Consider the following 144,179-nt stretch of genomic DNA (forward strand, 5'->3'; position numbering starts at 1 on the left):
AAGATGATTACTTCAGACTGGATTTGCCTGCTGTCTATTTCTGGTTCCTCGGGGATCCTGTGAAAAATCCAAGGAAACTTCTTGCTGATTAGACTGCAACATATGGCCCACACATGTGATTAGTATTCCTCCAAGGAAAAATGCAAAGGATTATATTTAGAATATGGGGTATGTGTTTGGTGGTTCTGGGTGACCCAGGGGATTATTAGATTCTTCATGTGGAATTTTCTGTAGTTAAAAGATGAGTCCAGAGTTCTGCCTGGTGTGGACATTGGAGCTCATCTGAGTTTTCTCAGGTGTGAGACCTGCTGTATTTTCACTATTGTGTAGTTTCTTGGAAGCTTTTTCTATGGCTCTTCAGAGATTTTCTGAGTTTCAGGGTCTCTACCACATATTTTAGAGGAGTCTTTTGACACAGATACTCTCTGAAGTAAAAATCAATAATTTGTGAACAATGTTATTGGCCCCCCCAATAAAATGCACTAAGACTATAATAGCATTGCCAGTTTTGCACCTACCTTAAATGAAATCATTCTAAATTTCATTTTACCTTTTTGTTCTGAGGTTTCACCACAACTGTGTTTTACCATGTATTTGTGGGACTAGAGAATGGGGCATGCTTTCTGATGAAATTCTGATGCTCGTGTTGTGGTCCTGGGAGGCCACACACTGATAAGTCAGGACTACTTGCTGCCCTGGTCCAAGGCCTTGGCTCAAGGGACTGTCTGAGATGCTCCACAGTCCCTTCTCCATCTTTTGGGAGGATGTCATGTACTGCAATCTGCACTCCTTGTTTTGTATGTACCCAACCTAAGCCACTAAAGTCCTGAAGAATATACATGCTTCCAGCTGCCTGTACTTGGCTTTTCCACCTGAATATCCTGCTCTCAACTCAGCATCAAAACCCCTGCCCAAAATACCCCTCAGGACTGGAATGTTCCCCTTCCCAACTACCCCACTGCTGTCACTGTAGTGACGCCTATTTCTCTCCACTTCCCCTCAGTCAGAAGGGAACTCTCGGGAAGTACAATTTACTTCATGGCCTTACACTAATGTCTGAGTCCCTTTCTTCATTTTTCTCTTCAAGTGTTTGGATTCACTTACCATATTCTTCTCCTTTGACATCACATGGGAAACTTTGATTACAGCTATTTTCCATGAGGCCTGTGTCCTTCCCTTAAGGGAAGTTTAGCCTTAATCCTGCCACCTGTGATTCTTCATGAACCATCTCCCTTTCTCTCTCAATCGTGCTGCTGCCTTGGGCTCTAGGCAAACGACAGAAAGCTTAGCTATTTTACCGTGCTCTCAAGGGCTGCCTCTAATAAGAATGTCCTTAACTCATCTGGCCTGATTTTCCATTACTGCCAAAAACCCTTTCACTTCAGTCAGGTTAATTTCCTCCTGTCTTTTGTGCATATTAAGCTCTTGCTTGCTTCTGTTGTTTTTCAGGCATTTTTTTCCTTCCTGAAATACTCTTTTTCCTATCTTCAGTTCTCCATATTCAGACCTCTGAGAACCCTACCTCACAGTAGCTTCATCTTTTCCTGCTCTTAAAATTAACAAAACAGATCAAAACCATAAAAGTGTGTTCATACTCTTTGATCCAGTAATACCATTTCTAGAACTACAGCCCAAGAAATTAACAATTAACAAATGAGAAAAAGCTCTGGTACACAAAGTTTCCTCTCCTATACAACATTATTGATGATAATATTGAAGAATTGAAACAAACTATATATCCAATAACAGAACAAAGTAATTATTAGACATTACTCTATAGGAATTTTGCATGCACAAAATGAATATTATAAAGACTGTAAATATATGAAAAAATTAAAATATAAAGCTAACTAAACATTAGAAATAGATTGTAATATTGTATGTATATAAACATTTTAAAATTGGTCTTTAATATGTAAATTTTAAACAAGCTTGGTTATTCTCCTTTTTTGAAAAGGGGAAAAGAGATAATTTAACACTAAAGACATTACTGACAAAAGAAAAACACATCCATTTACAAGTTTCTATGTAAATAAATTTGAATTTTTGTTAAAAAGAATCTAACATCTCTTATGTGCGTATGACATTCTAGTTAATTTAACATCATTTAATCCTTCCTTACAATATACCCAGTGAAGCAGGTATTATTAGCTCCATTTTACAGAAGGAAAAAAACAAGCCAGAAGAGGTTAAATAATTTTCCCAGGACCACACAGCTAGCAAATGGTAAGTTCAGAATTTTCACCTGGTTCTGCTGCATAATAATCTGAAACAAAATGTCCATCATTGAGAACTTGACCATTATAAACCTTAAAAAGTGGGGACAAGAGAAAGAGAGAAAGGGAAAGAAAATTTTGGAATTATCTACATGAACTTCTTCCTAAGGAGTAGTCAGACATCACAGAAGTTAATGAGGAAGGTCGTGTTGGCGGACGGGGTGACTTCTGGGAATTCTGATTGATCATTTGGAGCTTAAGGGTTACGATTTTGGTGACAATGATAAAATTGCTCAAGTACTTGAGTGGCTTGATTAGGATGCAACCCACCCTCAGAATCAGATAGGAGATTGGATGCTACCATCTTTCTATAGACCAGCAATTCAGCTTGGTACTTCATGACACTTTGGCTTCAAGTAATCTTTCAGCTTTCCAAAGGTAGTTGGAGCTTCAGACTCAGACCTGTTTCTGCAGTGACAGAGGATCCTGTAGCTATCTCCCATACATGGATCATAAGAAGCTGTGAGGCTTGGCAACCTTTGGCTGCAAGTGATAGCCTTGATCTGCAGAGAATCTTGCAAAAATAATGTTGGCAAAAAGCTAATTTTACTGAATTCGTGGAACTGGTAGGCACTGGTAGGGAAAGGGTATTTCAGAGATTCATACATTTTCCTCTAGGACTTAAAAGTGTGGATTCCTGATTGAAGATGACAGGTAGATGTTGTCTTTGAGCTTCTTCCATGCTCTTCAAGTTACATTAGGGTGGCCTAGGCACCATGGATGAAGTGCGAGTGAGAATTTATATTTCACAGTGGTTTGGTTATTAGGTCAACCTTTAATGCTACCCAGACTGTACTGTGCTTGCCAGAGCCTTCTGGTAAATAATAACATTAGTCAAAAAGTTGAGGTTGTTCATACCTGAAATAGCTCAATTTTTATTTTACATGGCTGTGGGCAGAAAAATTTCAGTGGTTAGTTTAGTTACAAGCACCAGCAGATAATTTTCAGAACAGTCCGTGGTGGTAGCATGAATTGGGGCAATACTGCTTGGAGGGCCGTTTGTTGCTTGAGTGACCAAGATAGGCAAGGATGGGGTGTATATTTGTTGTGTGGGAGAAGGGTTGAGGTAGGAAGGTTAAAGCTCATGTGCAGCCAAATCTTATTAAGGTAAAAAAGGAATGGAACTGCTTTTATCCCTCCCTCTGCATATAATTCTGGCTTCATGTTACTCATATTGCATTCATCTATATTATTATCCATATTATCCATATATATTTATATTATTCCTTTTGTATTGTTTCAACTTTTTGTTTGCTTTCAAGTCAGTCCATACTGTGTATTTTAGCTTAAAACTCACTGTGCAAAAATTCTAGGGTGGGGAGGTAGTGAGAACATTTTTACTTCCCGAAACCTGGTGCAAGGTTTTGTATCTCCCGTTGGATAGTAACGTTGGTTAAAATTTGCAGTTCTGTGAAATCTTTTCCTTGGTGACGAGTGAGGAGTCCAAGGTTTGGAAATGCCTTGTGTCTACCAGTAGTCTTAGCATTGTTACCAACACATTGTTAAATAACTCAGTTGTATGGTATTTGCTCATATGGGTATTAAAATCTACAATAATTTAAAAAATTGAAGTTCTTAATATGAGCAGCTTCAGGGGACAGGAAATGCTGTAATTAGCTGAGGTGCATGGAATGACCCATCAACCCTTCTGCCTGAAAACCTTAACTCCAGAGTAGAGAAAAGAGGCCCACTGGATCTTTTTGTTTCTTTTTAAAAATGCTTTTAAGCCTATCTAAAGTCTCTTTGTATTATGGGAATTTAAAAACAAATATGGAATCTAAACTTCTCTTGAGGATTCTATTCATTTGGGTGGTTTTCAATCCAGATAACTAATGATGCAACTTGGGTATTTTCTTAGCTTACATTTTCTGCAAAAAAGATTCAATATTTAATTTTTGATGTACATCAGATGAGCAAAGAATAGATTATTATGTCAAAGTATGCTATTTAGAGATTCCATTATGGAGAAATCTTGGAGTTGTCACACTGGTTGTTACATGAATGGTATTATTTTTAATAAAAGCATGACTTTTGGCCATCATTTTATTCCCCCCTCATTGGGATATAAGCAGCATCACATGATTTTCTTAAGCTTGTGAAGGAAAAACCCTATTATTCTATCAGTGACCTTTGGCAGGCAACTGATCTCTTGAACTTCTCATGTCTCTGGAGTGTCTGACTAAGGTTTCTTCCGGTCAAGCCATCGACAATCCAAATGTCAAACAACAATGTGGCCATTTTTCATCTTGAGATAAGTGTTTCTCCAATAAGATGATCAATTAGTCTCATTCACATTTCAACACACCTCCCCGTGTATTTTTATGCCATACAAGGATCTCTGTAGTCCTATTACCTTCTTATTAGAAAACCTCTTCATTTAGATTTCAGGCTATTAGAACACATAATCAATCCAAACACACCTCGTGTATGACCCATGTGTATTGACAATTTCATTATACCCATACATCCTCTAAAGGTGGTATTATGAAAAAAAAATCTCTCTTCTAAAGGATATGAACTAAAGTCTTTCATAGGAAATATCCCACTTTATTTCAAGTTCTGGAAATGATCTTTTTTTCTGAGGTGAAACTTACTTTCAATTAATTATAATTCCTTAGGATTTTTTTCACTTAGAAATGAGGCATTTCATGGAACACGATATAAGAAAAATTAAAAATTTGTTTTTTGCTAGAAAGATATTTAAGATGCCACACTTTCTTCTAAATAAAAGTCTAATGTGGGAAACATTAGGGGTACATTTTGAGAATTCTCAAAGTGTCATTACATATTACTTTTGGAAAATTTTGCCTGCTGTCTGAGATTGTGTAGATATAGCTATAACCACTGCTTCAAATGCAGCCAGATTTTAAGTATGAACTACTGGCTTTTTTTCTTAATTTCTTATTAATGGTAACATCATCCACATCTACCCAAGTTTTTGAAACTATTTTACATTACAGTTGGATGATTTATACATCCTGCCCAAGAGATACCTACATTTTAGAGAGAACTATGAGTGCTCTCATTTTTAGAGATCTTATTTTTAATTAATGAAGTTTAAAAAGGCCCTTTCTGAGAATGTTGCTTGGGAGCTCAGAGTGCTTACATTTCTGAATATAAACTCAAATAATTTTTGGAAGCACAGTAAAAATATAGTACTAAATATGTATGTGTACATATATGTCTGGGTATAGTGAGAGAGAAAAATAGTTCCGTGTCCAAAATCAGTCTTTAATAACACACTTCAGAAATTTGGAATATTGAACATATTCAAAACAGCTGTCTTAACATAATAACAAAACACTTTTCTACATTTGAAAGTGAAACAGTAGTTCCAATGAGCATTATAAATAGAACAATCTTCACTGGTTTATTAATTCATTCTTTCTTTCCTATGACAAGCCAGTGACAAGCACCTAATCTGGGCCAGGTAATGTACAAGGCACTGGAGATACAAAGATAAATGACAATCTGTGCCCTCCTGGAGATTTTTTTCCTCCTGGAGTTTTAATGTTTAATTTCTTTTGTGCTTTTATTAGGAAGGAAAGGCAGAAGAGGAGGAAAATGATTGTCTAAAAAAGGAATGGAAGCTTGAGTCAGAAGCTATTATTCAGGTTTTCTTGGGAGATTCTGAACTCATTCCATTATTAGAATGGTCTCACTTCTCCAACTGAGACGAAACATGCATACTCCTCTTCTGCCTTACAGACAGGATGAACAGAAACAAAACAGCATGTAAACTGAAGTCAGGAAGGTATGGGCTGAAATACTAACCCTGCTGCCAAGTACACTGTACCTTTCTGTAATTTACTTATCTAGCTCCTTTGTGGATTGTTTTCCTCATTGCAGAATAGAATAAAAATATCATTTGGTCCTTGCTAAAGGCTTATTCTTTCCCCTTCTAGTCCTTTCCTTTCCCTTCAAGCATTGAATATCATTGATCTGAAAATGAGGCTCCAGATAAAAAATTTTAAATAATTTGAAATCTGGAAATTGTGACTTTTACATGATGTAGCTTACTTGCTAACCTTGATGTTTTATAAGATGTAAAAATGATGTCAGGACTCCCTAATTTCTTGGTCTGGTTGTGCATATATGGCCCTGGTCCCAGACTAAATATAGCACATCTTGCTCCTTGGGTCAGTTTCTAATCCCTAGTTTGAATGAACAAACCTTTCCAGACAAGGTTTAGTTCACAAATGCATTTAGGTAGGCACTGCATATATCTGCCAATGCGTCACCAAGTGAAAACAGGTCATCAACATTAGCTGGGCTAACAGAAAAGCAACTTGCATTAGGAAGCCAGCAATCTCACCAACAAATCCTGCTGGGGATTGACTAAACATAATTGTTAATTGAAAAAAACTTAAACATAGAGTATTAGGGATATATTCTCCCACTGACAGTTGCACATAATTCCCTGAAGTGTTAATGAAAGCTCAGCAAGTGCATCATCGGAAGAATCTACCTCTTAACAGCCACGTTCATCTGTCAGTCTCCATTCACAGACTCTTGAAGGGAGGGTGAAAAAGGAAAGAAAATCCCATGGAAGTTTCAAATAAGAGGAGTCCATCTATTTACACTTACCAGTTCACCACAACACAGCCTTAGCTTTAAAATGGCTAAACTCTTTGGAAGCATATGTTCTCATCTCTGAGGACGGACTTGCTCTTTACCTTTCTAGAATAGATTAATGGGATTTCATCTTACTTATCCCCATGAAGGACAAGGTTTAAAATGCCAGGGCCCTCTGATTTAGAGGGACATTTAAGGCTTTTTTCTTTTTTTTTTGCCTTGGCCAAAATGTCTCTGAATTCACGGACTTAAAGCTAAGAACAGACTTTATGCTCTCAGGATACCAGTAGAAGTTAAATGTCTTTATTTTTCCATTCATTCCATTGAAATAAACAAGCCTATATTTTCCAATTTCTTCGCTAACTGAAATCAATTTCTGCAGGGGATGAAAGTTACTATCACAACTCAGTGTGAAAAGTCAACGAGAAACTGAAGACTACTGTTTCTGCCACCACTTGAAGTGATTACAGTAGCAGGTGTGGACTGCCTGCACAGTAGTCCTTTAAGCCAGGCCCCAAAGAATCCTTCCTTCTCTGTGCGGTCCTCCCTAGTAAAACAACCGTTCAATCTAAATGAAACTGAAAAAACTATCCTTTAGCCATTTGTTGTTTGGCTTGCAGCTTGTATTCATTTACCATAATTGCCTTAGCAAATTAACACAAACGTAGTGGTTTAAAGCAATCCAAATTTATTATCTGACAGTCCTGGAGGTGGGTCTCACTGGCCTAAAATGAAGGTGTTGGCAGACTATCTTCCTTCCTAGAGGCCTTGGCGGGGACCAGTTTTCTGTCCTGTCCAGCACCAGAGGCTCTGCGTTCCTTGGTTTGGGATCTTTAAAGCCAGCAGTAGCTGCAGTGAGTCGGTCACATCACATCACCCTGACACTGATCCTTCCTCCTCGTCCGGCTTCCACTTTTAAGGACCCTTGTGAATACCGGATAATCTGGGATAATCTCCTTTAAGGCCAGTTGACTAGCAACCTTAACTCCAACTGTAAGCAGAATTCTTCTTTGCTCTGTAAACATAACATATTCACAGTTTCTGGGGATTAGGACGTGGACATCTTTGCCTACAACGGGCTGAATAAAATCCCCTCCCCAAACAAATAAAACAGCAACAAAAAAGGAAACAAATTACCCTTTTTCAGAAGAGTAAGATAAAACCCTTCTCCGATGAAGGTATTTGTCATTTGGTTGGAGGTTTGGGAGCAACTATTTTTGAATCACAAACTCCAAGTGAGACTTGTCAAGCTGGAGGAGTTCCCAGACTAGTGACAGTCATAGCTAAAATAAAATTCTGAGTCCTCTAGGGGTTCATGCTTCAAACAGTAAACAGGAGTAAACAATTCCTTTCTTACAAGTGTCTGTAGGGGACAGTTTAAATATGTATCATCCCAATCTGAACTGCACTGAGAGAGCTGGATAAGTGTCCCCTTTCCTCAAAGCTTACATTGCAAGTTCCTGTTGTAGCTGTGAAGACCCTGACTATGGGACTGGCAATCCAGGGTGGGCAATTTTGCAGAGAGTGGCTTTGATTGGAAGCTGGGGCATAAGATACTTACTGTCATTCTGTAATTGACACATCTTTTTCTGTCTCTTTCTGATAATTTGGGGGATAGGGAGCATCTTTATTTCCTCTTCCCACCCCTCATTTCTGCCTCCTTGTGTCTTTGGCCTGCCAGGGATACCCAGTGTTTCCTAAATGGAAGGGTGCAAGTTACCATTCTGTGAAAGGTATGAAGCTTTTACAGCAGAATCCTATGTAACTGTGACAAACCACTAGATTGGGCTTGGTTTCCTCTATTGCTTCTCATTCTTCCTCTGACCTTTTTAAAAAAACAAAAACAAAAACAAAAAACTGTAACATAAAGGATCTTTCCCAAGTCAAAAGATTCAAAGACAAGTCAGTCAAGGACAAAACATAATGAAATCCTTTAGGATTTGGGGGGAGGGGTGTGGGTGGTAAGGGGAAAAAATCCATCTGTTCTTAGGTACTAGTAGTAGACTATTTCTGTCCCCCTCCACCCCTCAGTCCTCACCCCTGTGCCAGCCCTTTCTGAAACGGCCCCAAGGGCCTCCCTGCATTCCTAGAAGCATAAACTTTTCAATATATGTAGATGCTTCTGATTTGCTCCTGCTGATGCTTGTGCTAAAAGAAGTTGCTGAATTCTATTTCCCCAAGAATTAATGGGTCACAGGCTGATTTTAGACCTGCTGGATGATGAAAAGAAAAGAACTCTTATCTTACAAGTCTTTGATTTTAATGATCACTGATGTAGGCAGTCTTTAAGATGAATGCAATGGTCTTCCATTCCTCGGGTGTGGGCTGAACATAGTACCTACTTCCAACCCACAGAATGTGGCAAAAACGATGAGATTTTGGTTCTAAGATTAGGCTATAAAAAGACTCTGGCTCCCATCATGCTTGCCCTCAACATATGTTTGCTCTGATGAAAATCTGCTGCCATGGTTGAGCTGCCCTATGGATAAGGAACTGAGGTAGGCTTGGGGTGACAGCCAGGAAGTTGGGACCCAGGCCCTCAAAGCAACATCCTCAGAGTAACTGAATCCCATCGACAGTCACCTGAGTGCTCTTGGAAGTGGACCTTTCTGTGGTCAAGCCTTGAGCTGACTGTTGTCCTTGAGGCTGAGGCAGCTGGCAAACCTGGATTCTTTGCCCACAAAAACTGTGGGAAAATAAATGCTTATTGTCTAAACCTCTAAGTATTGGGATATCTTGTTCTATGACAATAGACAACTAATACAATAATGAAATGGCATTACAGAAAGTTTGGAAAATAGAGGGTGAAAAGAATCACCCATAACTCTACCACTCAATCACAACTATGGCTTTAATTTTTCCATGTGTTTTTTTCAGTCTGCATACATATGTACACACATATTTATATTGCTTATAAGCATGATGTGAATAAAATTCTGCATCCTATTTTTCATTTAACATAAAGCCATAAGTATTTCCACATTGCTATAAGAAAAAAAATCTTGGTCCTTACAATTTGTAATGGCTGGTTAATATTCTCTCAAGTGAAAGTACAATAATTTAGCTGATTTCCTCATTCTTTTTGGGTTTGTGGGTTACTTCCTATTTTATTTTATTTATTTTTTGGTGGGGGAGAGCAATTAGGTTTAAATATGTATTTATTTATAGAGGCTGTATTGGGAATTGAACCCAGGACCCTGTGCATGCTAAGCATGTGTTCTACCACTTGAGCTATACCCTCCCCCTCCTTACTTCCTATTTTACTTGCAATTGAAAATAACATAGCAATCATCATCTTGTGTATGTGCTGCTGTCTTCTTTTTTCTCTCACCACTTAAATTTTCCCCCTACCATTGTCTTCCTTGGTACAGTTCTCAATTTGCTGTAATAACTCCTCAGATAATCCTCAGTGGTCGGTGGACGGCAAAATTTCTGAGTCACTTCATATCCAAAGCTATCTTTGTTTTTCTCCTCATTAAATATTAATTTAGATGGCTATTGATTTTTGGTTGAAAATTGCCATGCCCAAATAGATGACAATATCAAACTTAAGAAAAATTCCACCTCCCCAATAAGAAGATAGTTTAAAAATTTTTAGCTAAATAATAGACAATTTTATACAAGGAAACAAAATGGGTAATGGAAATTTATAATATTTAATTTTGTCATTAATTTTGTAGCAAGCATTTAAAGCAACATATTACAAAAATTACTTCTTTTAGTTTGAAATATTGCTTCCTTTTTCTTGTTGAATTCGTAAACTTTTGTTGTTGTTGTTGGAGTAGAATATACATAGCAAAAAATTGATCATTTTAACAATTTTTAAGCATACAGTTATCGGCATTAAGCATACTTACATTGTTGTGCATCTATCACTGTCATCTATTTCCAGATCGGTATTACCTTTCCTCTGGATTAGGAAATTTTTTCATAGGTGTGATTACAGGGCTAGAGCGTTTGCATCATGTGCCCTTTGTGAAATTCAATAGTATTGTAGCGTCTAAGAGTATGGGTTGTGAAGTTAGACAAACCTGTATTTGAGTCCTGAATCTGAGTAATATTTTACAACATTGGGGAAGTTATCTAACTTCACTAAACCTCATGTCCTTCTTCTTCAAAGCGGGTAATAATGGCATCTAATACCTCATAATAATCGGTATAAAATTATATGTATAAAATACTTATTGTAGTGCCTGGCACATATTATTTATCATCATCATCTTTATTATCACCATATTCACAATCCTATAGAATCAGTTGTTCTTTGAATACTATGGCTTTTGACATTTTACAGCTTCTGTCATATATTATACTGTAAGGACATTTTGAACAATTTTTGTGTTTTGAACAAGATGTAATAGTATCAGGATTGTCTAAGGTGCCACTGGGGTGATTCTCTTTAAACTTGAACTAAAAAAAAAATTATTTATTTATTTTTATTTTATTGTGTCATTTAATTATTTTATTTTGGCAGGGGATAGGTAATTAGGTTTATTTATTTTTAGAGGAGGTACTGGGGATTGAATCCAGGACCTTGTGCATACGAAGCATGTACTCTACCACTTGAGCTATACCCTCCCCCTAAACATGAACTTTTTACAGAACATAGAATCAAACCACAACAGTATTCACAGCATACCACAAGGCAGATTTCAGTATTAGAAGAAGTGCAATGGGAAAGAATATAAAACAATGAGAGAGAGAGAGAGAGAGGGAGATTGATTTTGAAAAAATGGGTAGAAAGAGAACCAGGGAAGTTCCTAGTTATTAAGCTATTAAGGAAAGCAATTGTAGAAAAAGAGGCGATCAGCGTTTAATCAAGTCCTGCAAATATCCTCACAATACTCTTGTGAGACAGTGAAGAGTGACTAAGGCGAAATACAGAAAAGCTTACTTTCCCAGTGTCACACAGCCATTTATTGGCAGAAGTGTGATTAGAATTGGGGCTCCCAATCCCATTTGCTTGGAGCTCACTGTATTAGTCTATAAAGGATTAATTTTAGAAGGCGCTCCTTTTTACTTGAAATGAGTGGGTCTTTATGCAAACACAGACTCACAGAGAATGGACAGAGCACAGCTGTGCTGAGAGCTGCCATTTGCCCCCTGAGATCCATGCCTACCCTTCTTCATCTGCATCAGAATTGGCAGGCAGAGGTTGCATTAGAGGGCCCCCTTGCCCTCCGGCTTCCTGGAGATTGGAGGGAGGAGATTATTATCCTTCCGGTTTCCTCCTTAAGGAGTTTCATTAGGCTCCTGTCTGGCAACCCTGTGGGCACAACTTCTCAATCTTCAGATTCCAATAACGTCTCTATACCCTTGTTACTGCAGGGTGAAAACAGCCCCAGGACACTACCGGACCATTCTTTGTTGATTCCCTCTACCCTGATGTGCCTTTGTAAATAGTCCTTTTACCAAAATCCCCTCAAATTATCCCCATAATATCAGTTTTCTGCTGGGACTCCAACTGATACACCAGCTTTATTGCCACTAACCAGAACTTTGTGGGGAGAAAGAGGAGGTGACCTAGCCTATGAGGAATCTGGTTTCTTGCTCCAGACTGGCTATGGCACATGCTGATGGCAAAGGAAGGGGAGTAGAGTTATTCCAATACTGTGAGTCCTCCAGAAAACTAACCCTTCCTCTTCCAGTCAAAGGTGGGATGACATTTCCATCAGTGTGGTCCCACCAGGTCAAGAAGGGAGGCCTGGACTGGGTGATACCCTGTTGCCCTAGGCTGTACTGGAGAGATGGCCATGGGGTCCCTCCTCTGGGTAGAGCCTCTTGTCTAGAGGCCCAAGTGTCTACTGATTCTTAAAAGTCACAGAGCTAAAAGGCAGTCAAATCGTCACATTTCCAACATATCACTGGCACCAAAATTACAGTATTATAATCAATCTTTGTATCTAAGGCTTTGCATTTTGGATACTTTAAGAAACAGTCTAGTGACCAGGGACTGGGTTTTAATGGGCAGCTGTGAATATGATGAATACAATCTCTACTATCCTAGAACTTATGGTCTAGTGGAGGATGCAGTTAGATACATGAAAAGATAATGATGTGTCTGTTCCTTGTTTTGGCAAGGTTATTACAAGCAGAAGGTGGAATTCATATCTACTGTTTTGTATCCATTGAGTACCAAGTACATAGTGACATTCAGTAAGTACTTTATTTTATACATTTCCTACTAATGGTTCAAAGTTTGTTACTCTGTATGCTTTGCTGTCAAAAGCATGAGATGTGGCCTCCAGGCAAAGAAGGAAATCAGTTGGGAAACGTGCTTTTTCAGCTCTCTGTACCTTCTGAGACAGCCAGCAAATCAGACTAGCTTGCCCCGGGTGTCTGCTGGACAGGGCCAGCTCCCCCACCACCCTCAGGCCTTCTTCCTGAGGCACAGGTGCTCCCCTCACTGATGAGCCTCCCCAGCCCGCTGTGAAGAACCATCTTCTAGTAAGGAAAAGAAAAAGAGGAAAGAACAGCAAGTTCTGTAGCCAAACCAGTTTCATCTCTTAGGGACAAGAAGCTGTTCTTCAAATCACTTCACTGTGGAGAACGGGAAAGGAAAGACTATCTGAGGTTCAGTCATTTTTTTCTGTAGTTTTCTTGCTAAATTCTGGATATTTATTGCCACTGCTTAATAGATTTTACTATTGCTCTTTTAGGAACTAAAGCCCAGTTATTCAAACTAATATATTCTAAGATTGTTTGGGAATGATTCATTTCAATACTTAATTTAACTTCCCACATTTTTAGTATTTTTAAACTTTTAATTGCAATGAATTTGTTAAATGAATGAGGGTTTGCATGATAGAAGTGATTCTTTGCAAGGAAACTGAGTGGTTTAAAATGGACAGTAGCCCTTATATCAGTCACTATCATTTGGTATTAATACCACCCCTTCCACCTAGATTAAATTAAAGAGTTAAATTCAAGTTAAAGAGTTAAATCAAGTATAGTTATAATTACATTCACCATAAATTTCTTCAAAATTTTATTTTTATGTAGTTATCTAATTATGTACCTTGTTTTTCATTTATCTTAACCACACTTAAGATTTTAAAGATTGTTACCTTAACCTGCTAGCATGTCCATTTTATATTTGCAGTAATTTACTCATGACCTTAAGCTTTATTATTTATTTATTCATTTATTTATTTATTTCCAGTTTTATTGAGAAATAATTGACATACATCACTGTATAAATTTGTGGCATACAGCACAATGGTTTGATTTACATATATTGTGAAATGATTACCAGTTCAGTTAACATCCATCTTCTCATATAGACACAATAAAAAAAAGAAAGAAGAAAAGAATAAAGGAAAAAAATTTTTCTGCTTGGGATGAGAACGCTTAGGATTTTCTCTCTTAACTTTCCTGTGAATCATGGCAGTGTTTGCTATAGTCATTATGTTGTACATTACATCTTATCTATCTTATAATTGGAAGTTTGTACCTTTTGACCACCTTCCTCCAATTTCCCCTTACAAGTCTGTTCTCTTTTTTATCAGTTTGGGTGTTTGGTTTTTTTTTTTTTCAGATTTCACATATAAGTGAGATCATATGGTATTTGTCTTTCTGACTTATTTCACTTAGCATAATGCTTTCAAGATCCATCTATATTGTTGAAAATGCAAAATTTCATTTTTTATGGCTGAATAATATTCTCTTGCATATGTGTGTGTGTGTGTGTGTGTGTGTGTGTGTATACTACATCTTCTTTATCCACTCATCTGTTGATGGACACTTAAGTTGCTTCCATATTTGGCTATTATAAATAGTGCTGCTATGAACATTGGGGAGCATGTATCTTTTCAAATTAGTGTTTTCATTTTTTTTTGAACATATACTCAGGAATGGAATTGCTGGATTATATGGCCAGTTTTATTTTTAGTTTTTTGAGGAACTCCCATGCTGTTTTCCATAGTGGCAGCACCAATTTACATCCCCACCAACAGTGTAAAAGGGTTTCCTTTTTTCCACATCCTGGCCAATGTTTGTTATTTGTGGTCTTTTTTGGGGAGGGGGGAGGTAATTAGGTTTATTTATTTATTCACATTTTTTTAGAGGAGGTCCTGGGGATTGAACCCAGGACCTCATACATGCTAAGCATGTGCTCTACCACTTGAGCTATACCCTCCCCTCCATTTGTGGTCTTTTTGATGATAGCTATTGTGACAGGTGTGAGGTGCTATCTAGTGGTTTTGATTTGCATTTCTCTGATGAATAGTAATGTTGAGCATCTTTTCATGTGCCTGCTGGCCATCTGTATGTTTTCTTTGGAAGAATATCTATTCAGGTCTTCTGGGTTAGGCTTTATTTTTAATTTTAAGGTCATTGGAACTTCTTCTGTCATTGTGTCTGCAGAGGACTAGGTAAAGGGATCCTCTGCTGTTGATTCTGCTGTTGGACTAAATCCTAAACTGCTCTTCTGGAACAAAATTGGTGCTCTTCCCATCCACTGAGACTTTCTTCACAGTGACTATAACTCATTTACCCATATAGTTCATTTATCCATCTAGTTCTCACTTTGTCCTTCAGATGGGAAGCACTCCAGTTGTCTTCTGGCTTGCAACTTCAGCATCTCCTAACTTCCCCATTCCAGCAACAACTTCAGTGGCTACCACAGGAAATGCTCTCCCAGCATCCGCATAGGGAGGGAAATGATGCTTCTATCAGACTTGTTCCAGGCTTGAGGTGGAATCCAGATCCTTTCTTCCTTCCCGTCTTTTTTCCTTTTTTTCTTTCTCTCTTTCCCTCTTTCTCTCTTTCTCTCTCTCTCTTTCTCTTTTTCTTTCTTTCTTTCTTTCTTTCTTTCTTTCTTTCTTTCTTTCTTTCTTTCTTTCTTTCTTTCTTTCTTTCTTTCTTCTTTCCTTCCTTCCTTCCTTCCTTCCTTCCTTCCTTCCTTCCTTCCTTTCTTTCTTTCTTTCTTTCTTTCTTTCTTTCTTTCTTTCTTTCTTTCTTTCTTTCTCTCTCTCTCTCTCTCTCTCTCTCTCTCTCTCTCTCTCTCTCTCTTTCTGTTTTGCTAATTAAAGCTGGTGGGATGGATAGGATCAGAAACCAACTCAGAGGTGGGCTTATGGCTGAATTCTTTAGATCAAATTAGACTACAGAAAATTTCAGCAGAATTAGAATATGGCAATAAGTCAGTAACTGATATTTACAGCTATTCCTTTAATATTTGCAGCTATTCTGCTGTTTAAATTCTTTTTATGACTAGGATGAATTCATTGGAGCTGTGAAAAGCATAACTTCCTTGAGGAATTTCTAGCAGAAGGAGCAATAATTTTCAATGTAGAGGAAAATAAAGTATAAGTATTAAGAGTGAATTCACCTAAGATGGAATTAGTTAGGATTAGATATTGCAGCAAGTAACAGAAACCCAAAATAATAGTGGCTTTAACAAAATGGAGCTTTATTTCTCCATGTAAAAAATCTAGAAGTAGGCAGTCCTTGGAGTCATCAGGGATTCAGGTTCCCCCTGTCTTTCTTTCTTTCTTTCTTTCTTTCTTTTTTTTTTTTTTTTTTTTTGAAGGGAAGGTAATTAGGTTTAGTTACTTATTTTTTGGAGGAGGTACTGGGAATTGAACCCAGGACTTTGTGCATGCTAAGCATGCACTCTACCACTTGAGCTATACCCTCCCCCCATCCCCCTGTCTTTCTGTTTTATTATCTCTAGTGTTCCATCTCCTGGTCCAAAGTGGTTGCAATAGTTCCAGCTGTCACATTCGCATTCCAGCCAAGAAGAAAGAAGACTATTATATACACATCTCTTATATTGCATTAGATTGAACTTAGTCATATGGCCATACCTAGCTGCTAGGGAAGTTGGGAAATCTCTTTTATTAGGTGGCCACACGCTCAGCTAAAAGTCAGTACTATTGCAAGGAAGAAGGAAAGAATAGATGTTGGGGAATAGATAAATATGATGCAAATGGGTACGGCTGGGGGTAAAAAGATGCATGAGCTTTTTATGAAAACAAATCCCAAAGAATTTCTGCCTTCCAACATTAAACAAGTAGTTTAAAATATGTGTTAAATCATTTTCAGGAACATTTTTATGATAGAAGTACAGCACAAGTCTCAAGAACTTGATATTAAAAGCACATCACAAGTTGTAACTCTTAATGTAGGTGTTGAGAATGAAGAAGAGTGAGGGAATGTTGTGAACAAAGACCTCAGATACTTTTGGTTATAGGGGCCCCAAGAGGTGTAAGAGCAGCCTGTCACGACGTGAGGGATGATTTTGATCATTGTCAGCGGAGTTCCTCTGCATTGCAGATCTGGGACTTGGGAGTTTAATTTTTGTCAGATTCTCCTAGGTAGCATTTCTGTACTTAGATTTTCAAATCAGAGAAACTGAAATCTCAACTCCAAAGGATAACAGTTGTTTGTTCTTTCCCCCAAAGGAGAATTTTTCCTCCCAAATGAGTCAGCTTTGGTTCCTTCTTGCTGTTTCCCAAAGCAATTATCTATTTATACTGTGGTGCTCCAAGATAACTCAGTGTGCTTAACTATTAGGGAATGATTATGTACACCCCAAATAGAGTTCACCAGTTTGTATATGTGTCGGGAGGAAACAAGAGAACTTTCCCTGTGAAGCCCCAGGTCACTCACCACTGCATTTTGGTCTCACTTGTTCCCTCTGGAGGACTTTTAGATCTACATCACTCAGGGTGGGGGGCCCTTTCTGTTTCACTCAGTATCCCAAGTGCCTAGCACAGCAGCTCTCACAAAGCTAGCTCTCCAAAAATTTTTGTTGAAAATTGTCTGAAGATGGTTCATCAGAAACAGTGACAGAAAAGCACCCAATGAAAATCAGCAACACAGCTCTTGGTTAGTCTTGGGTCATTTTTAGTAGTTTTAAGAGAAAAGAAAATTCTCAGCAAGATGGCCTGGGGAAGTCTCAAGCTTTCGTAAAAAAGTGATGAAGGAAAAATATTTCTATGACAACTGCTCTTCAGTGTGAAAAATCCACAGCTGTAGACCACGACAAAGCCAAGAAGACCTAATCTGGAAGAGCTTAAGCATTTTACCATACTAGATTTCAGGACACGTCATTATTCCTTTTGCTACTTCTGTTTGCCAGTTCTGCCCATTTGCCAAAATAAAGTTGTCCTTTTCCAGCCAAACCTCAGCTGTGAGAGTGAACTAATGACTTCAGAATGGAAGACAGATGCTTCCTGCAGGAGGTTTCTCGGGGCAAAGAACAGGCAACCAGGACTGTTTACAGAGTTCGTGAGGCCTGGTGCAAAATGAAAACTTGGGAGGCCACTTGTTCAAAAATTGGGAAAAAGTACCATTAAAGATATAAAATAAAAAAATTTTTCCTTTCTTCCTCCACCTCTCTCTTGACTTATACGGTTTTTTATTTGTTATTTAATTCTGCTCTAAGTAAAGAAAAATTAGACCTTTTAAATTACTGGCATGATTTTTTCCCATTCATCCTTTTATCGTGAAATTCCAGTTTAAAATGTAAATATGAGAACATTTAACTTGCACTTGAGATCACTGAAATTACACAATTTGTACTTTGTTACTAGTACATGCATATGTATTTTATTCTTACTAGAAAGCTGGAAATGCTTTTAAAAAAAGACTCAGTTGCTTTTTATTTCACTTCTCAATCTATGCATGTTCTACAAGCACTCCACGGAAGCCAAAGGCTTCCATAAAATGCTTACCTTGTCCTTGTTTTGAGTCCTGCTGAACTCCCATCCTGGGTGTGCTGAAAATCAGGAATGCTGTATGCAAGTGGTCTGGCAAGGAACACACAAGGACACACAAATATTGTGCATATCTGCTTGTGCATATCTACATTGTGCCTTTGGACTTAACTTACAAAACACGAATTCAAAGATAAAATTATTATGGATTTTAACACAGTGACAGTAGAGAGTTAAACCAAGTGTGGGTCCCTTCTGAATGTGGTGCCTTGTGTGACTGCCCAAGTCACACACCCATGAAGCCAGCCCTGCATGTAACCAAACTACGAGTTATTCTTTCTTTTTCAATAATTTGAGAAATCAGTAATCATAGGAAGAGCACAAACAAAATGAGCACCTGCCAATAGGGGCACTATTAAAAAATCGTATTGCAGTGAGTAGCTCAAGGCTGAGGTAAATTTTGAAATGTTATAAAAGAGTTAATAGGAAAAAAAGAACTTGAAGTCGAAGTTCAACTAAGAGGCATCTGAAGTGCAGTAATTACGTAGTTGTGGGGAAAATTAGTGGATTCAGATTTTTAAAAGAATGAAACATTTTTGTTTATTGTTGCAAACTTTACAACTTTTAATAAAATTTAAAAATTATAGAATGGTAATATTAAAAACTAGTCTCACAATTTTCATATATTTTTATTGCCTATATCTATAACATAACGATTTTTACTACTAATTTAGGCGGATGACTTAAGAATAAACAAAGATATGAATCTTGTTCTTCTCATGCAGTAAAATTTTGTATAATTTTGTTGATGAGAATTGGCACCATAATAGCCCCAAAGGAAAATCCATCGAAACCTTTTCAACTGGAAGGATTTAAAGAAACAATGATAAATAAGCCACTAACTTGTTTTTGTGTTAATGTATCTTCTTTTATATTGGGGTGAAAAATTCAGCTTTATTTTCAAATGATCAATAAAAATATAAATAACTATATTAGAATGATATGGAAAAATCGTATGTGACAAGTAAGCTATGATTAAGTATATGAATATACAGCTTTGTGAGTATTAAAATGTTACTGCAAAATAAAGATGTATTATATACTCACTAATAATTTTTATGATAAAATTAATCAAAAGCCAGATCATTCTTGTGTTTGATCAAATCTTCCTTAAAAATAACTTTTTCAAACACACATATGCACAGGTGCGCACACACACACACTTGATTATGCATTAAATATTCCTGAAAGGACATTCAAGAATGTGTTAATTAGGTGGTTCCACACTTGCGGAGTGAGGTCAGATGTTGAGAGGAAGAACTTTTACTTTTCACCCTTTCCCCATCTTCTGTGCTATTTGGATTTTATGCCATGAGCTTGATTTTATTTTAATAATTTAAAAATTGGCTAATCAACAAAGGTAGTCATTGGGTGAGTATACACGAAAACACACACTGCAGTCTACAGGCACACATGGTACACACGTGTCTCTACCATGCCTTCATTTCTTAAGTTGGTTGCAACCAGTCTTTAGCCCAAGGACATCTTTGCATTAATAATGTCACTGGGGGTCCTCAGAGGAAAAGCATCTGTAAAGGAGAGGGGCTTTTTGCAGTAGAAGGGCTTAATAGTCACTCATGAGGAAGAGTAGTACTCATAAAACTTTTCTGTCATATCTTGTATGTAAATGATATTCTTTTATACTTTTATAACATTCTTTAATCAGGAATTCATTCTTTTTATTACCGAGTAGTACTGTGTTGTAGATTTACCACAATTATTTATTCATCCTACTTTTGGTGGATATTGGGTTATTCCTAGTGCTATGGCTTGAACTGTGTAGAACATTTTTTTGAAACTGAAAAATTCATATCGATACAAAATTAGAGAGAAATGAACCCCCATGTATCTATCACCCAACTTCAGCAATGATCAACTTATGCACAATTTTGTTTTGTTTATACCCTCACCCACCTCCTCATCTCAACTGAATTATTTTGGAGCAAATCTAAATATCCTATCTCTTCATAAATATTTCAGTATGTATTCCTATGAGGACTAAAAAAAAAAGTGACCACAATACAATTATCACATCTTAAAAATTTCTCAGGAATTCCTTATTATTGTTAAATATCCAGTTATTGTCAAAATATCCCTAATTGTCTCGTAAATGGGCCTTTTACAGTTGAGTTGTGTCCTTGTTTTTCTCTTTCCCTTTGTTTGTTGAAGAAACCAGGTATTCTGTCCCATAGCGTTTTCCATAGTCTGGATGTTGCTGATTGCCTCCCCCGGTTATTGTTTACCATGTTTTCTTTCCCCTGTATTTCTTGTAAATTAGGAGTTAGACCTGGATCCTTGACCAGAGCAGTTTCTATTGTTGGGGAAGACTATTTCATAAGTAGTGTTGGGTACTCCTTGCTGGTTCACCTCAGAAAGCACATAATGCCTGATTGCCTCTGTTGTGTGATGTTAGCGTTGATCAGCAGTTCAAGGGCTGTCAGCAGAATGTCCTGCTGTAGCCTCCTCACTGGTCTCCCTACTTTGCCCTTGTTCTCTCCCCATAAGGGATGTTTTCCATGGGGGAGGGATGAGCTGTGTACTGGCTGGGTGATTCTGGTGATCTCGGCTGGGCTTGGCTGGGTGATTTTTCTGGGCTCATCTAGGGCTCACACACTAGTTGGCCAGCTAGCTGTCAGATCTAGGATGGCTCCAGTGGGATGACTCATCTGCTCCTTGTGTCGCAAGGATGAGCCCAGGCATGTTCTCATGGCAATTACAAGGGTCCAAAAGCTTTCCATATTTGATATCATCTGACTCACTACAAAGATCATTCTTTCCTAGTAAAGCAAATTCTTCATTAGGCTTCTGGTTAGTTTTCAATATGAGCATTCAATACAGATCTCCTATATGATAGAGCTGACCTTTCTGAAATTTTGGTAGTTCATTTTCTCTCTTATGTAACAGGATAAGGTTTATTATTAACGTTTTCTAGTTCCTGTACTTACATAGTTTTATAGACTTTCTGATGTGATTAAAGGTCTTTATCATTTTATTTTGAGCTTGTCAGTTCAATCCACATGAGAATTCTTTATTTCCTTTCATTTGTCTCATTGACTCTTTTACTTCCTGCACAATTCTTCTCTTTCTTTTGACAGCCCAAGCAGATTCACAGACAGTCCTGTTTTAGCTGTGCCAGCCTAGCTATTCAGTTTATTCTTGGGAAATTCAGGAAAAACCTGTTGCAGTTAGCATTTATAAACTTTTGTGATATTTACTTAACAAATGTGGCCTTTAGGAGCTCAAGGTAGGCATTGACTGAGTTGACAAATAAAAATAGTGAGATGGCAAACCCAGGCACCAGTAGATGAGTCACTCTGGAATGATGCTTATGTGAGATGAGGAATATTTTCCCCTCAATGTTAGAAGCAGCTCTGCCAATCATTCATTTCTTCGATAATTTACAGCATCTTGGGGCTTTTAAATTATACAAGCTATATCTATAGCTATTTCTCTCCTCTTGACTCGACCAAATTTATCTTATTGGTTGTTTCATACTCTTCAAACTATTTTAAAAGGAAGAACTCACTTAATAGTGACAAAACATTGTGTCATACCTCAGGAAGTGTTAATTTATAGGCAGAAAAAACTAAAGCTCAGGAGGATGGCTTTCCTCTAATTCATGGTAGAGCAGAGGACTAGGTGAGAGCACATAAGCCTAAATCTATGCTGAAAGGCAACCCCGTACTCACCCCACATGCGAAGGCAAGATAACTTACAGCCTGAACTTGGAGGATGTTACATAATTAAGTATTTTGCTGGAAATCAAGAATTGAAAGCCTTGGATGGATTTTGCTAAACAACACTGGGATCTATGAATGCTAAAGAAGTAGAAAAGAAAAAGAAAGCAATTTTTTTTTTTCAGAGCTTAGTCAGCTTTATGTGGGTCTCTAAGGGACCAGCTAAACAATAATTAAAAATGATAGAGGGCTTGAGTGTCTTTCATTATAAACATCCTTAAAATCTGGAAACTACAGAAAACCTTGAACACCATTATCACCAGTTTGAAATAGTATCAGTTTAACACTGATCATCAATAAAACACTATCAGTTTAAAAATATTTCTTGAATGTCTTAACATTATGTTCAGCACTTCCAAGGAGTGAAGATGAAAAGAAATTTGCCCTGGTAACTTTTTAAAGAGACAGTAACCTCTTTTGAGTCACAGACTACTTAAGGGTCATTTGAAAGCTATGAATTTTCTCTTCAGAAAATGCACATCGAAACATACACTCAAAATTTTACAATCAATTTTTGGGGATTTATGGGCTTCCCAGAAGCCCATTCATGGATCTTCTTGGGGTGAGTTATGGATTTCATGCCCCTGTTGTTTTGGGAAGAAACAAATTAGGAGTCACATGTGCCCCTGACTTGCCATCTGATCTTGATGAAGTCACTCAGCATCTTTAAGACTCAGTTTCTCCATCTGTGGAAAAAAGAAACATGGACCTGATAACCTTCCACATATAACTTCCTCTGTCCTTTGGGGACCAATAATCTGTCTGGGAAGATAAAATGAACAATCACAAAAATTTCAAGGCAGTATTTTCCCAACGTTTATTTATTTATTTATTTATTTATTTTTAATTAAAAAAACTTATTTTAATGGAGGTACTGGGGGTTGAACCCAGGACCTCGTGCATGCTAAGAATGCACTCTACCGCTGAGCCATACCCTCCTCTGCAACTTCATGACTTTAAATACCCCCTATAGGCTGCTGAATCTCAAGTTCCTTGAACCTCTCCCCTGAGTCCCGGATCACCTACTTATCATCTCCCATTGGGTGTGCAGTGAGCATTTGAGCATCTCAAACTTAACACACCCAAATATGGCTCCAGATAGTCCCTTCTGCCCCCAAATGCTTTCTCAGTCTTCTCTATTTTAATTAATAGCAAGGCCATCCTTCCAAAACCCTTAAACCTTGGCATCATCATTGGCATTTCTCCTTGCCACACACCCTACATCTAATCCCTCAGCAAGTCTTGTTGGCTATCTCAGTTTACCCAAATGATAGAGAGTTTTTGCATAAAGATTGAAGAGCCATACTTTTAAAAACAGAAATACTAGGAGAATGCCAATATAGCGTCTGTGCCCATTGAATATAGGGGACGGGAAGTGAGCTGCTTCCACTCCAGAGGGCCGCAGAAGGTTGCTGGGGCACAGAAGTTCTCAAATTCTCCCTAGGCAAGAGGTGAGTCAGATTTTGTTAAGAGGCTGAGGATGAGAGGAATTTGCTAACAATGGAATTACTGACCAGAGGGCACAAAGGAAATGACTCTGGAGATAATACCAGGAGATTATGTCATCACCACCACCATCATCATCATCATGTAGTCTAACATCCTATTAGAAGAATAGTAGGCATACATATACATGTATGTACATTGGTTTGGGCCCTAACATCTTAAATGTAATATACACGTGGCAATGTTAACTCAATAGTTTAATGCCAAGACAAGGTAATCAACAATGAAGTCCCAGATTGTAGCTAAATTATAAGAATTGAAGAAAAAGACAAATATTGTATGATTCCACTTATATGAGATACCTAGAGTAGTCAAATTCATAGAGACAGAAAAACTGGTGGTTGCCAGGGAATGAGGGAGGAAGGAGAGGACTTAGAGTTTAGTGAGTAGAGTTTCAGTTTGGGAAGATGAAAAAATTCTGGAGATGGATGGTGGTGGTGGTGTATGCACAACATGGTGAGTGTACTTCAGCCACTGAACAGTACACTTAAAAATGGTTCAAAATGGTAAGTTTTATCTTATTTCTTTTTACCACAATAAAAAAAATTGAAGCAGTGTGCATTTTAACACTTACTAATCCAAGTGGGTTCACAGAATGTCTGCTGCACACCCTACTACAGATCTGATGCTGTGGAAATTGTTTTATCCACTTCCTCTTATTTAGTTCTCACTCAGCCTAATCAGGGAATAACAGCTATCCCCACCAAAGGAAAAGGAAAACTGCGAGCCAGAGAGTGTTCTGATCCAGTCATGCAGCTAGTAAGCAATGGAGCAGGGAATTCTATTCAAGCAAATGTGTCTGCAAAACGTATGCGCTTTCTATGTGCTAATCCCATCACACCACAAGAGGGGAGATGTCAACTCTGTTTTTAAAATGTTCCAAGGTCCACGTTTTAAGCATGTGGTATAGTCGTGGACCATTGGCAAACACTAGCAATTGATGGTTAAGGAAGCTCCTTTTAAACAAAAGCCAGACTGTGCTCAAGTTAAGAAGCCAGTGGTGCAGACCAGAGAAGTGACCGAGGCCTTGAATGAAAGGACAGTGTTGAGGGGGAACACTGGGGAAGGACTCACCGTCACACATCGGATTCATCAGCCGTCTCTGCACACAACAGGTAATAATTGCTATCACGGGGCATCACCCTCTGGATAATGCACAGCCAAGATACAATGTGCTCAGCAGTAAAATTAAAATTTTATATCTGTACTTTAGAAATATAAGTGTTTCATAAATACAAGGCATTAAAATGATTTAGATTCTACAAAGCAGTCTGGGAAAAGGAACAGTTTTTATCAGATGGGGATCACAAAGCTCATGAACTGCCAAAACAATAGTGCCCCAGAGGAATTAGGTACAGACCACTCGTGGAAGCTTTGCATATGCCAACTTGAACTTTTCTTTTTCTTTTTCCCACCAAAGCATGTTTTGGAAAATCTATGTATGTATCCTATTGTATAGAGAACTTCAAAAGCCTGAAGTGGACCACTGCAGAAACCTCAGAATACTGTCTTGAGAATACTTCAAATATTTCCAAAACACATCAGTGTAAAACATCTGCACTGTAAATTGAAGATGCCAACTGGGTTGCTAGTAAAGGCAAAGTTTAATATTCCCAGATGTTATTATACAGTATCTATGATACGTTGGCTGGGTAGGGTATGCACATTTGTACATCATGGTATTTTTTCAAAATGTAAATCTAGTCCCTGGAGATATAACAATAGCAAGGCTGAATAGATGTCTGAAAAGTAAAATTCATGTTTCTCTTTTTTTATTGTTAGTTTAAAAGCTGGGGGAGGGGAAAGAGCAAGAACATTAATTCCTCTATTACATGATACTTGTTTCTTATTGAGGTTATAAGCAAATTCTTAATAAGCATAGATATGAAGTGAACAGGTTTTTATTTTGGCATTGATTATTCCCATTACAGATCTTTGAGAGGAAGCCATGGAAGCTAAATATGCTCATTTACTTAATAAACTCTCTTGCTGAGGTATTGACCGTTATAGTATATTGTTTTTAAAGCTTTCTATATTTTAAGACGATTGATTGAAATGTTTAAAACAAAACAAAGTATGGTGATTTCACAACATCAAAAAGCCATATAAGGAGCTATATTCAAATCTTGTAATAGCCTATAATGAAAAAGAATATACATATGTATAACTGAATCCCTCTACTGTACCCCAGAAACTAACACAACATTGTAAATCAACTGTATTTCAATTAAAAAAACACACAAAAGCCATACCTATATTATAGAAGTATTTTGGAGGATTTAGTGATTCATAGCATCCTTGCCCTTATGGGAGTTGGTAGCAAGGATAGAATAGCAGAAGCAGTTTCATTCTGGAAGCTTTCTCCCACTTTACTCCATTTAGAACTGAGATTCAGTGATAATAACCATAACAGACATTTTTAAGTGCAAAGTTATTTTGGTTAACCCAAAGGACAACTTATATCTAGTCACTATCTCGTTCAATTATTCAATAGATTTTGAACTCAAAATATCATTATAGAAAGCAGAAAGGGAAAGTTGTCAAGGACGTATGTGCTGTACAGAGGTAACATAGCTAAGGTACCAGTCTCCAAATACTTTGGCATTATGCAAAAACCTTCAAGGTTCTAGTTTCTAGCACTAACCAGTCACGTGACCTTGGAAAAATAAGTTCAGTTCTTTGGAACTATGTTTATTTTCAAAATAAGACAGTTGGGTTAGACTAGTTTTTCTGACCTGCTTCACTGCCAAAGTCCCTCATTTCAGCAGTCATCAGGGAAGTCCTAGCCGGGAACCTCCAGTTAGCTTACGTAGTCAATCTGAGGACAAGTGTACAATGTCCGTTAGGTGTTAGGCTGGGATCATGGGGCTTTCAAGGTTTCCTTTCAATTCTAACTGTCTATGATCCTGTGGTTTACTTGGTGGCTGTCCTTCAATCATCATCAACAGCAATGTGTTCAGGGTGCTTATTATCTTACCATATTAGGCTAGGCGAGGGGGATACTAAAAAGTTTAAAAGATTCCTCTCCAGTCTGGTTGGGAAAATAGGTTAGAGAGATGAAATTTAAGGAAATAGAATAATGTGTACTGGGTGGGAATGATAACTTAGGACCCGAGTGTTCAGGAAGGCCTTCACAGATGGGACTTCAGAGAGGTTAACAAGGTGGAAGAGGATGGACCTGTGGAAAGGGGTGAAAGGGTCTTTTTAGGTGGGCTAAATGGAAATTGGAAACATAGGAGCAGGAATATTTAAGGCCTGTCTTGGAATAATGATTAGGCCAGTTTGGCTGGAAAGAATTGTGTTATTATTTAATGAGTCTTTAATCCCAAATTGTGTATGGCAGTTTAGCTGTTATTTTAGCAAATGTGGTAGCTATTATTGCTATATTTAGCCAGCCCGTGGTACATCAGACTATCCAACTGTTTACAATTACTTTTATTAACCCTGGGGAAATTATTGATGTATCTCAGAACCTAACATTGACACAGTGGAGTAATTGACAAATATTTATTGAATCCATATAGCATGTGAGTCTTTATGGGGCATAAAGCTGGATTGGAAAGGTTCTTGCCCAAAGGGAGCAGACTAGTTGCTGTTATAAAATGCCCTCAAGGAAGAAAGCAAAGTAAAATCCAAGACCATACAGACAGTTTGGCACCTCAAGAAATAAACCTTCAAGTCACCTATACTTATAAAGGTGATCTTACTCAGACCAATTGCAGGAATGATTCTCTTGGTATCCTGACGAGTCTAAACCTCTAGCTCTGGTCCAAGTCATTTCTTATCTTCTTAAGCTCTGAAACAGCATTTCCTTTATTTTTCACTCTGCAGATCTCTACCTGGTATCTCATAAGCATGCCAAACTTTAAGTTCCAATAGAATACATAATCTTCTCTCCCCAAGACACCATCTCACTCCCAAACAAAATATAACAAAAGCAGAAACCACTTCCATCTCCACGACTGTCACACACACACACAAAACAACCACCAAAAAACTCCAAACCAAACAAATCCAAGACCATCCTTTCTCTGGTGATTCCTACCCTGGTGAATGGCACTACTTGCAATAACCCAGCCACTAGGTCAGAACTTTTGGACCCTGGAAGAAGTGTACCATGAGATGAGGGAACATTGAATATATGAAGTGGGCAGGGATAAAGAACTTTTATGAGGCCAAGGGATGTGTCTGTCTTGATCACTGTATTTCCACAGTACCTGCCACTTAGTGATTGCCCAATAAATTTGTTAAATTAAGTAAAAGTTTGCCCAAGAGTAGAAATTATTGCTTTATCAAAAGGGAGGAATAAATTAATATTCATTCTTTTGCTTTGTCTGGAAAGCATGAAATTTGACCCACAGATTCTTGACCTGGTGCTAAGTACCAGTTCAGGTTCCTCAAGGGCTGAATAGACCCCTACAAGCTAGCTTCAAAATCCAACCAGCATTTATAATCTGACTTCTGAGGGAGATCATATTCAGCATCTCAAGCAGCCGAGTTACAAAGATACTTTTGGAATACAGCTTGTTTTTAAACTGGGGATTCTCTGTATTCTGTGGAACAAATGCTAAGTGAATATTTCAGATGCTAGACACTAATGGTGCACTCAAGTGGGCAAGATTATTTCCAGCAGGTAGGTGAGAGAAGTTTTCAAGATGAAAGATTTAAACAGAAATGCTAAGAATGGGCAGGGATTTAAAAGCAATAGGGAAGGAAGAAGGGCATTTTAGATGGCAGTAAAATTATGAACAAAAGAAAGAATTAACAAGAAGTACGGGGGGATAGTGAGTAAATGTCTAAGTTGTGTAGGGAAGTATGGGAGAGATGTGGAAAGCGTGTGATTGCAAGAGCAGCATTTTAGGAAGGTAAATCTGGTGGCGTGATTTGGAATTGAGAGACAGTGGAAATGGTAAAATCAGTTAAGAGTCCTATTTCATAAATCCTGGCATGAGATACTGGCCTAAGCCAGAGTGGTAATGGATGTACAAGGAATATGAAAAAAGACAATAGGAAATGAATAATATTTTATTATTTCACAGAGCAGAAATTATATTTTAAGCATTCTGATTTATAACAAATACATAACCTACAGTGAGACATTCTCTGAAATACATCATCGTAAGGTCTTGTATTACTTTCCTTGAAGAATGAATTGAAAGCCTAAATGATGTGGTTGGTGGAAGATGATGTTAGGTGCCCTGGAGAATTCGATGGTCTTGCTAACCTAGAGCCTTGTGTTTATTGTCTCATGCAATAACATGAGAGATCAGGTTAGATGCCCCCATAGTGCTGGAACCCCAGAAAGGTTGAGCCCTCAGAGAAAGGGCAAGCTAGAAAAAGCTGCCACCAACACGTGGAGGCGACCAGGAGCTTGGTGCTTTTCATCTGTGCCCTGGGTGGACCAAAATAGTATCCACTTAAAGTTTCTAACCACAGGCCATCATACAGATTTGTCATTTGAATTTACACCATCTGTAGGGATCTGGGAACTCCTCTTCCACATTGAGAAAAAATGTGGTCTAGGCTGGGCTGGTATTACTTCTGGAGTGCTTGGTAGAAGCAGATGCAAAACCTCTCTAGGGGGTTATATCCTTTACCCTAGTTGGACATAATAGCCACAGAGGAAGCTACACAGATGAAAATTACAAAATACACGAGGAAATAATCTACTGTGAGTGAAGCTTGCAAATACATACATCAAATAGCATGATTGGACCCCAAGAACTTCCATTAATGAATATGTTGGTTAGACATTATAAAATATCTGATTTCTACAACTGTAGACCTCAAAAAAGAAATTAAGAACCTGAGAAAAAAGGTATTGAAGTTTTTATAAAGTATTTTGGAGCCTCATTCTAGGCAGACTGCTTGGGAAAGGGGAGGAATTTGGGCATAAGCAGGGCTAAGACTAATGGTTAGGAGTTATCAGCATCCCAAATCATAATGTCCTTGGGACTGGTGTGAACTGCCATCCTATTTATTTAATGATGGTATTTAAAATGTCAGATATTTTGGGTGAGGACTGATGGCAGGGATCTACAAAAAGTGGTGATAATTTAAGTCAAATGATGAAAGAATAGTGGCTGTGAGATTTCTGTCCAGCTGGAAGCAAGATCCAGCCATGAGGCAGTATATAGGGGTAGTGGTGTTGGTGGTGTTGGTGGTGCTGGTGGTGGTGATTATGGGGTGAGGTGGGACAGTGGAAGATAGATATTGAGGTCAGCACTGTCCCCACCCTAACTGCCTGCCATGTCGCTGCCCTTCTATGGGATCCATCTGGATAAGCCCTGTCAGGAGCTGCTCCCTTCTGGAAACAGCCTGCAGCTTCAAGGGCTCCCAGGGTTGAGGATCTGCTTCTGAAAACCACAGAGTCTTTCTGACAGTGGGAACTGTGCTGCCAGACTGCATGTAAGTTTCCAAATACTCCTGGGCCTTTTGACTCTGGTGGCGCCTTGCTCTCCCTGCCCTCAACTGAGCCCCTCTTCCTCAGTGCACCCTCGGGCGCCTCCAGCTCACAGGTGCCTGCTTCAGGGTAATTTTCAGCATGCTGTTCAGCTGGGGCTGCAGTGTGACAACACTAGAAAGTACTCTGTGACAATCTTTCAGAGCTGGAAATTCCGTTTCCTGGTAAAATAAAAATAAAACTCCTAGATTCAGTGTTTGACTTTGAGGACAGAGAGGAGACTAAGGAAAATTGGTGCTCTAAAATTTTCAAAGTATATTCCAAGTCACATCTTGTCCTGAGAATCCCTTTGGAAAAAAAAAAAGATTGGTTAAGGCATCTTTAGGTTAATTTACTACAAAATATTATGCAAAATAATTTCTTTTTTGCACATAATATGATCTCTATTTGAATAAACGCTACATCTCAATGAACAGATTTATGATAAATTAATCCAAATTTTTGTTATTCCACTGTTACTATAATTTCTTTAACATTTAGTTGGTTAAAAAAAGTGTAGAAATTTGCATGCTATTCTCTCTTATGGAAATTCATAATTTATAGGAGCATGTTAATAGCTCAGAGAAGTCTTGTTTAATTGTGATTAATCCAGTGTTTTTCAAATTTTTTGGTCTCCATAGCATTTTTTGAATGATACGTATTATCATCCTGAAGGAACCAGAATGCTGGGGACTGAGCTTTGGAAAACATTAGACTTACCAGCATCTAATGGCATTTGCTCAGGCCTCATTGACTTTGCAGCTTCTGCCACTGAGGCCCACTTTTACTCTCTGGACCTTCTGGGCCTTTCTTCTTTCTTGGCCTTTGGGTCATCTCTTAGTCTGATGTTCCTCCTACTTCCACTCCATATCCTAAGCCTGGGTGTTCATCAAGGTTCAGCCTCACCTCCCAGTTTTTCTTCTTCTTCTTCTTCTTTTTTTTTTTTTCATATAACTCTCTTCCTGTGGGAGCACATTCCATCTCCTAGTTTCAATCATCATCTACATATGGATTAAAAAAACCAACCCCTAATATTTCTCCTAGCTTGAGTCCTGCATCTCAGAATGCCCCCAGAACATTTTTGCTTGTATATTGTTCTGCCACCTCAAATTCAACATGTCTACATTTCTCTTTCCACAATATGTGCCCCTGTCTGTGTATATACACAAACAACAACCAGTTATAGTCCATAAATTTAGACTCCCATTTTAATGGCAATAAGGAAGACTAAATACTCAGGGATAAACATAATAAGAAATGTGCAGATCCTAGATGTGAAAAATTTTAAACACTCCTGAAAGCCAAAAATGTAGGCTTGAACAAATGGAATGACAGTCTCTCTTCTTGGATAGGATGAGTCAACATTATAAAGATGTCAGTTCTCCTTAAATCAATTTATAGATTTAATGCAGTCCCAATAAAAATACCAACAAGCTTCTTTTTATGGAGCAATATAAGTTGATACTGAAGTTCATGTGGAAAAATAAATATGCAAGGCTATACAGGATAACATTCAAAAATTATGAGAAAAGAAAGACATTGAAGAAGATAAATTACTTCATGTAAAAAGGAAGGAGATTTTAAGAAAATAAACATTTATCTGCTCACTTGTACAAAAGAAATGCAGGAAGGATAAACCAGAAATAATGAGATTGATTACCTACAGGGAAGTGGATGGGAATGGGTAGAAAGAATGTCTAGCAGGAAAGAGGGGGGATTGACATCGTACTGTGGCTGTCTTTTTATATTGCTTTGACTCTTAGAATGGCAGTAATGTTTCACATGCTCCCTGCTCCCCAAAACAAAGAACTGAAATAAGCCAGGACTTGGGGGTAACCTCACATAGAACAAGAATAGTAATAAATGAACCTAAGTGTATTAAATGAATAACATAATCACACTGAAGTGGGTGGGGAATAAAAGAACTAACCTAACTAACCCTGGACAAATAGTTTTTGGCTATAAACTATAAGGCTAAAGCCAAAAATCCTGCACAGAAATATTGTACTCTACTTAGTAAATTTGTTTCCCATGAGGATATGGGTTTACAATCGTGAAACTATTTCATGTGTACACTGTGATTGAACAAGTAAGAAAATATATTGTGGACAATGAGAGCCAGGCTTCTCACTGCCAGAGAAAGAAATTACAAATAAGGAATGGGGAGAAAAGCTAAAATGAGCTTTGCCATATTGAATTAAAATTGGAGATATCAATATGAACTCATGGTTTTCTACATATATAAAATGTATTTTATATAACATATACATATATGTCTTGTGAAAATAAAGGAAACCTCATTTAAATTGGAATGGGGAAGTCCTGAAGGGGGAGCTCCCACACACTACCACTTGCCACTGCTTGCAGACCCCAGCAGGAAGAACCTCACTTTACACACCTCAGCAGAAGGCAGAAAGATTTTTCTCCTTGCCTAGCAACAGCACCGCCAATGAGGAATCACCACACTCAGCCAATGAGAAGCTGCCATCACCCTGAACTCTTGCTCTCTTCCGATAAAATTTCCCGGGAGATAGCCCTCCTGATTTCCTCCTTTTCTCTGTAAAAGAAGACGTCCTCTTTTTTGTTCTCCAGACTTGTCTATGGTTCACCATGATTTGTGTGTCCCAAGTTGCAATTCCTCTGCTCTGCCTGAATAAACTTGATTTTGCTGGCTAAACCATTTACCCTTTTGTTTTAAAGGTTGATGGTATATACACATCTACAAACACAGATCAATAGTTTTAGAAATAAATATAGGTGTGTGTGCGTGCATGGGTTAGTATACACACGTTTATTTCCTACCTTTGTCCACTGAGTGGGTGTAAAAGCAATGACAACCCAGTAGCACTGGGCATACCTAGCAACCAGATTTTAGTTTCTAACCATCACTCCAATAAAAGAAATCAGGATTCCTTAGAAAATGATCGATTCCATGGCTGGAGCAGGAAAAATACAAAGTGAGCCTGAAACATCTTCTAGTGCTAGAAAAAGAGGAAATGCTCACAAAATGATAGAGAAATTTTGAAAAGACACAGGACTCAACTTGAAAGATCTACTATTAGCCAAATCTGGGGAAATTTGAGCAACAAAATAAGTAGTGATAGCTTTGACTTATAACCCATAGAATAAAATAAATATTCATGAATCCATACTGATATAAATTAAAAGTTGAATAAGTAAATAAAAAGGGAGAAGGCATAGCTCTTTCTTGCAATAGGATTCTAGTTATAAATGTAGGAGGAAAGATAAAAGTAGAAAGTCACTATTAGGCAAACATCAAAGTAATAATTGTTGCAGGCAAGAACCATCAATGAATACCAAAATTAGTAGACAAAAGTATGATCAGAGACGGACACATATGTTTTGTATAATCTCAAAATGTCTTCCACAATGTACTTATTAATTACAAGGGAAAAAATGTAACTTTACCGTGGAGTAAACTCACAGACAGTAATTTAACCAAGTGATCAAATTGAACATGACCAGTAGTAAGATATATTGATGTGTACCCTTGATATGGTGTATTGAAAAAGACACACTCTCGCTTCTGTGGGACTCTTGCTAAAAACACATAACCTCAATTTATCATGGAAATATCAGAAAACTCATATTGAGAGACAATCTACAAGATAACTGACCAGTATTTTTCAGAAGTGTCAATGTCATGGAAGGCAAAGAAAAAGAAAAATGGAGAAATTGTCACCTATTGGAGGAGACTAGAGACATGACAACTAAATGAATGTGAGGGCCTGGACCAGAAAAAGGAAGTTAGTACAAAAACTGGAGAAATTAATATAAGGCCTGTAGATTCGTTAATGATATTGTATCACTGTTAATTTCCTGCTTTCAGTAATTTTACTATGTTTTATTTTACATTTATAAATACACATACATTTTACAAATACATTAAACTTGCAAATATAATTTTGTATTTGCATAAAATACAAAATTATATTTCACTATAAGATATAAACATTAGATAGAACTGAGTGAAGGGTAGGTATATGGAAACTCTGTACAATTTTTGTCACTTTTTTATAAGTCTAAAATTATTTAAAACAAAAGATAAAAACAATTAGATAAAAGGATGCAACTTCAGCTACTAGGACATACTTTGGTACTCAATAACGAAATTTTTTAAAATATTGGGAAGACTATGATATTAATTTTAATTTTAGGCATGTTATTGTGCATTTTAATACAATCACACTTTCCTTAATATGCTTTCTTACCACAACATGATCAGGCAGTACTGGTAAGCTTAAAGTTTTTTCCAGTATGCCATTCTTTTCCTAAAAGCCTTATATCTTGCTGTTAACATACACTCCAACATAATGGGCATTAAAGAAAAATTGAAAGATACATTTTTAGTTTATCATAAGAAAGATATATAGGCTGCTTATATGTCCTTTAAGTTGTTAGATACCAAAGTAAATTTATTATTATTAAAACAAAATTCTCTTAGGTATCATCTTGTTCACTCTATCTTCATCTCATTTTAAGATACTGAGATTGTTTTTCATACTTGTGTTTATGTATGTGTGAAACTACACGCATACAGATACGTTATATATGCAGGTTCTCTATTCTCAGGTATGGGGGAGTTTAGCTACAAATCCTCTGGGGGAAAACTGGATGAGGGAGTCCTGTGTGTAGAAACTGAATTCTCTTATCCCTTCTTAAACTAGTGAAAGTCCTTCAAATTCGATACCCAGCCTTAGATTACAGTTTTTATGTGACTAATGAGCTTTGAGTGCTCCTCATACAATATCTTTTTTTGACAGGAGTAGTAGCCTGACATGACACTAGACTAGTGTTATAAATACAGCTTTAAACAAAGTAAAGTTAGATGTTCTTTGTGATCTTTATATTTGGAATTAGGTTCTTTACTGACAGTAAAATACAGACAAAACTAAATAGAAGATCTCAGAAAAGTTCATGTGGGTTCATGTGAATGACTGGGTTCAAAAGGGAGGAATATTCAGTCCCGTATAAAAAACTTTCCAGAGAGAAAATGGTGAGAAGTGCTGCTACCCAATATTAGTTGTTTCTATTCCTTTTGAGTTCCTGGGATATTGTTTAAAAAAAAAAAAAAAAAAGAGAAGCTGGTAAGATACTAAATGTCTCATACTGAAATTTGAACTAACAGCTTAAAATGGTTGCTTTTAATTTTGAGGAGTTATATGGTGAGATGTTTTCATTTTATCTAGAAAGGAAAAAAATGAAGAACTGCCATGAACAGAAGCATGCAGTGCCCTTGACTGTGAGATTCAAATACGTGTCACAGTTAGGTTGTTTGAGATATTTGATGAGCTTTCCGGTTACTGAAGGTGCACTTTACACCAGCCTAAGCAGTTATTTTTCAGACATCTAGTTTCAGGAAAGGCATAGTGTGTCCTGGCAAGGGCATTTCACTTACCCTGAAGAGCTGTGGTAGCTATGGCAACACAGTACCTTAAACCCTTTCTTAGGTAACATTGCCTATGACTTTTGAATGGGTTTGGACACTCAAACGCTTATTACACTGTTGAAATGGCTTGTTTGCTTGCCATTTCCTCAACTGGGTCCATCTTCTCAATTGGATTGTTATTCAGGGCAGACACTGAATTTCGTTCACCATAGTATCTCCATGATCTTGTTGAGGGCCCAGCATTACAAAATGGAGTCCAACAATTACTTGATTAATGAATGAATGAGTGAATACATCTCATGCTCTAATACAGGTTCTAATTTGAAAAAAAGGCAAAAGAAAATAGTGGTGGCCATGTCAACTGACATAATCTTACAGATGCCAACTTTTTATCAGAGGTGACCTATTTTACCATCACAGGACCCTTTTTCTCAAAACGTCTCCAAGTGCTAAGGGGTCCTTGGAAAATTCTGCTGTCTCAGGCCCATCTCTTTACCAGTTGTGGTGACACACGTGTTGTAGACCCTCTTGCTTCAGGCTCCTTAATCACCATCACCAATTCTTCAGCTTTGTTTAAGGGTTATAAGGTTAAATATGATAACTGATTTTCAACTATAAAATCAATGCCAAACTATTATCAAAAGCAAGAGTGTCTGCAATCGATCCACCAAGTTTGCCGGTTTCTCTCTGTTCAACACATCAATCTGTATTAGACAATATGAGTCATATGCTGAGATATGTCTTACCCAGCTGTATAAAGCCTTGAATAAGGACATGTGCTCAAACAATAACGTATTTTGGATGTTGTTGTTTCTGCATGTGTTACCATAGAAGGGAGCCTCTGCTATGGAACATGGAGCTGGTTTAAGACAGGTTCTCAACAGTATAATTAAGACTAATGAGACCTAAATTATGCAAGTCCTGGATGCAGGCAGGTCAGAGTGCTTGCCATATTAGTCACCTTTTAAAAAGTTCTACCTAGGGTGATAAAAAATTCTTTTTTTTCTAAATGGTAAAAGTGACATAAAAATATTACAGAAAGTTTAGAATTCAGCAGAGAGAAAAAAAGAAAATCCCGTCCCCTTGTTACAACAGCTTTATCACATCTAAGAAATCTCACTTAGTTTTTTTCATATACATGTTTTTACATAGCGGTATTCACCATGAAATGCATTTTGCTGTGATTACTTAACATTGCATCATTCATTTTTCCATGTTGTTATATTCACACATATTGTTTATAGCTTCACAAAGTGTATATCCTTATTAGCCAGCTCTAGAAGGGTAATATATACACCAAAGGGTGAGACAGTTGTGTGTGGGTTTCTCGTTTAGTTTTGCAAAACTGTAAGTTTGCTGCTATAGTGATTTAGGACTGAGTTAGCTTATTACATTTATGTGAAAGTAATTAAAATTAATCCTTTACATAAATATAATAATATAATAAATACTAAATATAATTTGTTGAAGGTATTCTCAGCTCTTCCTTTTAGTTAACACAATCATCTGAATTTCTCTCCCTCTCCCTCACCTCACAGGCTGTAATTAAGGCATTACATTTTATTACCTCCTTTATGGAAATGATAAATATCAAAGAGCTTAAATGACTTTTCTAGTTTTAAAGCAAGTGGCAGCCACAGCGTAGCACTCTTGAGTCTGACTGTAGACTGTGGCACTATGGTTTTGGCTCCTAGCATCTTTTCTTTCATTTTCCTTCTTGTAACAGATCCCATTTATTCCTGGCCTGGCCGATCACTGAACCCATTTACTTGGACAAGGTATTTAATCCAGAGGTGAGAACATCCAAGCAATTATAATTCTTCCCTGGGATTTATGTGTGGAAGTTGGGGTTGCCAACTTAGGAAGATGTTAAGTTGGTGCTGCTGGCAGCTACTCTTACTACCTGGGAGAAGGTGTGTCTTCAATTAAAAAGGATAAAGCTGAACAGAGATGAGAGGTGGCAAGACAGAGAGCTGAATCATTAAGGTCCTGGTTTCTAGAGCTTTTCATTTGGTTCTGGGAAAGACCTTGGTGTCTTTTCTGCCACTATCAGGCGGAAAACAAACTATCTTAAGTTAGATGTAATTGTTTTAAAACTTGCAACCAGAAAAGTCCTAACTAATTCAGTTCCTGTAACTGTAGATAAGGCATTTACCAACCACCAATGAAGAGCATTCTCAATAGATATGGTTAAAAGACTCAACTGCCAATAATAACATAAAGCTATGAAAGTGAGGCAACATACATATTCTGCAGAATATTTTGGAAATTAAGAATTTTAATTTCTTTTGGTAACCAGTTAATATTTGAAGAATCTAGGCTCACTAGAATCTAGAATGTAGGTATTTCCCAAGTGTAGTACAATACACTGGTGTTTCACGTGAGGATGCACTAGTCTAAAATACAAGTGGGTGGGATCAGGAAGTGAGGAAGAGGTAAGAACATAACAGTCCTGGATTGATCATGATTTCTTAGGAATTAAACAAAATGTGGGAAAGAGGAGTTGAGAGATACAAGAACTAGTGGCTGGGGAGAGGGTGTAGCTCAGTGGTGGAGTGCCTGCTCAGCAAGTCCAAGGTCCTAGGTTCAATTCCCAGTGCCTCTTTAAAAAAAATAATTAAATAAATAAATTTAATTGCCTCCCCTTCCCTCTCCCACCAGAAACAACTAATGGCTGTCACATTTCTGTACTTTTTAAAAAATATCTTTGTAATATATTAGATTGCTTGTAGTTGTCTACAGTTCCATTGTTTTTAAAGAAGTAAAAAGTGTTAACAGATGAACAGAAAAGCTCTGGGGCATAACATGGTTACCTTAGTGTTTTTAACTGTATTAACATTCTATCTGGATAGATTGAATTAATCACAGTTAATTCTGTTGATGGGAATTGGGAAGTGGGATTAACTTGATTTAAAAAAAGGCCTGAATTTATTATATTATTGTCAAATAAATAGTATAAGTTTGAAGGCATCCCAGCCCCAAATTTCCTCTTGCAGGCATTTTTGAAAAATGGAAATATTTACATTAAAAATATTAACATTCTGTTAGAGAAAAGTGAAATGAAGACAAAATGCCTTAGAACTTTAATCTTAATAAAGCATATATTCATCATGATAGCTGTATATATATATATATTAATATAATAATGTAAAATCTAGATTAGAGATATGAAAATGACATGACAGAACAGTTTTACAAGAAAAGTGATTTTATTAGGGCAAACAATAAGGCTATTAATGTCACACGTTAATATTTTATTTTAAATAATTGTGTGATTATCCTTTTAGTAACATATGAATTCTCTAGCACTTTTGTTTTATAACTTCATTCTTAAGAATTCCAGTCGCTTGTTTTCTTGCATTTCCCTTAATTGTGGTGATCTTAAACAGATCTTTAGTTTTAAATCTGCCAGTTGTTCTAATATAGAAGCATAAATATATTTTCTCCAGTTGGCTGTTTATTACAGAGACAGCTTGTTTGTGGGTACCATCAAGACATCTGCATTTTATTGGATTTAATTTTTAGTAATAAAGACCTCCCACATTACAGATTCTTTCCAACCCAAATTAGCCTGTGTGGGAAGCAAAGAACCGTCAGTCAGGGAGAAAAAGTGAATCCATATGGTGCAGATGATTCTGTTTCCCGGGCTATGATGAAGAAAGGGTTGAGTATAGACGGTTCCCCCAGCAGATCCTTGTTTTTTTCTCCAAAATGTGCTAGAACAGGATTGGTGTCAGTCCTAACCCAGTATCTTTTGGCCAGCCCAGTTCATACAGGTGCCATGCATCAAGTCATAGATGCCTAACTGAAATTTTTAGGGCGAATTCTCCTTTTTCTCTAATCTTGCTGCATTTCTCTTACATATGAGGCCAGTCCCTAGCCCTTGCCATTCTCTTCCATTTTGGGGCTCACCTCTGCCCTTTGGACTTGTTTTGTTTTTGCCAGTCCAGTCCTCAGTACTCTGTAAGGACTTTGGTTTGGGTTCCTACACAAGGTCTATAATCTAGTAACAGAAATTTAAAAAAAACTACTTGTGTCAAAAAGCAGTCAAGATATTCTATCTTCAGCTTTTTAAAGGTGATCAACCAAATTTGGCATAGAACTTGAATAGATGATGGATCTTCTTCACTTTTACAAGTTGTAGATAATTCTCTGCTGTGTAGAGCACAGACAGGAACTTAAAGCTTTTCTTTCAATTGAAACCAAAGTACCCGGAATAGTTCATTTCTTTTGGTCAATGTCATCCATGCGGTGAGGAGGAGGAATAGCATACACTTTACTATCAGTGTTACCTCCTTCAGGACGAGAGAAAAACTATTACCTCTGCTTCTTGGCAACTCTGAATCTCAGTCAGTGAGAAGATGCTGCTTCTTAAACACTGCTATGTTTATGTCCACGTGAGTTTTTGGGTAAACTTAAATTTCATTTAACAAGTTTCCTAGTTGCAGAGAGTGATACAAGTATTGATGACTTATCCTTTAAAAACTTATTATCTAATGTAGTGGGTAGAATTGTGTCCACCACCCCTCCAATAAGATAGGTACAAATTTCTAACTCTTGGTACCTGTGAATGTGACTTTATTTGGAAATAGGGTCTTTGCTGATGAAATTAATTTGAGATGAAGTCATACTGGATTAGGGTAGGCCCTAATCCAATGACTGGTGCCCTTATAAGAAAAGGGAAATATGGACACATAGACACACAGGGAGAGTGTCACATGATGATGGAGGCAGAGATTTGAGTGATGTGTCTGTACACCAAAGAAAGCCAAGGATTGCAGGAAACCCTCCCAAAACAACAAAGAGGCAGGGAAGAATTCTTCCCTGCAGCCTGGAGAGAAAGCATGGCGCTGTTGACACCTTGATTTCATACTTCTAGCCTCCACATTTTTGAGAGAATAAATTTCTATTGTTTTTAGCCACTCAGTTTGTGCTTACCTGGTATGAAAAAAATACACTAGTTAAGGAGGCAGAAATAATATAAACAATAAACTATAATAGAGTTTTAGAGAGCAAAGGAAGCATAGAGAAAGGAGACAGCTTTCTAAATGTTATGGGTAATAATTCTTAGAACATCAGGTTTCTTTGCAAAAACTTAGTAAGTGACTGACTTTTTAATTTACTGTGTGATTCTATTTTTTTAAATTGAGGTATGATTGACATATAACATTGTAATAGTTTCAGATGTACAGCATAATGACTTGATATTTGTATATATTGTGAAATGATTACCGCAGTAAGTCTAGTTAACATCTGTCACTATACACAGTTCCAGAAATTTTTTTTCTTGTGATGTGAACTTTTAAGATTTACTCTCATAGCAACTTTTAAATATGCAATACAGTATTATTAACTATAGTCGCCCTGCTGTACATTATAGCCCAATGAATTATTTTATAATTGGATGTTTGTACCTTTTGACTCCCTTTACCCATTTTACCCAGATCTTACACCCTGCCTCTGGCAACCACCAGTTTGTTTTCTGTATCTATGAGCTCTTTTCTATTTAATTTTTTTTTTAGATTTCACACATAAATGAGATCATACGGTATTTGTCTTCCTCTGACTTATTTAATTTAGCATAATGCCCTCAAGGTCTATCCATGTTGTTGCAAATGGCAAGATTTCATTCTTTTCTATGTCTGAATAATATTCTATTGTATGTATATATACCACATCTTCTTTATCCATTCATCTGTTGATGGACACTTAGGTTGTTTCCAAATCTTGGCTATTGTAAGTAAGGCTGAAAACATGGGGGTGCATATATCCTTTTGAGTTAGTGTTTTGTTTTCTTCAAATAAATACCTACGAGTGGAATTGCTGGTATATGACACCAATTTACATTCTCATTTGCAGTGCACAAGTTTCCCTTTTCTCCACATCCTCGCCAACACTTCTCTCTTGTCTTGTTGATGACAGCCATTCTAACAGGTGTGAGGTATATCTCATTGTAGTTTTGGTTTGCTTTTCCCTGATAATTAGTGAATGCAGAGCATCTTTTCATGTTGTCCATCTGTATATCTTCTTTGGAAAAAAGACTGTTTAAGTGGTCTGCCCATTTTTAAATTAATTTTTTTGATATTGAGTTGTATCAGTTCTTTATATATTATAGATATTAACCTCTTAACAGATATATGATTTGCAAATATTTTCCTCCATTCAGTATGTTTCCGTTTCATTTTGTTGATGATTTCCCTTGCTGGGCAGAAGCTTCTTCGGTTGATGTAAACCCATTTATTTATGTACGCTTTTGTTGCTTTTGCTTTTGTTATCAAATCCAAAAAAAATCATCACCAACGCTGATGTGAAGTTGCTTATTGCTAATGTTTTCTCCTAGGAGATTTATGGTTTCAGGTCTTATATTCAAGTCTTTAGGGTGTAAGATAAACTACAGGGATGTATTGTACAACAAGAGGAATATAGCCAATATTTTGTGGAAACTGTAAATGGAGTGTAGCCTTTACAAATTGTATAAAAAATAAAATAAAAAAATGACCAACCTGTAGAATCAAAAGCAAATAAATTGTTAGAAATCACTAAAAAAAAAAAAAAAGTTACTTGCATACAAAATTCTCACTTACAAAGGAAACTAAAAATTTCTGGGCTAAGGCCGCCCGCCCCCTAGGCTGGAGCTCGGAGTCGGGAACCAATCTGCTTCCTCCCTCCTCCACCCCGGGGGCCCCCAGCAGCGGCGAGCCTGCGCCTGGAAGGCCGGGAGGAGGCAGGAGGCGGAGCGGGCGGAAGTGCTGGCGCGCCGCTGTCAGCTGCGCCGGAAGTTCTTGGAGGGGCCTGGAGGTAACCTTGGGGTCTTTGCCGCTGTCGCCGCTGCCGCCGCAGCCGCCGGAGTGGGCTTTGCGAGTCAGCGCCTCAGCCGGGCCAGACCTGTTAGGTGCCAGGAGCCGCCGGGGTTGCGCAGGAGTTCGCCGAGGATCGCGGTGAGCGGGAACCGCGGGCGCAGGGCCGCCCAGCCGACATGTCTCTAGTGGCAGAAGCCTTCGTTTCCCAGATCGCAGGTAGCGTGCGTGGCGGCGGACCCGGACGGAGGCGGGGGCGGCATGGGGCAGTCGTGGGGAGCAGCGTGGGCTTTAGAACCGCAGCTTTCCTCCAGACTTGAAGCATTAGACTCTGAACCCAGGCCTGGGGACGGAGGCGGCACTGACTGCCAGCCTCTTATGGTTGAGAAAACTGAGGGGAAGAAACTTGGCCAAGGTCACCACGCAGAGGCCGGAGTCCCATCTGTTTTTCTTGGGCAATGCTTTGTCTCTCTGCCCATTGGGTTCGAAGGTGATGGGGTGCGTGAAGGCCGTGGATTGGGATTGAGGTGGGGGGCGTGGTCACGGGGGCCGGGCCTACGCAGGCTTCAGGGTTAAGTGTGGGGACAGTCGCAGGTGTGGGACCTGAAGTTTAAGTTGATTGTCACCAGTGAGTCGCTGTTGTCACTGAGGGGCCACAGAAGTTTCCGCTCCGTGCAACAATACTGCCATTTTCTAGGTCACTAGGATTCATTCATATACTTTTAAATCTCCATGAATTGTTGGAAACACCTTTGATTTGACGGACAGAACATGTCTGATGTAAATAGGTGTATAATATATTTTCTGTTTGAGGTTCTTAGTTACCGTAGTGAAAGAAATTGAGAAATATTGTTGAGAAAGTGAGACTAGACATAGCTATTGTAGGTGTGGGTTGATGAGTGATAATCTTTAAATGGATTTAAAGTAGTATTCCTAGTAGTATTTTCACTGAGTACAGTAAAAATTCAGTCACCAGGATAAATAGGTACATTTACAATAAGGTAGTATTTTTGCAATGGAAAAGTACCGAATGTGCCATAAAATTTGCCAAAATGTTTTTCATTGCATTTGTGTGAACATACTTTTTTTCCTTTTTTTCACTTAAAACAAATACATTGTTTTCTAAAAGAGAGGGAAGCTCCCACTAGATTGCAATTTTCATGAAAGCAGGGATCATAATTGTTTTGTCTCCCATTGTATCCTGAGGACCTGTCATTTGGTGCTCAATAAATATTTGTGACCTGAATCAATGAATAATCTTGAGATTTCAATGATTATTTATATTTTTACCATTTATGTTTTAAAAAAATCATTAATTTAGATTGCTGCTATGTTAAAAAATTTCACAGTGTATGCTGATATTGATATCATCACAGTGTATACATGTTCCCTAATGTGTGATTTCTTGTAAAGAGAAAATGATGAATGTCTTTTACTAAACTTTTAATAAGTTTGGGACTTTGCTTCAGTTAGTGAAATACAAGAATTTCTAAGAATTTTGTCAGTCTGCCATCTTAGCTTTTTGGAGTGATCCAAATTGTAATAAAATAATTAGGAAAAAATACAGGAGATATAGCATAGGAAGCCCAAGCAAGACACAGAATCCAGAAATCATGGGAGAAGAAATGGGCAGATTTTATTGCAGATAAGTTTTAAAAGCTTTGTATGATGAGACATAAGTTTCTACAAATTAATAAGAAAAAGACAACGCAACAGAATCAAAGATAAAGGACATGAACAGGCAATTCACAAAATGGGAAAATGCAAATCATCAGTGAACATAGGAACAGATGCTCTCCATCGCTAATTTCCACCTTGTCAGTTGGGCAAAAATAAGTATGATAATTTCTAGTACTGACAGCAGCATGGGGAAAACAGTTATATCAGTATTGGTGAGTCTGTAAATTATCACTACTTTTTGGGAACTTAACATAGCAACATTTATTTAAATGGTATTAATTGACCCAGAAATTTCTTTTCATGGGATTTATCTGATAGAAACATAAGGACCAGTATTTAAAGAAATATATAACAATAATAATTGTAGTGATATTTGTAATAGCAAAAACCCAAGAATGTCTAGATACATATTTAATAGAAACCCACATTATTATAGATACAAAAAAAGAAGTATATCTGTTAAATATATTGTCTTGAAAACTCTGATTATCTTAAGAAGAAACAAGTTATAGAATAATATGTGTATTGAATATGTAATGTATGTAATGAACCCATTGTTATTAAATAAATAAGCCTTGTATAAACATGTGTATGTTTATGTAAACAAAGAAAAACATGGAAGAATATTCAACTAATTTTAACTAATAATTTCAGGGTAATAAGGATAGTGTGTTGGTGGAGTGAGACTATTTTACTTTTGAATTTAATTGGTTGTAATTTTAAAAATTTAAAAGATTGTATTTTGGCAACAGCAAAAAAAAAAAAAAGGTGGCTAAAACAATAATTTATGTGACACCTTGTATTTGACTTGTAAGTGACTTGTAAGTGTGACTTAAATCCAACAACTATTCACAGTATCCTACTTCTGGTAGTAATACGGTTTTCTTGGAAGATATCAAACTCAAGAGATTAGAGATACATATTTTTATGGTCCTATTTTAAGTTAATAAGTAAATGTAGATCTTTTTTTTTTTTTTGTAGTTGAGAGCTGTATTTTTTTAATGTATTTAACACTTTGCTTGTTATTCTTTATTTCAGTAGGTCACCACACTGATATTTCTTTTAGAAACATTTAAAGGCATCTTATATCCATTTGTGATATTCATGAAGTGCCCTCCTTGAGAGCCTCATTCATAAGCACATCTTTTTGGAAGCCTTCTCTGAACTCCCTTTAAAGGAATCACTTCTCTCTCTTTACTACTAGTATATCCCTCCCCAAGTTCTCTCAGTTCTTACTCTTCACTATGACTCAGTGGCTGCTCTCTCCACCTCCACTGCTATATTATTACCTTAGTTTAGGGCTTTGTTATTTCTTGCTTGGATTAGTACAGTTGTCTCTGAATGGATTTCCCTGCTCTTAGTCTGGTATCCTTCTAATGCAGTCTCTACACTGCAAACCTCAGTGGGTTTTTGTTTGTTGGTGTTGTTTTGTTTTTATTTTCCTGAAACGCAGATGTGATTCCTCTTGTTTTAATGCCATCATTGGTTCCCCATTGTCAGTAGATGGAGTGAGGCATACAACACCCTCCATAAGTTAGTCTGAGTCTATCTCTCCAGCCTCATCTCTTGTCACTCTTTCCCTTCACTGCTCGCCTTTCTGAATTATTTGTAGTGTCCGTCTTTGACAAATGTTGCCTTCTGCCTGAACTGTCCACTTTGCTTGGATAACTACTGTCTGTCCTTTAAGACTCAGCACATTTTAGCCTGTAAGTCTACCTGACATTTTTTCCTAAAAATCACCTAAAATTATAAGGTTAAAACCCCATCCATATCATTAAAACTTTGGTGAACAAAGCTACCTCTCGTACTCTCCCTAAAAATTAAAAAAAAAATGACATATAGTACATAACATGCATACTTTTCTGGTAATCTGTTTTGTCATACAACATATTGAGATCTCTTTCTATGTCTGTGAATGGAATGACACAGATGTCATCATTGTTAATGGTTGTGTAGTATTTCGTTGTAATGAAGAAATCATAATTAGCTTATTGAGTCTTATTCTGATGAGTACTTGGAGTGTTGTATTTGTTCAACCTGAGAAACAGAAGTGGTAGGAGCTCTAGCTCTAGTTCTGGCTCTGCATGGAATTGGCAAATGCTAAGTCCACAGGGCAGACAGCCATGAGGGAGAGATCCTGGAGGAAGAGAGAGCAGTGCAGCCTGATCTCAGGGAGGACTTAGGCCCTCTGTTAAATCAGGCCCACCCAGGACAATCTTCTTTTTGATTAACATAAAGTCAGTGATCAAGGACTTTAGTTATATTAGCAAAAACCCTTCACAGCAGGGCCTAGAGTAGCACTTGAATATCTGGGAGGTGTTTGCTACGTAATAGCTATTCTCTCTCTCTTCTGTCTTCCCATCACCTGCTGGTGGATAGCCCTTGTAGCGCACCCTAATCAGAAACATAGTAGAAAGGGAATTCTGGCAAATGTAGTTCAGTCTAGTCAGGTTGATGCACCTCAAATCCATCTTAGGTATATATGAGTTTTCTCTGCTGTAAACAGTGCTTGCATATACATAGTTGTGTATCTAACTGAGTAGTTTCTTTGGATAAATTTCTTTAAGTGGGAGAGAATTTTGAATTTTTCTTTAAACTCAGTAATATGGAAGGAATGGTAAATTATGATTTTGAATTAATAGCTTGGATCTCTAGGTAATGATATGCTAGTTTAAGAACTTTAAAAGAAGGATGAAAATAGTCCTGATATTGAGCGGTTTCCGAGCTCTTTTATAACAGCCTGTGTATTTTATTTATTTAAAGAAATTTTTATTTTATTGAGTTATAGTCAGTTTACAATGTTGTGTCAATTTCCAGTGTAGAGCTCAATTTTTCAGTCAAACATGAAGATACCTATATTTCTTGTCACATTCTTTTTCAACATGAGCTACCGCAAGATCTTGTATATATTTCCCTGTGCTATATAGTATAAACTTGTTTATCTATTCTATCTATACCTATCAGTATCTACAAATTTTGAACTCCCAGTCTGTCCCTCCTCCTGGCAACCACAAGTTTGTATTAGCCTGTGTATTTTAAATTTTCTTAAAACTTGCTTGTTTTTTTAAATAGAAAGATTTTCCAATACATTGAGTTTCAGGTTAAAAAATATATTTTTTTAAACAGTCAGTTAGGTATGAACATATCCCCTGGGAGGACTGAGTATTCCCATTTGGGTTGTCAGTTTGGCATTTGGAGTAGTCATTGTAGCCAAAAGGGTGGAGTACTGTGACGGACAGATCTGACTCACTTGCCCATCTTTTACAAGTAGTGGCTCCAGCCTTTAGGGCTCCACAGTGCCACCAGATAGACCCAAAAGGCAGGAGAGGTGCTGAGTGCCCAACAGCAGGAATCTCCTACAGTGCTGATCACTTCCTTCACATTGCTTTTATGCTTCCTGTGGACTTTGAAGTTAGATTCAGACCTGGGTTCTTATTCAACTACTTGCTAAATGTGTGACCTTGGCCAAATTCCTTGCCTTTTTTAAGCCTCCGGGATCTCATATGCAAAATGATAAAGATAATTATAGATTATTTAAGGATTAGATGAGAAAAGATAGAAAATGCTTGGCGTTGTATCTAGCACATAGTAAGCACTCAATAGGTGTTCATTAATATTATTTTTAGTTCCATTTACCTGTCAGTTTTTCTCTTTTACTGGGCTTTGCCTCTGACTTCCTGTGTAAAGAAACAAGTTTGGTAAAGCTTTTAAAAGTTACTTATAAATAGAATACGTAATTTATTTCAGTAATATAAAACATCTATAAACAGTTATTATAGTGTTAAAATTACTCCTGTAACAAATTATTCTAAGATATTCATTTCAAGATTATAGCTTTAATAAGCTCAAGCCATGTTTCTCTTCACCATAAAATTGAATGTTCAGGGTAGGTCATAGATATAAATACTCAGACTTTTTCAGTGGTGATCTGTTTATTAGACATTGCCAAAAAGTTTTAGGCTTAAAAATGTAGCTGCTAAGTACCTGGTTAATGAGAAGAGTTAAGTGGCCATTTTTGACTCATTGTGCTAGATGATTTACACACATAATTGCTAATATTAACAATTTGATTCTGTTAGATGAGGAAATTGAAGTTCCATTAGGTAATAGAGGTTAGGAAAAAGGCCATTGGAGTAAGAGAGAACTGAGCTCACTTCTGCCTTTTGTTGTATGATCTTGTGCAGACCTTTCTAGGCCACAGTTTCCCTTTTTATGAAAGGGGGGTAGTATATTTTATAACGTATTTTAAGTACCTTGTACCAGGTGTTCAGTATCTGGTAGTTTCTGTTATTACTTTTGTTGCCCAGGCACCTTTGAGGATGCTGCCTTTGTAATGTTATCCCATTACCATTTTGGACAGCAAAAAATGTCCAGTGTCTTTATTTTTTATTAACTTCTGTGCTGTCTTTTCTGAATGATCTTATTACTTCACTAATGCATTGATATATTTTAAGCGTATCAGTTAATTTCATCATACTAAGATTATTAATCTTTTCAAAGCAAGGTATCTGTTCTGTTCTTTATTTAGAAGCTCTGTAAACTATATTAAGGATGAAAAAAGGAAGATTTGGAGTCTTTCATTTATCTCATTGTAGGCACACAGATGCTTAATTATTTAAATTTATTAATAATTTCATTCTAGCAGTAGCATTAATTTATGGTATGATCTAGGAAAGTAGTTTTACAGGGTTCCATGGCACCCATATGCAAGCATCTTGAAAGTAAGTATAATCAGTATAGGCATGTTTAAAAAATTTTTTTAATATCAGTAATAAAGTGTTTTTTATTCCTTCTTTCTTCTGCATGAATACTGGGAAAACTGGACCTTGAAAGCATTTCAGAAGGGTCCTAGAGGCTCAAAGAAGAGGAAAATGATGGTGACAAGTCGTTTATAAAATAGAAGTGATTCTATTGCTCACAAGGTTTATTGAGAGTAAAGAAAATGATGGGGCTCTTAAATCTGTATATCGAATATCTAATAATGATAATTGCAGCAGATATTTGAAAAAAATTCATCTTTTATTTTTGAAAATAAAGATATTTTGTTAGTTATTTATAGTCAGCATTCTGAGGATTGTCCAGTATTGAGGAAGACACTGAGCAATTATTGAGCAGTTATTGAATTGGCCATAACATTTCAGAGAATCTTTTTACATTCATATTAGTCAAATGAATTGTCTTACATTATAGTGCTTATCACCTTGGTACATGTGAAGTTGATATTAAGGGGGCAGATGGAGAAGCAAGACAAAGACATAATAGGTTATACTTAAGATTAGAGGCAAAATACAATTTATTGACAGCAGTGTGGCCTTCTATTCTTTTATCATAACTTGTATTCATGAATAGGTTGGAAACCAAATTCTTAGAGGCAATGTTTTGTTTCCTTTTAGAAAGCTTTGGTATGCTGTTGAGATCACTTGAAAGGCTTGTTTCTGATCTTTTAAGTCCATATTAAGCATGATGGGAGTTTTGATTTTCTTGTATGCTTTATTAACATTCCATACTCTGAAATTACATTTTTCATTTTTAACTTTAAAGATTTTAGTGATGTGTGCCCCATAAAATTTGTCATTCTTTCTTCTGTGAAGATTAATATTAGCTGAAGCCTTCCATATCTGAGTGAAAATTGAAAGAAAACATCATCAGACTTCTTAACATTTTTCAAATATTTTTGATATTTCTTGATAAGCACTTAATCAGATGGACTGAAGATGTCAAATGGAGATGAGATATTAAAGTCAGGCTTCTCATTTTTTGTTCAAAGACTGAAGTTATAATATTTAGCAAATCCAGCTATAGACGTTTATGTGTAGAAGTATCTGCCTTGCCAGTAAGAGAAATGCATGTTTTAATTTTTTATTGCTTTGTAAATGATCCTTTACTCTATTCTTGAACACTTCTTATTTTTGTACGCTCTATAAATGAATCATGGTTTTGAACTTTTCTACATCAGTAATAAAAATGAAATTTGATTGGTTAGTAATAAAGAAGGTTCTTTTCATAAAAAGTCATTTTGCCATGGCAATTCCCATTAACTATAACTGCGTTAGCAAAATAGAAACCATAAAAAGCATTTTATTATGCTTATACACTTAGCTATATTTTTGTGCTGATTATATATCTCTAATCTCTAAGAACTTTTGTAAACTAAAGAAGTTTCTTCATGACTTAACCTGCCTTTGAATAAAAAAAAAAAGATTTCTGTTGTGTATATTTATCCCAGGGGATATAGTATTGTTAGATATTATAATGACATTTCCTCCCACACATCATATTTCATTACCTGGTCAAACTGGAGCACTGACTAGAACTTCATTCAAGTAAATTGTATCATCTTTTAGACATGAAGAGCCCATCATTACTCCAGTGTGTATTTCTGTGAGGTAATATTGGCAGCTGATGCATTGATGATCTGGCCTTTTCTTGACCTCCTTTTGTTTTGATTTATTAGCCTTTATGTTATAGGAAATGTTTTGGCATCATGAATTATAAATAATATTCCTGATTTTCTTATTTTATAAATTTTAAAAAGATATCAATAAGAAACAGTTTAAAAATAAAAGTTACTATTTTTTCATTACATTATCATCATTGTTATTTTTACTAATCATCAATTCAACATTCTGGTTTGGCTAGTAGACAAGAGTTAGTTAAGTAATGTTAATTATTTCAGTGATAATTGATATTTATTCTTTAGTCATATCAACTTTAATGTAATAGTCAGTTATTTTACTAGCCAAGGCCAGTTTATTTGGGAACGACTAGGGGTAATTGCAGTTCAGGATATGTGAACTATGGTAGACATGGGCAAATCCAGAGAACTAGGAAGGGGAACTTGCTTTAATAGAGAAAAGGCTGGAAGAGGGGACGTTGGGAGAGGCTATAATAACCAAAAGAACTTGGAGGGAACTGGGAGTGCAAAGTATCGAGGCTTCTCATTGATTGGGCTGCTAACAGTTTCTGGTTGGCTGGGCTGTCATCCTTCAGAGAGAGGTAGGCAACACCTTTGTGCAGGAGATGTAGGTTTATGTGTCTTAATGTTTGGAATAATTTACAGTGCATGATAGGAGCATGAGAGCTCCCTGCATAGACATGTCCTGACTCCAGTTTTAGCTGAAGTTTCTTTAATTCCACAATTGAGATTGTGAATTATTCTTGATATATTTTCTCCTTAAGCAGATTCATCCTTTCCATACACTTGTACTGATTTTCCCATTCTGTCATTTGGTGGCTGTTTGGAGAAGGTAAAATAATTTTAATATTAAAATAAATGTTTAGAAAGGGAGATAAGTTTTAGAAATCATGGAATACAGTTTAAAGATAATTTTCATTTTATATTGTCTTGGATTATCTTTGTATCATAGTTAAATGACTTTACTGATCTGCTTGTTATAAAAAGGTTTATGATAAGATGTGAGCTTATGTAGCATAATTAAGCTATTTATCTCTTCAATTTGCTTTTTTCTCATTTCCTGAGTAACGTAGCAGCTGCCGTCAGACCAGAGTTTTAAATGATGGAAATAAGCCATTCTAGTTACTGGGTTCCAAATTCTGGGGACTAGAGGCCAGGGAGCAGTGTTGTGGTCAGGAAGTTAGAGACTGAGATTTTAGGAAGGTAAAAATTTCAAAGTAATGGGTTAATAAAGTGGAACTGACTGGAGGGAAGGTGGACATGTTAAAATCTATGCTTATAGCAGTAAAGTGGAATTTATAAATGTGACATGGTAGAAGTCACGTTTACAATTGATTTAGATGAATAGAGGGAATTCTGAGACTTAAGGTGAACAACATTTAATTCTGTCTTTAATAATAGAGCTGTGACTCTTAGTAATTATCGAAACTATAATTATTCAGTTACTATTGAAGTATAACAAACCACACCATGACTTAGGAGTAGAACAGCCATTTTATTATGTTCACGGATGCTGCAGGTTTGTCAGTCAGATGAGCCACAGGAGAACTGTCTTGTCTTTACTTCACAATGTCTGGATCCTCTCCTGGGAAGACCGATTCAACAGCCGAGGGCTGGGAACATCTGGAAGTGTCTTCACTCATGTGTCTGACAATTGTTGATGACTAAGAACTCAGCTGGGGTTTTCTTCTGTAATACTTACATGTGGCCTCTCCATGTGACCTGGGCTTTCTCAGAGCCTGGTGGCCTTAGGGTAGGTAGGCCTCAGACCTTTTACATGATGTCTCAATTCTCCAGACATGTGTCCAACCTAACAAGGGAGAAGTTGCATCACCTTTTAAGACCTTGCCTTGGAAGTCTCACGGCATCACTCCCACCATATTCTGTTGGTCACAACAGATAAAAGTGTACCTAAGTTCAAAGGTAGGGGAATCAGACTTTACCTCTTGATCGGGGTAGGAGGGGAGAGGTTTCTAGAAGAGCTTGTGGGGTGGGAGATACTGTTGTGGCCATCTTTAAGAAATATACTCTGCCATGGTCACCGAGGTGGTAATACAGTGTGCAGAGGGCTCAACTGAGTCTGTTTTAATTAGAGCTGGGACCTGACTAGTCCTACTCATAACCTAAATAGAGGTTCTAAAATAGGATGAGGGTTGGGGGGTGGGTGGGGGTGGATAGGAGGTAGGGGGCGAGGGTGATATTGCACATTGCTGTCAGTTATCTGTGGAGCGCTCTCAAGTGAGCCAGGCTTGTCTCCTTTGCACTTTCTCACCTTGATGCACACACTCACACATGCATTCCCTTTTTTTCTCACCAAAGATTTGTTGTATGTGAGGGTAGCTCTAAGGCAGGTATATATTTGTTTAAACATTCCATAGATGATTAGGCTATACACCCCTAGTTAGGAATCATTGAACAATTTGGAGAGAAAATGAGTTCATGAGTTTATACAGTTGAATTTAGTTCATATTGTTGAAATGTTATCATTCCTTATTTTGGTTAGATGGTTTTATTTCTAGGTTTATAGAATTTTTTTTTTTCCTTTCAGATATCTTTCAGGTTTTAGATAGCAAAAGACCTGCTTGTATTTTCCACAGAATGTATTTGTTAGGTTGAGTATCTAATTTGTGTTAGGTGCTCTCCTCGGTGCTGGGGTACAAAAAAGAGTAACACAGTTCTTGCCTTTAATGAACTTACATTCTTGTGTAGGACATACCCACCGAAACAGTTAGTTTCAATATAAAATGGTGTATTGTATAATAGAAATGCTAGTTTAGGAAGTCTTTACTGATTCTTTTACCTCCCTTCTCTCAAACTAATTCAGGGGTGTTAGATTTTTAGTGAACATCTCAACTCCTCTCCCTGCCCATCACCTTCTATCTGGCACACTTGTGATTATTTTTTGGACCTAACTCAGATTTTATCTCTTACGAATTCTTTCCAGTCTTCCTCAAGCAGGTTATTTCTTCAAGTGGATTCCTGTAGTGCTTTATACATACCTCTGGTCTAATGCTTATGTTAATAATTACTGAGTACATTCTGTGAGCTTAGAGACTATGTATAGCATTTACACAGTTTATCTAATTTTATTCTTCCAACAATTTTACATGGTAGATAATATTTCCCCTTTTTACAGATGAAGTAAATGAGGCAAGAAGAGGTTATGCAACTTGGCTAAGGTCACTGAGATAGTAAGTTGTAGAGTTGGGAGGGGAACCCAGGTCTGACTTGAAGACATATGTGGTTTTCCTACACCACCTGTATTCACTTATTGTGTTGTAAATGTCTGTGTTTATCTCCATCAACTCTTTTTCTTTCTCACGCCCCCTTTTCTGTGCCCCACCTGCTCAACAAAATTAGATTCTAGAGAGCAGTGGCAATTTTATATTCATCTTTATCTTTTTATCATAGATATTTTACAAGTTTACAAACATTTTACAAGTTTAATAACCCATGGTTGTTCAGTTAAGTGCTTTAAAATATTTTTTTTCTAGCTCTCTGAGGATTTTCTACTGCTTTGCTCCTGTCCTGTTCATGAAGGGATTCTGTGATGGTTAGGTTATATTATCTTATTTCTTGGGTTTGTTTGTTTTGTTTTGTTTCATTTATTCTTGGGGAATCTTGCAGTTCTGCCAAGATTTCTGGAGGTATAAAAACAGATCAAATCCTCTGTAGAGAGTCATTTGTTTCATGGCTGGCTGAGAGGAGTGAGGAAGGAGGAACAGAGAGTTCTTTGGTTACCTAGTTTGATATTAGAGAATATAGATACTGAAAATAATAGGTACTATTATTACAATGATTGTAATTGGTTTAGAGTAGTGGGAAGAATTGCTTCTTAGTTATAGGGACATCTATTTTCTATTTTCCATTTTCTAGAATTAGATTTAGAGAACCATTAAATTTTGAAGGTTAACATTGCTAATAATGTTGGGGTCTGATACTTGTGTGGGACTGTTTGTCTTCTCTCTGTTTTTTTGGCCAGAAATTGCACTTTTAATCTTAACCAGCTGTTTTTGTATAGTTCTGGTGTTGATCTCATATTCATCTCTATTTCTGAGAAAAGTTCAGACATGATGTTAGTGTTTCTTTTTGTATGAATTATAGATTACCATTTTTAAAAAGTGAATTCAAATTTTTAGTCTTAGCTACAAGGTTCATATCTATGTATAATCACCTGGAGTTGGCCTGCTTTTTATTGGAAATTAATGAAAAATGGTGGATCAATTTTATAATGGGACAAAATAGAAATATAACCACTTGAGATGACACATGTATCCTTACTGAGTAAGAATGGAAGGTTTTCAGCTTAACTTGTGTTCACTTTAGCCCGAATTATTGGCTTGTTGATGCTGTGAGTTTGTTTTCTTGGCCCTTGTTAACCTCCAGAAGTTTGTCAGTTTTATGAAATTGATCCTTGAATACCATTTTGAAAGTGATCTCTAGTTTCACATGAATGGGCCCTCAGAAGGCTCATGTTCAAGTCTCATGACTACTAACTTAATTTTACTTTCTTTATTGATTACATCTAATGGAAAAACTATCATTTAATCACTTTTTGGTTTCAAAATAAGTGTGGCTTGAGTTCATTAATCTTAAAAGCTTATTCTGGAACACTATAAAATTGCAACATGTTACTAAAGCATGTTTTAAAACATGGCTTTAAGCCATATCCACAAATGCTTAAGTAGAGTAAGATGGACAAAAATCTTCTTGAATAAAATTAATCTGCACAGATCCTTACTACCACATTCTCTGAATGAATGAAAGGGGTGAAAAGAAAGAACTTAGTCTTATTTCAAGTGTACTTTATTCCTGGAGACAGTCTTTTTTTTTTGTGGTGTTCACAGACCATCTGCATCAAATTTACTGGGAGTGCTTATGGCACGTTTGGATTCTTGGCCTTCATTTCTGTAGTATCAATATGTTTGAGTTTAGGGTTTGGTGGAAGTACACAATTTTATGAAGTTCCTTAGGTGATTCTTACACAAGAATGGTTGAGAACTATTGTTGTAGGATGATTATAATTGCTTTAGTTATAATTAATTAATTATAATTATTATTACCCATGAATGGCTCTGTGAAGGGTTAGCAAATACAGTTGCATGAGTTCAGTGACTCTGGAGCCAGACTACCTGGGTTCAAACCCTGGCTCTTGTCACTTACTAGCGCTATGACTTTGGGCAAATTACTTAGGATTGTGCCTTAGTTTTCTTACTGTAAAATAGGGATAATAATAGTAGTGTCTACCTCATAAGGTTGTTGTGAGATCATTACTCTGTGCACAATAAAGGCAGTAAGACTCTTTTAAAATCTATTTACTTCAGCTTTACTGAGGTATAACTTATATGCCCTTTTAAAGTGTACAATTACATGATTTTTTAAGTATATTTGCAGAGTTGTGATTATTACCACAATCCAGTTGTAGAACAGACATTTTCATCACCCCAAATCTTGCCCATTAATCATTTCCCATTCCCATTCCACCCTGAGTCAACAACTAACCTACTTTCTGTCTCTGTAGACTTGCCTGTTTTGAACATTTCATATAAATCATACAATGTGTTTTCTTTAGTGACTGGCTTTTTTTCACTGGGAATAATGCTTTTGAAGTTCACCTGTGTTGTAACAGGTATCAATACTTGGGTCCTCTTTATTGCCAAGTAGTATTCTGTTGTATGGACATACCGCATTTTATTTATCCACTCAGCAGTAGATGGTCATTTAGGTTGTTTCACCTTTTGACTATCGTGAATGACGCTGCTGTGAACATTCTTATGCAAATCTCTGTGTGGATATTTTTTTTTTCGTTTCTTCTCGGTGAATACCTAGAGTGGAGTTGCTGAATCATAATGGTAATTCTGTGTTTAACATTTTGAGAATCTGCCAGACTTTTTATATTCCCACCAACAAGCAGTGAGTGAGAGTTCCAAATTCTCCACATCCTCTGAACATTTGTTATTGTCTGTCTTGTTGATTATAACTGTTCTAATGGATGTGAAATCATTGTGGTTTTGATTTGTATTTCCCTAATGACTAATGGTATTGAGTATCTTCTCATGTGCTTGTTGGCCATTCATTTATCTCCTTTGGAGATATATCTATTTATATTCTGTGTCCATAGAAAAGGTTGAGTTACTTGTCTTTTTTTTATTATTGAGTTGTAAGAGTTCTTTATATATTCTGGATATTAGCTGTAGTAGTCTTGGGGAATCGTAACTGCTATCACCACCACCACCATCATCATCATCATCATCTGCCTGGATAGAAGTCTAGGTAGTTTTTGACCAGAAAGAGATAGATTCTCATTATTCTCTAGTTTCATTTGGGCCCCAGCTTTGATTGTAAGGGGGAAGTTCTGCCCTTTACTAGTTTTCCTGAATTTTTAATGTGTGTTTGTGTATTCTGTGAATATTTATTGAATAACTGATAAAATAGATTTATAGAATGTGGCTAAATTTACTTTCTAAAATGAGAGCTATGTACAGTTTACTATACATATTTATATACAAGAAGAATAAAGAATATAGAGTGGATTCTAATGTCATTCAAGAAGTTTCTTCTCCATAAAAACTGGTAACTTACAGCCAAGGGAATAGTTCTAGTGTGACTCTTCTTCCAGAGTCTGGCAATCCCTTTGTAATTGTGTCTTACACGTCTATCCTAGAATATCTGCTTCTTGCTTCAGGGCCCTTATTTCAATCCAAAGTGATCTTTAATCTTTCTATCTGCACTTCTTTGCACTATATTCTTTAAGTAGCTGCTATGATCTGAATGTTTGTGTCCGCCTGAAATTCATTTATTGAAATCCTAATCCTCAAGGTGATGGTATTAGAAGGTAGGGCCATTGGGAGGTGATTAGGTCATGAGAGCAGAACCTTCATGATTGGGATTAGTGCCCTTATGAAAGAAACCCCAGAGAGCTCCCTAGCCCCTTCCACCATCTGAGGCACAGCAAGAAGTTAGTAGTCAGCAACCTGTAGGGGATCTCTCACCAGAACCTGACTTGCAGGCACCCTGATGTTGGAATTTGAGCCTCCAGAACTGTAAGAAATAAATTTCTGTTATTTATAAGTCACCCAATCTGTGGTGTTTTGTTATAGTAGTCCAAATGGACTAAGACAGAGAGTAGCCTTACAGCTATGTTATGAAATACTACCTGTCAGTGGGTTTATGGAAATGACAGCATGTCACTGTCCCTCTCCATCGTCTAACATGTTACTTTCTTTTTTATTAAATTGAAGTATTATTGATGTACAGTATTATATAAGTTACAGGTGTATGACATAGTGATTCACAGTTTTAAAGGTTATATTCCATTTATAGTTATTATAAAATATTGGGTATATTCCCAGTGTTACTCAATACATGAACCAGTTTCTGACATGAACAATGATCTCTGACTGTTGAGGTGATGGGAGAATGGTTTTTAACTCCTTTTGTGGGAAGAGTCACTTCCTGCTTACACATCCTGTATAGTGTCATTAAACATCCCCTAAGAAACAGTAACTTAGGGGCATCGGTATTTAATCATTTCATGATCAGTATTAGCTGGGAATGTTTTATCTTTGAATTGTGCTATAGTTTGCAGGTTGAATTGTTGAATCTAATACATAGCTCTTAAAATTCTAGTTTTGATAAAGTCACATATCATTTTTAAAGTCTAAACATCTTAAAAATATATCTTAAATGAAGACTTCATATCATAACTGCCTAAAACTTGACAGATTTTGAACTTAATGTCTATGTTGATATCACTCAGATCACCAGTATAGTATTTATGTCAAACCAGTAAATTTATTTCCTTCTTTTCTCTATGTGTCTTGCAGCAACTTGTTCATGTTTAAGAGCTGCCAAATGTTCTTTGAGCATTTTGTTATATCAGTAGTATTTGCATTTACACCTGTGGCAGAAAGACATCCAAATTTGGAGACAGGTTACAAGTGTTTCTTACTCCTTTTGTATATGTCTAAAGAGTCTTTGGAAACTGAAGAGATGACATCTTTGAGCTTTTGGAATCTATTTGCCTAAGGATAAACTGCGTTTGACTTCATTAGTGCACAAATGATAGGTTTGTATAGAGTTATTATAGCATTAATCAATTTGATGGATTGGAAATATGACAGTACTGAAGCAGCATGTAATAATAGTGCCTATTATTCTACAAATTATGTCTTCACCTACATTCGTATGCCAGAGGAGTCATGTTGTACATTAAGAATGCAGAACTTAAAAAAAAAATGACAACAGAGGGCATCTCTTCATGGCCCTTCTCTTGTCCTGTTAGATTAGATCGTCAAGAAATGGACTTTGGAATAAGACTTGTTTATTAGGTCATAGCACTTTCGTACTGTGAAATACCCTGAATTGAATATAATAGATAGATCATCTGCCACTAGAATGACTTATCACCCAACTTAACACTTGAGAGAATACTGCAGGTAAAATGGAGTCTTTGAGAACCCTAGGAGCATACATATGTGAATTCATTGGCCTGTAGTCATTTCTCTAAAAATTGTAATGGATTAGTAGTAAAGAATATTGATGTTTTTGTTGTTTGGTTAATAAAGCTTAAAAATAGTAGGTACCTTAAAGTTAGTTAAGTGAGAAGCAAATATGTATTTTGGGGGTCAGTGGGTGTTACTTTATGATGGGCATGTGCATTTCTAGCACAGATTTATTTATTTATGCATTATTTATTTTATCTTACAGCTTTCAAAAGTCCAAGAGTATATGTTCTCTCTTTCTACTTTGTTCTACTCTAACATAAATACTTACAGGAAGTAGAAAATTTCTTTGAAAAATTTAAAAACATTCAGTTAGATTAAAAAAACAAAAAACCTCTCTTTCTCACTAAAGATTGAAACTTTTTAAGAGGAATCTCCTTTGCTCCTGTAGAAGAGATGTGAGTATAAAATACTCAGGGTAATTTTGCCTGGGCAAAAGTAGAAAGAAAGTGAAAGATAAAGGGGGTAAAAGACTTTTGATAATGTTAGTTGATAGAAAGTTATGAGGTGCTCTGATATTTGCTTTATTTCTATGAGCTTACTTATTTCTAGATTTTATTTCTAGAGTTTTAAAATTTATATCTATAAAATAGGAATATATTTCTTTTTTATAAAAATGATAAGAACTTTCATGGATGTTTTGTTAGGGAATAAGAAGTCATTCTCATTTTCAAGAATGAATTAATATAGGTCACTAAGAGTACTGTAAAGTAAGTTATTGTTTTGGTATGAAAATGATATAATAGTTTCTGATTGTGAGAGGATTAATTTCTGACAGATGGGTAGTTTTACTTTGGAACTCTTGTGGTAAAGATATTAGTTTTAAATGATACTTAGACCAAAAAAAATTAAATCTTGTTTAATTTGAATCTCATATTTTGGCATATAATGAATGCCATATTCAGTTTGGAGGAATTGAGAAGCTGAATCTTTAATAAATAATCTCAGGACCATAGGAATTTTTTACATTCTAGGAACTTACTGCCTAGAAAGGGAGATAAAATACTGACATAATAATAGAATAGAGTAGAAAGCAATATATGATATAAGACAAGTACAAACTGCTATGAACAGTATAGATAAAGGAGAAATTATATTTGTTTAGTTACAAAAGCCTTGATGGAGGTAGTATTTAAGCTTGATCTTAAACAAAAGATACAGTATTTGGGTATGTGGAGGGGAAGGACTATTCTGGACAGAAGGGAACAATTTGAACAAAGTCACTAGGTGAGAAAGTATGAAGAATATGGGGGAAATTTTAAGTACTCTGGTAAGATACGCAGGTCTTATTAGGTAGATGGGTAGGTGGGTACCCCCCCCCCCGAAGAATTCGTGTTTGTTCTTTCCAAGCTTTTTATATAGTCAAAAAAGATGATTTCAGTAGAATACAGGATGACTGTTCTTTGTTCAGATACATGTGAATGGCTGGGTTCCCAGCTAAGACTTCAAATAAGTAGTTATTTAATTAGAACAGTATTTTACAAAGTGGGGTGAGATGTATACACTGTTTTATGCAAGACAATCCTTTGAAGCACAGGAAGAAAATATTGGAACTTAGGTTTCAATTTATTTTTTACCTCTGCTTTCTTTTTTAGTGTATGTTTTATAATGTGCATGATTCATTAGGTTAGTAATACCAACCATGTGATTTCCAACTCTATTTGGGTCTGCATACTCAAATATTTTTTAATGGGGACATGAGATTTTAAAAAGTGGTAATCCCTAGGTTAGAGTTAAAGAATGTGGAAAAGGGAAGAGTGAGATGACTTGTCAGATGGTTGAGGGCCTTGTGTTGGTCTTAGGAGTGTCACAATAGTAATGGCCAATGAAAATTATATATTTAATATTAAACATAGAAAAAGATTTCCAGTTTTAGGGTCGGTGCATAAGTAAGTTTACAGAATTAGATTCTGCCAACAATTTCAGGCAGCTGTTTAATATTTTAATAGTTGTGTTATTGGTTGTAATATTGAAGTTCTCTGGGTCAAAGTTTCCTTTTTTTGGCTATAATGTGTAGTTTTCTTACCTTCCCTGTTGCATTCTTAGCCTAAACAGTACAGAACCATAACAATAATGATACTGGTAATAATAAACACAAACATTTATCCAGCCACCATTTACTAATTGCCTGTTTGGGGCTAGGTTCTAGGAATGAAGTAGTAAGCAAAAATCAGACATGAACACTGGATTCATGGTACTTATGTTCTAGTTGGGGAGATAAACAAATAGTCCTCAAATCCATGTAAAAATGTTGACTGTGATAAGTGGTACTAAGGAGTGTGCATGCTAGTCAAGCTTGAAAAGAGAGGGTTTGAACTATTCAGGGAGGTCACTGAAGTCTTCCCTGAGAACAGGACCAGCTACATAATTTGTAGGGTCCAGTGCAAAATGAAAATGTGGGGCCCCTTGTTTAAAAGAATTCCAAGACTGCCACAGCAGAACATTAAACCAATCATGGAGTCCTAAGTACAGGCCCTGTGCAGCTGCGCAGGTTGTACATCCATGAAGCTTGCCCAGCCTGAGGAAGTGATATTTGAGCTGAGATATGAGGATACAATAGGAGGGGAAGATTGCTCCTGGGCAGAGGAAACAGCTCAACTGACTCTCTGGGGCAGGAAGGGTAGTGATAAATTGAGAAATGGAGTGAAGGCTAGTGTGGCTGGTGTACAGAGTGGGTGGAGAGGAATGATGAGGCCAGAGATGTAGAGAGGGTGATGTGTAAGACCAAGTTGATCTTTATTCCAACAGCCACACAAATATTGATGTGTATTAAGCATAAAGAGTACTTTTGATGTGCCAATAGTACCAGTAATTTGCACCTTGACAGCATTGGACAGTGCTCTCCCTCAGTCTCCCTTTCTACCAGCCTCCTTTTAGAAACTTTTAGTCTCATCTTCTACATTTATTCTAAGGCTGGCCCTTCCCTAAGGCAGGTGGTTCACATCAGGGAGTGCTTTTGGTGGTAGAAATTGAAAACAGGGTTCGCTATTGAGTTAGTCTGTGGTCTAAAACACTTTAGGTCGACTGAAGTAAAACTAGTAAGAGATGAAAATGTTTTATTATTGTTTTAAAAAGATTTTTGTTTTTAAATGCTATAGATTTTTAAGGTCTGTTACCAACATTGTGATTTTGAATTCTTAATATCCCTCTCTTTTGCACATGATCAGAGGCAAGCATGGGTATTGACTTGCTGGCCCTTGAGAAAGAGGAGTAGGGAAGAAATTGTATTTTGGGATTTTGTCTTTCACATAAAAGGCATTCTCAATGAAAAGGCTTTAATTAATATTACCCAAACCAAGCAATAGGCTTTGTACTTTGCCATGTGTGGGTAATGTTCATGATTCATAGACTTACTTATGAAGGCTCATTTCCTAGAAAGATAGCTCCATGGTTGATTTGTAGATCTACTGCCATGCCACACAACTTAGGATTTTCACTGTTGTCTGTCTATCGAATAACATGCCAGCCATTTCTTCTCCCATGTCATACTTAAAATGTAACTATTTGAGATGGTTCATATATGTGATGTACTTAAATCAGTGATGTTTGTATACTCTGAGCTGCTCATGGGTGAGACAGGCAGCTGATCACTCCCTGCATACTCTACCATTCCTTGCCTTCTGGTCTATGGATGCACTGGAATTCCAAGATGCTAAAATAGCATGGTTATAGTAGGTTTATATCAGTCTATATGCCTTCTCTTTTTAAATGATAGGTTCTATTTGTGAAGATAACATCAAATGTTTTGGCAGAGTTACTTTTTGAGAATTTATTTTCAATAATAATTTCTGAGTTGAAACATAGTTTGTATGTTGGATCAAGGAAAATATACTCCATTAGCCCCATTTCCAGCTTTAGGTTCTTAATAACAGCTTTTAGTATTTGTAGGTAACTTTTTTTTATGCAATGAAGCTGAATTTTATTTTATTATTATTATTATTTTTGAAGTACAGTCAGTTACAGTGTGTCAGTTTCTGGTGCACAGCACAATGTTCCAGTCATGCATATACACACATACATTTGTTTTCATGTTCTTTTCCATTAAAGGTTATTATAAGATATTGAATATAGTTCCCTGTGCTATACAAAAGAAATTTGTTTTTCTTTTATTATCTATTTTTATATATAGTGGCTAACATTTGCAGATCTTAAACTCCTAAATTTATCCCTTCCCAACTCCTTTCCCCTGGTAACCATAAGATTGTTTACTATGTCTGTGAGTCTTTTTCTGTTTTGTAGATGAGTTCATTAGTGGCTTCTTTTTCTTCTTTTTTTTAGATTCCACATATGAGTGATATCATATGGTATTATTCTTTCTCTTTCTGGTTTACTTCATTTAGAATGACGATCCCTAGATTCATCCATATTGCTGCAAGTGGCATTATTTTATTCTTTTTTTATGGCTGAGTAGTGTTCCATTGTATAACTATACCACAACTTCTTTATCCAGTCATCTGTTGATGGACATTTAGCTTGATTCTATGTCTTGGCTATTGTATATAGTACTGCTGTGAGTATTGGGGTGCATGTATCTTTTCTAATTAGAGTTCTCTCCAGATATATACTCAAGAGTGGGATTGCTAGATCATATAGTAAGTCTACTTTTAGTTTTTTGAGGAATCTCCATACTGTTTTCCATAATGGGTGCACGAAACAACATTCCCAACAGTGTAGGAGGGTCCCGCCTTCTCCACATTCTGTAGGTAACTTCTTTATTCTTGGTTGCAGTCAGGTAATATGTCACAATATTTCTTTTACTTTTACATATGTCTGTGTATTAGATCAGAGAATCCATGGGAGTGATGATAAATGAACTTTTAACTGGAATTATTGAACATGTAAGTTCCTGTTCATATGAGAACTCTGTGATATTGCAGTAGTGACATAAGCTTCTGATTTATCAAAGAACACTTAAATTATATTCAGCATATATTTAATGCTAAATGTATGTTACTCCATTGTTTTGAAAATTTGTAATTCATATCTAGTATGCACACAAAATAGCTAAGCAAAAGTTAAAATTATCAGAATGTTGAATTAGGACACCCTGTTACTTTAATGTAGTTGATAATATTAAGTTCAGTAAAATTCTGATTGGCCAGAATGTTTAGGGAATTGAATGGTAGGTTTAATTAAATATCTCTTTTCTTTCTTTCCATGCACAATTAATGAACACTAGTTGTATGCAAAACATGGCCCAGTGTTGCATACACAGATGCATACGACACATTTGTGCCCTCAAGGAACTTAATTTCAGTGTCTTTGAAATTTTTGTTAATTTTTTCCAATGCTTTATTGTTTTGATAAGATTCATATAATGCATACAATTGAATCTTTGATGATGTAGGATCTTACAACGACTGAATCTTATTGTATTGTTTCTCATATAGATGTAAATGTTGTAGGTGTGCTAGCCATACAATTTATCCTAAAAGGTTATTTTTGAATATTTGGTGATGTTAGCTTGTTTTTGTTTCCCTGACTTTTATTTTAAAAATTATTACACAGGTTAATTGGGCTCTTACTGAAATTTTACTCTGTTAAAGAGTTTGTAGTAACTTACAGTAAATATTTAGTTTCACTATCTTTTTGCTTTCTGAGTTGAAATTCAGTAGCCTTTACATATATGTATACGGGCAGTCCCTAACTTAAAATGGTTTGACTTATGAATTTTTGACTTTATGACAGTGCAAAGCGATACGCCTTCAGTGGAAACTGTACTTCAAATTGTGAATTTTGATCTTTGCCCAGGCTAACAATATATGGAAGAGATTCTCTCTTGATGCTGGGCAGTGGCAGGGAGCCAGAGCTCCCAGTCAGCCACGAAATTATGAAATCACCAGGGTAAACAACTGATATACTTACAACCATTCTGTACCCATAAAACCATTCTCTTTTTCACTTTCAGTACAGTATTCAGTAAATTGCATGACCTATTCAACACTTTATTATAATAAAGGCTTTGTGTTAGACTATTTTGTCCAACTGTAAGCTAATGTAAGTGTTCTGAGCTCATTTAAGGTAGGCTGGGCTAGACTATGATGTTCGGTAGGTTAGATATATTAAATGCATTTTCAACTTATGATATTTTCAACTTACAGTGGGTTTATAAGGATGTACTCCGTGGTAAATCGAAGAAGATCTGTAATATTATGGATGACAGTGTACAAAGCTATGTATGGTCCATGATTTGCTTCATGATTTCATGGCTTTATCTCTAAGTATGAGTTTAATTTTGTGTAGCCCAAACCAAACTAAAAGTAGTGTTTATAATTTATAACAAGAGTAGAATGATTTTCTTTTCATTCCAAGGTGTAAGTAAAAGCAAATTAAGAGATCCACCCCTCCCTCCCACTCCTAATACTCTTTCAATGCATTTTAAATGATCAGTCTTAAGAAAAAAAATGCTTCATGTGTATAAATTTCTTTTTAAAAAAACAGCTAGAAGCATATATAGAAAAACCAATTTGTTGTTAATATCACGGAGACTGTGTTAAATACAGTAAGAAAAATACCAATTATTATCAAATTTCATATATTTGACTTATTTTCTTGCTGAGAGCAAATATAGAGTGTTAGAATTGGTGATTCTGATATTTTATGGCTTTTACAAAGAAGAATTTAGCAAATGGTATCCTACGTATTCTGTCATTGGAGGCATTACTTCTTAAGTGCAGTTGATTAGACAAAATTCAGATCTAGTACCTTTTCTACGCACTGATAGTTTGCTCATATTCTCTTTGTAGCTTGAGTCTTCTTTAAATGAGAGGTTGAGTCACGGTCAAGCCTGGCTTCAGGCCTAAAATTAGCCTTTTTCACATGGTAGGTACTTACTGCATCATCATGTTATTTCCCTTTGTTTTTATGAGATGGTGTTGGTGGGGCCAAGGCAATGAAATGTAGACTGCAACAGGATTCCTTGTATGTTTAAATACTACCAGCTTGTAAGGAAAGATACACAGCCTGATACAGATATATTTGATTCTTTCATACAGTGTTGTCTGTTTGAAAATTTATTTTCTTAGAAATTTATAGTAAAATTCGATAAATATTGTTTCACTTTTTTAAAATAGTGAATTGAAATTCAATATCTTTTATGTATGAATAACATTTTGGATATGTCTGCATTTGAAGGAGGCTAAAGGAATAATAGCATAGAGGCTGTTTTATTTTTAAAATTTTCACTTTTGATTGGGCAAGATATCTTCTACCTCCTCCTCATAAAAAATAAAACTGCCACCAAATATTCATTTAAAAGAAATTAACCTACTTATAAAGTTCCCAAAGACTCTAAAGCAGTGTGACTAGTTGGCATGTTTAAGATATCCTTGGCAATTGACTTTAAATGCTCTAGACAAATGTATGTGATTATTAATTTGGTTGGTTATATTTTTGCCCTGTGTGCCTAATTATCACTGCTTTGTTTCCACAGCTGCAGAACCATGGCCTGAAAATGCTACATTATATCAGCAACTGAAAGGTGGGTACTTGTTTTCAATTAAAAATGGCTTTGTATCAAAATATATTTATTACCCAAAACACCCTTCAATAATATAATTTATTGCAAAGAGAACATAAAACATAAAGAAGGGATTCCCTTATATAATTTGTCTAGGAGATTTTATCTAAACTTGTGTTTGCCAGTGTAAACCAACTATTCATGGCCTATAAGGTCCTTAGTTTATTATTGACTCATTATATTGGCTGTTGTAGGCAGTGTAAAATGATGTGGTTGCTGGAGAAGTTGGCAGATTTACTGCACCAATAGCTGACACAGCAGATTTTTGAAGTCCTGTGGTAAAGTGGGCTCTCAGTAAAAAGGAACTGTTAAAATGTATAGGCTAGGATGGTTCAGGCTCCCTTTAGCAGCTCTTCATATATCATCAGATCACATTATGGACCCCATTTGGGGCTCAGCAGCCTGCTACAGTTGTCAGAAGACTGCAAAGTAATGAAGACTAATAGGCAGCGGCCCTAGTCTTCTAAGCATGGAATTTTTATTGCAGAGAACTTGTCATCTTTCTTTTGTGTGACAGACCTAGACACACTGTGCAATATTAACTGTAAGCCAGTTTTATATGATTTTGAATGCTTTTACTTTTAACTAAAGAGGTTTGAGCAGAGATACTATTTTACTTAATTTTAATGAAAAGAAGAGGAATATTTCTTGAAAACTTGAAAAACAAATTTGTTTTTAAGTGAGCGATTTTAATTATGTATTGTTGGTAAGATATAGGAAGTGATCAAATAGTTTTAGTGGAAATAGTCTTGTTTCCTTGCTATTTACACACTATGATAATTTAATCAAAATTATAATTTTGCAATAGCATTAGTATAGGGCTTCATGATGACGTTTTCTTTTTAGAAATAGGAGTAATATTTAAAAACAAAAACATTTGTAAGTGTATTTACTTGTTTACCAGTCATCCTTTTGACACAAACCTTTCATTGTATTTCCACAGGGGAGCAAATTTTGCTTTCTGACAATGCAGCTTCTCTTGCTGTGCAGGTAAATATGTAAATAATATAATTTTTTTTTTTTGAGTTGCAGTTTTTTTTTTTCTTCTCCAATCTGATACTTCAAATTTAGAAATTTTTGTGCTATTTATCACTATCAATATAACGTCTCTTCTGTGAAGTGTAATTTTATTATGTAATATTATTCAGATAATTGTGAGTATATAAAATAAACATAAAAATGTTCTTTTTATAAACATCATTTATGTTATAGGAGCAGTCTCTTTCTTTATTAATTGTTTTGCTTTTGGCTAGATACGATGGTATTGATTATTTGGGGTGGTATGTTTGTTTAAGGGCACAAAACTGTTTTCTAACTTATTTGTAAAGATTTATTCACCACATATTTTTAAGCATCATCTTCTCATTGTACTCATTCTAGCCTTAATCCGTTTGGTAATCATGAAGCAGACATATCCTTTTCCAGCCATTTCTTATATATTTATTGATTACATTAGTATCTGTTATCCCCAGGCCACTTATTGAGTATAATAGCTCTTCAAGTTGTGTGTCACAGTTGTGTATTCCAAAAGATTAGTGGCCCTATAAACTTTAAACTGCACTATAGGAAAAATAGTATATTTGGGGATTGTTTGCTTAAAAAAAAGAGAAATGTTTATGTAGATTATAGAATTATAATTATTCAAACATTTTACATATTTAGCTGCTATTTGTTTGGTTAGCTTACACAGTTTGAATCACAAAGGATTCTATTGCACAGCACCTAAAAGATAACTTAGAAGAGAAATTTAAGACGTGGCATTTGTTGGAGATGAGACTGTGAACTTCTTGAGGACAGAAAGGAAAAGAAGAAAAGGGACTTCTTTTGCTGTATCCTAGGCATGATCATCATCTCATGTTCTAGGTCATCTCTTTTTTTTTTAATTTAAAAAAATTAAAAATAAATTTTAACTTGATATCTATGGGCTTAGTAACTATGCCTGATACATAGTATGTCATTCAGTAAATTTTAATTTTGTTTAACGCAGGGAAAGAAGGAAAAGATGGAAACAAATGTGTTTGGACAATAATTTATTTGTACGTGTTATCTCTAAACTTCTTTCTTTTAGAAGATTTATTTTATATTTTTTTACCGAGAATATAAATTATGTTTATTTTATTTACTTACCTTATTTTATCTTTAGGCACTAGTATTATAACTAGTCTATTTTCTTTCTTATGTTAACTTTTGAGAAGCAGAAATTCTTAGTTGGTTATATTTAATAAATGTGGACTTCATGCTGCTTCTTTTTTTTTTTTTGTAAAGGAGATGGAATTTAAATTTAGTTTTCAAATACAAATGACATAGTGCTTAGCATATAAAATGTACTTAGTAAATATTTGTTGAATGAAGGGTTTGTAAGTGTGGTAGAAACAATCTTGCTTGGTAACTGATAGCACAAGTAAATTTTTTGCTGTATATAAAATAATGTCTTCAATCTTTATATGTTTGAAAAGATAGCTTCGGGGCACAGTGAAAATTTTAGTTGAAACACTAGTTCTTAACCCTTTTTTAGTTGCCATTTTTGGGATAACTCTTTCAGGATCTGATGAAAGCTATGGAGTATTTCTCCAGAAAACATTCCAATGCACACACAAATATAAACATACCCAGGCTATTCTGCATGTGGTTTACTGATCTCCTTGCTGAAGCTATCTGGGGATCCCCCATGAAGAGCCTCTAAAACTAAAGAATAGTAGAGTAGAAAATACTAAAGTAATTTTCACCAAATAAGAAGGTTATTTTGGGTAGTAATAGACCAGTGGTTCTTAACTGAGGGAGATTTCTACCCTACTGAGGACATCTGACAGTGTTCAGACATTTTTGATTGTCATAACTGTTAGGGAGGCTGCTTTTGGCATCTGTTGGATAGACATCAGGGATGCTGTTAAGCATCTTACAGTGCATGAGACAGTCCCTCCACAGTAAAGAATTATCCGGTCCCAAATGTAAATGGTGTCAATGTTGAGAAACCCCTAGAATAGATGGTTTAACTAGTTTTCAGCACAAACCAAGATATCAGTATATTATTGTTAAAAAAATTAAAACCAAAAAAATTAACATTTTAGATAATCCAGTGAAGGGAAGAGAAAAGAAATCTTACTGTGTACCTGATTTAGTAATTCTGGTTTTATTGTTCCTGTTAATTTGCTCCCACTGTGGCATTTCAGATCATAGTTGCAATTAAACCAGAAAAAAAGAACCTTTTAAAATGCAGACTATTGCTTAACTGTTTTAATTTTTTTGTTATCCTACATATGTCACTTAGATGATAAATTAACCAGCATATATTAAAAATTCCTGGTTTTCTTCAATATTCTTTGACTTGACAGCTGATAGTAGCCATGACTATAAATGTGACTTTTCCAGATATCAGATATAAACTTTATGGAGTAATTTTCTTCTATATAGTGGACCAGTATCCATTTAGAAGAATCAGTTAAATGTATAAAATTGTTCAAAACAATGTGACAGGTATCTATAAGTTTGGTATTTTCTAGAAGATACCAGATATCAAGCATCAGATATTTTAATAGTCTGCCAATTAAGCCATCAGGAAATTTAAATTTTACTTATCACGTAGACTTGGAATTTATTATATCCCTGGAACCAAGTAATTTTTTTTTTTAATGATTTCAGTTTAAAACAATAATTTTTCCCCCATGGCTGTTATTTCCTCTTAGATTTGCTTTTCTTCCTTCATCCACAAACTATTGGTATTACCTGAAGTGTTTGCCTGGTCATATAATAATCTTGTATGTCCAGTATAGGGAAGTATTAGAGTAGTGTGTTCCTCTGGTTCTCATGAGTGATGTGTATGTATATATATATAGCAGTGTGCACACACACACAGTATTATACAGACACAAACATGAGGGAGAGAAATCTGTAGTAGCCCCATTGAAAGAAATAGAAAGAAACAAGTGAAGTTAATTTTAATAATATATTTCATTTAATGTTATCAAATATTGTCATTTTAATGTGTAATCAATACAAAATTTATTAATGGGATGTTTTACCTTTTTTTATATTAAGTTCAAAATCTGATATGTATTTTACACTTACAGCACATCTCAAATTGTCCTAGCCATATTTCAAGTATTCAGTAGCCATATGTAGCTGGTGGCTCTCGTATTGGACAGCACACATCTAGAAATACATTATGAGCAAATACATGTGAACTTCAAAGTTTTCTGCAGAATATGTTTTACTTGATTTTTCTTCAAGAAGTTTATGTATTAACTGATTCAGTGTATGTTGTCTTTATAGCAGTTTCCACAAATAAAATGGACATTTGGTCTCTATTCCAAATACCTTAAACATTACTCTTTGTTTCAAGTTTCCTCATCTGTAAAATGGAGATATAATAGAAGCTATCCTATTGCGTGTCAGGAGAATTGAACATGTTAAAAATATGTTTTATATATATATATATATATATATATATATATATATATATATATATATATATATATATATAAAAATTAAAGCACTTAGAAAAATCCTGGCATGTTGCCAATATGCAATGAATATTGGTTATCATTTCTTCCTCTCCTGGTTCTTTGACAGAAGTACACATAGTCAGTGTCAACAGGAGGAATGGAAGCTTGCAGGCTTTGTAATGCCTAAAAAACACCAAAGTAATTAAAATAAATGTCATGTGTAAGAATTGTTTTTGGACAGATTTGAATCTGTATGAGCATTAATAATTTTTATAACTATTTTTTCATTCCATACCTAAAAGACGTTAATACAGAATGCTTTAATTCAAGCAAAATATTATTTTAATAATACCGAATATGGTTTTTAAAAATCGAGTATTCATTGAATGCTTTTATTGTATGAGGCACTCTATTGAGAGCTTTTATGTGAAGTATCTCATTCAATCCTTACCATAGCCCTACTATAGGGTACTATTAATAAGCTCATTTTAAAGATGTGGAAACTGAAATTCAGGAAAGCTCTGCCCAAGATCATAGAACCCACAATTGTGGAGGTAAACAAGCACCAACAGCATTGGTTGAGTGCTTACTATGTGTTCATCTCTGTGCTGAGCACTTAATTCTTATGGATTCATTTAATCCTTACAATACTGTATGAAGTAGGTGCTATTATAATCCCTATTCTGCAGATAATATTATTAAGAACAGTAATAATAACTATAGCTAAAATTTACACAGCACTTACTCCTTGTGCCAGGATTTGTTATATGTACTTTAGGTATCATAGATAATTCTTATACACAGCAACTACATGAAGTAGGTAGTGTTATTATTCCCGTTTTACTGATTAGGAAGTTGAGGCAGACGGGTTAAGCGATTGGCCCAAACTTATATAATTAGTACTTGACAGAGCTGGAACGCAAACCCAGGGAGTCTGAGTCGAGAATCCACACTTGTAATAGTTTGCTGCATATCAGTCCAGTCCAGTGATACAGCTTTGGAGTTTTATCCAAAAATAAGCAGACATTTAATTCAAAAGTTATTTCTGACATTTCCTAGCAAATTGCATCTTTATAATTTATAGTTTACATTAAGATGTGAAAGATAGACATATTCAGCTTTTGGATCTTTGAAATGTGATAAAGCAGTCTTACCTATGTTAGGAGTGATTGTGAAGCTCAAGTTAGGTAATAAGTGGGAAATTCTTTTGTAAAAAGTGCAAGGAATAGAACTACAAGATGATGTTGAATGCTGAATTAGTACCTATTTTTACTTTGAAGACATATACATATTTTGTGAATGTCTGTATAATAAAATGTTACTTTCTAGTAAGTTTTAGAAAGGATTTTGGTTAGTATTTATGAAGTCAATTTAAATGTTTTCCTTTCTTGTGTGGCTTAATCTAAATATTGTAAAAGTTTAGTTATTGAATTTAGTTTTCCTTTCTTGTGTGGCTTAATCTAAATATTGTAAAAGTTTAGTTATTGAATTTAGTTTTTAGAGGGTATCTCAAACTGATGATTATTAGAATGCTGCATGAAAGAATAATCTTTTTATTTCTGTTTTTACTTCCTTCAAGTAAGAATAACATTTAAGCTCAGGTTAAGGGAAATGTTCTTATTCCATTTAATATTCTCATTCTTTCCTACCCTTTGTGAATAAATACTTAATCTTTGAAAGTGAAAGGGAAGACAACAGAAGAAAACTATTTTCTTTCTGTTGAGCATGTTTTATCATTAAAAAAAAGTCCACATTTGTATAGGCCCCATTAATCCTGGGCCATGAACACTAACATGTCAGATCTGCTGATAAAAAGTTAGCTGACCTTTGCTTTTTCCTTTTAGCAAATGATGCTTTTTAGGGGGACATATTAATTTGAGGTTAAATGGTAATATCCTAATGTAGTGATTGAGGAAGAGCAGGAGAGAGGAGTATCTCTCCTTCCTTTGGGACTGCAGGTCAGTTGTTGCATGGAAGAAAAACTGTGATTATGAAATTATAGCTGCTGTAAACTTGACATGTCATTCAGATTCTGTCACAGTGTACAACTTACCTGCAGAATTTTAGAGGAAATTATTCTGAATTTTTAGTTTGGTTTGAGACATTTTTTGCTTTAAACAACTTGTTCATGGCTGTATGCAATTTCTAAGTGGCACTTTAAACCTGATACAAATACGAGTAGGAAGGTATCAGTAGATATATTTTAATAGAGAATTAATAGAATATTATACTATAGACAAAACTTTAAAATTGATATAAGTTTTTTAAAGTTTTTAAAATGTAAAATTTTAACTTTTTAAAGTATGTTTATCCCTTCCACTTTCATCATTTTCTTCAAAATGAGGCTTCTGTGTTCACTTTCAGGATCAGGAGAAGGAAAGCTAAGGGGTAAAGAGAATTTAGTCGATCCTTTTCAGTATTCTAAAATGAGCAAAACGGAGGCTGTAGATAGATGTTTCCTTGATGTCACTGAATTTAAATTATTCAGATTGAATGTGCTATATTACATTACCTTTTAGTTTCCTAAAGAGAAAAATTGCCTTTTTACTAGAAAGCCGTTGTGTATTGCCAGTGTTTTTGTTTGGGAAAATCTAAGGATTCACTGTGGTTAGTCTTACAGACAAAATGTGAATTTGATAAACTAGTGCCTATGACTATTTAAAAAATTTGTTTTATTTTGTTATTTTTTGTTTTGAGGGAGGTAATTAGGTATTTATTTATTTTGATAGAGGTACTAGGGATTGAACCCAGGACCATGTGCATGCTAGGTATGTGCTTTACCACTCAGCTATGCCCTTCCCTCTATGATTTTAATTTATGTTTGATATATAGTAGTAAGAGCTTTATGAATGTTATTTTTTTGTGCCAACAGCCCAAAATTGTCACTTGTATGTAAGCAGAAAGTTATAAGCTTTGCTTCCAAAGTTACTTAATTTTCTCTGTGTTTGAATGTTATTTTTTTGTGTGTTAATAAAAGTGTAAAAAATTGGAAAAAAAATTCTTAACTCAAAAAAGGAAGTATTATAAAGCATTTTGGTGATACATGCTTATAACACCTCAAATGATTTAAATGTATAAAATGTGATCTTTAGGAAAGATAACTGTGAACTTACATTGCAAATAGAATTTGGCAGATTAAAAAAATTCTCAGTATTAATGTTAATCCCTCAACACATAAATGGTATGATGTATATAAAACATTTAAATTAGTCTTACAGGATTTGGGAAAATGAAGTATTTTCAAAATAGAATTAGGTAGCTATTAGAGTTGTCATTTTTACTAATTAGTGAAATAATGTAAAGTGGTTATACAGGGTAATGGTTTGCTAATATAAATATCCATTTAACTTAGCAAAAATTCACACTTCTGTAGTTCTGAGAGATTGGATGTTAGAATATCAACTGTATACTTTTCTGTTTAAAGAGTCAATAGCAAGCAGAATCTAAGAATTTGTTGTTGCTGTTAAACAGAATAATAAAGACAGCAGTAAGATGAAAAAAATGAGTCTATTTTTTAAACAGAAAAAGGCTAAAATTCTTCATTATTAGATACACAATATCAACATAATCGATCTAGCAGCATTATATTTGAGCTGAAAATACACTTAAATTTGAGGCCATACACTACCCTATGTGAGCGAAACATCTTTCATATGGTTCTAAGATGAAATTACCCTTGAATGAATAGCATCTTCATTTATCTTCAAACCTCTTCTGTGCTTTTAGTGAATCTACTCTTTCAACACTCTACAATAAGAATTACATTATACCATTATACCAGAGTACTTCTGCAGTGTGAAATAGATTGGTTTGGAAAATGAACCTGGCTTTGCTATAAATTACATTCCCAGGTACAAAGGAATTTGTTATTTTGTTTAAAATAGTCACAAATATAATTAAGGTCTTAATTTATGTTAAACTACAAATATGGCTATTACTTTAACTGGATTAGGAACTTAATCTGTCACTTCAAGAATGATATCTAACACTTTTCATTTGTAACCTTAGATACATTATTTCAATTACAGGGTCTGCAGCTGTTTGATATGAAAAATGAATTATTTTGTAGATAAATTTGTTCATGGTTTTTAATTTTAAAACATGTCTCTTTAGAAAGGTGGAAAATAATTCTTCAGTTGTTGTCACAGATTTTCTTTTGCGTCCTGGTAAAGCAAGATATGAGTTAAAATTCAGAACCATTTTCATTTTGTGCCCTGAAAATGGTATTTGCATGCTTTATAATAGTCCTTAGTGAGTTCTTACCTAAGTATTTCAAATTTAATTATGAAATGAATAGCTTTGTCCTAAAGAAGAAAACCTGAAGTCTGCTGGCTAAGGATAGCTGGTGATGGTTGGACTGAAAATGGATTGTTCTCTATCTGAATTTGGATAATTTTGTTAATGTGCTTTACATACATTTAGAAGCCATGTTTATGATACCTTAAATTCCACAGTGTTAATCAATATAAAGCACCCAATCTTTTAAAAACTTATTAAGAAAAATACTTTTAAATTTTGAGTTATTTTAAGTTTTATTGGCAAGCAATGTTGATTTTATTACTTAACTGCAATTAAAGAATATTGTTACATATTTAACTTAAAGGCAAATGTTCATTTTGTTTTTGGAATAAAGAAAAGAAAGTTAGTTGATGCTGCTCATTGGTAAATGATTCAATATTGAGTTGCATTAGTTTATTAAAATGAAATGAGTACATTTTATATTGCTGCCACCTACTATTTAGCTTATCCTAATAATTTTAAATTAAAGAGGTAGTTTTTTTTTTTTGTTGGTGTTGTAATTGTTATTTTCCTCAGTTGGGAATGTTTATTTTATCTGTAAATCACAAAAGTTCACAACACTTATTATAAGGACTCAGGAAAAAAGTTAAGTTTCTTATCATTTCTCCCAAGTTGCTCATTGAGTGTCAGCTATTTAACTGGTATTGTATTAGATTCTTGGGTTATAAGAATTATTCTTTCTGCACTTTGACTGTTTTATAACTCTTCTACTTAATTTTGACCCTACAATTTACTTTTATTTATATTTAATTCTCTTGGGGGAAAGCTTATATCTTTTCCTATTCTGATTATCCTTTTTGATGCTTTCTTTCTAAACTTGATTTTTTTCTAAAGCTGTCAGATATTGATGTATCTAAAATTGAGTCAGATATTCCAAGAGTGGTATTAAGGTGAGAGTTGTGTTAATAAGGAAGGTTCTGTTCTCTGATGTGATCTGTTTCGTATGTGCTTTCAATAGCATTTCATGTTTTTGGTAACAAATTTGCTGTATTTAAAGCTTTTTCTGCTAATTGAATTTTGGTTTCTGTTGATTTCTGTGTAACTAATTTTTTAAAAAGTTGAATTCTTGTTATCATTTTTCTAAAACATCATCTGTTTAAATACCTCTGAATTTAACAGGAGTTACATTGATCTTTTAAATGCAGTGAGCTTTGGTACCATAAGATAACAAAATGTTGATCTTTGTTGTAGCTTACTAGTTTTCTATGAACTTAGTTAGGTATGCTTATATTTATTATTATAAATATCTGTGGCATATTTATAAAGAGAACCTATGGTGTGCCGAGAATAAAGTAGTGAACAAGGTAAGCATGGTGATCGTGTGCTAATGGAGCTTATATTCTGGAGGGGAAGGCCTTTTGTCAATTTCATTAGTGTGTATGACTTTGAAAAATTATTTATAAAGCAAAAGTTTATGTCAGTATCAAAATGTCTTCATTTGTTTTTGCCTTGTTGAAAAGATTTTGTGTTGTATAAGATGCATACTGAAAACATAGAAATCATATATTTACTCTTTATCTTATTATTGTTAAAAAAAAGTGCTTCTGGTTATGTTCCCTTATTCTTTTGATACCTATTTAGAGATTTTTATCTTAGCGCACAATTTTTCTATTTTGATTATAAATAAATATAACTAAGTTAAGTATATAATTATTTACCCTTTTAAGGAGATGTTAAAAGGTAGAAAATAAGTGAAGTTTTCTTTTGAAGTCACCAAGGTTAAATAGTCTTTCTTCTTCTGCAGATAGATATATGAGTGTTTATTATTACTGATATTATTACTACTAGTTTTAATAATAATATTTTGTTATTTATTGATGTACTGTGTGCCAGATGGTGTGTATTTTACATACAGCACCTCAATTAGCCTGCCTAATAATAAATTATCTTCATTTTAGAAATGAGAAAGCTTATGAGGTAAAGGAACTTTCTCTGACTACCAGTCAGTCACCAAGATTCTACCAAGAGATGTCCCGCTGGGAGGCTTCTGCTCTTTTAACTCTTACTGTTCTACACTGACTTTTAAGACTGATGCAGAGGATTCCCATTTTTCAAAGACACTCTAGTCTTCCACTTTAACAGCTTGATTCTTAAATCTTTACTCTGTTAGGATCCCTTAGATTCTGCTAGGGCATTTAACCAGTGACAAATAAGGAGTGGGATAGTAGCCCAGTCGTAAGAGTGGTATGGCTTATGAGTCAACAACAGAAAGTCAAATTGCTCTAAATAATAGTAGGGATAGCATCTCAAGGAGGCAACATCCTCTGTGTGCAAATGTAGCGACGACGCCGAGGGCAGGCCTATGCTTGGCTGGCTGTTTCCATTCAACCAGAGTTGAGCCCTTGTTACCATTTCATGAACTGAATATTTTTAATTACCTTTTTGGCTGTTGTTAACATAATGTAATTAAAACAAAGGATATTTGATATTTGATATTTTAAGGCTTTTAAGATTGTAGGTTCTGTTTTGTTACTTCTATCAGGAACCATCATAATTATTGTTTTCTCTTAAAGAAATTGATGACTTTTAGGCTTAAATTTAATTTCACTGGTTTCCCCCTAGATTCTTTCTGGAATATTGTTAATATATTTCTTAGGGAATAAAGACTTGAAGAAACTAGGTAGGCATACTATTTGAGATGTTTTGTTTTATTTGATTTGCTCATTAATGTTATTCTGCTTACTTACTTTTATTGTAAGACCTGCATGCTTATTTTAAATTTCCTGACAACTGGGCCATAGTTGCTGAGATTTTAAAGGACTCTGGCTGACAGTGGCTCCTTTGTGTATTACTTCTCAGTAAATTTTCAGAAGATAATACTATTCTTATCAGATGGCTTCTTAGCCTTTTCAAGCTTCTCATTTAACCAGATGTTAAATTGACTTTTCAGGTTTTTAACTTGATGAGCTATAGATGCAGGAGACGGAAAAGACCAAAGATAAAAACTGTCCTTGATTGTATTTTTATTCTGCATAGTATCTGTAGCTCTACCTATTTCTTAACACTTTGATATTACCATATTTGCAGGAAAGTGTTGACAAAGATTATACTGATTTGTAGGTATTTCTGTCACCTCTGTCTATAAAAGAGATGGGTGGCCTACAAGTTTGAGTTTCTCAATGTTTCCTTAGAATCTGCTTATCTGGTTTCAAAGCATATAACTGTGCCATAGCAACTCCAGGCCTTTGAAAAGAGAGCAGAGTTGTCTGCTATTCATTGCCTGTTGGAAATCTAACATAGAAGTGATAGAGAAGACCATCTAAAGACCCCTGAATCCTCCTCCTCCCACCAAAACCTGCTCATTCCATGGTTTTTCCTGTTTTGGTAAATGGCAGTTCCATCTTTCTAGTTGTTTATGTCAGGAACTTTGAGTTACCTTTGGAGTCCTCTCTTTTTCCTGTGTCCACATCCAGTTATCAGCAAATCTTTTTGGCCCTACCTTAAAAACATAGCCAGAATCTGACTTCTTACCACCTCCAGCACTCTTAATCTGGTCTGGGCCACCATCATTTCTTGCCTAGATTATTACAGAATCCTCCTAATGAGTTCTTCTGTTTCTACCCTTCTACTCTCTACAATCTAATCTCTGTACAGCTGTTTGTAATCTTTTAAAACATCAGTCAGATTCCAGCAATCCTCAGCTCAACATCCTCTAATGATCATCTCACTCAAAGTAAAAGCCAAAATCCTTCCAGCTATCTGTAAGTCCTACATGATCTCCTGTCATCCCTTACCACTCACTTAGTCTGCTTCGTCACACAGGTCTTGTTGCTGTTCCTCAAGCACACCAGTTGAAGCACAGGACTGCTTTGAACTTGGACTGCCCTTCTCTGAGAAATCTCCATGGCTTGCTCTCTAACTTTCTTCAGGTTTATGCTCAAATGTTATGTTGTTGGTGAACCCTTATATGACCATCCTACATATAATAGCAGTACCTTCATATGGCTTTGTGTTTCTAAGTAGCAGGAATCACCATGGACTTTTTTTGCTTTGTCATCTGTCGCCATTAGAATGTAAATTCTGTAAGGTCTGGGACCGCTCTGTTCTCATTGCCTAGAATAGTTCCTGATATATAGTACATGCTCAATAAATATGCATTGAGTGAGGGAATGAATGAATAAGTGCTTTCCATTCATTCTTCTACATATTCAAAATTATATCCTCCTAGTTAGTTCACAGGAAACTACACATTGGACCAAATAAATTAGCTTTTTGTAGGCCTTATTAAGCTGTGTTTTAGTGATTTGCACCAGGCCTTTAGAAGAAAAATAACACAAAAAAGAATTCTGCATTTGGTGTATATTGTCTCATGTCATTCGGTAGCCCTTACAGAAGGTGCCAGATGAGAAATGCCTTTGGAATTTAGTATGAGAAGTTCAGCTGAGGGGCAACTCCTTCTTTTTTGAAGACTACAAATATGCCATTAGTGGATTCACCAGTTTTATTGAACCAGTCTCTTATTGATGGCTATTAGGCTATTGTTATAATTACTACTTTGCTACTGTAAATAGGACTTAGGTGTGAATATCCTTACATATATCTTACATAATTTTATGTAAGTGTGTCTGTATGATATATTTCTAACAATACAGTTGCTGGATCAAAAGATATGTACAATTAGAATTTTGGTAGATGTTGCCAAAGTACCCTTTAAAAAGATTACATTGATTTATACCCCAACCAGTGGTTGAGTATAAATTTTGTGTTTTGAATTTTGACAAAAGCAGCCTTTTTTCCCCTATGTTTTTATTATCAGAAGTTTCTTCATTTAGAAGTTACTTCATTTAGAAAAATTCCACCTATGACTAGAACTAGAAGATTTTGAGTTTTAGATTCTCTACTCTTTGTGCATTTTGTGGTTTATGTATTGTTCAGATTTTTATATGTTTGTTCATTTATTCATTGAGCTGATAATCATTATCTGCTAGATGAGTACAAGGCACATAACTGGGAATTATAACAGTAAAAGCTAGGGGGATCTGAAATGAGAAGGGAGTGATATTGAGCATTGTTTCATGTGCCTATTGATCATTTGTATGTCTTCCTTGGAGAATTGCTTGTTTAGGTCTTCTGCCCATTTTTGGATTGGGTTGTTTGTTTTTTTCTTATTAAATCATATGAGCTGCTTATATATTCTGGAGATCAAGCCTTTGTTGGTTTCATTTGCAAAAATTTTCTCCCATTCTGTAGGTTGTCATTTTGTTTTACTTACGGTTTCCTTTGCTGTGCAGAAGCTTGTAAATTTCATTAGGTCCCATTTGTTTATTCTTGCTTTTGTTTCTATTGTTTGAGTAGACTGTTCTAGGAGAACATTTTTGAGATATATGTCAGATTATGTTTTGCCTATATTTTCTTCTAGGTTTATTGTATCTCATCTTATGTTTAAGTCTTTGATCCACTTTGAGTTCATTTTTGTGTATGGTGTAAGGGAGTGTTCTAGCTTCATTGCTTTACATGCTGCTGTCCAGTTTTCCCAGCACCATTTGCTGAAGAGACTGTCTTTATTCCATTGTAAATGCAAATCAAAACTATGATGAGGTATCACCTCATACCAGTCAGAATGGCCATCATTCAAAAATCCACAAATGACAAATGCTGGAGAGGCTGTGGAGAAAAGGGAACCCTCCTACACTGCTGGTGGGAATGCAATTTGATGCAGCCACTGTGGAAAACAGTATGGAGATTCCTCAAAAGACTAGGAATAGACTTACTGTATGACCCAGGAATACTGCTCCTGGGCATATATCCAGAAGGAACCCTACTTCAAAATAACACCTGCACCCCAATGTTCATAGCAGCACTATTTACAATAGCCAAGACATGGAAACAGTCTAAATGTCCATCAACAGATGACTGGATAAAGAAGATGTGGTATATTTATACAATGGAATACTACTCAGCCATAGAAACCGACAACATAACACCATTTGCAGCAACATGGATGCTCCTGGAGAATGTCATTCTAAGTGAAGTAAGCCAGAAAGAGAAAGAAAAATACCATATGAGATCGCTCATATGTGGAATCTAAAGAAAAAACAAAACAAAAACAAACAAAGCATAAATACAAAACAGAAATAGACACATAGACATAGAATACAAACTTGTGTTTGCCAAAGGGGCAGAGGGTGGGAAGGGATAGACTGGGATTTCAAAATTGTAGAATAGATAAACAAGATTATACTGCATAGCACAGGGAAATACATACAAGATCTTATGGTAGCTCACAGAGAAAAAAATGTGACAATGAATATATATATGTTCATGTGTAACTGAAAAATTGTGCTCTACACTGGAATTTGATGCAACATTGTAAAATGATTATAAATCAATAAAAAATGTTAAAAAAAAAAAAAAAAGAAATGAGAAGGGAGAAGAACCAGAAGCCCTGGCACCATGTTACTGAAGGATTGCTATTATAGGATTCCTGTCTATATTCCTGACAGTTTTTTTTATCAGCAACATTTGAAAGGTTTTTTTCCCCCAATATTTAAGCCGCTAGTTTTATAATCTAATCAGAGCAGTGACATTGTTATCTACAATGACAACTTTTGAATCTAGAATTTAGGATATTTGTAAGGTTTGAATTGATTGGTGACAGATTGTTCTTATTTATTTAAACTGTGGCCTTAGTTTCAATTATTTATAAATGAAATATTTTTTATTTCTCAAAACTAGTTTTTACAAAAAATCTGAGCTATAGTTTCCAGAAGCTATGATTCAGAAGTAATTACTGAGGAAATAGAATTTAGACTCTTCATAGAGTATCATAGTATCATCTTCTGGGACTATTTTTAGAATTTCTCTGATTTAAAAATTCTCAGTGAATGCTATTTGTAAAGAATTAAGAATCAGGAAAAGTGTATAGTCTTTTTATGTTCATTTTTCTTCTTTTTTATAATAGCAATTGGTGACATACATCTTTTTTAGCTTAGAATTAGGAATTTTAGAGTTGCTCCTTATGTTAATGGACATTTGGGTTCCTATTATTTGATTATATGGATGAAGTTGCTAGGAGCATTCCTGTGTGTTAGTGGCTATATGCATCGGTTTCTTTTTGGTGTATTTCTGGGAGTGGAATTATTGGCTGATAAGATATCTGCTTAGTAGTAGATACTACCAAACAGTTCAGAGTGGTTGGATCATTTACACTCCCACCAGCAATGTATGAGAGGCTTATCACACAAAAAACCACAGTCTACTGTCCCACTCTTACCTCCCCCCAAATACTGATACCCAGAGACAATCACGTTCAATTCTTTCAGCTGTATTTTTTCCTGGGTAATTCACCTCTATATTTCAAAGTGAAATGCTTATGTTGCTATTTCATTTTTTAATTTAAACGTATCTATTGATTTCCACTATAAAATTTACCTCTTGTAATTCTCCTCACCCTCTCCTTCCCCATCTTCCTGGTAGTTCTCTTAACTTTTTTGGCTAAATTAATATTTGGTGTTTAAATTATAATTAGAATATAGATATTGATCCCAGCTGAGTGGTTCAGCATACTATGAACATATTATTTCTTTTTTTTTCCATTGAGTAAATCATTGCTTTATTTAATTCATTTGAGTAGTTTTCTCCCCTAAACTTTGACTGAACTGTGAAACTCACTCCCACAATGGTCGAACACATCAGGTTCTTTATGTATTTTTCTTTTCTTTTGGAAATTTATTTTGAAAATACTGTGTTAGAAAGCCCTGTCCCATTTACTTAAATTAGAACAGTTCCTTTCTTTGGTTGGCTTCAGAACTATTTTCTTATGACTGCTGTTCATCATCATTCAGGGAATTTTTTGTTTTCCTTTTATGTTGGCTCCCCTAATTTTCTGTGTCCTATATTCTTTTTTTCTTGGTTCTTGTTTTTATTTTAGCTTTTTTAAAAAGACCTTGCTTGTATGGTGTTTTCTTCTGTCTTCACACTTGACTGGTACCTTGGCACATGTAGAATTTTAGGTTGACAAGATTTTTTTCTTAGAATTTTGAAGACCTTGTGTCATCTAGCTTTCAGAGTTGCTGTTGAGACATATAGTGTCATCTCAGTCCTTTGTATTCTTCGCTTCTTCTCATTTTTCTTTCCCCCCTTTTTTCTTTTTTCCTTTCTTTCCCTTTTCTATCCCTTCTTCCCTCCCTCCCTTCTTTCCTGTCTTCCTGCATGTCTTGAATAGATTCCTTAACTCTCTTTACTTCTGTTTTCTCATCTTAAAATAGGAATTTTTTTTGTACTTACCTCATAGGGTAAAGCTCTTCTGCATGTACCTGGCACATGGTAAGTGCTTAATAAATATTAGCCATTATAATTTTTCTTTGAAGTTGCTCTCTGCTGTCTGCATTTTCTGTTTCCTCTCAATTCCTTTTTTGTGGTTTGCTTTGGCGCTGTATGTTTGAGGCTTTCCTCAACTATATATTGATCTCTGCTATCAATTTATATTTAAGAATGAAGTCCTAAAAAGCCGATGGGGAGATGAGGGGAGATTTTTGACATGTAGGCTTCACTGTAGACTGATTGCACAGTGAGCTACCACTTTTTTGGCTGGTGTCCCACCCACCCCTACCCCCCACTAAAACCACTGGTATTTTTAGGCCTTTTCTGGGAGAGATACCTGGAGGTACTTAATTTGGCTGGCAGTATTTGGGAACTGAGAAGGGAGAGGGGTGCTGTGGGTCTCTACAGTCAGTGTGCATACTTTCCCTTAACTTTCCTTTCAGTGTGACCCTCCTTCCAGGCCTCTGTGCTGTGCTTGGGTACTGAGTCAGAAGTCTCTGGTGGATTTCTCAGAGTATAAACCTCTGTCTCCTGCCAGCTGTCTGACTTTTACACAGATTTTCATCCAGTTCTCCTATTTTAGTCCTTTACCTCACCTCTGCCTTCTGTGGTACATGGTGCCTCCAATTTTGGAATCTTCCTCGTTTCTGTGATGCAGTTGTATTGATTTTCTCCTCTGCATGCTCTTAGGTTTAAGCTTCCTCTGCCCTGCCAAGTCTGCTTTTCATCTTACAAAAATGGGTTGACGTCTCTGGTCTGCTTTTCCATTCTTTGTGTTTTTCTGGGTTTATACATTTTCTATCTCTTCACTATTATTTCAGTGGATTTTTTGAAAGGTTGTAGAGATAAATGTGTAAATTCAGTCCTTCATGTTTAACTGGTTATTGATGATCTAGTATTACTTTTTTCCTTTGAGGTTTTTTTTGGGGGGGAGGGGAATAAAATATAGTGGTACTCTACCCCTTCAGTGAATTTTTTTTACACTAAGAATTTAACTGGTTAATTCAATTTGTTGAAACTACATCAAGCTTATTAAATTTCAGAGTCTTAAAAGTCAGGTACTGGATATTATGTTCTGTGTGCATGTATGTGTGTGTTTAAAAAATTCCTACCATGACATAGGCTTAGGTACTCAGTAAATTTATATTCATGAATGAATATATTTATTGGCTGTGGTTTTAATTTATTCATTCTTAAGTTCTTAGTTTTCACATGTTAATAAATTTACCTGACCATTTTGTCAATTGGGGTTGCTCAGCAAATAGGTAAACCCTGTATTAGGTTTTTCTGAAATTGAAAATATTGTGGTGTTTAATGTGTCACTGTCATCAAAAGATGATTGATCACTTGCAGGGTTTGTAGACACTGTAATATTATGCAGCTTGTTTTTCTAATATTTAGCCTAATCACTTTCAGACAATGTCAGCCTGTTTTGCTGAGATGTCTTTTATGCACTGATTACCATTGTAATATACCCACACTGTTCAACAGAACTTTCTCTGATGATGGGAATGTTCTGTTATTTGTACTGTCCAATAAATATGGTAGCTACTAGCCACATGTGGCTGTTGAGCACTTGAAATGGCTAATGTGACTGGGGAAATGAATTAAAAATTGTATTCAACTTTAATCAATTTAAATTTAAGTTAATTAGCCACAGGTGACTAATGGCTACCATATTGGACAGCACAGTTACAGATCATTGTTCTGATAGGATGTGCTAAGTTTTTCATTTAAATAATTTTGTGTTGTCATTCACTTGAATTAGTTTGAAATAATGTATCCAACTGAGGAATAGGAGTTGGCTGGGTTATCCTAACTTTCCTAATTATAATTAGAACTACATTTTTGTTTGGATTTACATAAGAATAAAAGTATGCAATTGCTATCTCAGAACTGAAAATAAAATGTGTTTTAGGCTGGTGTAGCATGCCAGTTTTATTTGGAGTATTGGGGCAGGATAAGAGATTGAAAATGCAAGTAAAAGGTGAAAGTACTCTTGGAACCTCTCAGGGATTTTTCCCATCCTATAAGAGAAAGGAGAAATACTGTTTGAATCAAAGTCTGGTTTGGATTTAGAGTTTTTATATTCTTAAAGACAGTCATGGTAATGTTTTGTTTTGCATATTTAATGTTTGGATGAAATACTGTGTTTATGACATCAGACTTTGTGATTGATTCACATTAAATCAGAGATTTGTTTTGAATCAGGGATGAAGAATAATTGTAGTAAGTGCTATAAAATTAATCTTTCTCTAAGTAGAATTATGCCATTAATTGAGATCTGTGATAAGTTGAGTGTTGTTAAATTGATCAAAACTAAGTCAGTAAAGAAAAGTAAAGAAGTAAAAAATTCACGGGATTGGAAACATGGCTTTGATTGCAGAACGTTACAATTTTGCTTAATCTTTTTTAGTGAAACACAGCTTTTTGGAATAATGATTAGTACAGTTACCAATATACATGTAGTTTAGCAAAATACACCATATTTACTACTTTGTATAGTATTATGATTGTTAACTAACAACTAGATATTATGACCTTTGAGAAGATACATTAAACAATTCTTTCAAGTTATTTTTGTTCTTCTGAAGGCCTCAGTCCCCTCCTAATCCTTCATTCTCAGCAGACAGTTTCTCTTCCCATTTCATGGAATAGGAGCGCTCCCTCATTTTCTTGTCCTTCTCCTTTATTGGCTTGCAGTCATTGTCATTGATTCTGACCACACCTTGCAATTATAGTGGAAAAAGTGTCCTGTTTCCTGATTAAAAACAGATGCTTCCACTTGTGCTCTTATTTCATTTCTTTTTATCTTCTCAAAGACCTTGTATGTCAGTTATTCTACCTGGTTCTTGTCATTTCAGCCTATTTCCACTGTTTTTTTTTTTTTTTTTTCCTGTTTATGTTTTTATGAGCTCAGCCTTTTTTTACCATTGGGAACAGATACATATGTAACAGAAGGGAGTTGACCCTTTTTCCTTTTCTTCTTTATCCAGTCTTCTTAAACGGTCTCATTATACTTTTTCTAATTCCTCCCTTCCTAGCAATCTGTGTTTTAACAAACCTTCTACATGACTTTTATGCATGCTGAAGTTTGAGAACTGCTACCCAGAGTCCCTTCTTGTGGGTCAATCAAGAAGCTCACTTATTGTTATAAATTGGGAGCACAGGTTATAGTATTTAGAGGGCTGTTAGTGTATACTTACATAGACATAGAGAAATCAACTTTTGGTTGGATAAGGTGCTGTTTAAACCTAGAAACAGTCATTGTTGGTGAATTAGGATTAGTTTTGGCTGTGAGTTATGGAAAACTGAAAATAGCAGTGGCTTAAAAAGACAGAAGTTTCTTTCCTCCCTTCCTTCCTTCCTTCCTTCCTTCCTTCCTTCCTTCCTTCCTTCCTTCCTTTTATAATTACAGGAAATCCAGGTTTGGTGACTGCATGATTATCAAAGACCTTAGACTTCTTTACTCTTCTTGTTCTACCATCTTCAACACTCAACTTCTGCTCTGGTTCAGTTTAGCTACTGTGGCTATAGTCATCCTTTTCACATGCTAATCAGCAGGAAAGAAAGAAAGAGGAGAGGTCATATCCTTTCCGTTTAAAGAAACTTCCCAAGTAGATGCCCAGAACTTTTAAGTCCCATTGGCCAAAATTTAGACATTGGTCACACCCAGTTGTAAGGAAACGTGGGAAATAAAGTTCTTTAGGCAGCCATGTGTGAAGCTGTAATTAATGATTTTAAAATTGTTTTATAACATTACATGGTTTGGATTTACCACAAATGATTTAGTGGTTCCCTGTTGTTACACAGTTTAGTTGTGTATAAAATATTTGTTGCTATAAACAAAGTGAAAATAAATAGTCTTTCAAAATTGAATTAGTCAGCATACATATTAGGATACTGAGTATTTTTGGAGAGAACTTTGAAATAGTAAAAATAACATTTTGAGAATTTTCTCCAAAAACAAGAAAAATATGGTTCCTGTAAAGGGTAATGGAATTAAGCAATAGCTTATCAAGTATGGACTTTATCTGTTAAAAAAAATTAAAGAAATATACAGTATTGCTGACTTCATAAACTAATGCAGTAAAATAAGTATAAGTAATTTACATTTGTATGTATAAATGCTTTAAGTTTAATATATTTACTGGTGTCTAAGTCATTGATTTTCTAGTATTGCAGTGACATTTTATTTTTGTTTTGGAATACAAATCTTTCACTTTAAGTTGATTCATTCTTTTCCTTTTCCTGAGCTATTACTTAAATTTAGAAAATAAATAAAAGTTGTGTTTGAATATGCATATACTTTCACTAGACTTACTATGTACTTCTCTTGATTTACAGGCCTTTTTGCAGATGTGTAATCTGCCTGTCAAAGTGGTTTGCAGGGCAAATGCAGAATATATGTCTCCATCTGGTAAGTGTTTTTTAGTTTTTAATTTCTCTGTTAATATTCTACATTAATAAAATTGTAGTGGTAGTCCAGTTTGTACCTAGATTTTTTTTGAATGCCTATTTTTTTTGTTTACCCTTTAAAGAATTTTCCCCATGGTTTTATAAAATAACAATTGGAAACTTGACAGTCTTGGGGTGACATGTCTACTCATTTCAACTCTGGTCAGATGTGGTCAAGTCTGTAGATCATATCGAAAGTCCTTTCTACTTCTAGTATCCTCTGAATCTATAAACTTGCTTGGCAACATCTTCTTGCTATCTTTAAAAGTAAAAGTTCTAAGCATGATTATTCTGCCTAAATGAGAAGCAGGGCCCTCAGTTTTCTCTTAAGATCTCTATCTGATTGGTACCAGAGAATAGCTGTCTCACTGAGCTTTTGCCTGATCACCTGCAATAATAAGGGTATAACATTGGTTCCACTTTGTCAGGCAGAAAACATTACTCACTTCTAATTTGTTGCCTTGATTTTTACATATTTCTTTATATTTAGAGATATATGAGTATTTAGTTGACTACCCGAACTGCTAATCTGCTTCACATCTATATAATGCTCAAAGTATTTTTAAGAAAAGATATAAAATACAGGCATACCTTGGACATATTGCAGGGTTCGGTTCCAGACCACTACAATAAAGTGAATATCACAATAAAGTGAGTCACATGGATTTTTTTGGTTTTCCAGTGCATATAAAAGTTATGTTTATACTATTCTGTAATCTATTAAATGTGCAATAACATTGTGGCTAAAAAACCAATATACATATCTCAATTAGAAATGATTAGAAATGCTAATCATTTTGTGAGTCAAACCCTTTTTGCTGGTAGAGGGTCGTGATTGCTGCTGACTGATGGTGGTACTTGCTGAAGTTTGGGGTGGCTTTGGCAATTTCTTAAACTAAGACATTGAAGTTTGCCTCATTTATTGACTCTCCCTTTCACGAACGATTTCTCTATAGCATGCAATGTTGCTTGATAGCATTTTACCTATAGTAGAACTTCTTTCGGAATTGGAGTCAATCCTCTCAGACTACTGCTGTTTTATCAACTAAGTTTATGTAATACTCTAAATCCTTTGTGGTTATTTTAACAGTCTTCACAGCATCTTCATTGGGAGTAGATTCTATTTTAAGAAACCTCTTATTTTGCTCATCCATTAGAAAAACTCCTCATGTTTTAATGGTTTATATTTATAACAAATATAATAATGATGGAAATGTTTGAAATATTGTGAAAATTATCAAAGTGTGATACAGAGACATAAAGTGAGCAAATGCTGTTAGAAAAATGGCGCCAACATGCTTACTCAATGCAATATGCTTACTCAATTCAATATACTTACTCAATGCAGGGTTGCCACAAACCTTGTTTGTAAAACAAAAACAAAAACAAAAAACCCCCCACAATATCTGTGAAGCACAATAATGCAAAGTGCAATAAAACGAGGTACACCCATAAGAACTCTTTCTACCAAGAACTCCAGACTGGTTATTGAAAGTGAGAAAGGCACTTTGCTCTCAAAATGTTCCACCCCAAAATACTCTTCAGTCCAGGCATTTCACTTACAAACAGTTTTCATTCTCAGATCAGATTGTCTCAGAAGACCTGCAGTATTTCTAGCAGTATAGTAGTTACAAAGATTTTATCCCAAGCTAACAAACAGTATGACCTAATGCTTACGTAGTAGATAGGAAGTTTTTTTTCTCTTTGGCAAGATTGATAAAGCAGTAGAAGAAAGGAAATGAGGAATTCAGTGTTTTTATATTGGTAAATGGAAATGTCTTCTAAATACGTCTGGTAAGTTGTATTCCAAAAGGCCTCCCTTTCCTTTGTAATGTTATTCTCTGGATGCGGAGGAAGCTTTTGTTGGTGCTGGGCTCCTCATCCATTACCCTCAGGCTGTCTGAGCCAGAGGAGTGAGTCTATTTAAAAGCACCATGAAGAAGCCTGCTGTTAGTGTGAACTCTGTTTGAACTAGGTCTGGCAAAGTTTCTTCCTCTACCATTTGAGGTGGACTTTATAGCTCTTTGGAGACTATTTTGTTCTCATCATCTCTAATAATTTCATAAATTATTAGTATTTATAAAAATGAATACTACTTTTAAAATATAATATTTGTTTAGAGAAACCAATTTTTATAAGCATACTACTTGTTCTTTTTTCCCTACATGTATATTGGGAACATACTGTGTATTATAATTCATAAGCTAGCATACCTTCAAAGATTGTTAATTCTCTTAATTCCTGTTATTTTTTAGTTAGAGACATTTATTAATGCACCATTATGTGGTTAAACAATTGACCTGAATGAATATCTGAGATTTGAAAGTAGAAGATGTAAAAAAAATCTTCATAAAGATAACTTAAATATAGGTTGATTCATTGTACTCGGAAAAGAAAGCCCAGTTAAATTTTTTTAAATCTATTAGTGATCATTACCCAACATCCAGGTTCGGTTCATATAATTTGAATAATTAGTATTTACTGCTGTATAGTGATTTGTTAGCGTTAGCTTTAAAAAGGGAATATTGTGATCTGTTATATACAAGTGAGAACTCTAGAAATGAATCTCCTTGTTCTTTTTTCTTCTGTTTTAAAATTAGTAATTAGTGTTTTAAAATTTATAGAATTTAATGCACACATTTAACTGTAATTTTCAAACGTCATAGTGTTATGAAACTCTTTATTATAAAATATATATCCCAGTTTTGTGTTGATTTCTTTTTTAGCACAAACTTTAATTTACTGAGAGTGTTTTCACCTTTTTTTTTTTTTCTCAACAGGTAAAGTACCTTTTATTCATGTAGGAAATCAAGTAGTATCAGAACTTGGTCCAATAGTCCAATTCGTTAAAGCCAAGGTAACGAAAAAAAGATATCAAATGCATTTGATCACAGTTTCTCTTAAACAAGTCATACATCATTCTTTAGCGTGTCTTAACATTCACACTGATTTTTAACCTAGTTTTATAAAATGCAGATATAAACTACTAGAGAAATAGTTCTAAAGTGTAAGTTTTTTTTATTAATATAAATCAATGGCAAAGGATGCCATTTGACCTTTACAAAATGATAAGATAACCTTCTAACTCATGCTTATGAGAATTTTGATCAGAAATGAAAACTATTAGGTTGTTGTAAAATACCAGATTAACCTTTGAGAAGGGAATTATAAAGTTTGCTTAGAAGTTGAATGTACTAATTTATCCATTTGAATGATTCAGTTTAGATTTTAATAGTTATCAAAGAACAATCCACATTAACATTTTGGAGAAAATTCTTCCAGACTTTTACATATGTAGAAAAATAGTCAATACTATTATGTGTTATTTTGCAACCAGCCTTTTAAAATCATCAGTGTGTTTGGAAATAAAGATATATCATCTTTTTAAATTGTTGTATAATATCCTGTTATATGGATGTATTATGTTTTATTTTCTTGTCTTTATTGATGGACATTTAAGTTGCCAAATTTTGCTATTATTGAGTGCTAAGATAAATATTCTTGTACCTACACTTTGTATGCTTGTCAGATTATCTCCTAAAGATGAATTCTTAAGAGTGATATTATGTTATAGGGTATTCATTTTTAAAATCTTACAACAGATTGTCAGATTGAACTAAAGGTTATACAATTTTATGTATCCACTCATTACTGTACTGTATTAGAATTTAAAAATTAATGTCTGTTTCCCTATACCTTTACTGATAATTATTTTTAAAAATCTTTGACCACTTTGTAAGTAACACATGTCAGCTTTTTGGAATTTATTTTATTACTAAGAAGGTTAGTCTCTTAAAAAACAAGGTTTGTTGACCATCCTTGTTTTCTTCTTTTGTGAAATAATTGATAATGTAATTTTGTTCATTGAAAGATACATTTTTATAATGATAAATAAGTATGACTTATTAATATTTTATAGTGGTAGTAGAGTATTAACTATTTTTTCACATAAAAGAGTGATTTTTTAGGATGCTTTTTGGAAATTAATCCATTGGACATTTGCAGTATAACATTGATGCTATATTACTTGGTGGTAAGATAATTGAAAGTTTTTGTATATTTTAATGTGATGCTTTTTAAAATTTTTCTAAATTCCTTTTAGGGCCATTCTCTTAGTGATGGGCTGGATGAAGTCCAAAAGGCAGAAATGAAAGCCTACATGGAATTAGTCAACAATATGCTGTTGACTGCAGAGGTATAATAGAAGATAATAGGTCTTGAAAATAAGCTTTTTCTCTCATGAAAAACAATCTTTCTTATGGGTTATTTTAAAGTTACCAAGAAAATAGGAAAATAGTCAAGCAATTTTAGGGCTAATGTGGTTACTCAAATTATTTGATCATTATCTATGAACAAGTTGTCTGACATTTTCAGTTCTAGTTTTTGTTTGTAAACAGGAGTGATTCCTGCCCACTTATTATTTTATTTTGGCTTTATGAAGTTTACCTAAATAATATATATAAAATACTTTAATGGTATTTAGCAATATATTTTATGAATAAGAAATATTTTTAGAGGTACCACCACTAAGTTTAATAATTCTAAATAGCAACATTAGCCAAAAAAAAAAAACCCTCACATATATGACTTTTATAAAGTTGGCTTATAAAAAATTACCATGGCAAGAAATAACTTTCTCTATCCAGTTTCTCTTAGATATAGTAAAGTTCTGGTGACTGTTTTTTTTTCCTAGTTGTATCTTCAGTGGTGTGATGAAGCTACAGTAGGGGAGGTGAGTGGTTCTACAGCATTTATCTTAATTAAAATTTAATGAGAAAACACTTTTGCTCAGAATCCTAAGTCCCTGCTCATAAATGAAACATTGTGGTTTATACCATTAGTGATATAGTTTTTCACTTACTTTAATTTTGCTTGCACATACATTTTAGGGAAGCTATGTGTCATTGTTTGATATAACTGGTTGGTTGCAAAGTACATAAAAGTTTATGTATTTTTAAAGGGAATGGTTTAAAATTTTAATTTTTTAGATTGCAAAGTATGTTTTTTTTAAATCTTAGATGGCTCTATTTGTGTTCTCTGAAAATATATTTCCCTTAGAATTCTGTTTGTGAAAACAGGCTTTGTATTTAGAAAAAATTATGTTTTTAACATAATCTTTTTGCTTTAGATCACTCATGCTAGGTATGGATCTCCTTACCCTTGGCCTCTGAATCATATTTTGGCCTATCAGAAACAGTGGGAAGTCAAACGTAAGATGAAAGCTATTGGATGGGGTAACAAAACTCTGGACCAGGTCAGTTCAGATTGAAGTTGATAAAAGCCTCAACTTTAATGCATTAAGGAATTTATTTTTTTAATTGTTAGTCCTATAAAAAATCCCAACATAATAAAAAATTAACAAAACATTTGCTCTAATTTTCTCTGATGTGAAGTAGTGTTTTCTTTTATAAAAATCACTCATGCTTTTTGTAAAACAAATTATGTAATATAGAAAACTTCAAAAGGAAATAAAAATTATCTGAAAGCCTACCAGGGGGAAATTGCCAGTGTTAACTATGCAGAGAACATTCTTCTAGGTGTCTCTAATACTATTTTCCTTAAATGGGATCATATTATACCTTCTGCTCTATAACCTGATTTTTTTTTCTATTTAACAATACATTGTAGGCATTTGTTTTTTATGCCAATAAATATAGATCTGCAGCATCAGGGCTTAAAAAAAAAACCTCTGTTAAATGCAGTGCTTAATATACCTGCTTTTCTTTGGTCTTAAATTTACTGAAGTAGCAAAATTTAAAAAATATATCTTATCAGGGTCATGAGTTTGAGCATCATTAAGCTAATCAGCGTCTCTTTTAAGGATACCCCTAGTTCTAGCCAGCCAGCTCACTGATGTTGTGCCTTTGGCCACAAGGGGGATTGGATAAATGAATAGGGATGGAGTAAATAAAATCTATTTCCACTAGTGGGAAAACAATTCAAATGCTTTAACTCATGATGGGTCAGCAGTGCCAGCTTTATGAAGCAGATTTTTTAATATATGTGAAGTCATTTGATTATATGAATTCAGGAAGACATTTTTGTAGGGAGTAGAGTTTTGAGATAAAAACTCTTGATAGTAATTCTTATAAGTAACTTAAATGTACTTGCACTTAAAGGAAATATGCTCTCAAATTTTTTCTTCCTATTTCTTATGTAGAAGGTATTATTTTATATGTGGTGTACAGTCTGATTTAAATGTACTATAAAAAGTTACCTAAATTTATATTTTTATTATAAACTATGATACAAATTAAGTTTTAGACACATTTTATTGTTTTGCTAATTTAAATATTTTTCTTTGGGGTCTGTTTGTGTTAGGTCTTAGAAGATGTAGACCAGTGCTGTCAAGCTCTTTCTCAGAGACTGGGGACACAGCCATATTTCTTCAATAAGCAGTAAGAATTTTATTCTTTTTAGTTAGTTTTTTTCCTGTATTATTTTACCATACATATCATATCATAGAGAAATTGTTTTATCAAGAATTATTTACGAAAAGAGTTATATTGAAGTTCATTTTTGCACTCATTAACCAATTAATTTCTTGGGTGTCAGGCACAGCACTAGCTTCTGACAGCCTAAGATTTCTAAAATGCCATACTAGCCTTCACGAATTTTCTCCTGAGGGCAGACATGTAAACAAGTCATTATTGTATGATGTGATAGAGGTTCTACTAGAGGTAGTTCAAAGTGCTGTGTGTGGAGCTATGACATCCTAACAAAATTCTGAACTTGCAAAGTACTATTAAAACATGAAGTGTAGCCATATCTGTTTGTATAGAATGATACTCTGGGGACTAAAAAGTGAATAAAAAACAATAAAACATACTGTAGGATAGATGAGCGCTATTATGAACTTTTCTTTTAAAATTTAATAAAAATATTTATAAAGCATAGAGGTGACTGTGAAGGATATAGATTAAATATGTATATAAATGTAAATTGAGTAATTCATGTTTTGTTAAGACAGAATTTTTTGTAATTTGGAAAATAATATCTAATGTAGGCAAAGAATGAATTTTTCTTTTTTTTTAAGTTACAGTTTTAATGTATCAGAATCAGCTATCCTGTGATCATGTTTAAGATGAGTTTAAATTATTAGCATTTTAACTCAATGGTTTGCTTAGAATTCTACTATTTTCTTGGCTTTTTAATAAAAATCTCTTGACTTTTAGATTGGTAATTTTTAAAAAGTTTTATTTGGTATTATTCATTATATCTTCATAGGCATTTATCTATATAGCTATATCAGACATATTTTGGTAGAGATATTAATATTTGTAGCAAAAATGACTGTGATGATAACTTGGAAATATTGAAGTGATACTAATGTATATGCTATATAACTGATATTCAGATAGAATTGGGGTCTGTTGCTCTCTGAAGCAGAAAGGTCACAGAGTTTAAACCATGAAATCCTGGTAGATAAAACTTCTACATCTATGTTCTTAGTTCTAGCGATGTTTGCTATGCTGATTCTAGTTGTTTAGTCCCTAATACAAAAGAAATGTATTCAAATGTTAGTATTTTGTAGTTCCTTTTCTTTCTGCTATAGGAATTCTTAGGAGCTGGAAAGCTCAGAAGGGGTGTATTTTATTGTTTGAAGTATATTATGCTGTGTTAGGAGTTAGTTTTGTTATGCATGTTGTATCCATGGGAGGTCAGGATAAAAGCTCTAATTTATTTTTCTCCTCATTTAAGTAAGCTCCATGTCAAAGAGTTAGTAACCACGTATCATTTGGCATGTGATTCAGTAGAAATATCAAGATTTTTTTTCTTCATAAGAGTACAATTATGTTTAAACTTGTAATGAGAAATTCAAAATTTAAAGTAGTTATAAAAACCAAGGTTTAAAAATAAAAAACCAAGGATTGCTATTGAGAAACTGTTTAAATGATATTAAGATACAGGTTTTTAAAATAATTTTACCTTGTATGAGACTTAGATAAACATTTTTACTAACAGTTATGATTGAAGAATACAATAGATTTAATTTTTAATTTTAATTTTTTATCCAATTGTTTAACTAATATTAAAATGTATTTCCCTATGTATCCTCCTCTTACCCTCTAAACTTAGAATCAGCTTTTCTCCTAGCTTACATTATTGGTCATGTTGAGAGGCCTCACAAAAGAAACTCAGTGGCTTTACTTGATGAGAGAACGGGAGAGGTAGTTGAGGGAGATCTTGCAACACAAGGTAATTGGGAAAAGAGGACAAAGATGCTAAATGGTAGAAAGGAAAAAGGAAAGTGAATCTGAAAAAAGAGGAAAAATACAGGGTAGATACTAACAATTGTTGGGTTTTTATCCTTCATAATATATAATGTTAAAGCTTTTAAATATTTAAATCCTATTTCTAAAATGCAACTCAAACAAAGTCTGTGCTATCTGTTGCATACTTGTGACCTTGCTGATGTGATATCTCTTGACACCTACACAAAGAGCTGGTCATTTGTTACCTTTCACCTGGTGAGTGTGGATTTGGGATAAAAAACTAAAACTTAAAGTGGTGTTTTTATGTTACCTTTTTAATAAAGGGGAAGAAGAAGTAGAAAATTTATATATATATGTTTTTCTAAATGTAATTAAGATAGAGCTATATTGCTCTAAAACATTTATGAGCTCCTTGCAGGTCTATGTGTTTTCCAAATAAATCCTGTTAGTTAAAGGAATAAATATTGGTTAAAACTTGATTAAAATGAATGAGAAATTGGAAAAGGAGTTAGAGTTGAAAAAGAAAAAATACTATTAACCGTTAAGTAAATGGTAAAATTTGAAAATATGCCTTCATATACTGATAGGAAAGTATTTTGAAGAAATGATGCAAAAATTGCAGTTTTGAGAATCTGAAGAAGGAAAATTTCAGGGAGAAATAGGATTTCCATTGAGGTTTATTCAATTAAGAAATCACTAGTTAAGAAAATTGGGGAGAAATCTCTCAAAAATATCCAAAGGCAAAATATAGCAAAGTTGATGGCAAGGGGCTTGATTTATAAACTTGAGTGATGGTCCTAAAGGTCAGTGATTGATATATAAAGAAAAGATATGTAGGTGGGGAAGGGTATAGCTCAGTGACAGAGTGCATGCTTAGCATGCACGAGGTCATGGGTTCAATCCCCAGTACTACCATTAAAAAAATGAATAAATAAATAAACCTAATTACCACCCCCCCAAAAAAATAAAATAAAATAAGGATTATTTTTGTTAGTATGAAGGCATGATCAGTTAATGGCGTAATGGGAAGGAAAAATTAGGGAACACTCAGACAAAATTAATGTTTTTGAAACTAGACTGTAAAAGGTATCAGAGAGAAAGAAACATGGAACCATAATAAGTGAAGAACACAAAAAAGATGAATACAAAACATTTTTTAATGGGAGAGGTTAGGAAAACTTTCACATTTTACGGTGTTGCTTTTATTTTGATATTCAAATGAGAATATTCATGATATTCAAATAGTAGATAACTGATGGATGTTAGCTGGACCTACTGTGATAACCATTTTACAGTATATGCAAATCGGACCATCATGCTGTGCACCTTAAACTTATATAAGGATGTATGTCAATTATTTCTAAATAAAATTGGAAAAAAATAATAGTAGATAACCAACTGAAATGTGGAAAGAATGATAATGCAAGATGAAGAGGCAACAAATTATAAGGATTTTAAAATTATATTTGTCACCCTGGGATGTTTTCCTAGTAAAAAGTCTATAAAGATAAATGCAATAATATGTATGAAAGGTGTTAAAGATCTTAGGAAGAGAGTTGCTCTCTATATCCAAATTACAATTCACAGAAAGGTGGAAATGTTATGTTTTCTCTTCATATCATATAGGAAAGGTAATTAAAACTGGAGGTACATGAAGATCTTGGCTTGATTAAACAATTCAGTGGAAATATTGGGTAAAGTGTAATGTTTTGTCCTTGTCTCTCATAGGAGTTGTAAGTATTTTTCTGGGTTTATTGTCTTTTTTTTTTTCACGCCAAGTTTATTGTGATGTAATTTACATGTAGTAAAACTGACACTTACATGTGTATAATTCTGTAAGTGTCAGCAGTACATAGTTGTGTCCCCACTGCTAAGTGTACTTTTTAAAAAGAAGGAATTATGGGAATCCATCATTTATTTATATCAGTCAGTTAATATAAGTAGTTGCTGAAATTTGTAAGGATTACAAAAAATATGCACTAAAAGTTATGTGTGTGTTTTATTTGATTTAGTATATTGTATTCTGCTTCCTATTAGATGTGCTAAAAGTAATTTGTCATGAAGTTGCTGTCTTTAGGTAACTTCAGATCAGTTTTTGTATACTCGTTACCCATATTATAATTCAGCACCTTTTGAATTATGTGGATGTATATTTGTAGCAAATAACATTTTGACCACTGCAGGGATAGTACTAGACCACTCTGGTTTGAACATACATTCATACCTGACCTCATTCAGAGCCTTCATTTATTGATAAAAGATGCCCATCTATACTATTGAAAGTTACATCAGAGAATATATTCTTTTTAGGCTGTAGTACAAGAAGGGTAGTTGATCCTAAATAAGGATTAGGTAAATAAATCCTAAATTGGTAAGATAAGATACACCTTTTAAGAAATATGTTTAGGGATCTGGAAAAGTTGGTGTTTGTATTACTTCTCACAAAGTGCCTCAACTCTACATTTATCCATCTTTACATCCTTGTTTTTTTTTTTTTAGGTTTCTATTTGTTATTGATTCTTCATCTATAATGATAGGATCACGGTGCTGTTGTGTCAGCAGGACACTTGTCATTTTTTTTAAGCTATCCTGTTGACTACCCTGAAACACGGCCATAAATTGCACATCTAACTTGAAAGTGTCAAAATAAGGAAGGCTTTGGGAGAATGTGAATAACTACTATTGAAAAATTAAATATCCTACACAACTTAGGCAGGATACTTTCTTTTCTATTTCATTTATTCATTCAGAAAATAACTATTCATTTCCTTAGATACTTTGCTAAGAATTGGGGGTATAAAGATACATGCAGTGTTACCTTAAAGAGCTTAGAGTATAATGGGGAAAACATTAAGTAAACAGTTATAGTGTGGTATGAGAAATACTTCATCTTTTTATTGATTCATTAAACACATATTTATTGAGAACCTACTTTGGGCCAGGCATGGTTCTGGGTATTAGAAACACAGCAGGAAACAAGTAGACAGTATCCTGGTAGAGGGAGACAGACAAAACAAATTTTAGATAGTTTTAAGTGCCACATGGAGAATTAAAATAGGATCATATCACAATAAGTGACTCTATGGCCACTTTAGTTTAAGTGGTCAAGGGAGGCTTTAAAACGTGACATTTAAGCTATATTCTTAAAAACAAGGAGGAGCCAGTGGTATGAAGTAAGGGTCAAGAAGGAGTGTTCCATTCCAGGTAGCAGGAATAGTTGCGTTAAGGCTGTAAGATTGTCTAGAGTTTGTTAGTTCAAATGGAAGAAGCAAAGCCAGGTATGGTTGTGTATTGAAAATGGTAGGAGATGAAGCTAAGGAGGAGGTAAACCAGGGCAAGATCATCTAGGATTTGTATGCTTTGGGTAAGCAGTTTGGTATGCTAGTGTAAGTGGAATAGAAATTCATTGGAATATTTTATGCTTGAAGTGGTATGATCTGGTGACTTAAAAAAAATAGAAGCAGTAAGTAGAAGCAGGAAGTCTCAGAAGGAGGCTAGTGCAGTGAGTGGTCTAGGTGAGAGATGATGGTAGCTCAGATGAGTTAATAATAGATAAGTGGTGGTATTTAGGATATATTTTGGTGATTGTGTCTCTGCAGGCTTGCTAATGGATATGGGAAGGTGAGAGAAAGAGGACTCAGTAACTCAAATTTTTGCCTTGAACAGCTGGTGTATAGTGGTGACTTTTATTTTGGGAAGATGAGGGGACAAGTAAGTTTGAGATGCTTATTCAACATTCAAGTGGAAATGTTACGTAGGCCTTTGAATATATGATTCTGTAGTTTAGGGGAGAGACTCGGACTGGAGATAAATATTTAGGAATTAATGGCATGAAGATCAGATAGAAAGCCATGCAGCTACAAATGGTCATTCTTCAAGAGTGACCAAGGCCACATAGCTAGTAAGTGGCAGAATTAGGATTTGAAGGACCCCAAAATCTATTCTACCAAACCAGATTACTGTAACGCATTTTCACGTTTCAGGTGGACTGACGTGTTTTCTCAATAATTTTGTCTGACAGCAATAATTAGTTCATAATAATGGTGTTCTTTTCTCCTTTCAATAATATTGTGCTAGTACAATACAACATGGGGGTTGGAAGCACTCTGCTGCAGCTGAAAAATCCATGTATAACTTTACAGTCTGACCTCCGCATCTGTGGTTCTTCATCTGCAGAGTCAATTAACCACAGATTGTGTAGTGTTATAGTACATATTTATTGAAAAAAATCCACTTGTAAGTGGGCCTTCGCAGTTCAAACCCAGTATTGTTCAAGGGTCAACTGTAATTATTTTAATAGTGTAGATTGGTGGTGTCCCATTTATAGACCAGTTAGTAGTAAAGTAGATAAATTTCATTTTTTTTGTTAGTGATACATAATTAAAGGGAAAAAACCCTAGAAAAATTTTTGTTGAAGCCATCTTTATGATTATATCTCCTTTAGAAAATTAAGTTTACTTTAAAAGTGAAAAGTGGTAAAATTAAAGTTAAATCATGTTAATATGATTGGGTAGTCAGATACCATTTTGTTATCCTAGTGCCACAGTGAAATTCTCTGCTTTGACAGCATTTTGCTTATGCATCTATTAAAGCACTTAGTGTGTTGTGGTAGTTTATGTTTTGTGTCTGTGTTTTAGAGTATCTTTCTTATTTATATATCTTTAGCAATTGGCACTGTTCTGGACACAATGGAGAACTACTGTATATATTTAGTGAATAAATTAATAAAATGAATATGATCATTTACACTAATATTACTTTAACACATTTAAATGATACTACTATTTAAAAAAGCAAGTCTCACGAGTAACAAATCATAGTTTAAAAGATTTTTTTCATATCTTACAAGAGAAACTCCAATAAAATAGAATAAATTCTGTCAAGTTGGGGTAGGATTTATTTCTTATGTGACTTTTTCCATTTAAATAGATGAATAAAATGTTTACAAAATAGTATATATTCTACCATACAAGTTGAACACTGTTCATGTTACTCTCATTTCTGCTTTTGTTTTAGGCCAACTGAACTAGATGCGCTGGTATTTGGCCATCTGTACACCATTCTTACCACGCAGCTGACCAATGATGAACTTTCTGAGAAGGTGAAAAACTATAGCAACCTCCTTGCTTTCTGTAGAAGAATTGAACAACACTATTTTGAAGATCGTGGTAAAGGCAGCTCATCTATCAGATTGCCTTAGTGTTATGTGTTAATTTAGTTATTATTTTTAAAAAGTTTAACTTTTGAAATATATGTTACTTGAATGATATAATAGATAGTGGTATCAAAATTTTAAAACCAAAAACACTGCTTTTCAAAACCTTAAAACCAAAACAAATTATATAATGTATCGTATACATGTGCTTTATACTGTTATTTGTGTACATATTGAAATAATTTTGAATGACTTCATTTGAAATGTTGCATTCTATATTTTGAAATTTTTGTTTTCTTGACACATATATGCTTATAAAAATAAAGCTCAAACCACTGTATGGCTGGTGTTTTTACTTTCTTTCCATCTTTCTGAAAGCCACTCTCAGCTTTATATATGGAATAAACAGTGTCTTTTCCAAGGCTATACTTTGTGTTCCATACTCCCAAGATTACTTTGCTAGATACACGGTGAGCCCGGTCATGGGAAAAATGTTCTTAACAATATGTGCTTAGAAAATGCAAATGATTATAAAGTGAGTAACTTCTGGAACAGGTTACCATTTAAGAGCATTTTTCATATCTAAACTTTATTGAACTTAAAAACATTTTAACAGAACAGCTATAATTTGATAAAGGGATAGTTTCAAGGAACTTTTTTTCTGAAACTTCTTTTTGAGACAGAATATTTTAATAATACTGTTTTATTGCTTTTGTGGGGAAGTGAGGATAGTTTTCACAGAAGTATCAACAAAAATTTATATATAAGCACTAAGGGTTATATGCTATATTTTGCCAATTTATCTAATATTTTACATAAAGCCAGGGATGCTATGAAACAATTAGATGTAAAAATCATTTCTTGAAAATGTCTAGGGTAGTCATATTTTATGTTTTCTCTTTATGCCCCAGATATTTTAATTCATTTAATCCTTACAAAAACTATGAAGGTTACTATTCCCAGTTCACAGGAGAGGAAATGGAGACAAAAAAAAAAGGGTAATATGTTGCCCAAGGTCATAGAGTTAGTAAGTGGTTGAGTGGAAATTCAAACCCAGGCAGTCTGGCATCTGTTTGGCTTTTAAAGAGGTCTACAAGTTTTTTTAAGATTATAGATTTATACCTCATAAGGGATGTATTAGGTTCTCCTTAGCCTAAATTCCACATAATCTTTGGGTCTCTTTTGACCGTATTGCTATTTATTACAGCTTTCCTGAACTAATTTTGTAATGTGTATTATTATTAAAATAAAAAATCCCAAGTTACTTGTGTTTTTGCACAATTTTTATGACAGTTTTTTTGTATATATTTTTGTATATTTGTTTTATTCTGAATGATCATTTTTTCTTTTAATAATCCCATAATATTAATTTCATTGAACAAATACCTTTTGTACTCAGTATATAAAATCTAGACTTTTTTCTTTGAGTTTTTTGTATATAAAGATATTACAACATGGTCTATGATATCTTAGTCATCACAACTGGCTGTGTTATTTTAATATGAGGAACATTGATAGACAATCGTTGTTTATTCCAAGTTGAGATATTTACTCTTAAGACTTACTATGGATCCCTCTGAGAGAGGTCTTGTTTCTCTCTGGTGTTGAGTGAATCACCATCAAAATAGAATGCATTAGAAATAAAAAACTTGACATTCAGTTATGGTGATTTAATTACCTGCTTTTGTCTTTTAAATTTGGGTCCATCAAGCCAAGTCACAGAAGCTAAAAATTATCACTGAAAGCTAGTTTGCAGACCAAAGAGTTAAAGGCTTTGCTGCCAAAATAGTTAGGTGTGTACTGATTTTTAAAGTAAGTGGCATGATCTGTGATTTAAAGTCATAAGTAGTAAGAAACTTTAAATCAAGATAGATACAGTCTATCCTGTCATTTGATGACTTCTGAATGATGTGCATTATTGGGTTTAATGTAACTACAGTCATCCAGGACCTCCCACAGATACCAAAATCTTTGGATGCTTAAATCCCTCATATAAAATGCATAGTATTTGCAATAACCCATACACATTCTCCCGTATACTTCAGTCATTTCTAGATTACTTATAACACCTAATACAATGTAAATGATATGTAAAAACTTATAAATACAATGTAAATACTGTGTAAATAAGTTGTTGGTATGAGGCAAATTAAAGTTTTGCTTTTTGGAACTTTCTGGATTTTTTTCCTGAATATTTTTGATCCGCAGTTGGTTGACTCTGGATGTGGAACCTGCGGATATGAAGGGCCAACTTGTATCTTCTGTGAAACTCTTTAGATGTCCAACTTGTTACTTGTTAATTGATTTGAATATTGGATGAGTAGATATTATATTAATTCATTTGGTACCCTAAATCCAGGAAAAGTAGAAATTACATGTCAGTCTGACAGATTGACTAATTAATATGTTTTCATACTTTTTTGATGAATAGATAATGAGTGCACTAGGTTTATCAAGTTTATTGATTTTTTTACCCTGAAATCTAGCTTTTGGTTTCATTGTTTTTTTTCTCTATAGTTTTGTTAGTTTCAGTTTCTTCTCTGCTCTTAAATACTGTTTCTTTCCTTCTACCTGCTTTGGGTTTAACTTGCTCTACATTCTATAGTTTTTAAATATGGAACCTTAGACTGATTCAAAGCTTTCTTTTCTAATATAAACATTTAATACTATAAACTTCCCTCAAAGCACTGCTTGGAGGGAATTTTGAAATGTCTTTTACTGTCATTCGGTTCAAAATATTTTCTAATTCACTTGTGATGTCTTCTTTGACCCATGGGCTATTTACAAGTGTATTCTTTAATTTGAAAATTCTTGAGGTTTTCCCAGATATTCTATTATTGATTTCTAGTTATATTCTATTTCTAGAACATATTTTATAATTCAGTTCTTTTACATTTGTTAAGGTTTGCATTATGGTTCAGAGTATGGTGTACCTTGGTGAATGTTCCATGTGCAATTGACAAAGAGTGTGCATTTTGCTATTATTGGATAGAGTATTCTATAAATGTTAAGTTGCTCTAATTGGTTGGTAGTGTTCAGGTCTTTTATATCCGTATTAATTTTCTGCCTACTTGTTCTACATTGATGAGATAGGAGTGTTGAATTGTGACTTTTTTTCTCCTTTTATTTCTATCAATTTGCTTAATACATTTTGAAGATCTCTTGTTAGGTATATATATCTATATATATTGAGGATTATTATTTCTTTTTGGAAAACTAATCTCTTTATTGATATGTACTATCCTTCTTCCCTGTAATGTTTCTTTCTCTGAAGTTATTTAATATTAATTTAATTAGTTCAGTTAATTTAGTTATTTGATAAAGCTACTCAAGGTGTCTTTAATGTTTGCAAATTCTGTATATATTTATTATTTTCTTTTTAGGCTACTTATTTGCTTTCATTTAAAATGTTTTTCTTATAAACAGGTTAGAATTGGATCTTGAATTACCTGACAGTTTCTATCTTTTAATTGGTGTGTTTAGGGTGTTTACATTTAATGTAATTATTGATATAGATGTATTAAAATATATCATCATGCCAGATATTTTGTTTTCTCTCGTACTGTTTCTTTAATGCTTTCTTCTTTCTTCTGGATTAATTGAGTTTTTTTTTTTTAATTTAATGAGGCCATTTTATTTCTACTATTGGCTTATTGTTTATGCCTTAAAATTTTTTCTTTGTAGTAGTTACCCAGGATTTGTAATATATATCTTTATAATCAGAGCCTGTGTTCAAATAATACATACTGCTTTACTCTCAGTCTGTGGCTTGTCTTTTCATTTTCTTAGTGGTGTCTTTGGGAGAGTAGAAATTTTAAATTTTGATGAAGTCTAGTTTATCAAGTCTGTCTTTCTGGATTATGCTTTTGTTGTTATATGTAAGAAATCTTTGCCTAATCCAAAATCCTAAGGGTTTTCTTCCATATTTTCTTTTCGAAGTTTGTTTTAGCTCTTACATCATTTAAGTCTGTGATTTGTATTGAGTTGATTTTAATGGGGGTGAGGTAAGAACCTTAAGTTTTGTTTTTCTCTTTTTTGCATGTGGATGTACAATTGATTTGTTGATATATTTGTTCCATGTGAGAAATAGGGAAGAAGGATCCAGTTGAGGGTTTTGTGCATTTCCTGCAACTGCTGCTGTTCTCCTCTCCAGGGGACCACAAGGGGCACTTTCTCAGATTCCCACCACGTCTCCAGTTTTGTTTGTTTGTTTGTTTTGGTGAACTTCCTGTGAGGTCCTTCTAGAGGATCTTGTGTGTAAGTGTGAATTCCTCTTTGGTCTGTGGCCTCCAGGGTTTTAATAGTCTTTTGTTAGCTCACAGTCAGCCTTTAGCCATTGGTTTAAATTATTGTAAGTTCTTACCATTGTTCAGTAGTGTCTGTTTCAGGTAAACAAGTGCTTGTGTTCCTTCTCTCCTTAGATTTTGGGTTTGTTGACCCTGCAAATTCAGCTCTCTGCTGGGTTCAAGAACCAGGGTGAATTTGTAGATTGTATGGTGTTCATCATTATTACAAGAGTGGGAGAAATGCTCTTTCTAGCTTTCTACATTCTAAAATGGTAAATGTGGATATATAGGTTGCTTTTTATTCTTGAGATAAGAAATGGTCATTGAGTTAAAAGTTCTGAATTTTTAAAGAGGTTTTATGGAAAATTTGAACATACAAAAAAAGGGAAAATAATAAAAAGAACTCCCATGTGCCTATGGACCACTACCTTGCTTCAGCAGTTCCCATCAGGGTAGACTATACCCCCATTTTTCTTTATATGCTTTATTTATTTTATGATATATGTTGTACATAAGTTCATGTAAGTCTGCTTTTTAAGATGTAATACACAAACATGTTCTTTTAAAAAATATTTTGGTGTTTTGTAGATCATATCCACCCCTAGGTTAAGCATAGAACATTACTCATATCTTAAGACCTCTATTTAACATTATTTTCATCTAATCCCAGCTCCTTACTCTACTACTGGAGGTTGCCACTATCCTGAATTTTGTGTTAAATCATTCCCATGACTTAACTTTTTTGCTTTTGATATTTATATAAATGGAATTATACTGTATGCATTATTCTGTGTTTTGCATCTTTTACACAATACTATAAAATTTCATCCACTTTGTTGCACCTAACAGTGGTTAATTATATAGTATTTTATATGCAAATATGATATAGTTTATTTCTCTGATCTCTTGTCAGTGGACATTTTGGTTGTGTCTGGAGTTTTGCTATTATGAAAAATGATGCTTATGAATAATCCTGTACATATGACTGGGTATAAATGTGCAAGAATTTCTCCAGGGTATATCTTAGGAGTGTAATTCCTAGGTTGTCATGCATGTGTCTATTTAACTTCACTAGGTAATTTCAAATTTCTATTTTTAGCTATTATAAATTATAACTTATTTAATTAAAAATTTAAATTGTTGATACAAAGAAATGTTCTTGACTTTTGTATGAAATTATCCAGTAATCCTGTTGAATGTTTTTATTCTAATGATCTTTCTAAGGATCCTTTTTGGTTTTCTATAGATAAAATAATATAATCCCTAGGTAATGGCAGTTTTGTTGCTTTTAAGCTTTTGTTTCTTTTTCTTCTCATATTATGGTAACTAGCACCTGTGTATTAATGTTAAATAAAAATGGAAGTTCCTTTTCTTGTAGGTTCATTGGATGGGAATTGACAGTTTAAACATACTGAGTTTCTGCTCGTAAAGCATGGTAAATTTCTCCATTTAGATTTTCTTTTGTGAACTTCTTGAAAACTTTATATTTTGCTGCATGTAAACTGATTTTTTTCTCTTACTACAGGTTGTATTTCCCTGCTTCTTTGCATCCCTGGTAACTTTTGATGTCAGCTATTGTTAATTTTATCTTTGGTGGGGCTGGATATTTTCATATGCCTGTGAATATTCTTGAGCTTTGTGTGGGATGCAGTTAAATTACTTGGGAACATTTTGGTCTTTTGGGGTCTTGTTTTTAAGGTTTATTAAACATGGGAAGAACAACATTTAGTCTAGGGCTAATTATTTTCTGAGACAAGACCCTTCCAAATGTATGATTCGTGAAATTTTAAAATTTCGCTGGTAGGGCTAGACACTATTCTCACCCTCTGTGATCTCTGGGTATTGCTCCCTCTAATCCTTTTTGGTGTTCTCCTGGCCTCAACCTCAGATAGTTTCCCATTCATGTACACTGATCAGTGTTCTGCTGGAGGACTGTCTGCATATCTCTGGGGTTCTCTTCCCTCTCCACTACTCTGCCCTGCAACCACTAGCTGCCTTTGTTCTCCTGGACCTTCCCCTCCCCCTCCTTTTAGGGAGTCTACTAGGCTCTGCTTGGGTTCCTCTTCCCTTTGTCCTGTCCTGGAAACTCAACGTAGTAATCTGGTGGCAGTCATAGATTGACTTTGTTCTTCATCTCTCAGAGATCACAGTCGTTTGTTGCCTGATATCCAATGTCTTGAAATGATTCTTTCATGTATTTTTTGTTTTTAATTGAAGTATAGTCAGTTATAATGTGTCAGTTTCTGGTGTACAGCATAATGTTTCAGTTGTGATTATTTCATGTTTTCATCTGGAGTTTTGGGTGTTTCAAGTTAGAGGGTAAATCTGGTCCTGTTATATCTATCTTGGCTGAAGCTGATATCCAAATAAGAATATGTTTAATTTCTAAGATTTCACAGGTACAGTAGTCTCTTCAGTCTGAAGATACTGTTTTAAATTCATCTTTAGGTTGCATAATTTACTCTTATTTTAGATAATTTTCTGTTGAATTTGGGGGTCTTTCTCTCATAGAATTGGTCTTCTTTATACGTTTACAAATTCTTGGTTGTCTGCTTATGTTTTTTTGTATTTGAGAACAGCCAAACATTTGTTTGTGGATGCAATTATAGTACCTTATCTGGCTTTTCTCATTTTCCATGATGTGCTTCTAAGTAGAGTTTGGTGGCAGTTTGTGGGTGTGTTGTTCCTCAAGATTGGGATCAGCTCTTTGTGTACTTCATTGTCTCTCTAGTCCCAGATTTATGCTCACTACATCATCCTGAGAGCAACTACTGCTGTTGAGCACTTGCTTCTTAATTTGTAGCAAAAGCTGGAGATGGAGGTGAGCCTCACTAGCCCAGCTGGTCTGAATTCATTTTCCTTGTTAATCACTTGAATACCAAAATCCCTTCCTGCACTTTGTATAAGGTGCCACTTACCAGTGGAGTTTTCTTGGGAATTTTGCTATTTTTTGTGATAGCCTTCTGCTACTACTTGGAGCTTTGGTTTCCTCCAAACTTATTTTTGTGTCAATCTTACGCCATTTGCATTATTTTTTAAAGCAGAAGTTCTTCAGAATTTCTGCCCCTCTGGTAGCCCTTTTTTTTGTTTGTTGTTTTCCACTATTACAGGTATGTTCTTTTAAAAACAAATATCTTTTCTGACAGTTTATGGGCTGTAGGGTAGAATATTGTAGACACATGTTCAGTGGTTACATGTTTCATTTTAGGAGGGTGTACCATAAGTAGTTTATCAGCCCTCATTAATAAGAGATTTAGGTGGTTTACATTGTACATAAGTTATATTGTAATGAACATTCTTGAACATGTATCTTTAAATCTTTATGTAAATACTTCTGAAGGGTAAATTTCTATTGGTGGAAATTTTTTTGTCAAAGAATATGTGTTTCTTGCTTTTGATAAATTTTAAAAGTATACATTGTCAAATTATCCTTCAAAAAAGTATATTGACATTTGTCCAAACCCATAGAATATATAATACCAAGAATGATCGGTAATGTAAACAATGGACTTGGAGTGATTATGATGTGTCAGTGTGGATTCATCAGTTGTAACAATTGTACCACTCTGGTGAAGGATGTTGATAATGGGGGGAAGCCATGCTTATGTGGGGGCAGGGAGTATTTGGGAAATCTCTGTACTTTACTCTCAATTTTGCTGTGAACCTAAAACTGCTCTAAAAAATAAAGTCTTAATTTTTAAAGAGTGTGTTTATCTAATAAAGACTTACAGTTTTTGCAGGTATGAGGCATTATTCTAAGCTCTTTACAGGTACAAATTAATTCTTTACAATAACCCTATGATATAATGTCCCCATTTTAGAGATAAGAAAACTAAGGAGGCTCAGAGATTAAGAAATTTGTTTCAGGTCACATAGCTAAATTTTCAGTTTATATCCCATAAAACTGTTTTACCATGAAATGTTTAAAATATTTGCCAATCTAAGTGAAAAACAGTATTTCTTTACTCTTTAATTTTGTATCACTATGTAAGTGAGATTAAACATATTTTCATACCTTTATTAGTTATTTGTAATCTCTGATTTTATTCATTGCCAATTGGGTTGTTTCTTTCCTTATTGATGTACATGTGATCTTTGTATCATGCATAAATTAACCCATTGTTTTCATAAGTGTTGTGAATCTTTATCCTCAGCTTGCCATTTGCTTTTGACTTTATTTTTTCCAGAAGTAAGTTATTATTTTTTAAGTGTATTGAGATATATCATTCTTTTTCATTATGGCTTCCTGATTTGTGTGCTTCCTTTGGTCTAACCAAAAATTATCTTGAGGCCAGCAATGAGAGAGTTAAGGATTTGGCTTCATTGTTTATTAATTAATTAGTTAATTAATTTATTTATTTACTTATTCATGCAAATGACTAGCCAGTTGTTCCAACAGCATTTTATGAATTCACTGATTTGAAGTGTCATATTTATCATACTAAATTCCAATTTGATATTTTGTCCAGGAATGTTATACTAACTTTAGTTATTATGATAAATTACAGTATTTCTTATTACATGGATTTTCAGTTACCAAATAATTAAAATGCAGTAGAATGTAATTAATAGTGAAATTATATCAGGCATAACTTTAATTTCTCAGAATGAATAAGAAGGTATTCTAGGACATTGTAATGCTTTATGGTTATTTTTACTAAAGTCAGTTATAATTAGAATGGAGTATTTTTGTGCCAATTGATACATCTGTTGCTACAATTCTAGATACATCTGTTTATATCACAATTATTAATCTTTGTAAAGTTCTAAAACATAGTTTATTTGATTTGCTTACATTCTATTTAAATGCTAAAGGTATATAGTATTCATTTTATCCTTGCCTACCTACTGATGTAATTGTATTGGAGGAAAAAATACTGATTCTAATTTGAAAAAATGTTTCTCCCTCCTGATTCCTAACTTCCTCCATCAGTGAGAGAGAATAAGTAAAAAGTTACACGTTAAAAAACAGTCAAACCCTTTGTATTTACTAAGTATTTTGAAAACTTTACCAGTTATGTCAAATTATAGATATTACCTAATTACTAGGTAATGGTAAATGGTTTAATTTAATTTATACTGACTGTTAGATCAATGTCCTAAGTTTGGTATTATTCAGTATGTTTGTGAGTTTCACACCCAAATATTTAATATATGTACTTCCAGTGATTATTGAGTTGAAATGTATTCCTGTGGAGAGAGCATACTTAAATCTCTCTGCCCCTACATAACATGTATTTTGTTAATGTTGAGCATGTAATTATTTCACTTTGGTTTAATCATACATTCAAAAGAAGTATCATTCATAGGCAAAGTTGTTTTGGGGGAATTAGCTCCTTATTGTTTTTCATTGCCTAGGTTTGCAAACTAAACAAAAGTTATTTTAAAAATGACGTCTAAAAGGCTATTATAATATAACCTAGACAAGAAAAATGAGTAATTTTTTTGGTGGGTTTTTTTTTTTCTTTAAATCAGAAATGGTGGCTTACTGAGTTTAATAAAATATACTTTCATCAGTGTAATGTTTCACTCCTGTAAAACCAGAGAGAATTAAAAGTAAAACGTTAAGGATATTGCTATTTTTTAGTTTTTTGCTTTACACATCTAGTTTGAATTCCCAGTCCTATTTACTTTTTTCTGTTGGAATAAGCAAGGTATATACTTAAGGATATTATTGAGAATTTGTATCACAAACAGGGAAACTGAAAGACAAGAAGAAAATGCCATGAGGAAGAACATACAAGAGTTTCATCACTGACCATACATGGAGTATCAAAAGTGGAGTATCAAAGTGAAAAGACAGAGCTAAATAAGGAAAGTTAAGTCAATTAATGAATTTTTTTTAATTTCCAGGCTTTTAGATAGGAAAGATCATTCTTTAACTAGCTAATTGTTTATCATGATAGTTGATTTTTTTTACTAGACTGGAAAATTAGTTAACAATCTATGATATATTCCTACATATAAGGCCACAATTATGTAAACAATTTAACATATTATCCATATAGGGTAGATCCACTGTATCATTTCTTGGCAGTCATTTGACTGTGTAATGTTAAAAGTTTTTTCCTACTAAGAGCAGTAACAGATTAGGCATCCATTATCTCTTCCCTTGGACAATTTATAAGTGTTGAATTTCTCATTAGATAGCACAAGCAGCATTACTTTGGCAAGGTCTTGAATACCCATGTAGTCTGTATCCCCTGATATCAATCATATTCTTCATCACTAGACTAATACTCTTGAGAGTTAAGTTCTAGCCAGATTTCATGTTTACATCCCCCAAAGTGCTTATTTTCATTCACCCAATAAATATCTTTAGTTTGCCAGGGACTGTGCAAGGTTAAGTCGTCTGGATGAAGATCTGCTGTTTCTTTGTCCCTTAGCTCCAGAAGCTTACTCACTTGTTGAACATGTGGCAGATGCTCAACAAACAGTAACTGAGTAAATTACTCATTTGCTCATGGGTCATGGATAATCCCCTAATATTTGGAAATTAAATAGAACACCTCAGAATAACCCAGGGTCAAAGAAGTAATCTCAAAGGATATTAGAAAGTATTTTGAATTTAGGAATAATGAAAATATATCCAAGTTGATGAGATTTGATTTAAGGAGTGCCTAGAGGGAAAATTATAGTTTTACATGCTCATATAAAAAAAGGAAAAAAGTTTACAATTAATTATCTCAGCTTCCACCTTTAGAATCCATCCCCTCAAAAAAGCAGTTAACACCAAAATAAGTACTATGAAGGAAATAACAGAATGAAAGTCAGTAAAATAGAAAATGGACAAATAATAGAGAAAATAAACCCAAAACAACATAGAAAACAGACAATATAGAGAAAAATCAATTAAACCCTAGATAATTCAAAGAGGAGAATGGATAGTCTTTTAGACTGTTCTGGAACAACTCAATATCATGGGAAAAAAACCCCAAATTTTACTTCAGTCATACATAAAAATTAACTCAATCTCTTAAAGATCTATATGTAAAAGTTAAAACTCTAGAATTTCTGGAAGAGAACACTAAGGAAAAAAATCTTTGTGTTCTTGGGTAGGCAAAAGTTTTATAGATTGGGCACAGAAGGCACTTACAGAAAAAGAAAATATTGAAAAGTTCATCTTCATTTAAAACTCTGCTCTTCCAAAGGCACTTTATAAAGTGAAAAGGCTTGCCACAGACTGGGAGAAAGTATTTTGTAATAATATATCTGATAAAGATCTCCTATCCAGAACAGATAAATAACTCTTAGAACTTAATAAAAAGACAACACAAGTTCAAAAGTGAGCAAAAGATGTACACAGACATTATATGAAAGAAAATATATAAATGGCCAACAAAAACAAGCTTAATCATTAATCACCAGGTAAAAGTCAATTAAGCCACAAAAAATGCCATTACGTACTCATTAAAATGGCTAATATTGGAAAGTTTGACATTACCAAGTGTCAACAAAGATGTAGAACAATTGGAATTCTCATACATTGATAGTGGGAATATAAATTGATGCAAGCATTTTGGTAAACATACATTTACTGTATGAATGAGCAAATCCTCTTCTAAGTATTTGCCCTAGAGGAATGAAACCATATCCATATAAAGATTTGTACCCGAATGTTCATAGCATTTTGATTCGTAATAGCCTGGAATTTGAAAAAAATTCTAGAGACCATGTACAGATAAATATGGTTTATTAAAAAAAAATGGAATACTACTCATAGTAAAGAGGAATAAACTACTGTTACTTGCAACTATGTGGATGACTCTCAGAACCATTATGTATGCTGAAGGTAAGAGGCCAGAAGTGAAAGTATACATTTTATGTATGGATATATGAAATTCTAGAATAGGAAAAGTTAATCTATACTGACAGATCAATGGTTGCCTGGGTTGAGGTATTTTGGTTTTGGCAGTGGAAAGTTGGTTTTGTTTTTGATTGAATACAGAAGAGGATAAGGGTAATTTAAGGGGGAATGAAAAAATTGTATATTTTGATTTTGATGTTGTTTATAAGTTGCATACACTTGTCAAAACTTAAACTGAATTTTATTCTATGCAAATTATACTTCAATAAAATCGATATGAAGTAATGAATTAGGTGACACTCTGGTCTCTGAAACTTATATAAGATAAGGATTGTCATTCTTAAAGGTTACTGGATTTAGGGGAGGAGTAGATATTTGACTCCAATTCAATTTAAATTTTTTGTCATTAATTTATTTAGATTTTCTATTTTCTCTTAAAGAGTGAAATCAGTGATAAATCAATAGTCTAGTATTTCAATTTAAGGTACTTTTTTCACTTTTTATTAAGCATTATGAGATGTTTGGTTACTGAGTGAAAAGGGCTCCTGTTTAATTCTGTTCCTTTCTCCATTTATTTCAAATCCTGGCTAAAGCTATTCTTAAGAGTTATCCTGAGGTCTAGGCTGGGTTACATACCCCTCTTCTGTATTTCCATATCACTTATGACATTGCATAATTTTCAAGAGATCTTGATACCATGCCAGGCATTGCTTGTTTAGATAAGGGTAGAGGTAAAATATTTCTTAACTGAGGAAATTGATGCTTAGATAATTTGTGATTCTGGAAAAAAAAATCTCAGGATATATTTAGCCACATATCTTGATAGAAGTTATTTTCTTTAGTTTTTTTCTTGATTATTATTTAATAATATCTTCATTTAGCTAGGGATTACAAACTCAATTCAGAAGTCAGGCATGTAGTGAATACAGTGAGACAGACAGGATATTAAGATAACAGAGAATAGGGGGCAGTGCCAAACTAGAGAACGCATCCTCTACCTAAGGCATTAAAATAACATAAAATTAAAACAACATGCCTGCCAAACAAATGTCTTTAGGCCATGTTCAACTGGTTGACCACCATTATGAATCCATTGACTTGTGACTTAAAATATATAGTATCGTTTAAAGAAGTTTCTCAATTAGGAGGCATGAAATATCCTGGGAAGCTTTTCAAACAATACATATTCCCTGTACCAGCTGCTTAGTTGAGGATGACTGGTATACTACCTTTGTATCCAGTGCTAAATGATAATAATCAAGTTGATGGCACCATGTGGCTTTAGTTACTGGCCATTACTAACAGTTTTCTTTTTGTCAGCAGAGAATGTTAATTTTGCTTTGGGTTTTGAAACGCAAAACAACATTTGTGCACAACTGCATTATTAGAGAAATGACAAGAGATAACCATATGTAGCTCTCAAATGACCCATATTACAATGTCGAGTACTTGGGCAAGAATTCCATTTTCTCATTTATTATTCATTCATCCATTCATTCATCTATTTGATAAATATTTAAATGTATGTAAAATGAGTTAGTAGTTTCTTTTCTCTGAAGATACTTAAAATTTAGTGTTAGGAGGGAGAAAATCTAGCACTGGTATTCAAATGGTGAGTGTTGCTGAGATAGGCTTAATGAAGCCTCTTAGGATCAGCTGGACTGCTAGCAGACGCTTCATTTCCTGTGGATTTCTTTCCTCACAAGCTGAGCAGAGTTTCAACAGTTCTCACAACAATTATCACCCACTTGTTCTGTAGGTCTCAAGTTTTTTGCATTAGTCAGGTTGAAGGATTCATGGTATTAATCACAACTGAAGTTGTTATTTATCACCTGCTGGGTGAGAAATAATAATTTTGGCACTAGTGGGGCAGCAGGCCAGAGGTACCAAATTAAGTAAAACATCTAAACACTAGCAAGGATCATTTCTCTGATTAATGAATTGTTACAAAGAAAAAGTGCTACTCATTATCTGGTCTTACCAATACAAAGTGGAGCATGCAAGGGAAAAAAAAAACCTACCAGCTTGCTCAGACCAATTTTTCTGTTTATTTCCTTCCTTCCTTTCTTGCTCTTTCCCCATTCTCTTTCTTTCTTTTCTTTTTTTTTTTTTTAACTATGAACAGTCTTGTTTAGCTGGTCACACCAATGTTTGTTTTTTGCTGTGAAATAACACAAATGGACAAATTCTTTATATTTTAATAGTACATCAGAAAGTATTTCTGGCTATTGAAGCAATATTTTTGTGATCTTTAAGATATTAAAGTAAGTTCGAAAGAGTTTAGGTAAATTACATTTTAATTATTGAATTACCTCTTCATACTTGAATAAATTAAAGATTTTACTCTAAAGAGTCACTATATTTTACTTTTTCTACTTTGAACTAAATACCATTTCTGAAGGACTTACTTTAGAAAGGGTAAACTTTCATTTCTGTTGGTTAGTTGTTTTGTTTTTGTTTTTGTTTTGACAATTCCAAATAAGAAAAGCTAACTTTGACTCCTATAGCAATCTTTACCTTTCATTAATGCCATCTAAGAGCTTCCACTTCCACTCATAATGGAAGTAACAGGGACTGATTTATTTTCTGGCATTAAACAACTAAAGAAATCAGACCAAACAGATGAAACAATGGTTTTCAGATATGAAACAAGAATCAGTTCAAGACAGTGATCCTTGCATAAAGGAAAACACAAAGTGAGCCCTTCAGTTGCCCCAGCTTCTGCCTAGAGAGCATTTCCATGCTGCAGCAAAGGAGAGAGGAATCCAAACAGAGCTCCGTAGATTCCCTGAGTTGAGGAGACAAGAGTTCAGAGTTCACCAAGGCCAACATGCTAGAATTCACAAAGCAGAGTACTGGAGATGAACTAACTGTATGGAGAAAGAATTCTAGAGATCTGTAGAGGGTTCCCCTTCTAGTGTTCAACTGAGTGTTGATCATCACATGAATATGAAGAAACAACCAAGACTCAGGGAAAAAAAAAAAACTATTGGAAAAAAGCAAGCAGAATAATCTTTAGAGCTCATGGAGGGCTGGAAATAGTTTGTGTTCCCACCATTTCAGAGTGGAAAGATCACCTGGTAAACATGGACATCAAATGGAGTCCTCAGAGGGATATTGCTTCAGAAGGGGATTAAGGCCAAATTAGACCTTTAAGTAAAATATCTAAACAGATCTAAATAGACAGAATGCTGTCTGGACCTACCTAATAAAGCTTCAAAGCAAGCCTCAAAAGAACTAAAATAATTCAAGTAACTAAACTGCATCCCAGAACAAAACCTTAAAATATTTAAGGAACATTAAAATCTCCAGCACCCAATAATGTAAAATTCACAATGTCTGGCATGCAAGAAAAAATCACCAGGCATGCAAAGGAAACATGAGGAGAAATCAATCAGTAGAAATGGACCCAGAAATGACACAGATGAAAGAATTAGTACACAAGGATGTTACAACAGCTATTATAAATATACACCCTATGTTCAAGAAGGTAGACGAGAGCATGCCATGGAAAATAAGTGTTGTTCTAGGTAGACAACTGATGTTAGAACTTTGTAAGTGTGCCAAGGACTGAATCAGTGCAAATAAGATTGACTTTTCAGAAGATGCATTTCAATAAGAACAGAAAGGCCTGAAATATCTGTCATTTGTATTTTCAAACAATAGGAATGGCAAATTGAAATGCTGAACTTTATTATGTTTATGCTTGTGTTAAAATTCTTATGATGATTAAAGAATATACAAAGGAATAAACAAATGGTAGGCTTATGTCCTCTTCATTTGGTATGTTGTCAAAGCTTTATACTGTGTTTAATAATTGCTACTGATTAATGACACATTTCTCCTATAGAAGTTGTTTCAACTGGTTCTCTAAGAGCATTCAGTATATACCCTCTGTCTGTAAACCTAATCAGAAAATAATGTGTCATATGAAAACTTGACTTCTAAAAGAGACCAAGAAAAAAGTTACTTTATTTTAAACTCCTCATTTAATGATTATTAATAAAATATATAGTATTTAAAGGAAATTTTTAAAAATATATCAAATTACATTGAAGCATCTAAGAGAGGGTAGGCACGAAATCTGTCTATGGAACCCTATTATAATGGCAGAATGGAAATTCCAAATTTAAAAACCATCTGCTAACAAAACTCAAATCAAAGTGAATTCAATTCAATTAAGCAAGTATTTGCTAAATATTTTTATATATTTATGCTGCATTTGTTAGTTTCTGAAGGAGATGAAAGATAGACATTGCTCCTGCTGTCAAGAAGATTATAATTTATATGGGTAGATCAGACAAAAATGTGTGGAAAGTTAAATAAGAGTATAAAAAGGCAACAATTTAAGAAGGGGCAGGTCATTTGTAGTTAAGTATTCAAAAAAAATCACTGAGTTTAAACATGTGAAAAATTATAGACATTTAATGGAATGGTTGTAGAAAGATTGAGAAGGTAAACTGAATTACATTTTAAGAGTAAGTAGGTAGACTTTGAATAGGGGAAAACTCTTATTAGAAGGATACAGTATGAATAAAAAGTGCCCAGCAAGTTCATGGACAGTAGGTAAGTGATTGTGGTTGGATCAGAAGGTTTCTGTAGGATAGCCATGAAAGATGAGATTATACATGTAAATTTGGACTAGATTACAAAAGGCCTTGAGTGCACTTCAGCAATTTCAACATTCAGGCAATGTGCAGTCATCCTACGCAGAATGGTGTAGTGGAAATTGCTCCAGACTTGTAGTCAAAAGTCTTGAGTGGGACCCTTGGCTCTGTACATGGTTTCAGGCAAGTCACTCCCTCTCCAAGTTTTAGCTTCCTGATCTACAAAATGGAAATGCTAATACCTGTTCTGCCAGCCTCACAGGCTTGGTGTAAAGATCAAACAAATTAATTAATGTGAAAGTGCTTTGTAGATAATGAAGCATCCACAAGTCCAAAGTGTAATTGGAGAAAAGAGTATGAAATGATTAAATTGGCTGCTGATCAGGAAGTGAGGTGTCATATGCCTCCTGCAGCTAGGAGACAAAAATAAAAGGCTCTTTCATTAATTTAAATTGAGGTAATGAGACCTGGATTAGGAAAATCACCAAGTAAAAGGAAATAGAGGGCAGATCTGAGAAAAATGTGGAAGGAAAAGCATATAGGGCTGAGAGCTAATCAGATGTGGTAAGAGAAAAAGTGGCATCAAAGATTTTGAGCCTCAATAGCAGAAAAGACAGAGTTGCCAGAAATCGCATGAGACATTGACAGTTTGGAGGCCAGTTTAGACATCTTGAGCTTGACATCCAAATGGAAATGTCCAGTAGGCAGTTTAAAAAGACATTACTTTCCACAATTTGAATTTAATGAATTTCCCAAAGAATCTTCTGTACCTAGATTTTTAATAATCATTTCCTTGGTATTTTTAGAGTGTAGGAGAACAAAAAGCCTGGAGATGGGGAAGCAGTAAACTGGGTGTAATTTAGCTCTGCCAACCTTGACAATGCTCGTTTAAAAACATGCAAATTAAACTTGTCAGGATAAACTCCTAAGGGGCTGTGGGCCACATCTTAAAAACTCCCTAAATGTTAATTCACAAAATTCATAATGCTTGTTTTTCTATAATTTTATTATTAATATATGTATGTTTCCATTTTCTTCCCTCTTGTCATTAATTGAAAGAATTACAGGTAATCAGAAGTGGCAAATCTTGATGGAAATTCTGTTAACTGCCTGTTATTTTCAATTAAGAATATTCAATTTCTGGAAATCGTATCATATTGAGTCACTACAAAATGGCCTTAATGGCTTCTATTTCACTTACTCCCATAAGCATAACTAGTCCTGAATGGGAGGCTTCATTTTTGGTAAGTACATAGATTTTTATTTTATAAACTCATCTTATAATTACTATTTTATATATAGTCATATAATTATTTTTAAATTAAAATTAGGTACTTTTGTTTTAATTTTCAAAGTTCATGCTTGAAAACTTTTTCGTTTCTGTCCAAATCTGGTAAGTGGTGGGCAAGAACTAAACATCGTGTCTTCTTTTAGTGACCCTCCCCCTCCCCTCTGCCAACTCGTCATTAAAAAAAGGGAGGTTGGGGAGATATTTAATGTCCATGTCAATTTTATAGAAAAGTAAATCCATATGTTTCTAATGAACTTACGCTTAACTCATCAAAATGTGTGGTTTTGTAAAAGCTATTTGATGTCTATATAGATCACTTTGGGACAATCTTTAAACTTCTTGGTTCTTCTCTATGGCTCCCCTTCCCTCCCTGATAAAAACTGAGGAAAATACTGTATTCTGCCTGGATTCTGGATTCTGGAGAGCTCTTAAAAGATATCTTACTAGTTTAGAAATTGTGTGTGTGTGTGTTTTTAATTAATTAATTATTTGTGGAGGGAGGTAATTAGGTCTATTTATTTATTTTTATAGGAGGTACTGGGGATTGAACCCAGACCTCATGCATGCTAAGCATGCACTCTACCACTTGAGCTATACCCTCTCCTCTAGAAGTTGTTTTATGATCTCCCTTGCATGTGCGCGCGCGCGCGTGTCTGTGTTTCTGCAGGGATGACAATTCCCTCTACCTGCAGTCTGCAGTAATGGCAATCCCTGAAACTAATGCCACCTTCCAGCTGTAGGTGTAGCCGTTTGGGTTGACCATGCCTGACACTACTTCTCTTCCAAAGGAAGAAAACACAGGCCATTTCCGAGGCACTTGGCACAGCGGTTAACCAGGGGACAGCAAGAGTGCCCTTTTGTTTTCCCCTTAATCAAAATCTATTCATTCCAGTTTTCAAATGGCTGTTTTTGAGCCCTAAATCTCTGCCCACACTAATGTCTGCGGGTCAGACTTTGACCCTGCTTGGAACAAAACCCGGGGCCGGATATTCACACCAGAGTGCCTCCGCCCCGCACGTGTCAGAAGCCATATTGCTGCAAATGCCTCACCCACCTTGGAGCGCAGCTTGTGGAACTGATGAGGTGAGAGCGCGGCACAGCGGCGCGCGCCTGGTAATCACGGGACTGAGGAAACACATACATCATCTGCCACCAGGTTGGCATTTCAAGTAAAAAACCTTCACACTGTGTAAGATGTTGGACAAATGACGGCCATATGCATGTTTGTCTGGTGCAGATGGCTCTGCGTTCTCAGAGACGAGAGAGCTGAGCTCGGCTATTTTCGCAGACAGTTTAATATTGGTGACACAGTTTATGTCCTCTGCAAAAACAATAATGGAGGGGAAGGTGACATAAATTATTTGCAAATCGTTTGACATATGCAGGGCATTGTCCTTGCAATAATCACCATCAGTCTGTCAGTTTAAGATACGAACCGCGCCACTGCCATTTTACATCACTGTGTTAAGCTTTCACATGTTGTAATTTTACAGATTTGTTCTTCGGAGAGCTACTGCAACACAAATCAAATCGGATTATGTTTAGTCATGGGCTGTTTCGTGCACATTGATTAGATAAAAATAAAAACGCGCATTCTGTGTGTTGGGAATCTTGAGACAGGCTTCCTTCCGTTCCCTGTCTCCGTGAGGTGGTAGTTAAGTAAACCTTTCCTTCCACACCATTACTCAACGTTGGTTCATTTTTCAAGTTGGTGAGGTTATTTTTTAGAGTATTCACTTTCGTTTCTCACTATAAAGATATATAGAATACGTTTAAGGTGAAAATGGCCCATCATAGGATTTTTCATATGTTTTCTAATAAACTTAAGAAATTAATACGCAAATGTTCAACAATAGCTCATAGCCATCTTTAATTTTGCGTATGGTATTACTGGATTTCTTTCACAATCCAAGAAAATGACTGTAAATGGTGATTAAAATGAGTTGGGGTTGTCCCTGTTCCTACCAAATGAACATAATGCGTTGCACTTTTTACATACTGAGTTCCTGATGCCAACTGATGTTGAAAACAGTGTTTTTCAGTGTAACCATACATAGCAAATGTTGTAGACACTCCTGAGTCATTGCTCTGTTGCATGTATTTGGAATATTGATGAATGAACTTTAGAGACAGTTTATCAATTTCCCAGAGTTTTCACAAAAACTGTAAATTCTAACTTTATAGAAAACTATAAATTCTAAAACAGAGCATTCAGAAATTGAATACAGAAATTTTTAAAGAGAAATATGGTTTGTTTTCATTTGGAAAAGTTATCCCATTCAGTTACATCAGCAGAGCTGCATCTGCCTTCTCTCATTATGTAACCCTTAAAACAAAGATTTATCACATTTCTGTCTTTGAAATAACCCTTTTTCTCATTGAAGGTAGCCATTATCACTGTGCTGTTTTATATCTGTACTGGTAAGTGCAGTAAGGCAAGCATTTATAAATAAGTTGTTTTAATCTGTCTTAAGTGATGCACTTAATGGTGCATCAGGGAATTTTACATTAGGTTCAGATAATTTCAGGAAGTCTTCATAGTAACATTAAATCAGAATATTCTTTACCTAGCATTTAGGAAAGATTTAAATAAGTAAATAATTAAGCTTGATGAAGATGCTGACAATATCAAATATCGTATTCATAGGACCAAAGTCTAAAGATGGCAGGGTCTTCTAACAAACTTAACTAATCTATTTATTTGGAAGTCATTGCTTACATGCTGATATATGACCCCTATGTCTAACCTACTGAATCTATTCAATGGAATGTCCCATAAGCCTCAAAAAATACAGTCCTTTCTAAACTACTGTTCCTCCAGTAGTTTCCCCATTTCAGTTAATATCACCATTTATTCAGTTGCTCCTTTGTCAGTGTTCTCCTACAACTCTCATGCTAATTTGTTATAAAACATTTGTATATGTTATAGTTTTAATTATTTATCTCTTCAGTTAGACTGCCAGATCTTGGAGACCCTGAAAGGCACACAGATGCTTTGTAAATGTTTGTTGAATTGAATTGAATCATCTTTGACTCCTCTCTCTTCCTCATTTCAATATTAAGTACTTCCAATTTTTCTTGTGAATAGTCTCTAGAATTCATCCCATCATTTTTATTCCACTACTTTGCTTCTGGTTTCACATCCTCATTGTCCTTCTATTATTTTTTGCTAACTATTCCCTCCAGACTGAGGTCCCCTCTTTTTGTATCTTCTCTCGTTGGGTACATGTTTCCTCATGGTCCATGTGCTGCTTTTCTCTTCCTGCTTCAGTGACCTCTTGGCCTCAATTAATTAATTAATTCATCAAACAAGACTTATCAAATACTGCCTTATTGTTAAATTTTTGCATAGATTGGGTTTTAGAATTAATTCTTTACTCTGTATTGTAGCTTTCACCAAGTCTGATCTCTCTTGTACATGGCATCTATTTTTAGCTCACATGTCCATATTTTGATTTCCTTTTTTCTTTCATGTTAGCATATGGTACTTTAAAAAAAAACTTTCTTATTATGACAAATTTTAAATATAGAAAAGTCTAGAGAACCTACTATGATAAACTCCCTGTACCCATTGCCCAGCTTCAATGGTAATGAACTTGTGGACAATCTTGTTTCATCTATACCTCCATTCCCATGGTCTCTGTGTTGTGCTGAATCAGATCCTAGATGATGTATACCATCTTTGAACCTAGTATGTGTTTCTAAATGATAAGGACTCTCTTGAAACCTTATTAAGCGCCATTATAACTCTTAGCAAAATTGACAGTAACACATTACTATCATCTAGTATGCAGTCAGTGTTCATATTCCTTGGTTGTCTCACAAAGGTATTTCAAAAATTATTTTTGTTTGAATAAAGATCTAAATAAAGTCCACACATTGCTGTCAAGTTGATGAGTCACTTACTCTTGTATAAGCTGTGGAGAATTCATCCATCTCTTTATTTTTTCTTGGCATAGCGTTGTGGAAAAAACTAGTTATTTGTCCCATAGCCTTTTCTGCAGTCTGGATTTGCTGGTGGCATCTTGTTTCTCTTTATTTACCAGTTTCCAAATAAATGAATTTGTTCCCTAATATCCTTCAATGACCAACAGGTATATTTGTTCTTGTTGTTATTTTAGAATCATTATGAACAAACATATTTTTAAAAATTTGCTCATTCAATCCATGCATTTATTATCTCTGCTGATGCTCAAATCTTTGACCAGTGGGAGGTTCTCCAGTTTGGCTTCTGAGTCCTTTTGACTGGGATAGTGTTTGGTAGCTTCCTTGGTTTTTATTGTGACTCAATTTTACATTTTCTTTCTCAGACCTGGGATCAGCTATCTCTGTTAAAAACTCTGGCTGTTTTTGGTGGGAAATGATACTTAGAGAACACAGTTGAGATATTCATTGCTACTGGGGCTGATCATTATTTTAGGCATTTCTAGTGAACAGAACTATGAAATATAAATATAAGTATATTCATATGTGTAAGTACACAAGGCATATTCAGAGAGGTCTAACTTGTATCTCTGTCCTGAATATACCACATTCCAGAGGTTTTTAAGTGTTTTCCCATTGTTCTGCATTTTATTGCAGAACAGTGAGTACTTTAGTGAAAATATATATACATATTTTTCATATTTTTGCTCATATACCTTTGGAATAGATTCCTAGAAATGAGATACATGGGTTAAAGGTAAATGCATATGTCATTTGGTAACTATTGGCAAATTCCCTATGGATGATCCAGTTTTGCATTGTCCCGTTGTATGAGAGTTTCTTTTCCTCTCACAGCCTCATCAACCAACTATGTTTTCTAACTCTTTGATTTTTACTAATCTGATAGGTAAGAAATAGTATCTCTCTAGTTTTTAAAATAATTTTATTGAGGTATAATTTATGTATAGTAAATGTAAATTCTAGGTGTACAGTATTCAGGTATAGAAAATGTGTACATCTGTGTGACTATCATCAAAATCAACATCTAGAATTTTTCCATCATCCTTGAAAGTTCTTCATGAAATTTTGCTATCAACCCTCACTCCCTGCCTAACTCCTGATCTCAGACACCACTAATTTGCTTTCTATCACTATAGATTAATTTTTCCTATTCCAGAATTTCATATAAATGGAATCATACTGTATACTCTTTTGTGTATGATTTCTTTCAATCAACACTATGTGAGATTCCTCCCTGTTGTCCCAGGTATTAGTTGCTTATTTTTTTACAATCCATTTTATAAATTATATGGATATACTACAGTTTGTTTATACTTTCACCTCTTGATGAACATTTGTGTTGTTTTAAGTTTTTGACTATTTTGAACAAAGCTGTTAGAAACATTCATTCATGTTCGTGTATAAGTTTTTGTGTGGACATATATTTTCATATGGGTAAATATCTAGGAGTTGAATTGCTGAGTCATATGATACATGTATGTTTAACTATATTAATAGCTACAAAATATTTTCCAAAGTGGTTGTGTTGTATGGCATTCCTTCCAGCAACATTTGAAAATTTCAGCTGCTCTATATCCTTGCTATCACTTGGTGTTGGTATTTAAATCTTAGCCTTTCTAGGCATGAGTAGTTGTATCTCATTGTGATTTTATTTTGCATTTTCCTGATGAGAATAATGTTAGCCTAGGCTCACTGGCCAGTCATTTGCCTTCCTTGGCAAAGTGTCTGTTTAAATCTTTTGTCCAAATTTAGTTGGGTTCTAAGAGTTTATTTTTAAAAATATCCTGGGTATAAGCCTTTTGTCATTATTATGAATATGTTCTCCCAGGCTGTGGCTTGCCTTTTCATTTTATAAGGAGTGTTTTTGGAAGAGGAAAGTTGTAAGTTTTGATAAAGTACAACTTATTATTTTCTTTCGAGGTTTGTATTTTCTATGTCCCATTAAAAAATTTTTTTTTTCTTACCCCAAGCCATGAAGATTTTCCACTATCTTCTGGAAATTTTAGTGTCTTAACTTTTACATTTATTTCTGTGTATGTTGTGAGGGTTAGAGACCTTTTTTTTTTTTCATATGGATATTCAATTGTTGTAGCACCATTTGTGGAAAAGACTGTTCTTTCCATATTGAATTACTTTGGTACCTTTCTTGTAAATCAATTGACCGCATATGTGTCAGATTGTTTCTAGGCACTTTATTAGAATTAATCTATATGTCCATTCTTATGCCAGTACTACACTGTTTTGATTACTATAGTTTTATAGTAAGTCTTGAATTCAGGTAAAGTAAGTCCTCCTATGTTATTCTTCTTTAATAAAGTAGAGGTGATTCTAGGTCCTTTACATTTCTATACAAGTTTTAGAATCTATTTATCAATTTTTACCAAGAAAACCTTTCTGGGATTTTTACTGGGGTTTCTTTAAATTTAGGAAGAATTGATATCTAAACAACAACAAAAAATAGTTTCCTCCATCTAATTATCATAGTATTTATTTAGATCTTCTTTTATTTTTCTTAGCAATGTTTTATAGTTTTCAGTGTACAGTTTTTACACATTTTGTTAACTTTATCACTAAAGTATTCCATGTTTTTGATCCTATTATAATTGTTATCACTTTAAAATTTTATTTTCTAATTATTCATTGTTAGTGTATAGACATTTAATTAGTTTTATGTGTTTCTCTTATACCCTACAACTTTGCCAAATTCACTCCTAAGTACTACTATCTTTTTTTGTAGATTAGTTAGGATGTTTTTACATATATGATCACGTTACCTGCAAATGAAGACAGTTTACTTTTTCCTTTCCCATCTGCATGTCCCTTATTACCTTTTCCTGCCTTATTGTGCTAGCTTGGACTTCCAGTATTCTGTTGAATAGAAATAGTGAGATCAAATATTGCCTTATTCTCAATATTAGAATCTCAGGTGTCCACCATTACATGAAATTTTTTGTAATTTTTTCATTGAGTCCCTTTATCAGGTTGAGAAAGTTCCCTTCTAGCTGTATTTTGTTGTGGTTTTTCTTTCTGTTTAATTTCTATTAAAATGAAATTTTCTCTTTTATTCAGTTACTATAATGAATTACATTCGTTGGTTTTATGTGTTAATCCACCCTTGAATTGCTGAGATAAACCCATTTGGTGATGACATTTGTTTATTTAGATATTGCTGAATTCAAATTGCATATGTTTTATTAAGGAATTTTGCACCTATGTTATTGAGGGATAACTGTTATAGTTTTTTAAATGTGTAATACCTTTGTCTTATTTTAGTTTCACAGAGATTTATGTTGGCCTCATAAAATGATTTAGAAAAATTTTCCCCGTCCTCTATTTTCTATGTAGGATTGGCATTGTTTCTTCTTTAAACGTTTGATAGAATTCCCCAGTGAAACCATCTGGTCCTGGACTTTTCCTTCTAGGAGTTTTGATAATGATTTCAATATATTTAGCAGATATAAGACCATTCAGAACTTCTGTCTTCTTGTGTTGCTTTAGTAATTGTGTCCTTAAAGAGAGTTGTCCACTTTATCTAAGTTACCAAATTTGTTGGCCTAAATTTTTTTTTTTTATAAAATTCCCTTCTTTTCCTCTTAATATTTGTGTGGTGTATAATGATACCCCTTATTTTATGCATAGTATTTTGATTTGTTTTCTCTGCTTTTTATTTTTCAGTCTGGCAAAGGTTTATTAATTGTATTAATGTTTTTAAAGAACCAGTTTTTGGATGCATTGATTTTCTCTATACTTTGTCCATTTTCTATGTCAGTTATCTCCATACTCATCTTTATGATTTCCTTCTCTCTGTGCACTTCGGGTTTATCTTATTCTTCTTTTTCTACCTTCTTAAGGTGGAAGCATGGTTTATTTTAGACATTTTTTCCTTTGCTAATATAAGAATTTGAAGCTATCAAGTCTCTCTTGCCACTGCTTAAGAGTTATGAAGTCTTTTTAGTATCATTCAGTTCAAAATATCTTTTAAGTGCCTCCAGGCAAAACACTGGGGTGACTTAGGGCCCACTTCGTTGTCTCCCTATCTCTATGATCATATTCATGTGCTGCTTGTTGTCCAATGTCTGAAAACAGTTGTTTCATATATTCCACCCAGTTTTCTAGCAGATTATATAGTGGGCAGGCAAATCTGGTACCAGTTAATCTGTTATGATCAGAAGCAAGTTCTTCTCTCATTGTACTTTTAATTTTTATTTCTCTTATTATAAGAATTTCATATACCCTTTCATATGGCTAAAGGCAATTTTTCTTTCTTTTTCTAGTCTATTTTTCTATCATATTATTAGACATCTTCTCTATTTAAATATATATATTTAGGAGTATTAATCCTTTACAGTATAAGTTGTTAATTTTTTTCTCATTTTGTCATTTGTATTTTTTACTTTCTAATGATATTGTTTATCATGTGAAAGTTTATATATGAATTTGATTATATATAGAAAGAGTTTGAATATTATATATAAATTTGAATATATATATATATTCCTAATTACCAGTCGAACACATCCAAGTTATGGAGGAATACATCCACATTTTTTCCCAGTACTTATATGGCTTCATTTTTTTATGTATAAAATCTCTTATCTAGTTGGAAATTCTTCTGGTGTGTGGCATGAGGAATGCATTCAGTTTTATATTTTTACATATGGCTCTTGAATTAAACTGATGCTACTTATTAAAAAGTCCTTTTTTCCTCACTAATTTAAGATGCTGCCTTTATCATATACTAAATTTCCATATGCAGTTGGAGCTACTTCCAGTTTTTCATTCTGTTTCATTATTCTGTTTATTAGTGCACCAAAATGATACTGTTTTGATATTTAGGTCTTTATAGTGTGTGTTACATTTGGTAGGACCAGCCTCCTCACAATTGCTCTTTGTTTTCCTGGCTATTATTTGTTTGTTCTCTCAAATGAAATTTATAATCAACTTGTTTAACTCCAAAAGTGAGTGGAAGATGAGTGGAAGGTACTTATTTTTTGGGGGGGTGGATACAGATCTATAAAGAAAATTCCATTTCAGTAGCATTTTGAAGGTTAATTTTTCCAAAGCAGGTGTTGCATCAAAGGGTAATTGGTATAAAGGTCATCTGGGAAGTTGGAACCTGACTGAGACATTAACCTTGATGTTTCAGCCAGCTAGTATGAAAAACGCAGAGAACAGAAATCCAAAAATAACAATGAAAGAAATAATGATGTATCTTACTCTTTTTGTACTGATCTGATTTTATGTGCCCATTTGCAGTTTTTAGTGAGAGCTGATTTGTCCTAACTGGCATTTCTTATCCCATAAAAAAAAAAAAACAACAGAATTGTCCGCTGCCCTTTCAGATAGAAAGACACCCCTGATCCAGTTTTACTCAGATGTATGTCCTGAATTAACTAGCCACGAGCAGTGACAGCCTGCTGTGAGCCATCTGCCCTGGGTATGATGGTTGGGGGCATCAGGATGCCTTAGCAAAAGCACTGCTTTTGAAATCAGTCAGGCCTGGGTTCAAATCTTAGCACTTCCGCTTCCTAGTTATGACCTTAGAAATGAGTTTCTTTGTAAAATGAGCATATAATGCTTACCTTGTAGGAGCTAAGCTAGTTAAATGTCAGGTGTGCTTTAGTCTCTTCTCTCTCTTGTCTTTTATTAAGGCATCGTGAATGCAGGTGTGAGTGGAGAGGGCTATGGTTTATTTTCATTCCCCGGTCTTTCTCTGTAGTAGACAGAGGGACAAGGGACACATCCAGAAGTTAAAGCTGTGATCTTGGCTTTATTATCACCATGTTGGTGGAGAAACTCACATTTAATTTCATTTTATTTGGAGTTAGAATGTTATAGAAAAAAAAGAATGTGTTTGTCTTTTTACTAGAATGGTATTTGAAACAAGAGCTGGCGAAGTAGATAGTGGTAGATAAACCATCTTCTTTCAGGGGGAGTCTCCCTGTGAAAGTGAATAGATCCAGGAATGCCTGCTGCTTTCCTCCCACAGACACAAATGGAATCTTTCCTGGATGCAGAGAAAACCAATGCACCATTTTGGCTTAGAGCTACAGCCTGAAGCCAAGCTCAGCCTTGACTTCAGTCTTTTTAGACTCTGACTATATAGATTAAAAACAAAAACAAAAAATTCATTTAAAATCTTATCTGATGAAACGCCAGTAAAAGGCAGTCAACACTTTTTAGTATTGTGTATAATATCTGATAATTTCCAAACAAATCTTGCTGGAATCGATTCATCCATTTGCCATAACTTACTGAGCACCTGTGGTGAGTGAGGCACTGTCAGGTTGCAAGGACATAAAAAACAATTAAGATGTTCTTCTGCTTAAGTGATTTCTGGATAAAAAGAGGGAGACTAATGTGTGTAATAAAGAAGTTCAATTTCAGTCTTATTTTAAAATCAGTTTCTGATTTCCTGATGCATAGTGGGAAATAATAGGATTCTACGTATACTAAAGAAAAATCCAAATACCCAAGAAATATAGTAGGTGGCTGAATAATTTTCTTCAGTCTTAAAAATATCCCATATAACTGGAAATGAATGATATATGATAATCTTTGCTCTTGAGTCACCTTGTCATTTTTACTATAAATTGATTTTTTAAATAAATGTTTAATCAGAGGTGTTCTGTGCCCTTTACAATTACCTGTTTATAAAAAGAGAGAAACATATTCTGCATTGCCCCAAATATTTATAATTGTATTTTATTGCCAACTTTAAAAAAGTAACTTGTTTATATCGGTGCAATAGTCAGTGCTTTTCTGAGATTTACCCTATTGTAAGGAAGAACCCTCAAACACATATACACAAACCCTAAACCCCAAACAGCAAGTAAACTCTCTCCAGATTTGTCGATCTGTAAGTACGAGGGCCACATCAACAACCTCTTCTTTCCCTGTGTTAAATATAACTGAGGTGTGTACTCAGACCCTCATCACATAGTCTTGTTAGAAATGTGCATAAACTCCCTTAGAGGTGGCATTCCTCCTGTTTCATGCAGGCTACTATAAAATGCAAAGTATTACATTTTTGTGTTATATTAACTCAAGAGAACTTAACAAAAATAAAAGCATTATCATAACATGCAGTGCCCTTCTACTTTAGGCAAGAACAAGTATCACTGAGGTTTTCCTTTATTCCAAGTCTATTACTCTTGGCCTTAGCACATCTGGTCTTTAGATAATATTGAACCAGGCAAATTAGGTCAAATGTAGTTTCTTAGCTGTAGACTCAAGTGTGGTCTCCTTTTGTGGCAGTGAGTTGGTAGAGTTACCAGATGAAATATGGGATGCCTAGTTAAATTTGAATTTCAGATGAAGAATGAATATGTTTTTATATGTTCCAAGTATTATATGGGACATACTTAAATACTAAAAAATTATTTATCATTTATCTGAAATACAGATTTAACTGGTGTTTGGTATTTTTCTTTGCTAACTCTGGCAACCCTAGTTGTTGGTTACATATCTATGAAGTTTAACACAGAAGTGTGGCTAAAATAAGCCCAAACTGTGTGTTTATTTTGTTTTTACAGACATCTGTCTGTTAACCGTGTCCAGAGGCCCTGGTACAACTTACCTTTTATCACTTAGAAACTTTAGAGTGATTAAATAGTAAGGGGAAGGGTCCTGAGAGTGAAAACAGCCCCGAACGCAGGGAGTTAGCAGTCTCTCAGAGCTGGATCGCACAGCCACTGTCTGCTGTCTGAGTCTACGTGCGACTGGGCGTTTCCATTTCACCTCCCATAGGTCACAATAGGAACAAAGTGTTCCTCCCTCAGCCCAAGTTCAGTATTTGGCTTTTGTTAATATTTCACAGCTACAGATTTTGCACACCTGGAGTTCCTTTGATTGGATTTTGATGTCTGATTCTGTCTCCTTCATAGGCTTTGAATCTGCTCACACGAAGATTCAATTTGAAACTTGTTATAAGGAATCCCCCACCCCTTACATCTGGGTATTCAGGGCCACCAGCAGTGGTATTGTTCTCCTATGTTACTGCCATTGTAATGAGTTTACAACCCTGAATCTTCAGATCTACTGCAAGTTTAATTGAAAGAAGCATTTCAGCACTAAGATCTATCATCCAGTGAATTGCAGGGGAAATAAGAAAATAACATTGATGTGTGTCTAGGGTCCATAAACATACCAGATGAACGAATATATTGGCTTATAATTTATTTTGAAAATGGTCTTGTAATACAAAGTGTTGAATAATGAAAGATGGTTGATAGGTACCTATGACTAGTGCTGACATTTTTAGAGAACGATCTTCTTTTCTAAATAAGAGTCTACATCACAAGTTGCCAGCCTTTAATTATATGGAGAAACAGAAGTGGTAGGGTGAATACAACCCATTCCTGGGAAAGCATCTGAACAGGTGAATTACCATTATCAAATGCCTACAGACTCGTCACGTGAGGGCAATATGTGTTTTAAAAATAACAAGTTGAGCATGGGAGAGCCTCCTTTTGGCGATGGCATCCTTTCCCTATTACATAAGAAATTCAAGTAATTCTCTTAAGAAGTTACTTGACTGTAGTAGAATGATGCTGATCTTGGCTGGAAGCCTTTAAGTTGTAAACATTGTTTCTACAATTGTTGCACTTGTTTAGCATATGAGAAATTTTGCCCAGAAGAAAATTCTCTTGGTCTTTTATATTATCCAGGAAACGGTCTTTCTGGATTTTTCAGGCCATGAGTATCCCTATATAGTGAGTCAACACCTGTCATTATTTTTGATCTTTCCTCTGCTGTTTGTTGAAGATTTTAGCAAGCAGTGAAATGTCCAAAAAAGAAAGGGGGTCAAATTTGACTCAGACTATTGAAGATCTTTCTTACCCTTGTTCTAAACCTTTGGGCCATGAAACAGTTGTAATTGTGATTCTAGTTGATTAAACTCTTATTTAGAACATATTCACTTATTACAAACTATTGAAATGCAAATATGTTTAGAAGCACCTACGTACCATATTCATTAAGCTGCATATGTCTTGTCTAAGCATAAGAAGCATCTGAGACATTTGTTAAAATATAAATACCAAAGCCCATCTTTTGGAGACTCTGCAAGTTTAGGAGACATTGACTTTAGATAGGGTTAATGTAGGAAATGCCCTGGTTGGCTGGATTTTGTCTAAAATTTGTTCTGTGGGATTTGATGAGCAAGTACATCATGGTTCCCTACTCATTATTTATCTTAATTTCATAAACTTTGGTACATTTTCCCTTTTAGTCTTTAGTAGGTGGGGAATCTTAATTTTCTTAATCTTCCTTTCTATGAAAACTACTTCACACACATGATCGTTTTAGTTGCCTTTTATCTGGGCTTCTGGCTGTGTATGGACATGAAATACAAGGACCAGAATTGTATGCACTTTTCCAGATATGGATGCACCATTGTGCCCAGGAAGTAAGAACAAGTACTCACCTCTCACCCCTCATCACTCCCAGACCCCATCTCTCCATCTCTATTCCAGCCACTCAGAACAGCTTCATCCACACCTCCCAGGCTCCCTGTGAGCCCTTTCCCTTGTAGTTCTTTTCTTTCTGGAACACCAAATCCTTTTAACTCTTCTGCATCCAGATAACTCCCACCACTTCTTTCACCTTCCTTGCCCCCAACTATCTAGGTAATGTGTTCTTTTTCCATATAGCATCGTGTGGTGTCATCTAGGAGAGGGTTCATTTCATTCCATCAGTTTGTCATGCTGTAAGACTATAAACTTTGTATTTCCAATAGCAAGCACAGTGCTTGGTACATAGTCTATGGTCACTACATATTTATTTGAAAGAATGCTTATTTGTTACATTTTCTGATGCCATCCCACATTTACTCACTTCTTTCCCCACCCCCTTGACTCCCAGCCGGGGCAGTGTCTGTTGAGAAAAACCCTGAACCCTTTGGCAAACTGAAAACCGAGATCTTGGAGTTTCATAGATACATTTTGCATGACTTCTTTTAAATGCGAACACTTATCTCCCAATTTTATATGAAATCACAGAGTTTTAGACATTCTTCTAGTATTTTGTTTCTATGAGCATTTCACATTTCAGCTATCTTAGTATCGTCTATAATCCTGGAGCTTTTTCTTGTGCTGTCTTGTGGGTCATTATAAAACATCAGATGGTCCCAATTCTGATCTCTATGGAAACTCATTTTTGTGTCCAGGAAGATGTCTACTTCTACTTGCCTTTTTTTTTTTAACGCCTTTATATGTCTCTCTCCTTGACAAAATGGCAAAGCTTTTAAGAACAGAGCTCTTAAACTCTTGAACAGCCATTTGGATAAGAATGATTCTCATAGGACTTACATTGGGTGATTAGAATGGGATGAAGATCTATAAAAATACATCAAAGAGAACTCATACCAAATAATGTTATTTGGAGTATAAGGATCTTAGAAAAAAGTGGATACTTTCAGCATGTTTATGAAAGCATCTATTAAGAACCCATGTCTGCCAACTCAACTCTAAGTCCTTACAAAGGTCTATTAAGCCTGACACGATCTGAGTCCTGCTACATCTCTGAACATACCCCCTACCATGTCCTCCTTCACCCTCTTGGCTTCAGCCAAATAGGCCTCTGTGCTGTTTCTTATTCACTCAGCCTGGACCACTTTCCCACCTCTCTTCCTTCAGTCTCTGCTCAAATATCACTTTCTTATTGGGTTATTCCTTGGCTTTTCTAGGAAAAATAGCATCTCCCCTACCTTGTCAGATACTACCTGTCTCCCTCTCAAGCTTTTTCTCAAGTACTCATCACCTTCTGATGTACTTTATGTTTATTTATGTGTTTGTTTTTATGTCTCCCATACTGGGAGGTAAACTCTCTGAAGGCTGAAGTTTGTCTGTTTTGTTCACTGCTGTATCCTCAGCACTTAGATCAGTGCCTGGAAATAGACTAAGAGGTCAGTCAACATCCATTGTTCAAAACTGAGTTTAGTTTCTATTGTACAGTCTTTGTAAAGTCTGTGTTATTATAAAAAATGGAATAGAACATGACCAAGGAAGAATTAAAAAGTTACAGAATAATTACGTCCTAAATTATTGGATTTTAACAATTTTATTGAGATTTTAAAATCTTTCATGGAGTATTTCAATCCAATGCTGTTAAACTCTTTTAGAAGATAGGAAAAAATATTCAGCACAATTTATTATAGTGAAAAATGGAAACAGTGTTAATATCCAACAATAAGGAGTTGCTGAATAAGTTAATGTATATTCATACATTATTATATATCATACAGTATATCACAATGTATTCTTACAAGGCATGAGAAATAATATTAACATGGACTAATGCTTCTGATGTACTCTTTATAAACTATGATATAAATATGTGAAAAATGATTTCAAATTTGTTGTATGTATATGTGTGTATATATTAGACACAGACACACTCAGAGGCCTGGAAAGAAACACCTCAAAATAGTAATGAAACAGAGATAGTTTAAGTAAACTGCCTGTGGTCATACTCCACACTAAATTGAGGAGCTAGGAGTCAAGTCTAGGCAGAACAGCTCTAGCCTGCATCTTAGCATCTTCTGTGCCATACACTGCTTGTTCTGTGTGTGTCCTGCTGGAGGACCCCTCAGCCCCACCAGCACCACTCCCTCCAACAGGGAGCTTCCCCACTGCAAGGCTGGGTGTCTGTGACCCAGCACCTAGCACATGTACCAGCTCATCACAGTGTAGAGTTGAATTACAACCCAGTATAACTTTGGGTCTTATATGTCTTCTTTCCAATTGTAATGGAGTTAGATTTCAGCAGGCTTTAATCAGTCCTTCAGTTTTACCTGGAAAATACTGTTCAATACTCTGTAGGCTAATATGGAAGTGGGGGGGGCAAGGTATAACTCAGTGGTAGAGCGCATGCTTCAATGGTTCAATCCCCAGTATCTCCATTAAGAAAATAAATACATAAATAAACCTAATTATCTCACCTTCCCGCCTCCACACAAAAAAACAAAGTTTAAATACTCTGTTGGCTAATATGTAGTACTTCCTGTAACGACAATGAATGAGGCTACCAGTGTTGTTTTTTCTTTTTCAGAACTGGGACTGCTGCTGTTGACCAGTGTGGAAGTGATTCAGCTAAAAAACAGATCCATTAAAAATAGGTCCAGTTGCTCAGTCGTAAGAATATGAGTTAACACCTTGAGCAACTCTTAGGTTATGACGTCAGTTTTTTGAGGACAAGCTCAGACAAAACATCTTCCAAAGAATCATCATCATCTGTAAAGTCTATTTGGAAATTTAATCAAAACACAGTGTCATTAAATACAGCCCTAGACTAGAGTTTGTAATCTTAGGCAAGTGGCTTACAAGATGGTCACCATTTGTTCTCCTGTTTCCTTAAGCAGCTATCTTGATATCCAAGATGTCCTGTTTATAAACTGTCATCTACGAGGCCAGGGAGCAAAGTGAGCCTGTGATGGATCACCCTTAGCAGGCTGACTCCGCCTGTCGTTCTTGCTGGCTCTAATTAAAAGACAGTGAAGCCAGGGGTCTAAGGCAGGGATGACAATAGGGCGGCAGTCCCCAAAATAGCAGCAAAGGAAAATGGATGCCTTTGAGTGATTGCATGATGTCTGAACTAATGGCCAGGAAATGAGCGATTATTGCATACTTAAAGCTAGGCTGTTTTATAAAGCTTGTGGTGTGCTCAAAGCTATGTACTTGAACTTGGGGAAATTTGAGAGGAATTTGTTCAGTGATTGCTTGGCTGGATATAATGCATATCCAAGCAGGGTTTAAACTAAGGAGAAAAACTGGTACTGCTGTTTTAGTATTGATGTTTCTAAAATAAGCATGATCTTATGAAACTCATTTTGTAGACACATGTAGTCTCTAGCCAGTTGTTGACTTAAAGACACAGCTTTTATTGCTACTGCCTCTGTTCCTGACTTAATATTAGTTGGTATTTAAATAGCTGTTTTACTGTGGAAGCAAAACTTCTAAGATTGCCCTTCTTTTTCTCTTTTCTTTTTAATATATTCTCACAGCACTTCTATTTGGCAAGTCAGTGATAAGCATCCTTATTTTCCTGTGGCCGATTAGTTCAGTAGGTTAAGGCATCACACAAAAGAGGCCGAGGTCCAGCGTTTGATTCCCCCTTGGGGGTGAGCTCCCCTAGGCTGCACTCCTAACCCCAGACGCCATCTTGTAATGGTGACCATTCATCATGGGCAGAAACAGGAGAGGGGGTAAGGGTGGATCACAGCAAATCCATCACCACTGCTGGAAACCCAACTGATCATGCTGGTCTCACAGACTGGGGGCTGGGAGGGGTCAGGGGGATTGTTTTATGCAAACAACAGTGAGGCATGCAAACAGGAAAATTGAGGTACAGATACACTATATTGTTGAATTTTAAAAAATTGATCATTTTAGTAAACTTCAAATCCACATTATTTTTTCCCACTTTTCAGTCAGTTTGAATTTTGTAGACATAATCCTAAAAACATTTGCTGCTCTCTGGCCTGTATCATATATGGGCACCTAATTATTTCTTAAACTATCTTTGTTCTAAAAATAACCACCACAAATTTAATAGCTGGAAAATGGATGTCAAATGAAACCTTGCTCACATATATCTTCCCACATAGAATGGCCTACCTTAGAAGAACCTATAGGGAATAAAGGAGAAAAAGATACCGGAACGTAACACTGACTTCAAAAGGCAGATGATTTTGGCTGAAGTAGGAGACGTTATACTTGGCCTGGTTTTGTTTTTGCAGGACAGTTATTCTTAGAGTGGCTGACCTTCCTATTGTGGATTTCTTTTGTCTTAACTAATGTTGGCTTCTGCTCCCCACCCCCATTTATTTACTTACTTATTTTCCCTCCAGCCCACGGTCGGTCCTCCCGAGAAGCCCCGCTGCTCTCAGTCCTTCCGACTGCGCTGTCAGATGCTCTCAAGCACCCTTGGTGGCTAAGGTCCCCACCAAACACCTCATGCACACCAAGCCCACAATCAAGATTCCACTAAGATGAGAAACATCTGGGTTGTGTTCCTTAGTTCTTTCTGTCACGTGTCATGCTTTCCTTTTATGAGCGTCTGCTGAGTGGATTGGGCACAGAAGCCAAGGTCTGATGAGAGTGGTTTGGCTTTGTTTTCCAATGTGCCATATCCACAGAGAGCCAGAGTGTCCTCTTATCAGTTCATGTGGACTTTAATCTCTACTTCTAGCTAATTTTCTGTTCACAAGTGTCCCCTAGGCCTGGTGTCACCTCTCCCTACCTTGTCCACCAGCGCCCACTCCATGCATGTCTGGTCAGGAAGACCCGACGCTCAGGGTCTAAAGTTCCTGTCCCCAGTTCCCCTTCCCCAACTCCCCTTTTTAGCTTCTGCCCCTCTGCTTGGCTGGAAAGGTAACTTCTGGGTTTATCCTAAGCACTTTCCCACCTGTACTCTATTTCTTCTGATAGAAAAAAACAGCTCATTAATGATCCCAGGGATCATTAATATCAGAATGATGATATCAGGACTGATGTTCATGGTATAAAAGTCTCCCACGGAGAGGAGTTGTCTTATTTATTACGATCCCATCCCGGCCTCAGGATGAAGGCGGTTGCACAGTCATAATTAAGAGCACAGTTTCTGGAGCCAGACTACTTGGGTCAAATCCATCGCTTTGTCTCTGTGTGCCCTCAGACAAATTCCTTAACTTCTCTGGCCTCCATCTGTTCATCTTTTAATGTGAATAGTAGTATCTATTTCACAGGTTAATAGTATTTGAAAGCATTTAGAACAGACCCAGCAAAGAGCAAATGCTATGTAAGTGTTACTCAAATCATGAGAATTTTTTTTCCTCCTCAACTTTTTTGCTAACTTTGCTAGGTATTTTATCTTATAAACATAATATATTAAGGTACAAACTTACAGTTATAGAATAAAGAAGTCATGGGGATGTAACATACAGCATGGTGACTATAGTTAACAGTACTATATTGCATATTTGAAAGTTGCTAAGAGAGTAGGTCTTAAAATTTGATTTCATCACAAGAAAAAAAATTGTGACTATTTTGGTGATGGCTATTAACTAAACTTATTGTGGTGACCATGTCACAATATATACAAATACTGAATCATTATGTTGTAAACCTGAAACTAATATAATATTATGTCAATTATATCTCAATAAAACATATGAAATATAAAACTATGAGAATGTGTATTTTTAAAAGCAAAAATGGTTTAAATACAATGTCTGTGGGCAAGGATCATTGGAAGCCTTTCATGTGAAAGTATGTCTTTTGGAGGGTGGAGATTCTTCCTTACTTTGAAATGTTAAGTCATCTAGATATTTAAAAATACATTTTTCAAAACCTTAAATAGTAGTTTGTGTTACTCTTTCTTCCTTTGAACATCCTGAAGTGTAGAAAAAAAATCCATATTTCTCAGAGGTTACCCCTTCTCCTTTTTTGCTAAATAACTTACACTGAAAAGAGGAAACACTGACACTTAATCAACAAAAGAAAGTTGTACTTGATATCCTGTTTGTACAGAGGATGAAAATAGCTCTTCAAAAATAGCAGATTGAAGTTGATATTAAAAACATCCACTTTGATAATGAGCATTTCTCTGCCTCTGTTCCTGAGATAATCTATGCTACCATAATAAATAGGGTATCAAAAGGAACACAATTGTGTCAGAGTTTCTCTGTTTGACACAAACACAAATATACGTATTTTACAGTGACAATTGATAATAAAAGATTTGCACAGGATATATCTGTTTGTGCTTTCCTTATAGCCCCTTATTGGCGATACATAGTAGCACTTTTTCTAAATTTAATTTTTATGAAAGGAAAAGGAGCAAGATGCAATAATAAAAAAATCCAGTGGGTAGAGCTATTGTTAATCAGATTTTTGGAGTTGTGGGGGCTGTGTCTGCAGCACTCAAGGGATTCTTTTATGGACGAAGGTTCAGAACAATTTCGCTGTGCCTCAGGTATAGTGTCTAGGGGAGTTGTCTCTGGATCTACTTAATCAAGTACCCCAGCATAGGTACATTTGTTTATTTGAGGGGATGTTACATGTACTTTGTATATACCAAACAAAAAATTAAAGATGATGATCTAGGTAGTACACATCAATTAAAAAAAATTAATTTTCTACCTGTACCCAGTCTCTCATTTCTATTCTAAAGCCCACTGGTTGGAATTAAGGTCCCCATTTTATCTATAAAATGAAAGGTCCTAGAATTTGCCTCTAAATAAATGAATCACTCAGTGAGAACAGAGTCTGGAGAAGCATATGTAGCTTATATTTTTTCTTCTCAACTCCCATCTAAACCTCTCTATATTAAAGGTCATTCTTTACTAACGGAAAATTCTCTTAACTAGGCATTGGTATAGAAACCCTGCTCCCAGAAGTCATACTCTCCCCTATGTGATTTGAAAATATTCTGCTGGCTATTTTTATGTCCTCAAAGTCCAAGATCAGAAATGGAATTTTCAGATTAGTTGCAGATGCCCTCCCCTCCCCCTCTTTGTAACTGGATGTGCTTTAATTCAAAAGGAAACTTTTCAGGCCATTAAGCTTCAATACAGTTTAATGCCTTTGGGCTGTGGGGCTTGAAATCATAGAGAAGCCTGAATAAATGTTTTAAAATAAAATTTGGAAAGCAAAGTACATTTTTTATCCTTCCAGCAGATTTGTTTTTAGTTTGGGGATTTTCTGCCTTGCTCAAATCAAAAATCTTGGTCATGTCCAGGCTGCAGCAGCCCAGTGGATGATCCAACCCAGCTGAGGAGTGGACAGGCCAAGTCTGAGGAGGTTTGGCTTGTCATGGAGGGAGGCAGGCATTGACCTCTGCCTCCTTCTGCCTGTAGCTTTAAAATAGTCCCAAGTGACCAGTTTGCATTCTAGGCCATGGTAGCTTTTGCAGAATGAATAATATTTTCTTAAACACTTTAAAGTTCTCATTCACAGCCTATTTTAAAAATGATTTAATGAATAAAAATATGCTGTTTATAAGTCCCTAAGTGCATATTTTTTCAGAAAGGCCTAAAAGAGTAGCTTTGTTTACACATTTAATACAACGGCCAAGTGGGATGTTACTGTGATCAGAACTCCCTCAAAATGATTTATGGAGAGCATGCCATCTGCCTGGTCATCTTTTTTAGGATCCAATTCAATTTTTAACACTTTGATTCACTTGGCCTCGCACAGACCCTTGGCCCCACTTTTCAAGTGGGGAAACTAAGGCTTGCAGGTAGATGAATAACTTACTCCAGTTTAAGCAGGGTAATCAGGAGCAAAGTCAGGTTATTTGAAAATCTAGCCAACGTGCTGCCTATAGACAATAGAGAAACCTCCTTAGTCAGAAGAACTCTGATAATGGAGACAAGACCTCTAGACTAGAGAAAGGATTTGTTAAGCAAATTAATAATCTACAAAGGACAATTTAGTGCACATGCTATTTTAAGTCTGGGAAAGCAGCCAGTCTTGTGGAATTGGCATGCTAATTATGAATTATTTCTCTACTTGTCAATCAGGTCCCTAAATAATCTCTTATTAGCAATACCTAATTAGAGTTCTTGTGCATTATTTAAAGAAATAAAATGACGTGATTTAGAATACTCTCTTATTCAGATGAGACTGAATGAAGAAGTGATGCAGTATCACATGCCGTCTTTTACATAGCAAAGTGCTAGCTTTAAGTGTCTTAATTTTTTTAATTAAAATTAAATTTTAAAGATTTATTTGTACATTTGCTGTAGTCTAATCTGTTTGGGGTTCTGAATACACTCATTATTTAAAATTAATAATCATTCTAATTTAAAAAAATTTGATTTTAAAAAGCATTTCCCACCAAGAAGAAAATTTAACTTCATGTTTTCAAACAGTATCTTCACAAAACACTCCACAGGGAACAGCACAGGCTGAGATGGAATTTAACTGAAAAATACATGATCAGGTAAGAGTATGTCATGTCAAATTTTTAAGTTTTAACGTTCTCTTTTCCTTTTTAGATGGGCTTCAAAGGAATAATCCATAACCTTTAAGTAAACTTAGATAAATGTATCTTTTGTTGTTATTGTCAGTGTGGTGCTTTAGGAATTTTAAGAAGCCTAGATTTCAGGTAAAATGAAAGAGACAATTTTAATATTTCTCAGTAAAACGGAGAACCCAGTGATATACTTTATTATGATACCCCAAGTAAAAAAGGAAAAATAACTATGGGTTATATATTATTCAGCCCTACACACGCAAAGTCACTATTTGACTTGAATTGTTTTAACAAATATCTAGCTCAAATCAGTTCAAGTTAACGAGATACAGGCCACCGAAAACTATCTAGAGTGATTTAGGAGGTGCCCTGCACAGGCCTGTCATGAGAGAATCAGAATTCTTTTAAAGAGCTAAAACTTTAAATTGTTTAGTGTTTAAAGTGGGAAAATTCATCTTTTTTTCTCTTTTTTAGATTGGGAAACCGAGGTCAAGCTAGAGTGATACAGTGCATCTTCTCAGTGGCAAATAATAGTGAATTGACTTGAGGGTAGGAGTTCTTTATAATTAGTTTTCAAATAAGGATGCCATTCTTGGGAATTCTGCATTAAACCCAGTTTCATCTTCTCCTTGAGATGCAGTTATTTTCATCCAGCAGAAGGCATTTCCTGTGTGGCGGTAATAGCACAATGAAATTTTATCAGGTGCTTCAGTAATGTATAGTCATCAGTGAATCTAACAAGGATGCATTTTATAAGAAAATCAATAAGAGAAAATGATGATATTGTTGACTGGAGCCAGCATCCACAAATGAAAAATAGAAAGGAAAATATCACTTTGCATTGGACAGGGTTTCAGTGTATATAATGTGCAGGGTATTCTCTTCCAAGTTATTGGGTATCTAGAGAAACAACAGGGAGCAATGGGATAAAGATACTTCAGGCCTTTTTAAATGTCAAAAACAACCTTAAAACCACTACTTCATCCTTAATCTATTGTTTGAATAAAGTGCAGTATTTTGTCCCACCAAAATGTTTACATGTTCAAGTTGAAATATGTTGTGAGCCACGGTTTGAAGCTATTCATATTTACAAATGGGAAAAACTATACAAATAATGAGTCAAAAAAAAAATCAGTGAAGAATTCTACCAGATAAACATCTGGAAAACATGGGAAATGAATTTTTTAAAACTCTGAGGACTGGAGATCTTGTATTTACACATCAGTGTAAATACAGTGTTATTTCTAAATACTCACCAGAGTGAGCACGTACTTGGGAAAGAGTGATTGATACATGTTATAAAGAAGAATACCCACACTTATCATTTTGAAGTGTCCTTAATGTAATTGAAACTATCTCAATAACCACTTTATTTAATACTGTGGCTATGTAAAACTATCATAATCCTCTCAGTTTTCTTCCTTAAAAAAGTATATTTACTTGAAATTGTAAGACTTGAAAGATTGTTTATGTTTTGTCATTAAATTTGAACATGCATTCATTATCATAAATGCATCTGATTCTAAAATGTGGACTTATTTGGATATTATGATTCTACTTATTTTGATCTCTTTATTGTTTAAACTTTTGTAAATAGATGCAATTTTAAAAGACAAAGTATTTTAAAGGCTTAAAATTAAGAGCAGCAGAACCTGACTCAACTTTTCCCTCCTGGGTCCTCTTCAGTGGCAACTGCCTGTAACTCTTCTAATTTGTTCTTGTATTTGTGTTTCTGAATAACATCCTTACACTGCTGTTAAAATTTAAAAAAAAACACACATTTGAAAAGATATATATACCCCAATGCTCGTAGCAGCATTATTTACAATTGCTGAGATATAGAAGGGTTTATCAACAGACGAATGGATAATGATGTGGTATATACATGCAATGGAATACTACTCAGTTATAAAAAAGAATGAAATTTTGTCATTTGCAACAACATGGATGGATTTGGAGGATATTATGCTAAGTGAAATAAGTCCAAAAAAGACAAATACTGTATGATATCACTTACATGTGGAATCTAAAAAATAAAACCAGTGACTATAACAAAAAAGAAACAAACTCACAGATTTAGAGAACAAACTAGTGGTTACCAGTGGAGAGAAGGAAAGGGGGAGGGGCAATATAGGCATAGGGAGTTAAAAGGTACAAACTATTATGTATAAAATAAATCAGCTGCAAGGATCTATTGTACAACACAGGGAATGTAACCAATATTTTATAATTATAAATGCAATATAACCTTTAAAATTTGTGATTCACTCTATTGTATGTCTAAAACTTATGTAATATTGTACATCAACTATACCACAATTTAAAAAAATTTTTTTTCAGCTTTAGGTGTTATCTATCAGTTTTCTACCTTTAATGAAGAGGTTTGGCTTTCATATCCTTCCTGCCTCCAGGCACCTTCACTCATTTTGGTTAGATCAGTATTTGACGTTTATAACTATGTAACTCTTTTTCACAGGTAAGCCATATGATCTATCATTTCCTTTATGGTCTACTTAGTTGTTTTCCCTGGAATTAACAGACTTTCTCTTTTTTGTTTGCTGAGTTTTCTATTTTGTTCTAGTTTATCCCCAAATCTTGGACAAAGGGGTGAATTTTCTCTGACTACCATCAAACAAGACAGGTAACATTTTTCTTAGCTACGTCCTCCCGAATCCCCTTTTCATATTGCAGCAGTCTGGACGGGCTCTGGGCTGCAGCCCTAGATGTGCCCTTTACCAGAGTCATGTAGAGTCCCCGTGCCTTTCTCTGTGTTGGAGCCCACATCTTCATGTTTCCTGTTTTACCATCCTTTTGGGTGGTACTACCCTTTGGGTAGTAAGCCTCGATTAGCTTCCTAATAATTAAAAAA

At 34.8% G+C, this 144,179-nt stretch overlaps 1 protein-coding gene across 2 annotated transcripts; it reads left to right on the forward strand.

The window, feature by feature from the left end:
* Window positions 1–42,390: 42,390 nt before the first annotated feature.
* Window positions 42,391–103,586, forward strand: MTX2 (metaxin 2). 2 transcript variants are annotated; one of them, XM_032479745.1, is made up of 11 exons: window positions 42,391–42,685; window positions 66,498–66,545; window positions 67,528–67,574; window positions 87,935–88,007; window positions 90,826–90,902; window positions 92,148–92,240; window positions 92,739–92,777; window positions 93,174–93,299; window positions 94,367–94,443; window positions 99,861–99,972; window positions 101,278–101,418. In XM_032479745.1, exons 1-11 carry the CDS (start codon window positions 42,646–42,648, stop codon window positions 101,284–101,286), a joined length of 741 nt encoding a protein of 246 aa, XP_032335636.1. In that variant the 5' UTR covers window positions 42,391–42,645; the 3' UTR covers window positions 101,287–101,418. The 2 variants fall into 2 exon arrangements, with proteins under 2 accessions (XP_032335636.1, XP_032335635.1); XM_032479744.1 differs by lacking the exon at window positions 99,861–99,972 and having other exon boundaries at window positions 42,447–42,685; window positions 101,278–103,586.
* Window positions 103,587–144,179: the final 40,593 nt, after the last annotated feature.

The sequence above is a fragment of the Camelus ferus genome, chromosome 5 (genome assembly GCF_009834535.1).
Source record: "Camelus ferus isolate YT-003-E chromosome 5, BCGSAC_Cfer_1.0, whole genome shotgun sequence".
NCBI classification, from domain to species: Eukaryota; Metazoa; Chordata; class Mammalia; order Artiodactyla; family Camelidae; genus Camelus; species Camelus ferus.

Coding starts and splice junctions, on each gene's coding strand:
- MTX2 (XM_032479744.1), top strand. CDS start 42,646: ATGTCTCTAGTGGCAGAAGCCTTCGTTTCCCAGATCGCAG. Junction 90,903..92,147: donor TCCAATTCGTTAAAGCCAAG/GTAACGAAAAAA, acceptor AATTCCTTTTAG/GGCCATTCTCTTAGTGATGG. Junction 93,300..94,366: donor GTAACAAAACTCTGGACCAG/GTCAGTTCAGAT, acceptor TGTTTGTGTTAG/GTCTTAGAAGATGTAGACCA.